The sequence below is a fragment of the Microcebus murinus genome, chromosome 9 (assembly GCF_040939455.1).
Source record: "Microcebus murinus isolate Inina chromosome 9, M.murinus_Inina_mat1.0, whole genome shotgun sequence".
Taxonomy (NCBI): domain Eukaryota; kingdom Metazoa; phylum Chordata; class Mammalia; order Primates; family Cheirogaleidae; genus Microcebus; species Microcebus murinus.
This window is the reverse complement of record NC_134112.1, coordinates 76559963-76681858: the sequence shown is the minus strand read 5'-3', so window position 1 is coordinate 76681858 and position 121896 is coordinate 76559963. Positions and strand designations below refer to the sequence as shown.

Here is a 121896-nt window from a genome sequence, read left to right as displayed (position 1 = left end):
TTTCTTTCTTTCTTTCTTTCTTTCTTTCTTTCTTTCTTTCTTTCTTTCTTTCTTTCTTTCTTCTCTTTCTTTCCCAGGTTGGCTGGCGTTGAACTCCTGGGCTCAAGTGATCCTCTTGCCTCAGTCTCTCAAATAGCTGGGACTACAGTATGCACCATCACACCTGGCTTGATCTTTCTTTTTCCTTTTTCTTTTATAAAATAAAGCTCCTGATTTTCCCTATTGTGACAGACATTTCAAGTGTATCTAAGACAAACAACCCTGAAATAAAAGAAGGCAAGGAATATGTATTGTAGTCTAAGAACTGTCAATGTTTTTGTGAATTAAGACAAATCATTTTATTGTCCATGCCTTGTTTTCCTACTATGTAATAACATCATTCTTGTTATTTCATATTATTGTAATGAAAATGAAATAAGAATATAACTATGAAAGTTCTTTGAAAAAAATAGTAATCCCTATACAGATACAAGACTTACTATTATTGACTCATACTTCTGGGACATAAAATGGACATTAAAAAAATCCCAGTTGGTTGTCTGTTTTATACATACAGACACGCATTTTAGTATATGCAGAATGTGATACTAGACACTTCAGGGTGTGCCAAGGTGGGTGGGACATGTGGTTCTATTCTCAGAAGTTTACCATTGTGTAGAGAAAAAACAAGTAGAAAAGCAGCTAGAGTTTTTTAAGAGGGGTAAAGACTTAAGTAGGCTGTGGAGGAGAAGCTCAGAGAACAAAGACATACACATATATTTAAGCTTTGGAAAGAGAAAATGGTTTTACCTTAATGGATCATTAAAGTATAGTAGGCGCCCCGTATCTGTGGAGGATATATTCGAAGACCTCCAGTGGATGCCTGAAACCACGAATAGTATGGAATCCTACAAATACTATGCTTTTCTCCTGTACAAACATACCTATGATAAAGTTTAATTTGTAAGTAGGCACAGTAAGCAATTAACAATAGCTAACAATAAAAATAGAACAAGTATAATGACATGCCAACATCAGTAATCTTGGAGCCATTATTAAGTAAAACAAGGGTTAGTTAAACACAAACACTGTGATACCATGACAGTAAATTTAATAACCAACATAGTGTGACTAACAGGCAGGTGGCATATGCAGAGAGGATTTGCTGAACAAAGGGATAATTCATGTCTTTAGCAGGATGGGGAAAGACAGCACAAAATTTCACCACGCTACTCAGAATGGCATGCAATTGAAGGCTTTTGAATTGCATATTGCTAGAATTTTTCATTTAATATTTTTGGATGACAGTTGATCAAGGGTAACCGAAACTGCAGAAAACAAGACTGTGGATAAGGGGGCTACTGTACTTTTAGAACCTTTCTTTTTCTTCTAGTCTCTTATAATTCTGATCTCTTACCTATCTCAAATTGATAGTGCTAAGGCAAGGAGATTTTCACTATTCTTAGTACATTATTTAATATGAACCAAACATAATCATAATCAAGATTGTATAATAGATTTCTATATTGGCAACCAAAGTAAATTTTGAATTATTGAAAATTCAGTATTGTATTCCATTCTTTCTGAAAAGAGTTGATCTTTTCATGTGTACTTGCTGTTTCAATTTTTAATTGAAGTTGGTAATGCATAATGAATTTCATTAATATTTATTATGAAAAGGAACATTTTAATATTACCTGTTATGTAAGAAATTATATGAATTTGTGGAATGCAATGACAGCTGAAGTATAAGAAAAGATAAACAAAGAAATTATATGAATTTGATGAAGAAAACTTATATTAAAATTTAAAAGTTTAGCATGTATCCATCCTTTCTACCACTAAAAGATATCACTCTTGGTTCATTTGCATGCAGATCTTTATTTTTACATATTTTACATTTCAAGTTTGACCCACCATATTGTGTATTTTAAAACAATCTCAATGTAAAAAGAAAACTTAATAATTCTTTCAGGAAACTAGAAAAATATGATTATTTCTGCTAAACTTAGATATATCTCTAGTAGAACAGTATAAATACAGGGACAAAATACTCTGGATACTCCAAAAAGTATTTCTGTTGGGTATTTGGCTTAGTTGTGGCTTGATTTGAGGATTTGAGGTAATTAATATGTAATTACCATACACATAAAGCAACATTTTAAATTTCCTTCATGTATACTGTAATATTAAAGTATTAAAATCAAGTTGAGTTTTGAGATTTTGTTAAGCTGTTTTACTGCAGCTTGGAATGTCTGGGTAATTTTTCAATCTTGATGATCTGGCCCATTTACTCTCAGGACAAACAAATACTTTCAAGGGAGCTTTGAAAACAGTAGTGAACTAGCTCACTGGCTATAAAGCATCTTGCAAAGTCAAGAATGGTAAGACCCAGAGAAGTAGATGAATTTGGGATTCTCACCAATGCAATATTTGACAAATACTTATTGAGTATCTATAATGCCAGGCAGTGTACTGGGCACTAAATATACTAATGACCTATCAGGTTCCTACCCTGAGGATTTTGCATTGAAATTGGTGAGGTGAATGTTACTTAAGAAAGAAAATGAATTGTGGTGAACTCTATGAAGGAAATAAGCATGAAAATAGTTGGTAACTAATGTGGGGAGGCTTCCTTTAGAAAGTACGCTCTGAGAGTGAACACATGTATGCTGAGAGCTTTCACAAAGAAGAATAACCAGTCACAGAAAGGAATAGAGAACAAACTTTCAGGCAGATGGAAATGTGAGTTTAATCTTTACTTTTTGTTGCAAAGAATGTGCCATGTTTGAGGAATCAATGAGAACAAGTGAACCTGAAGTTCATTGTAGGAGGGTGAGGATGGGAGGTGGACCATGAATAGAAGCTTGGGATTTATTCCAAGCACAAAGAGGAGTTAATTGATTGGCTTGAAGCAGGGGATGAATAATCTCGTTTATTTTTAAAAAGTGGGAAGCATCAGTTGGGGCAAACAGCCATTTCAACATTGGTTAAGTTCAGGAAAGCAAATTGTATATTCGTCTCATCTCAACTACAGTTAAAGCATCTGAGATTTGTTCTGTTGCCATGATGCATTATTGTCAGTGTTGAATTTGTAGCTTCCGCACCAAAAAGTCAAACTTCATTGTTTAATGGCTCCTCCCACAAGTTGTATACCTTGTCAAACTGGGTTAAAGTGTAAAGGGTTGAAATTGAGGTGTGACATCAGCAAGATGAAGGAAGAAGGGTTTTCTACCATCATCTCCCCACAATGCACTAATTCTGACAACCACTCATGGATGAGAGAAACTTTCATCCATAGGAATCCAGTGAAGAAGTACCAGCACATTATTGGATTATAAAATCCAAGAATAGATGCATTGAAGATGGTAAGAAGAACATTTCCAATGTGCCCACATTACTGTTTGCACAATGTGGCACACCTCAGTGCTGGGAGAAATCCCCTCTGCTCATGATTCCTCCATGGGAGAAAGTGAGAACATAGTGAATGAGCATCTTACTTCTTCAACTGTGCAGGATATTGCCCAAGAGGTCCACCTCTGTCTCATCCCATCCAGAATACTGAGGAAATCAGCATAATTGGGTGGCTTGGAGAGCCTGAGAGCAGTGAAGAAAGGGGATTTACAGCAAGAAGGGGATTTATAGCATGAAGGGGATTTACAGCAACCAGGAATCAAAACTCAACAAAGGGCTGTGTATTCTACTAACCACACTGTGGACTCCTTCAGGAGGCCTTCCCATAAGGCCTTCCCATAGGACACCTTGCCTGTGCTAACCTCCCCCAACTGGCTCACAGGTACCCCCAATGCCCTATTGCCTTGCCTCCCCTCTGCAGATGGCTAGCCCGTGGGCATGCCCTCCTCAATGGTTAGTGCAAGCCTTTGTAGAAAGATCATGTGCACACAGGGTCAGCTGGTTAGACTCTGTGAAATTGAGAAGAAAGCATATGATTTTAAATATTGTTCCTTATTCCCAGGAGGGAAGGCACATCCATAGAAAATATCTGAGAGAGTCTCAGAATCTCTAATCAGGCCTATTGTTTGTGAACATGTTTCTCTCCCAAAGCCAGGAAAGACTGGAAGGAGTGACTTCTTCAAATGGGAAGACAACAACACAAGACTTTAGGGGACTTGAAAAGCCAAGGAAACATGACACCACCAAAGGAACACAATAATTTTCCAGTAACTGAATCTCCAAAATGGAGATCTACAAATTGCCTGACAAAGAATTCAAAATAATTGTTTTAAGAATGCTCAGTGAGCTACAAGAGAACACAGATAACAATTCAAAGAAATGAGGAAAACAATACATGAGCAAAATAAAAAATTCAATAAAGAGAAATAATAAAAAAAATTCTGGCACTGAAAAAAACAATGAATACATGAAAAATGCAAGAGAGAACTTCATCAACAGACTTTATTAAATAGAAAAAAGAATCCGTGAACTCAAAAACAGGTCATTTGAAATTATCCAGTCAGAGGGAAAAAATAAGAAAGAATGAACAAAGCTGTTATGGGACACCATAAAGAGAAATAATATAAGTATTGTGGCATTTAGAGAAGGAGAAAAGAGAAAAGGGGAGAAAGCTTATTTAAAAAAATAATGGCTGAATATATTCCTAGGTACTTTAATTTCTTTGTTGCTATTGTGAAGGGAATTGAGTCTTTGATTTGGTTCTCAATTAGATTGTTGTTGGCGTATATGAATGCCTCTGATTTCTGTGTATTAATTTTGTATCCTGAGACTTTACTAAATTCATTGATCAGTTCCAGGAGTTTCTTGGTTGAATCCTTGGGGTTTTCTAGATACAATATCATATCATCAGCAAACAGTGAAAGTTTGATCTCTTCTGCCCCTATTTGGATACCTTTGATTCCATTTTCCTGTCTGATTGCTGTAGCCAAGACTTCCAGCACTATGTTGAACAGAAGTGGAGATAGTGGGCAGCCTTGTCTGGTTCCAGTTCTAAGTGGGAATGATTTCAGTCTTTCCCCATTCAGTATGATGTTGGCTATGGGTCTGTCATATATGGCTTGTATCATTTTTAGGTATGTCCCTTCTATGCCTAGACATCGGCCTGGGCAAAGAGTTTATGAAGAAGTCCCCAAAGGCAATCACAGCAGCAACAAAAATAAATAAATGGGACATGATCAAACTACAAAGCTTCTGCACAGCCAAAGAAATAGTCATGAAAGTAAACAGACAACCTACAGAATGGGAGAAAATTTTTGCATCCTATGCATCCGATAAGGGACTGATAACTAGAATATACTTAGAACTCACGAAAATTAGGAAGAAAAAATCAAATAACCCCATTAAAAAGTGGGCAAAGGACTTGAACAGAAATTTTTCTAAAGAAGACAGAAGAATGGCCAACAAACATATGAAGAAATGCTCAACATCTCTAATCATCAGGGAAATGCAAATCAAAACCACAATGAGATATCACTTAACCCCAGTGAGAATGGCCTTTATCAAAAAATCTCCAAACAATAAATGCTGGCGTGGTTGCGGAGAGAGAGGAACACTCCTACACTGCTGGTGGGACTGCAAACTAGTTCAACCTCTGTGGAAAGCAATATGGAGATACCTTAAAGCGATACAAGTGAATCTACCATTTGATCCAGCAATCCCATTGCTGGGCATCTACCCAAATGATCCAGTGACACTCTACAAAAAAGACACCTGCACTCGAATGTTTATAGCAGCACAATTCATAATTGCAAGGCTGTGGAAACAGCCCAAGTGCCCATCAATCAAAGAATGGATTAATAAAATGTGGTATATGTACACCATGGAGTACTATTCAGCTCTAAGAAACAATGGTGATATAGCACACCTTATATTTTCCTGGTTAGAGCTGGAACCCATACTACTAAGTGAAGTATCCCAAGAATGGAAAAACAAGCACCAGATATATTCTCCAGCAAACTGGTATTAACTGAGTAGCACCTAAGTGGACACATAGGTGCTACAGTAATAGGGTATTGGGCAGGTGGGAGGGGGGAGGGGGGCGGGTATATACATACATAGTGAGTGAGATGTGCACCATCTGGGGGATGGTCATGATGGAGACTCAGACTTTTGGGGGGAGGGGGGGAACGGGCATTTATTGAAACCTTAAAATCTGTACCCCCATAATATGCCAAAATAAAAAAAATAATTAAAAAAAAATAAATAATGGCTGAAAATATCCCATCTTGGGAGAGATATGGACATCCAGATACATGAAACTCAAAAGTTCACATATACACATAATACAAAGAGGAATTCCTCAAGATGTATTATAATCAAATTGTCAAAAATCAAAGTCAAGGAGATAATTTTGAAAGCAGCAAGAGAAAAGACACTCACCACACATAAGGGAATCCCCATTAGACTTTTAGCAGATTTCTCAGCAGAAATCTTACAGGCCAGAAGAGAGTGGAATGAAATATTTAAAGTGCTGAAAAAAAAAAAAAAGCCGGAAGCATCATATTCCCTGATTTCAAACTATAATATAATGATTCAATAATCAAAATAGTATGGTACTTGCATAAAAATAGATTCATTAACACAGAATACAGAGCCTACAAATAAACCCACACATGTATAGTCAACTGCTCTTTGACAATGGCACAAAGAATACACAATGGGGAAAGGATATTTTCTTTAATAAGCATTGTTGGGGAAACTTGATATATACATACAAAAGAATGAAACTGGACCCTGATTTTAAACCATATACAAACATTAACTCAAAATGGATTAAAGACTTAAACTTACAATCTGAAACTATAAAACTTCTAAAAGAAAACATAAGGAAAAGGCTCCTTGACAATGGCCTTAGTAATAATTTTTTGGAAATGATGCCAAAAGGACAGGCAATAAAAGCAAAAATTAACAAGTGCAACTAATCAAATTAAAAAGCATCTGCGCAGCAAATAATCAACAAAATAAAAAGGCAACCCAAGGAAAGGGAGAACATATTTGCAAACTATACATCCAAAATATATAATAAACTTACACAACTCAATAACTCAAACACAAATAATCTGATTTAAAAATGGATAAAGAAACTGAATAGTGATTTTTCCAAAGAAAACATGCACATGATCAACAGGTAAATGAAAACGTACTCAATATCACTAATCATCAGGGAAATGCAAATCGGAACCACAATGAGACATCATTTCACACCTGTCAGGAAGGCTATTGTCAAAAAGTCAAAAGATAACTAGTGCTTATTAGGAAGTGGAGAATAGGGAGGGAAACCTTGAACACTATTGATAAGAATGTAAACTGGCACAGCCATTATGGAAAATGGTGAGGATGTTCCTAAAAATTAAAAATAAAACTACCATATGATTCATCAATCCTACTTCTGAGTATATATGCAAGGAATTGAAATCAGTATCTCAAACAGATATTTGTACTCCTGTACTCACTGCAGCATTATTCACAATAGTAAAGATATGGAATTAACCAATGTGTCTATCAGTGAATGAATGGAAAAAGAAAATATGCTATATATTTGCAAAGAAACAGTATTCAGCCTTTAAAAAAAAAAAAGAAGGAAGTCCTGGCATTTGTGACAACATGGATGAACTTGGAGGACCTTATGCTGAGTGAAGTAAGCCAGTAACAGAGGACAAATACTGCATGATATCACCTATATGTGGATCTAAAATAAGTGAACTCATAGAAACAGAGAGTAGAATGATGGTTACCAGGGGCAGGAGAGTGGAAAAAACATTGGTTAAAGAGTTCAAACTTTTAATTCACTATAGTTAGCAACAATGTATTGAGTACTTACATTTTGCTGAGAGAGTAGATCTTAAGGGTTCTCACTACACACACACACACACACACACACACGCACACACACACACACACACACAAATGGTCACTCTGTAAGGTGATGGATATGTTAATTAGCTTGGTTGTGGTAATCATTTCACAATGCATATCAAACCATCACATTCTCCACCTTAAATATATAAAATCTGTATTTGTCAATCATATTTCAATTAAGCTGGAAAAATTTAAAACATAAAAATAAGAAGCTCGAAATCCAGGTCTTACAGTCCAGATGTCAATCCAGCTGTATTACATGTGGATCTCTGCATGTAGTAGGTCAATTTGGGGACCCTATCTTAGTGATTCCTAAACTGGGGTTCAGGGAATAGGGGGAAGAGATGTTCTTTCCAGATTAAATACATTTGTTTCTTTAACTATTTAACAAGGTTGAACAGTTTATTTTTCAGAAACATTAACCTGTAAAAAGGAATCTCTAAGATAGGGGATTGATACACAATTCAAATGCAAGATTGCTGAGTTCTTTGTTAAGATAATTATATTTTACAACTAAATAACAGAGTTAGGGAAATGGCAACACATTCATTTGTCTATGCCTTTAATGGTTTCACACTATTTTTATTATTATAGGTTTATGGAATGATGTGATATTTGGGAGGGCAAGTCTTCCTTCATAATTTTCCTTTCAAAAATATTTTTTATTTCACACATTGTTTCTTTCAGATGACTTTTAGAATCATCTAGTCAAAATGGAAGTGTGCCTGGAAGTATACTAAAAATAGATTCCTTTGGGAAGAATCGACATGTATTAAATATTGAATTTCCTCACCCAGGAAAATATGTCTCAATTTATTCAAAATTTTTCTTTTGAATTAATATAAACTTTCATAGAGTTTTAGTAAAGTCTTAAATATTCCTTAAGCATTTATTCCTCAATATTTTGCAATTTTTATTTCTTTGTGAATAGTATTATTTTCCCCCAGTATATTTGAATTGGTTGTTCTGGCACAAAAAAAGCTAACCCTTTTTGTATATGTATTTTGATTCAGTTGCCTTTCAGAACTCTTGTTCTAATGATTTTAGGTTGATATTTCTGTATTCTGTAAACAGAGCTATCATGCTGAGTTATTGGAAACTTTAGAGGAAATATTAGACTATCTTAGGGGGAACAAAAAGACAGATTTTATTAAGAAAGATTTAGAACAAGAAGTTCATATGTAACCTCTAAATGTGATTTCTGTAGAGTCATTGTTCTCAGGTTTGGCTTGCATTGGAATCACCAGGGTAGCTTTAGAAAACACTCATGCCTGCCCCCACCCCCTCCGCCATCTCCACCCCAGAGACTCTGGCTTAATTTCTGGGCACCAGGATACTAAAAACTCCAAAGGTGAGTCTAATATGTTGCCAAGCTTAGGAACCTTTTCTATAGAATCATCTAAAATAAATTCTAATAAATAATTCACTCTAATAAATAATATATTTCTTTCATTCCTAATTCTTAACTTTGCCCTTTGACTTATTTAACTCTTGGTTATAAAGAAAAGTCTTTTCTTTTTTCTTTGCATGTACCCATTCTTACTTTCTCAAAATCATCCATTCACTTATTCAACAAATATTTGCTGAGCAGTGTTATGCTCCAGATATACTGATATGACAATGAATAAAAACATGTCACCATCTAACATGCAAGGATTTTTATCTTTTTGAAGGTAAAATTTACAGTATTTTTCTTGCACTGGAGTTTCAGTTTTTGAGAGGGGAGACTTCTAAGCAACTAGAAGAAGAGAGTTGCTATTGACTAACAAGGAAAAGTTTCTAGCAGCAGCAGCTTTAGGAAACATAGGAGCTCAATTTGGATCACATAAAATCTGAAATGCCAAATCAAAGTCTAAGGAGAAAGATTATGTAGGCAGGTGAACATGAGTGAAAGTTTAGAAGAGAAGTCTGAGCTGAAGAAATAAATTTGTGATACTTAAAGCTATGAGACTAGAAGAGATCACTGAAGTATCACATGTAGATATAAAAATAGAGATATTGAAGGGATGAACCCTGGGGCTAACCAGAGCTAACAGACAGAATACAAGCCAAGGGAAAAAGATACTTGCAGCTGAAAGGAGTGATCGACTGTATCAAATTCTGCTACTGGACAAGTAAGATGAGGATGAAGAATTAACTATTGGATTTAGAAACCTTTAGGTTCATTTTCTATTCTAGAATCATCTCACTGTCTAGACCAGGGGTCCTCAAACTTTTTAAACAGGGGTCCAGTTCACTATCCCTCAGACCATTGGAGAGTGCGCACTGTGGGCCCTGGATGAGTCGGCTGCTAAGCGGGACAGGCAGCAGTGGCAAAAACACGTGGTGAGCTGGATAAATGTCCTTGGCAGGCGGCCCATGGGCCATAGTTTGAGGATGCCTGGTCTAGACTTTCTTTCCATGGTTTTCCATCTTTCTCCCCTTCTACTCTGCTTCTCAGTACATTATGAAGATGATACAAGAAGACAGTGTTCTTATGTTTAGGGGATTGATTGTAAGACCCATATGTAACTTCCCAAATCTAGAAATGTTACTTTCTTTTCCTATGCCCTCTCTCTCTGAAATATCTCTCAGCTCATTTTGTTTGACTTATTTTATGATTAAGAGCCATTGATTTATAAAAATCATTTTTAAAAAAGTTTATACAACCAACTCCTTTAGAATAAAAAGAATGTCATATAGGCCGGCACGGTGGCTCACGCCTGTAATCCTACCACTCTGGGAGGCCGAGGTGGATAGATTGCTTGAGCTAAAGAGATCAAGGCCAGACTGAGCAAGAGTGAGAGCCTGTCTCTACAACAAATAGAAAAATTAGCTGGGTGTGGTGGTGCACACCAGTAGTCCCAGCTATTCCGGAGGCTGAGGCTGGAGGATTGCTTGAGCCTAGGAGTTTGAGGCTGCAGTGAGCTATGATGAGATGATGCCACTACACTCTAGCCAGCGTGACAGAGTGAGACTGTTTCAAAAAAAAAAAAAAAAGGCATATAACACATATAACAGAACTTTAAGTAGAATTTAAAACTTTATTATAATTTTTTAAAGAATGATTAAACACCAGGTGAACAAGTGGTTGAGATGGAGGGTGTAATAACTACTGTCAGACGAGACTTTTGGAGTGGTTTAGAAATTTGATGCACCTCACGGTTCTCAATTCCAGTTTTTCCTTATATATGATCCCCATGATATCCCTTCATACGATGTGAAATCGTCAAAAAGCAAAGTGCCTGGACACTTTGAAATGGGGCAGCCTCTTACTTCTCTAGATCCTCCTTTTCCCAGCTGAAATATTGCCATTAGTCCTGAAGGTAGATGAGCTCTGATTTCCCTTTCAGTTGTAGAATCTACAAGGCTATCATTTTATGTTCTATAGTCTGAGCATTTCTTATTTAAAGTTTCAGATTCTGCTAAAATATATGTGTTTGTGATGCTTACCATCTCTTTGCCTTGTATATGAATTAGATTCTAAAACAGAAGCTGAGAGATTAATTTCTTAAACAAGATTTACACTGGTTTCTTTCACAGTCCTAAATTATCATTTTTGAGCAACTGAAATGAAATGTATTTCCCTTTAAATAATATTGCATTCATTTATTTGCTAAGTATGTATTTATTAGCTACTGTGTGCCAGGTACAATAATAATATTAAACCAGGCAGTTTTTACTCTTAGTAGAGGAGAGGAAGAGATGACCACAACAGAAGGTACTTCCAGGAGGGGACAAAGACTATGGTCAGAGAGAAGGCAAAGGCTTGAGCTGAGACTTGAAGGATAAAAAGGACTTTTTTTTTTGGATAACCTAAAAAGGGACAGACATTCTAAGAAGAGAAAATGTACGTAGGTCTGAGAGAAAATGGCATAATTAGGGGAAATTATGAACACTTAATATAGCTGGTCACTGAAGTGATGCCCTTCAGAAAATGTGCAGGATGTTTAGGTAGGAGTTAGAATATGTAGGATATTATTATGTGTACCCAACTAAAGAACTCAGGGCTTTATTTTGTTTCTTCCTTCATGGCAATGGCAATGAGAAAAGGCTTTCTCTTTGGGGTGACCTAGGGTGAATGGATTATTCATCAGAATCTAAAGGCTGTGTGTATAGTCTGAACATTTTGAAGCACTCTCTGCCTTTGGACATTCTAATAGACCCATATCTCTCCCCTACCCCCGCCTCCCACCTTCACACGGCCTTCCTTCCACAGGGACTATCAAACACTGTGGGATGATCCTGTCCCTCAAGTGTTCCAGGCCCAAGAACTAGGAAAATATAATCAGATTCAACCATTTCTCCGCTTCCTCTTAGTTTTGCAGATATTTTACCATTAAAATTTAGATGGAGATTTTGTTCCAAATTAATAAGATGTGTTCTCTGTTCACAAATGGACATGAAACAGTGGCAGACAATTTACACCCTAGAATGCATGACTGGAGCAGTTAAAAAGCTCTTTACTGATTGCTAATCTGTCTATTCGCTTTGCCTAAAAAGTTCCTTCCTATAGTTTTAAATCGTTTGCAGGAATCTTTTGAAAGTACCCTTGAGGTCTCATGTTTTCTCCTCAAAACATGTTGAACTTGGGAGTGACAAAAGGGAGAAAATGTGCAAATGTAGGTAGCATATTCACAACTGGACTTGAATAGCAATAAAAGGAAAATTATATTATAAGGTAATTTATTAAATCATTTCTTACATAGCAAATTCTTATAACTTTATGTACACAGGTTCAAACAAAAGACTTGAGAAGCCTGTCTACTGTGTAGCGAACCTCACAAGTTCTTTAGAACTTGACACAACAGAAACTTTTCTAAAGAAGACAGAAGAATGGCCAACAAACATATGAAAAAGTGCTCAACATCTCTAATCATCAGGGAAATGCAAATCAAAACCAGAATGAGATATCACTTAACTCCAGTGAGAATGGCCTTTATCAAAAAGTCTCCAAACAATAAATGCTGGCGTGGATGCGGAGAGAGAGGAACACTCCTACACTGCTGGTGGGACTGCAAACTAGTTCAACCTCTGTGGAAAGCAATATGGAGATATCTTAAAGCGATACAAGTGAATCTACCATTTGATCCAGCAATCCCATTGCTGGGCATCTATCCAAAAGATCCAATGACACTCTACAAAAAAGACACCTGCACTCGAATGTTTATAGCAGCACAATTCATAATTGCAAGGCTGTGGAAACAGCCCAAGTGCCCATCAATCCAAGAATGGATTAATAAAATGTGGTATATGTATACCATGGAGTACTATTCAGCTCTAAGAAACAACAGTGATATAGCACATCTTATATTTTCCTGGTTAGAGCTGGAACCCATACTATTAAGTGAAGTTTCCCAAGAATGGAAAAACAAGCACCGCATATACTCACCAGCAAATTGGTATTAACTGAGCAGCACCTAAGTGGACACATAGGTACTACAGTAATAGGGTATTGGGCAGGGGGGAGGTGGGAGGGAGGGGGCGGGTATATACATATATAATGAGTGAGATGTGCACTATCTGGGGTATGGTCATGCTGGAGACTCAGCCTTGTGGGGGGAATGAGCATTTATTGAAACCTTGAAATCTGTACCCCCATAATATGCCAAAATAAAAAACACAAAAACACAAAAAAACCCAAAAACAACAAAAAAGAAAGATGAAGGTAGAAATAACAAAAATATATCCTTAGGACTTAAGTTGGGCAGGATTCCTTTCTTCTGGCAGGGAGACTAGGTATCTGGAAAATAACTTTTGTACAGCCACACTGTTGAATTATCATGTCCTGCCTGCACTCCCACACTCAAAACAATGCTGAAGAAGGCCAAATAGTGAAGTCATGCTGTTATTTGGCAAATTAATTATTGATAATAGTCTGATTTTGAATTCAAAGTGTTAGGAAGTTAATGGAATTTCTCCATAGTAGTTTATTTACCTCCCATAGCCTTTTACTATCTAGTGAGAATCATTTCCTCTGAGCTGTGTTTAAGTATATTGTGCAGCATACATGCTCTGGGAGAGATATAGCACCTCTTCTCTTGCAAGGAATTGTAAGAAGACTGTGGGAGACAGATCCCACTTGGTTATTGAGTTATCGCTACACAGAAGCCATTTCCAAATGAAAGTCAGTTCGATTGCAACAAGCTGAAGAAAGCCAGCACCACCTAGTGGGAGGAAATTCACCGGGAATGAAACACCTGTTGGTTTGCTTTCCAATTCTGTATTTTGAACTCTTCTCTAAGACTTGGGTGTGCATTGTAAATGTCACTCTCTTTTCATAACAGACTTAACATAACAGAGCTGCTCTCTGACTGAACTTCAACACTGTTTTTTTTTTGAGCAGTTTGCTGTTTAATAATTATAATGATGGCTAAAATTTACTGAGCGTTTGTTATAAACAAGCATTACTGTAAGCTCTTTGCTCAGGGCTTCTGAGTGCAGTTGTCTAGGTTGTGCCCTGCACAAGGATACTTGGGTGAAGCAATGAGGAGACTTAGTCCATCTTTATCTCCACTCACTCACGAGTGCCCTGGTGAAGGGTTGTATCCACCTGAAGAGATGATCAAAATTTTCTAAACTGCACAAAAGTGCTGTATGATACAGTCCTGGTCTTTTATATGCATTATCTCATTTAATCCTCACAGCATTCCTGCAAAGTAGGTATTATATTATTGTGGCCATTTTTCAAAGAAGAAGTAAGGCTTAGGAAGTTAAGTGAAATGACCCAACGTCACATAGCCAGTAAGGGAACAGCTAGAACTTTAACCCAGACAAACTTAACCATGATACTAGATCCTTTCAGAAGTGTGAAATATATGTGCACAGATGCTTAATGATAGCAACAGTGCTTTCCCATTTGCAGGCTGGAGCAAGAGATGCTGTGCAGCATCTACCTACCCTGAGTAGCCCTTGTTCAAGTGGCGGAAAGCAGAGGCAAGCTCAGAGCTGTCCCTGTGTCTAGCAAGTTTGATTGTGATGGCTGTTTCACTCAGTGCCTCAAGCAACTCAATGAGTAGCTAAACCAAAATCTTATCAGGTGCTGCAGTTGAGAACCTGGGCTGCCATGCACCTCAGGACTTCACCTGCTACCTTAGCTTAACTTTTGGTTGCTCTCTGAACAGGCAAGGCACATTCTTCTCTGAGTTCTTTGCCTTGTTGCCTGTTTCAAATGCCCTTTCTTGCCATTCCCCCATTTCCGTCTGTAGAAGTCCTGCTCCATTGAGACCCAACTTTAACCTTCTTTCTCTAACTCTATGAACTTTTTTCTAATCCTGCCAGAACCTCTTTTCCTCCTTTATTTCCCTATCATATGTAGTTCATTTGCCTTGTACGGTAATTATTTATGTACATTTGTTACATACAGTTTTATTGTAACCTCTCTGAGGACAGGAGGCGTAGGGTTTGGACTTTGCACAATGTGGGCATTTGTTAAATTAAAGGCCTGGGGACCTAAACAATGGCAAGAGACACCTGCAGCCTCATTATATGCTTTATGTTTTCACTTAAGTAAATGTCTGAATAGGAATTTCATAATCGAGGGAAAGAAAAGCTGGGAGTCTTAAGCCAAATCCACAATGCATTCCACAGCATAATAGATTTGTTTTTTAAAAAATACCTAGTGAATAATTTAATTAGTGCGATTTGCTATAATTAACTCAGCTCCCAGGAGCTGGAGGAGTTATAGATTTGCAAATCCCATGGTACCAGGCAGGTTGCAAACTTGTTCTGAGTTAATTTTTAACTTTCATTTTGACTACAATTATATATTAAGCCCTCAGGCGAGAGTTAGGCAGAGATTAAGTAAAAGGAAAAAAATAGAAAACCATTCAGGGTATTTCTGAGAACATTTATAGACAGTTTATTTTGTGTGGAAATGAACTACTATAAAAAAAATTCAGAGAACAAATATATAACTATTATAACCTCTACAGTGAGTATAAAGCAATATAGAAATTTAAAAATAGTTATTCATTGAAAATATAAATTTAAAATCATTATTCTTAATCATAACTAAAAATATATTTTTATCTAAGATTTTCCCAATTAAAATTTGAAATTATCAAGGGAAAGTATATTATTATTATGTAATCAGTGAGTTCAAATATAATTAGTAAAGTAAATGACCTACATTTTTATATATTGGATAACATTTACTATTAGTACTTGGTTCTTATCTTTGCATAAAAAATATCTTGCATATAAATTATGTTATTACAGATTTATATTAATGAAGAAAGACAAAACTGGATATTTCAAATGGGTTGATGAAATAGAAGAAATAAGACTTTATAAAATAGTTTAAAGATCACAATGATTCAGTAGCCTGAATCTCTACAAGAGGAAGGTATGCTGCAGCACATGAAATTCTAACAACGCACACAGTCTCACTGAGAAAGAAAAGGGTGAGACATTAAATGGAATCACTGTGGTAAATGGCAATTTCTCTCATAAACTCAGATATTAAAAGAGTACATAAAAATGTTGGCAAAGGTCTCCATAATAAGGATAAGTATAAAGACTTGTGACAGTAGTGTTAGGCAAGCCAAAGTCTTCAATTAACTGAGCCTTCAGAAATGAATGAGTGAGTGAATAAATAAGGAAGCACTGAAAGTATAAAGAGAACTTTTTAAAGGTCCAGAAAAAAAAGTAGGAGGAAGGAGGGGTATATTCACAGCCTAGACAAATGGCAACATTAAGTTGACAGGTGTCTAGGCCAAGGCAAATTACTACTTAGAGACTAAAAAACATGGATTTCTGATCACAGAAATAAAGCAGGTAATTTTCAAGCAACATAGAGAATAGAAAAGGCATTAGGAGCCTTTAGATAAATAAATGTTTTCATAATTTTTTCCAACTGATACAGAATATAAGCAGGTAGTTTGTGAATAGGACAGAAATAGATTACCCACTATGGGTTGTGTATAACTTTTATCATTTGAACTTTATTTTACTATTTATCTTTTTATTCATTCAACAGTTTAGGAGTAATTCTGTGCAAAGACTATGGTTGGCATTTATTTTCAAAAGGAACACTAGTAAAAAAATGTCATGATTTCTATAATTCTTTTGAAAGAAATCATCCTAGCAACCGTGGGGATATGATGAAGACACATGAATTGGATGGAGAATAGTTAATTAGAGGGGTTAAGACTGTTTGAATAATCATATCCCAAAAAATCTTAATAATGGGTTGATATCAGTTTGACTCTATATTGTTCAACATGTTCATTATTTTTATTAACATTTTTGATCAATTTCTAAAAGCATCATATTTGGGGATTTTCAAGATCTGGGAAGAAGAGAATTATTACAGAAAGAATTAAAATTAACTTACAATGCTAAAGAAAATATGAGAAAATGACATAAATTAAAGTAAATCTTAATAAAAAAGTGAAACTATGATAAAAGTATGTATCATTTTGATGTGCTCAACTATCTTAAGCCATCTTCATCACATTCTAGCTCCCCTCTGCATCCTCCTCTTTGTAACTTACCAGGGAGAATCAGTTATACTTAATGTGCTTGTCTCTCAGTTTCCTCACAAGTGTCTCCACTATGTTCATTATGACCATCACAGCTATATGATCCTTTAAAGATACTGCATAATTCCATTTGGCCTCGCTTTCCATCTGGCTTACTGGCCTTGTGCTACTGTGGGTGTGCCAGTTCCAATTCTTGCTCAGCTGGATTTTATCATAACCTTATCCACCTCTTTTCATACTGTTCCTTTTTCCTGCAGACTCCCCTTCCTTCAGGCGCTGATAGCAACATGCTGATTCCCTCACTTCCTTACTTCTTTTATGGCCTCTTAAGTCAGTCTCATACATCCTCCAACTGTTAAAAATGCATGCAATAGCATTTTAAGGCCATTGTAACCAACACCTCATTATCCTGTTATTTGTTATTAATAATGACTTTTTAAATGACAGGTTAGCTCTTTTTGGGTTCTAGTCATTCCTGGACTAGACGTTTTCCCCCTAATATGTGCATGTATCTGAGATCTTTTAGCAACGATTCCTTTATGTTGTACTGTTTGTTATGCTTCTTCCCAAATGAATTTGCCCGAACATTTAAAAGAAAAAAAGCACTACATCTCGATGGTACAAGGTGCCGAGATTGCCATTAACACCTGACTCTTTAGCATCATCTTCTGGCAAAAGAACATCATGGTTTATGAAGTTAACTGGCTCTCTATGGAAAATAGGAAGTTGTGGATGTTTTATAGTATCTCTATATTACAAGATTACATTGTAATTGAAAAAGGGAAAATTGCTGGAATGTATACAATCCATGAGACTATTTCTTAGTACATTATATATTATATATATATTATATAGTGTATAATATATATAGTGTATAATATTGCAAATAAAGGAGCTCTTGAGATTTAAAGCTATGTTGACTACAAAGTTTAGAAAAACAAGATATAATGGGAGGAATAAAATAGCCAAAATAGAGAAGGGACATCAGGAATGTAAGATGAGGAATATGATCATTTCTAAAAGCTGCATAAACAGCAGAAAAAAATCCAAAACATTTTGAACATACCTGATATGGATGGAGGCACAAGAGATGGATAATATCCAAACTATTGGAATTTGAATATATTAGTCAATTTTAATAATTAACTTAAATACAATGGTTTTTTTTCTTTCCAAGGTTGTCAGAGGAAAGAATACTCCCTGATTTGGGGTTATGTTTACCTTTGCTCCTTGATCATGAAAACTGCAGGGAAACTGGCAAAGGTAGTACTCGTCTCCTGTAGGTTTTCAGGAATGAGAGCCTCATGCCTTCAGAATTGGGAGGCTTTTTTTTCAGTGGTTTGGCCTCATGCCTTCCTCAGTAATTGGAGCTCTGCTCCAGAGCCACTAACTGGGTGGATTAACTTTAGTAAGATCCAGCTCCTCAAAAGGAGGAGCCTTGCACCACTGAGAAGCAGTGTGTGAGGTCCTAACTCTTCCGGTCACTTAATTTTGGAGAAACAAGAGTTCTTTTATTGTACAGGCTAGAGGTCTTGCAGAATAAATAACTTTTGTGAAATGTGAGACTCAGATTCTAGCTCTAAGTCACCTGACCTACTAACTTTATTTACAGAAGAACTTCCTGACATCTGTCTTCTTTCTGAGGAGGATTGGGACATTTCCTCCTCTGGGAACTCTCTCCCCCATGAGAATACAGTGCATTTGATCCCCTTGGTACTCACAGCAAGCCATTCACAAATCCCCTTCTGGTACCACAGATGCCAAGGATGATGTTCCTTTGTAGTTCATTCTACTGTCACTACCCATAGAATACCGCTCTCAAGCCACTTCCATATGTATTCTCACCCCTCTGCAGAGGGGTTGGCTCAGAAAAACCTACACATTTTCTCACCACATGGAAATTGTTAGCTATGCAATACCTTAGCCAGGATCAGCTAGGTCTACCTAGCCTTGGTGTCTTTAGCAAATATGGTACACCAGAAACCTGGACCCAAGGCTACAACAAATGAAAACACATGTATCTTTCATAATTGCTTGATTCTACATTCTAGAACACATCTCACAATGACCAAAATTCTTGGAATCTGGAGGGAGAGAAAACAAAGACCATGGCCTCACAAATGTCCATTCATCTCAGTTCCAGTGACTAGATCAGCATTCTCTGGTTTGAAAAATAAGGACATTTTCTCCCAATCCTAATGTGGTTTCCTGGAAAAAAATGATTTAGTGTGTCCAAATATATATGTCACTTCACAGAGAATGCAACAGATGATTAGTTCCAATTTAATAGTTTCTTTATATTTACATACCTGTATACATACATACACATGTGTATATCTTTTAAATGCCATTAATACATATACATTATGTTAATATATTTCCTATGTCCTAATTTGTAATTTAGAATATTTTATAAGAGAGGATTGAGAGGATTGACTCCAATTTTGAAAAAAGTTCTACTGTGAGTCAAATGCTATCAAACAGCAGTGCACATTACAAAGAAAACTTTTGTGAAAGGAAGATTCAATCATTGTGGCAAACTTCATTGTTGTCTTGTTCATTGTTGTCTTATTTAAAAAAATTGCCACAGCCACCCAGCCTTCAACAAGCACCATCCTGATCTGTCAGCAGCCATCAACACTGAGGCAAGATCCTCCATCAGCAAAAAGATTTCAGCTTGCTGAGGGCTCAGATGATCATTAGCATTTTTTAGCAATAAAGCATTTTTAAATTAAGGTATGTATATTTATTTAGACATAATGCTATTGCACATTTAACAGACTATAGTGTAGCATACACATAACTTTTATATTCACTGGGAAACAAAAAAAAATTGTGACTCTTTTTATTGCAATATTCACTTTATTGCAGTGGTCTAGAACCAAACCTGCAATATCTTCAAGATATGCCTATATGTACAGATAAAATTTACATATAATTTTAATTAGTGGGTTATCTATGGAGGTCAAAGTTTAATGACTTCAGGATAATCATCTTGATGTACTTTCAGAGTACCTCCCTAGTCTCCTCTTCTAGCACTTTTCCCTCTCCTAACGCAGGGAATATTGAACTACTTTCTCAAACATATGATACTGTTTGTACCACAGGGTATTTGGATAGGGCCTTTGGGAGAAAACTGGGTTTAGATGAGGTCATGAGAGTGGGGCCCTCATGATGGGATTAGTGTTCTTATAAAAAGAGACACTAGAGAGCTTGCTTTGTACCCCTTACCCAAAGCATACACAGAAAGAGGTAAATATGAGCACATAGGGGGATGGTGGCCACCTATATACCAAGAGAAAGGGCCTTATAATGAAATCTACCTTGCTGGCCTTGATCTTAAATTTCTCAGCCTCCAGAACTATGAGGAATATATTTCTGTTTTTTAAGCCACTTAATCATTAATAATTTTGTTATGACAGCCTAAGCTGACCAATTGATCATGTATAATGTAAACCTGCTGAATTTATTGGTTTATAGCCCATGTGCTCTCTTCCTTAATATCTCCATATACAAGATTATGCATCTGTGAATAGAGATAGTTGTATTTCTTTCTGACTATTCTGGATAAAAAACCCTTTTTATTCCTTATCTTGCCTAATCACCCTGGCTAACACTTCTAATACAGTGTTGAACAGAGTAGCAAAAGTGGAAATCTCTGTCTTGTTACTGATCCTAGGAGGAAAGAATTCAGTCTTTTACTCTTGAGTATGGTGTTAACTGTGGGGGTTCTCTAAATGCCTTTTATCAAGTTGAAGAATTTCTCTTCTTTTCCTAGTTCCTTAAATGTTTTTATCATGAAAGGATATTTGTCAAGTACTTTTTCTGCATCTGTTTAAATCATTATATAGTTTCTGTCTTTTATTCTATTCAGTGGTACATTAGATTGATTCTTAGATATTAAACCAACCTTGTATTCTTGGAATAAATCCCACTTGGTCATGGTGTACAATTCTTTTTTATATGTTATTGTTTTGGATTTTCTAGTATTTTTTCTTTTTTTTTGAGGATTTTTGTATCTATTTATAAGGGATATTGGTCTGAAATTTTATTGTGGTTTCTTTGTCTGGTCGGTATCAGTGCAATCCTTGCCTTATTGAATGAGTCGTAAAGTGTTCCCTCCTCTTCTATATTTTGGAATAGCTTCTGAATGATTACTCTTTAAATGTTTGGTGAAATTTACCAGTGAAGACATCTGGCCCTGGGCTTTTCCTTGTGGACAGTCTTTTCTTTGGCTAATTCAATCTGTTTACATATTTTAGATTTTTTATTTCTTCTTAAGTCAGTTTAGGTAGTTTTGTTTTTGTAGGCATTTGCCCATTTTATCTGTCTTATCTAATTTGTTTGCATATAGTTGTTTATAGTATTCCTTCTTATTCCTGTTTATTTCTGTAAGGTTGTTAGTGATGGTTCTTTTACTCTTGGTTTCATTAATTTAAGTCTTGGCAAAGGTAATTTAGACCTTGACTAAAGGTTTGCAAGTTTCTTTTCAGAGAACCAACTTAAGGTTCCATGATTTTCTCTGTTCATATTCTCTTTAGTTCTGCTCTAATCTTTATTATTCTTTCCTTTCTTCTGCTTGCTTTTGGTTTAGTTTTCTCTTCCTTTTCTTGTTTTATGCCTCTAATCTTGCCCCACTTTTCCCAGCTCGTCATCCTCAACTGTTGCCAGATGCTTAAAATCTAATCTATTCTTTACAAAGTAAAATTCAAATTCTGTTGCATGGCAAACAAGGTCATTCATGACCTTGACCAGTTTATCTTACCAGTCAAATCTACCTTTCCACTCATATCAAATAACCTGGAATTATGGATATATATTTTTTTACCTCTATTCTTTTGTATGTGTTTTCTCAATTTGTGCTTTTCTCCCACTGACTTTTTAGAAAATGCTTTCTTTAACTCCAGTCACTTACAATTTTTGGTTAGTTATTTCCTCTTCCCTACTACTAACCATTGCTGGTTCAGTGTCTCCTGATTTCCTAGTCTCTGTTTCCAAAATAGCTCGTTGAACACTGCACCTTGAACACTTCTTTTGGAACCCTTACTGAATTTTTTATTAATACACGCCTTCATTGTTCTGTGAATTCCAGGATGTGAGTACCCGTTTTAGAATTATATCCCAGTAACTGACACATAGTAGTGGGTGCTCAATATGTCTGTGGCAGTAGGGAAAGTGGTATGGTCTGGTGTCACTTCGACTGGGAAAACGAGAACATGCACGATGTACTACTGCAGCAACTGAAATAGAAAGAAGCGTTGGAGAATGGTTTTTCACTGCATTTGGCTTTGGTTCATAACACCGAGAATACTGATATTTTTGTGCGATGAATCAACTTTTCAGCTGAGAAATCACTCAAATCCTAATTTTACTAATCTGGAAGAAGGTAAGTTGAAGAATTCGCCAAAGGTTAAGCAGAGTGCAGGTTCCTACAGAGACTATGTCGGAGAAGTGTTTTGATCGTCTGGATTGCTTCCCCCCATCTTTGGGCAAGCCGTCAGCGGTAGCAGGAAGCCCTCAGCGGTGACAGAGGCAGGAGATGAGACAGAAGAAACGTAACACACAACCCTTTTCCTGATTGTCGCCCTTCCAGTCTAATTTGGACGCTTGTTACACATTGCGCATGCGCCAGTTTTCCTCTTTGGGATGGGCGGGGAAAAGCCTTTGCTCCTTTGGCGATCCTGAGGAGGGTGGAGCCAAACTGTTTCTAAGGTGACGGAGTAGCGGGCTCGGTGGTGGATTGATCAGGTCTGAGCGAGGTGCCCAGGGCTGCGGATTGTCGGTTCGTCGGCGCTGTCATGGCGGGTGTGCTGAAGAAGGTGAGACGAATGGAGGTCACTATTGAAATTTAGATAGTGCGGTAGAATCAGTCCCTTAGCCCCCATTCCAATCGCTGGTGGCCGTAACCGGCGCGGGCTCGGCGGTGCTTTTTGGGGTCTAATTCTGCACTGCCCTTAGCGGTGACCAGGTTGTGGTTTTGCAGAGAGGGGCAGATAAAAAGCTCCGCACAAGCAGGACAGAGTAGTTAACTGGCTTTAGACGATTTTTAGTCAGGGGGGTCGTGCTATTGCTTTCCTTAGCATGGTGAACGCGTGGAAACCATAATAAACAGCATGAATCGTGTTTTGTTTTTGAACAGACTACTGGCCTTGTGGGATTAGCCGTATGTGACACTCCACACGAGGTATGTACCTCTTTTTTTTTTTTTTTCATTCTTGAGTTCTCAAGGAAGACTGGAATTCTGCGACCTTGACTGTTGCAAGGTTAATGGAATACTGATATTTCAAGCCTCAAATTCCAATCCACGTGAGCTCTTCAGACAGGGGCAGTATCTGTCCTCTTTGCTGATCCGATGCTACTCTTTTTTTTTTTTTTTGCCATGATCTTTTTATTAAGCCACCTTTGTTGACTTTTTCCTTGGCATTTTCCTGACTTCACTTGTAGGGTATTTTGTCAGCGCCTCTGCACCCCCAATCTGTATCTCCATTTTTCTGCCCCCCACCATTTCTGCTTAGGGTGCCCCAGATTCCATACATTTGAGTTTACTGAAGGTATCGCGCTAGCGATTGCCTCCTTTACCCTTCTGCTGGGTTTTTCCCATCAGTATTCAGAAATGTGTCCATCAGAAAACCCCCCACAAAACTCCCGCCATCCTTCTCTTCCCTTCAATAATCACACCATTTCTCTATTTCCCCGTACAGATAAAACTCAAGAGTTATCTGTATCTACTGTTTCCATTTTTTTTTTTTATTCACCTTTGAAGCACACCAGTCAAGCCTTGGCTAGAACTCTTCTTTTCAAGGCCACCACTGATCTCCATGATGCTATATCCAATGGTCAGCTCACATTTCTCATCTTAATTGACCCAATGGCAGCATTTGACACATTTGACACTCTATCCATTAAGCACTTTCTTAATTGGGCTTCAGGACTCCCCAGTCTCCTGTTTTTTCCCCCTACTCTTTTGTTTTCTCTTTTTCTGGTTATTCCTCTTATCTCCACTTTTAAATTTTGAAGTTCTTTAGGACTTAGTTCTTGGATCTTTTTCTATTTAGATTTGCTCTCTTTTGTCTAAGGCCATATCGCCCTGAACGCCCAATCTTGTCTGATTTCCTGATCTCCGAAGCTAAGCAGGGTCGGGCCTGGTTAGTAGTTGGATGGGAGATTTGCTCTCTTTTGGTGATGATTCAGTGTAACGGTTTTAAATACCACCTATACACTTACAACTTTTAGATTTCCGTATCAGACACTGACCTCACGCTTTATGAAAATCTTGTATATTTAATTGCTTAGTGGACATCTCCATTTGTATGTTAGACAGGCAACTCAAACTTAACACGTCTAAAATGGAAGTCCTGATTTTCTTTCTAAAACCTGCTCAGGCTTGCTCATCTCAGTGAATGGCAGCTCCATTCTTTTGACTCAAATCAAAAACCTTGAAATTATCTTTGATTCCTTCTTTTATCTCACCCCGCATTTGGTATTTCAGTAAATACTCTGATTTCCACCTTAAAAAGTTAGCCAGATTTTGACTATATCTTATCACCACCTCTACTACTACCCTCTTCTCAGCCATTATCATCACTGCTGTGTATAATTACATTAACTTACTAACTGCCTCTCCATGCTTGTCACAGCCTCAGTTTGGTCTTTTCTTAGCCAAGTAACTGGAGGCAGTCTGGAAAAATGTAAGTCAAGTCATGTTACTCCTTTCCTTAAAATTCTCTAATGGGGTTCACTCTGGTTTTCACTCTAAGTAAAATAAAAGTCCTTATAAGGATCCTCCAGTTCACTTCTATTGATTTGTCTCTCTCTACTAGAATGTAGGTTTCTAGAAGGCAGGAATTTATTGTTTTGTTCACTACTAAAACTCTGACTAACACATGGTATATGCTCAGTAAATAATGTTTGTTGAATAAATGTCTCATACTCGTTATGAGTTCATAATGACTTTAGCCTCATTATTGTCTGGAACTGAACTCAAGGTTTTTCTGCTTCTAAGTGTATTTCTTCCTCTGTGGACTGTATTTTTCTTGGTGTATCAGAATCTTTCTACACCCCAAGCTGCCTTGTTTCTCCTTCAATCCTTTTAACTCACTAATGCCAGGTTAATTTTCCTAAAACACAGATCTAATAATATGATTTTCCTAAATCTTTTAATTGTCCAGAGAATAAAGCCCAAATGCATTAAACTTGGAATGCAAAACCGCTTTCAATTGACTTTTTCTCCCATCTTATGTGTTTCCTAAGCATTTCCTTATGTGTCCTATACAGTAGTCTCTCCTTATCCTTGGGAGATATGTTCCAAGACTACCAGTGGATGCTTGAAACTATGGATAGTACTGAACATATATATATGATGTTTTTTCCTATATATACCTACCTGTGATAAAGTAGATTTCATCTACTACTTCAAATGGCATGCAGTTTAAAACTTACGAATTGTTTATTTCTGGAATTTTCCATTTAATATTTTTATACAGTATTGATACCCATTTTATACAGCATTTTATACCCATTGATCATGGGTAATTGAAACCTTGGAAAGCGAAACATCTGATAAGGGGGGGGTCTACTGCATTCTAACCATGTGCCGTCTAATAAGAATATAATGTGAGCCATAAATATGAGCCATGTTTGTATGTAACTTTAAATTTTCTAGAAATAATTTTTTTAATAAAGAAAAAAATAAATTTTTTTTCTTTAGAGATAGGGTCTCACTTTGTTGTCTGGGTTGGAGTGCAGGGTCCAGATCATAGCTCACTGTAGACTCAAACTCGTGGGCTTATGTAATCCTTCAGCCTCAGCCTCTTGAGTAGCAGGGACTATGGATGTGTGCCACCATGCCTGTCTAATTTTTAAGTTTTTTTTTTTACAGACAGGGTGTTGCTATGTTGTCCAGGCTATCTCAAACTCCTAGGCTCAAGGGATACTCCCATCTGGGACTCTCAAAGTGCTGGGATTACAGACGTGACCTACCACACCTACCCACTCAGTCTATGACTATATTCAGTTAAATTTGATCATACTGATAATCTAACACACACCCACATACACACACACACATTTTTTTTTCCTACAGAAATTCAAATAAGAAAAATTGGAGAAAAGGAATTTGCAGTGCCTAGGACCTCAATTTGAGAAATACTGATTTAGTAAATTATTTGATTTCTGAAAAAGGTCATTAGCAATAAGTTAGTTTTATTTCTACTTGTTATCATGCCTTTGACTTATGTACAACTTTAGTTATACTTACAGCATATAGAAAGAGTTTCCACATTAATACTAAAAATGTTCCTAAGTTGTAAAGAGTGTGGATAGGGCATAGACATGAAGAAGTTGCAGCAAAGAAGAGTTAAATATTTTTTTAAAAAGCAGATATGAGATTTTTGTTTTTGGATTTTTCTGTTTTGTTTTTTGTCTATGAGACTTTTTAAAGTGTTTTATTAAATCTTTGGTAATATTTTAACCTATGGAAATTTGCATGGTTTCTTTTCAGAGGCTAAGAATATTGTATACAAAGATTCTTGATGTTCTTGAGCAAATCCCTAAAAATGCAGCATATAGAAAGTATACAGAACAGATTACAAATGAGAAGCTGGCTATGGTTAAAGCGGTAAGTAGCTAAATCAATTTTGTTTTCTTGGGTTTATGGTATCTAGTATAACATTTAACCAAAAAAATTCAGTTTCTTATTTTTTTAATTTTTTTATTATATACTTTTCTTTCTTCTATTTACCTTCCTTTGGTGCTTTTCATTGTTTCTTCCTTTTATTCAGCAAACTCCTGTTTGAGTGCTTTCTATATGCAGGGTACTATTAAATACCAAGTGCAAGAATAAGATCAAGTCCCTGCCTTCAGGTAACATTGTAGCTCTTCCTTTACCTCTCTTTCCTATTTAGTCCTTTAATGATCTTTTGCTTCTTATCTATAGATATATCAATCTTAATCTCTTCAATCTCTTTTCTAATCTTAGAGTACCATGAAAGCAAAATGAAAAAAGGGTGTTGTTTTTAAAGGAAACTGTCAAAAAGACTAGACCTTTATTTATTTATTTATTTATTTTTTTGAGACAAAGTCTCGCTTTGTTGCCCAGGCTAGAGTGAGTGCCATGGCGTCAGCCTAGCTCACAGCAACCTCAAACTCCTGGGCTCAAGCAATCCTCCTGCCTCAGCCTCCTGAGTAGCTGGGACTACAGGCATGCACCACCATGGCTGGCTAATTTTTTCTATATATATTAGTTGGCCAGTTAATTTGTTTCTATTTATAGTAGAGACGGGGTCTTGCTCTTGCTCAGGGTGGTTTCGAACTCCTGACCTTGAGCAATCCGCCCGCCTCGGCCTCCCAGAGTGCTAGGATTACAGGCGTGAGCCACCGCGCCTGGCTAGACCTTTATTAACTAACAGTTAATAAAAGTCTAGACTGCTGATTCTTTCTTACCAAACTGTATTACACCGTTAAATTTTCACACTAGTAGTTATTTCATGGACTTCATGTAATTATCCAAAATAGTGTTCATAAACTCTGAAAGTAATTTACATACATGCATAAGTGACCTTAATATATATTTCTTATTAGATTTCCAAAATGTTGTTCAAAGAGAATTCATATTTTTTCCTTAGGGATATAGCAAAATAATCCAATTTGATTCAGAACTTTTCTTCTTAGCTTGCAAATTCTGGAAGTAATTTCTAGATTAAAGACTCTAAGGGGGAAGTTAACATTTCTTTATTTTTCATGTTTTTCTTAAGGAAGATGAGTTTATGTATTTTTTTCCCATCAGAGTAAGAAATTTCTTTTTTTCTTTTCATGGGGTGACTCTTTTCAACTCTGTCCGTAATTCCTTTTCTGCTGTCTTTCTCAATAATCTTGTTCCCCTCTATGCTCTATTTAGCATCTCTCATTTTATTATCTTTCATATAGCCTCAAAATATATTGATAGCTTGTCCCTATGATAAAAGAAAAAACTAGGCCGGGCGCTGTGGCTCACGCCTGTAATCCTAGCTCTTGGGAGGCCGAGGCGGGCGGATTGCTCAAGGTCAGGAGTTCAAAACCAGCCTGAGCAAGAGCGAGACCCCGTCTCTACTATAAATAGAGAGAAATTAATTGGCCAACTGATATATATACATAAAAAATTAGCCGGGCATGGTGGCGCATGCCTGTAGTCCCAGCTACTCGGGAGGCTGAGGCAGGAAGGATCGCTTGAGCCCAGGAGTTTGAGGTTGCTGTGAGCTAGGCTGACGCCACGGCACTCACTCTAGCCTGGACAACAAAGCGAGACTCTGTCTCAAAAAAAAAGAAAAAACTATATTCTTATATTTTCCTTTCTTCGCTCTATTTTTCTTTTTTCTCTCATAGCCAATGTAACCAAAGAATAGTTCTCTAACTTACTTCTTTACTTATTAGTTCTAAAATCTTTCTCTGCTATTTCAGTTGCCTTATAACTAATTGATCTATTTGAATGCCATCATACTTCATTATATGTCCCACACTGCAAATTATAGAGTGAGTTTTTCTATATGTAAATCTTATCATGGTACAGTTGTCCTTCATTCATGACCTATTGGTTCTAGGACTCCTGTGTATGCCAAAATCTAGAGATGCTGAAGTCCTTATATAAAATGGCATAGTATTTGCATATAACCTATATATGTCCTCCTGTATGGTTTAAATCATCTCTAGATTACTTATAATACCCACTAAGATGTAAATACTACATAATTTGTTATACTATATTTTTTAAATTGTTATATTGTTATTTTTCATTGTTTTTTTCTCTAATATTTTCCATCCACACTTGGTTGCATCCACGGATGCAGAATCCGCAGCTATGGAGCGCTGACTGTACTTTCCTGCTTTAAATCTTACCATTCATTGTTTTTCAAAGGCTGAATTTAAGGATTTATGCTGAGCTAGTTGTATTAAACTCACTTAGCTACTTTTATCTGTATGATTTTGATGTATAGCCATGTTTTGCAACCACCAACTTAAGAGGATAGTCCTTTAGCATGGTATGGATAGCTCCCTAAGGTCTGGCTCTTGGCTATCTTCTTTATCCTCTCCTGTCATTTTCTATTAGGTTATTAAATATGAAATGTCCGATTTTGAGTCAAAAGTTTAGCTTATTATATCTCAAACAAGAAACAGTATAATTAATCAAAATATGCACCTAACCTATCAACACAGTTTACCTTCTTAATGATAGCTTGTTTATGCCAGCAGAGAAGAAGCCTGGAGAGCAAGTGGCAATGAAATCAAAAGGTGTTTGCCACAGCTTGTTGAGAATTGAATATTTTTCCTTGGAAGAAGTGGTCCAAAGCCTGCAAAAAGTGGTAGTCAGTTGGTGTAAGTTCTGGTTAATAAAAGTGAATGACAAAAGAGTTTCCAAGTCCAGCGTCTGTAGTTTGAGCAGTGTTGTTTGTGTAACATGTGGTTGAACGTTGTCTTGCAAGAAGATTGACTTGTTTCTAATGATTGATCTCAGCTGCTTAATCATAAGCATCTTCATAGTTTCTTCCAGTTGGTTGCAGTAGATATTTGCTATAATTGATTGACCAGATTTCATGAAGTAGTAGTGTATAATACCAGCGCTGGACCACCTAACAGACACCATTAGCTTTTTTTGATGAATATTCGGTTTTGGACTGTTTCAGTACTTCATCTTTATCCAACCATTGTTCCAAATGCTTGTAATTATCAAAAAGAATCCATTTTTCATCATATTTCTACAGTGTAGAAATGGTTTGCCTTTATGTTGTGATAGCAAAGAAAGGCAAGCTTTGAGATGACTTCTTGTCTGATGCTTATTTAATTCACATGGGACCCATCTATCCAGCTTCTTTACTCTGCTGATAGTTTCAAATGTTCCAATATTGTTGGAATAGTAATATCAAACCTTGCTACTAATTGATGTGGTTGAGATGTAGGTTGAGATGGCTTCACTTCCACTACAGCTTTTTGCTCATTATCCATCTTGGTCTCAGGTCACCCACGTGGCTCATTTTCAACATTAAAATCACCAGAATGGAACTTCTCAAACCATTGCCCTGCTGTGGATTCATTAGCCTCACACATCCTTCCCAAATACTTCATCGATATTTCAAGCTGTCTGTGCTGCATTGGTTTCAAGATGGAACTCATTGAAAAATAACACGAATTTTTGACTTATCCATGGTTTCACAAAAATTGCTCTAAAAAAATTTGAAAGACAATCACAAGCCAAACATGTGTTTGAAAGAATGAAGATGTACCTTCACCTTAAAAATAAGAAGTGTCAAAGTGAAATTCAGAGATATCAGCTGTCAAACTTAGTACTTAAGGAAATCAGACATTTCATACTTAATAACCTAATATTTTTATATCCTGTACTTTAGTGATACCAAACTGCTGGCATTTCTATGGATTCCATGCAATTTTAGTTTTGTGTTCATTTGTATTTTTTCTCTTCCTGCAATGTCCTTGCCTTGTCTGTCTGGCAGTTCTTACTAAGTTCTCAAGAGTTATCACTTCTTCTGTGAAGCTTTTTCTTACCTTGCTAAATAGAATTTGACATCTTCTTCACTATCTTCCATTGTACCTATCACATTGCATTTTATTTATGTTTTTTCTACTAACCATAAGCTATTTGTAAATGATATTGTAGTCATCTTTGTATCCTAAAACTATAGCATAGTACCTGGCACGTAAAGTCCCATAGAAATGTTTGTTTATTCAAAAGGCTAAATACATTTATTTTTAACAACTCCAAACACTTGATAACAGCCGTATCACTGATTCCTGTTTTTTTGGTAAAATTATAACAGATTTTTAACCCTGTATGGAGTCACACACAAAATCTTTGGTGATTATTGCTATGATTATAAAGTATCTATTTACTAAGTCTAAACTGGAAATAAAGCAATTTTTTTTGGATTATTACTAGGGAGATAGTAATAACATATTGTTAAAAAGCATTGGTTCGTGTCCTGTCCATGATTTTCATCTCAGTTCTGATACTTGCTTGATGAGTGACTTGGCATATTGTCCATTTTTTCTGTCTCAATTTCTTTATCTGTAACTTGGGTATAATAACACCTGCCTTGAACACTTTCTGTTAGGACTGAATGAGGTAATATGCATAAAAAGCTTAACAAAGGCCAGTGCGGTGGCTCATGCCTGTAGTCCTAGCACTCTGGGAGGCTGAGGTGGGCATATCCTTTGAGCTCAGGAATTTGAGACCAGTCTGAGCAAGAGCGAGACCTTGTCTCTACTAAAAATAATAGAAAGGAATTAGCTGGACAACTAAAAGTATACATATGTGAAAAATTAGCCAGGCATGGTGGCACATGGCTGTGGTTCCCAGCTACTCGGGAAGCTGAGGCAGAAGGATTGCTCAATTGAGCCCAGGAGTTTGAGGTTGCTGTGAGCTAGGCTGATACCATGGCACCCTAGCCAACGCAACAGAGTGAGGCTCTGTCTCAAAAAAAAAAAAGCTTAAAATAGTCCCTGGCATATAGTGAGTACTCAGTACATGGTACCTTAAAAAGTTAATGATGGTATTATGCTATTATTAATAAATCACATCATTGATTCACTATCAGTAAGACAAATTTTGAATTGTTTTCGTAACAGAGGCTTTTCCTCAGTATTGTTGAACATTTTACCCTTCTGAGTCTCTTTTGACAGTGACCAGCTTCCCTGTTTTGCTTTTGATTTTTGATCTCATAGCTGAATTAATTCTGTATTAAATAATCTTTCTTAAATTTCTTCATTTATTTTTTCTCTCTTATCCTTTTTTCAGCTGTTTTTTTATTTATTTACTTATTTAACCAAGAAACATTTATTGAATGACTATTACATGCCATGTATGGTTCTAGGCATGGAAGCTTGTGCCTAGCTAGCAATGAACAAAACAGATGAAAATCCTTGCTCTCTTGGAGATTACATGTTAGCGAGGGAGGCAAAAACAAAAAATAAAAAAGTAAATAAAGAAGTACATACTTCTAATAGTATGTTAGAAGATAGTGCAGTGAAGGATAATAAAACAAAGAATAATGATCTGTGCCATAGTGGGGAGGGGGAATATTTAAATATGTATTAGTTTCCTGTGGCTGCTGTAACAAATTCCCACAAACTTAGTGGCTTAAAACAGCAGAAATTTATTCTCTTAGTAGGCCAAAAGTTGGAAATCGGTAGCAGGGACCCAAGAGGTATCATCAGTTTCCTGCTCTCCCTGGAGGCTATGGGATAGAATCTGTTCCTTGACTCTTTCAGCTTCTGGTGGCTTTTGACATTCCTCGGCTTGTGGTCTCATTGCTCCAATTTCTGCCTCTGTGTCTCTGTGATCACATTACCTTTTCCTTTTCTGTGTGTAATTTCCTTCTGCCTCTCTCTTATAAGGACATTTAAAATTGCATTTAGGGTTTACATGGCTAATCCAGGAAAATCTCCCCATGTCAAGATCCTTAATTACTGGGTAATCACTTCTGCAAAGTCTATGCCATATAAGGTAACATTCACAGGTTCCAGGAATTAATACATGTATGTCTTGTGGGCATTATTCAACTTACTACAATATAAATCATCAGTAGTCCTCATAAGAAGGTGATATTTGAGCAAAGATTTGGAAGGGAGTGAAGAAAGAAGCCATGCAGGTATCGTGGGCTATCCAGCAGAAGCTCTGAGGCAGGAGTGTGACAATTCTTGTGAAAATAACAAAACTTTGTGTTTTTTTCCTCCCTTTTTTCATTCCATTTATGGGCCAAAAAAACCCCAGAACACCCTGATAATAACAAAGCTTTGTAGTATAATTTCTGGCTCTCAAAAAGCTCAGCCTACAAGAAAATAAAGATGTCATTTAATGTTCTAGGAACCATATTTATTAGCATTTCATTTAAAAATGTTTTATTAAAGAATAATGTACATTAAAAATGTGTGGGAAAAAAAGGACATTTCTAGAACACCAAAACCTTTGTTTGTTCCCTTCCAATTTACTTTCCTCATAAAGGTAACTACTAGCCTGACTTCTAACACTATAAATTCATTTTATTTGTTTTTGAACTTTATATAATGGAATCATTAGTATGTATTCTTTTGTATCTGGCTTCTTTTGCTTAATATTATGTTTGAGAGAATCATTTATTGCATATAGTAATAATTCATTTATTCTCATTGCTCTATAGTATTCTGTTATATCTAAATAACCATAATTTTTTGATATACTCTGTTGTAGGTGGTCATTTGGGTTGTTTCTAGTTTGGGGCTGTAATCTGTGCTGCAGTGAACATTCTTGAGCACATACTTTGTTTAACGTATTGTGCATTTCTGCTTGGTATATATGTAGGAGTGGAATTTCTGGGTCATAGGGTAGCATTTGTTTTTAATGCTAATGCTCTCAAAGGAAATAAAAAATACTAAGAAAAATGAAGTGATATTATAAAATCTGTGCTTTAGAAAGATTGAATTAGATATCTTTAAAAATGTGTCAATAAACATTTAACACTTGTAATATTAAGACAAAAACAATAAAATATCAGATGAAATGAATTTCTATCAAATATTTAGTAAAAATTTCATAAGAATATGATGAAAGAAAAATTATCAGCATTTTTTTATATATGGATTTTTAAAATATAGGATATTGAAACATTCAGATGTTGTACATTTAAAATTTTTTTTCCATTTTTTTCCTGAAATGATAGGAACCGGATGTTAAAAAATTAGAAGATCAACTTCAGTGTGGCCAAATAGAAGAGGTGATTCTTCAGGTAAAGAAAAAGTTGAATATTTAGGTGTTTGGCTTCAAATTTTCATTTTATATAGACGCACAAAACTAACATTACAGAAAGAAAGGAAAACTAAATTGTTTTATTTATATGAACTCATCAAATGTAAGACTAGTTACATATAGAAAATGTAGTACTTCTAATGTGTATATCAATTAAATATCATTGATTATAGATTGAATTTGTGAGCCTCTATTAGAAGTGTGAAGTTTCATGCTCTCTGAATTCAGTCAGCATGCCCTCCTTCACCTGACCTTCATTTAAATTAGTAACACCTTTACTAATCTTTTTAGATATAGTAGCTTAAGAGTGTTGCATATTTTTTAAGAGGGAACAATATAATGTTTTGAATCATAAAATTAAAATGTACTTTTGTGTTTTTTTTTTTTGTTTTTGGAGCTTTTACCAAATTAAAAAACAATTAATTGCATAGTATATTTGAGAGCTTGATTTTACATTGTTTCCCAAATACTAACCCTGACAAATAACATATTTTGTTTTTCTTTTTTTTTGTCCCTTTAAAAGCTATTTCTGCCTACAAATAACATGTTGAATAATAAAATATAAGTATGATTATGAAGAGACATTGGGATTAGAAACATTATCGTTAACATTAATTACATTTAGAATACTTAAATCTTAAATTATTCTGTTTGGAAATCTTTTTCCTTTTTCTCTCACTATAGCCACTACTTATACAAGGAAGAAAAACTTCTAAACCTCTACAGTTTAATTTTTTTTAATCTGAATTTGAATTTTTTCCTTTTGGTCATAGATAGCTTATAGAAATAAATAGGCTACAGATGTACATAGACAAGAAATATATTGTTTTGAGTAGTCTATAGTTGGCTTTTTAAATCATCTACAGCATTTTTGTTAAAAAATACAGTATTTTTGCATTAGAAACAGTGTATAGCTCATCTTCATAATAGTGGCTTTAAAGTAGTAATCATTAGATTTTTTTTCTATATCTGAGATTTAGATGATTTATAATATTGGACTAGATTTATACTAATCCAAGGTAGATGCTAAAATTAGCTATATGGAATAAATCCTTTTCTTCAGAATAATTTCTTACTCCCTGTTTTATGTAAATTAAGAGCTGAGTATGTAGCAAAATGACCTTTTTTTTCAGTGAAACATAGCTGTAGCCTAGAAAATAATAGCTGAATCAATAGCTTAATAGCATTTTATTAAGCAATAGCTTAATAGCATTTTTTAATAGAAATTGGTTTTTATAAAAGTGTTTTAACATCATTATAGAAAAATTTAAGATATAGAGAAAAGCCTTTTGCTGTTATGAATAATGCTTTAATGTTTGTTCAAACTGTGTTTTTTTCATTTTTCTGTTATCTTATTAGGATCAGTACCTTGAAGTGAAATTACTAGTCAAACATTTCTTACATAATATGAGTTAAATTCTTGGTCCGTATTTCTAAACTATTTTCTAAAAAGATTAATTCCTAGTGCCACAATAGCAGTGTTCCAAAGTAACCAGCTTCGACACATCTATGCTAGTTTAATTTAATCAGGAAAAATGGTGCCTTTTTTTTTTAAGTAGTACATTCCCCCCCCCCCATTGCTAGCAAGATGAAAATTTTAAAATATGTTCCTGTATTTTATAAGTTATAACAATAATATGTTTACTCTGTCATTTGGTTTTAATGTTATTTATATATTTCTTTGAGTGGTTTTTTAAATCATAAAAGATATTAACCTTAAACTTTTAACCACATTGTCTGCACAAACTGTTTTTAGTCTGTTTTTTGCCTCTTGACTTCAACTGAATTTTTTCTCCCGTATGTAGAAGTTTTTAAATTGTGGTTAAATTTTGTTGCTTCCCTGACCCCCAATATTATAGGTTTAGAATGTCTTCCCCTTATATGGGTGTGATAAATATTCAATTCTGTTTTATTTTTTATATTTCTTGTATCTTTTTTCAACTGTGTCCATTTTTTAAGTTTTCTTGCCTTTTGTTGAAGGACAGATTTAAGGAAATATTGAGTAGTATTAGAGTTTAGGAAGGTATAACACTAACAGACATGATATACCAATTGAAAAGAATTGTTAGATGGCTCTGGAAAAAGAGGAATATAGCATTCAAATGGCTTTCTACAAAGTAAGACTTTTTCAGTTGTTCAAAGGCCTGTTTTTCTGGCCTTGATATTCATTTGTCAGATTGTCATGGTACTAACTTGCTGCAAACCTCTTACCTTTTGTTACTCTTTCCTATGCCACGATATTTAACTTTGATCATGACTTTAGTTGATATTAATTTATCATAGAATTATAGTTTTAAGGCATATTTGATATTTTTAAGTCAGGTGTATAGTTCTCCACATTTTCATGAGTTGTATTAAGGTTGTTAAGTTAATTTTAATAATGTTCTATTTAACACAGTATAGCTAAAATATTATTTAAACATATACTCTTTATAAAAATATTGAAATAATTTACATTCTTTTTTTATACAAAATCTTCAAAATCTGGGGTGTATTTTACCCTTTGCAGCACACCTGAATTTGGAGTAGTTATGTTTCAAGTGCTCAATAGCCACATGTGGGTAGTGGCTACCATATTAGATAACCCCATTTCTAGATGGATGACATGAGAGGAATGAGAAAAGGATAGTGTGTCAGAAGAGGAGGAAATGGGCAAGATGGGCCAGGCACAGCTGTGTCCAGTGCCTGAGGGATAGGTACTCTCCTCATGCTCTACAGTATCTTAGGGAGATAGAGAAAGCATGGATGTTCAAGAGACCCAGGGCAAAAGTCAGCCAGCGACACAGCCAGCCTTAGGGAATATTTCATCAGTATTTAAATTATTTTCTCATTTCAGCATTAGCAATACCTCTATCCCCTGATTTCTATTCATCTGTTCTTTAACTCATTGTTTGTATAATTGCTGTTAAACATAGATTGGCTTTTTGGACCACTGACATAAATTGGACATTGCCTTTTAACTGCAGAATAATATTAATAATAGCCTCGATATAATCTAAGCACTTATTCTGTTTTTGGATTCCTTTTCTAACATCTTGACAAGTGTTTAATAATATTCATCTTCTAAGTTGGCTAGAGTTGTCATAGGTCTTTTTTTGTGGTAGAAAAACTATGAAATAAGAAACTACTTGGGAGTCTGAGGCAGGAGGATCACTTGGGCACAGAAGTTCAAGGTTATAGTGAGCTGTGATTGACTCCACTGCACTCCAGCCTGAGCAATAGAGCTAAGACTCTGTCTCTTAAAAAAAAATTACCTATATTTGTTAAATATGTTATAAATTGTGTTTGAAAGGAAAAATAAAATGAAACATAATCTGAGTAAGGAATTAATTCAGTCAGTAAATATTTGTCATACACCTGTTGTGTTCTACATTACACAGATGACTGTTTTACAAACTCTAGGTCTTAAGCAATTATGAGTCATGAAATCAGTTAGGTGGATAGTGATTAACATTTAAAAAATGCAATAGAAAATAGAGTGAATTACTGCTAGTAAAATTTTAGTTATATGTGTGTAGTGTGGATTCGATAGTAAAGTGTATTTTTTTACTGTGAGCCACAGTAAAATAAAGTTTGAAAGCCACTGGCATAGTTAAAGAGACATACTTCTGATTCTCAAAAAATTTACATGAAACACAATTAAGATAAAAAATCACCAACTAAACTTTTGAACACTAATTAGAAGAAATCAGAAGATACCCTTTCTTACTTAAGATTGTCTAACTGTGGGGATTAAGGTAATTTAAATATATAGTAGTCAACATTTAATGGTGGAATAGGTCATGAGGTATTAATATAAAAGTAATAGCTCTAATAGTCAGATTTTAGTTATTAGCTTTGATAAATATCTGTTAAACAATAAAATAAAATGATCTTTTAAAAAATTTTTATTAACAGGCTGAAAGTGAACTAAGTCTGGCAAGAAAAATGATGCAGTGGAAACCATGGGAGCCGTTAGTGGAAGAGCCTCCTGCCAATCAGTGGAAATGGCCGTTATAATCATCATTAAATGACTTTAGCGGGTTAATGGGAACTTGATACAATTAAATGTGTTATATTTGAAATGTGTCTAAATTATTGACATTATCAAGAAACTGATACAGAATATATTTAAGAGACTTGTTAAAAATAGTGATTATGGGGTCTCATGAATCAGTTTTTGATTTGTGAAGTAGTCACACAGGTTATTTCAAAGATGGTATTTCTTTGAACAGAGAAGTTGTGGGAAGACTTGAAAATGAATTAGAAAAATTCCTATAGATGTTCAGTACAGAGGACATAATGGAAAAGTGAAATATCTCTATTACTATTTTCAATATGTCATTTAATTTTTTTATCCTGAAAAAGAGAAAAGGCACTTAATTATTATTGTCCAAACAAATTTATAGGTCACTGTTTGAAGTAAAATAGTAAAAGTGAATATTTTCAATTGTGATAAAATAGCAAAAGTAGCTGGTGCTAAAATTTGAAATTATGGCTAACATCTTTGGCTATGATCTTAAGTTTATAAAGTAAAATTTAAATATATAGTTATATACTGATTACCAAATCAATAATAAATATCATTTTAATTTAGGCTTTATTTGAATTACTTATTCCATTTACTTGGTTTTATGTAGTCTTAATTTTATCATTTGTTACCCTATTTTTGAAAATTATCAAATTAGAATTTATTGTACAGTTGAAGAAAGTGGTACGTGAAAGAAAGATTTCTTATTATACAGAGGTAGTTGGAAAAACTTTTCCTTTTGTCTCATTTAAGGAAGTTAGCTTTCTAGCCTTTAGCATTTAATTTTCGTGATCAACCTAACTATATCAGGTTAGAGGTAGAATTTCTGTAAAAGAAGAGACATTAAAAGTTCCTGAAGTTTATCTGGCTTATATTCAAAACATCTTTGTTAGATTACTATAAGTTCAAAGCGGAATCACTGAGTAGTTTTCACTAAGTTTCTGAGTATAGGTGGGTATCAAGACAAATACTGTTCAAGGAAAAAACTTGACAAGCTTAAAGTTAAAGAAATAAAGTTACTTTTCATGTGTTCTCACCTTTTCTTACTAGCACCCCAACATTTCTAAATACCCAGTTAAATTTAAGTTAGTATCACTTTCCTTCATAGATAGTACTTTTGTGGGTATGCATGTATGCACTGTTGCCTATGCATATATGTGTATATTTTGTTATCTCTTGTTGCAATCCAAAATCTTTCAGAATAAGAAAGAAAACTGCATTTTTCCTTTTTTCCAGTATATTTCTCCCCTCAGAGAGCTGTGACATGAATGCCAAATAATATTCAATAAGATGGATTGAGTTAACTTCATAGAGGTTAGAGTGCAAAAAAGCTCTTTCTGGTAGGGAAGTGGGAAAAGTGTTGGAGAGTCAGAAGTTCAAGGATTCTCGTTCCCATGATTCTAGTGTCATCATGAACTCAGTAACTAAATTGAGGCAAGCTATCAGAATGGCCTATTTCCAACTATGTAAAAGAAGTGAAATTTATGATTTATGACAAAGTTTTAGCTCTAAACATTTACTTAAATATGTAATACACTCTTGAGGCCAAAGTATTTGATCCTAAAATATGTTTGCATGGATGCTTTCAAGCTAATGTCCTAAGTAACTATTTATTCATGTCCTTTGGACACATAAAAACAGATGGGTTGGTGTGCCTTTGTCATACTTTCAGTCCCAATTCTCCCATGATCTTTGGGCATCTTTTATATTTTACCAATAGTGTTACTGAAACCTTGTTGTTAAAAGGGAATCTTACTGGTATTTGCATTAAAAATGCAAGTTGTAGAATAGTCATCTTGTAGAAACAATATAATAAGAATAATGTTTGTTTAGACTTAATATGAATGCCAGGCACTGTTGTAAGTACTTGACTAATTTCACTCATTAAATCTGCACTGCAACCCTAAGAGTGAGATGCTGCAAGTTATCTTCATTTTTCGGATAAGGAAACCAGATCCAGTGTCAGTAGTTTTCCCTTGCAGTTGTGCAACATGATGCTGTGGAGCAGGAGGGGTCCTCAAACTTTTTAAACAGGGGCCAGTTCACTGTCCCTCCTTGGAGGGCCATGGGAGAGTGTGGCTCACATTCCACACATGCGCCCTGTGGGCCAGGGATGAGTGGGCTACTAAGCAGGACAGGCAGCAGTGGCAAAAACACCCTGCGGGCGGGATAAATGTCCTCGGTGGGCGGGGCCGTAGTTTGAGGAACCCTGCTGAGTGTGGAGGAACTGAAGCAAAGCGATGGTTTAATAACATTCAAGATCACATAACTAGTAAAGATGGGGAACTAAGTTTTGAATCTAGGCAGTCTGGCTCTAGAGGTCATGCTCCTACTATATTATTCTTTATACTTGGGATGCTATCGCGCCTGCCTGAATTGTACGGGCTGTACCAAATGAACCTAGATCCTGCTTTCTTGACTTTTTATGTTGAGAACATAGAGAACAAATATGAAGAGAAGTAGTAAACTAAATTTCAATTTGCAAAAGTCTTCATATTGCCCATAGGCAGATAATGTTAATGAGAGGTGTCTAAAAAGTATTGCAATTTGGTCCATCATACTTTCTGCCGTTCCAACTGCCTACACAGTCTTATACCTGATTGTTTTTTACTCCTTCCATCTTTTTCCAGTTGTTTTCTACAAATTTCCAGATTGAGCATCCTGATCACTTTGGAAATGATTCTCTATTAAAAGATGTTCAGTGTTTTGAGTGCCTTCTAGACCAATTTGAGTAATTTTCAGAATGGCCCATTTCATTTCTCCCTATAGGTTTCATTCAAGTTAATTGCTACACTCTAGATACTTCAAAAGAAAGGGAAGCTAATCAGTTTGAATTTTGCTAACAAAGAAGAAAATGGCAGCAAAGTTGATGTTTCCTTTCTCCCACACCTAGACTTAGTACAGAAGATTCCAATTTGGGGGCATTCTTTTCCTTTGGGATGAAAATGCTTATACTGAGGATAACCATATAATTTATCATTCAACCTGGAATGATTTTGAGGATAAGAGTGTTAGGGACCGACCTTCCACAGCCCCACCGGACAGAAAAGCAGAGACATCGAGGATGTAATCATACAAGAGGAGGTTTATTTTCTGGCTAGCCAGGGTCCAAGCCCCAGAGCAACGCAGTGGCCACTCTCGCAGGCAAGGACGCTGACCGGAACTACGGCATGCCTTTTATCCCCAAGGTGCACAAGCTGCGCACAAGCTGATCACGCATGGATCATGCGTTGACCTTTAAAATGATTGGTTGCCCACTATTGCCTTTTGAAATAATTGGTGGGTTGGTTGCCCTCTATTGCCTGATGGGCCAGTCGCCCGTGCTTCAGTGACCTCATCCCATAATTCCCCATACAGCGGTGTAGAAAGCAAGCAATGACCAGAAGCAAAGGTTTGTGGTTAGCTCATTGCCCCACCCAAGTAAATTCCCGACAATTGGAAAAATTCCTTTGCCCTTCCTCTGCCCTACAAATTCCTCTGCCCTACAAGAGAAAGTATTATTATGATAATTTCATAAGGATAGTATATGTCCTGGGCAAACAGGACACATGGCACCCTACTGCAGTAAGACTCAGGTCTTAGGGTTGCCAGGAGAAACAAAGTAGTCTGTTATCTGAATAGAATGAAAGTGATGCCAACACTAACAGTCATCACGTGCAGTCTGGCCTCAGGTTTCATTGTATCCCTTCACTCTCCAACATTCTCCACTTGCCCTGTCTTTCCCTTAGAACTAGATGGAAGAAAGGAGGTTTAGCTTTCATTGTGTATTTTTCTAATCCTAAAGTACAGAGGAGTGAAGCTAATTAAGCCAATAACAGTAATTATGAATGTATCTCTTTTCAAAGGGAGAAAATCAATTATGTATGCATAGGAAGATTCCCACATATAGGCTAATATCAGCTTTGTCTTTCTCCTCCCAGCTGCCATGGTTATATAAACAAACAAGTTAACACCTGCACAAGTGTGTTCAGGAGTATTGAGTTAAATACCAAATTGCTGAACATATGAGTATTTTGCATTTGCTGAGTGCTGTCTTTCCATTACAACTCAGTGTTCAATGATATTGTAGCCTATGCTATAATAATAGTTTAGTAATGCTAATTTTTTGAGAAAAAAGTAAATGAGAAGATAGGATAGGAGTTCAGTTTAGAGGAGGATGAGGTTTTGTTTCAGATAGGATTCACAGGAAATCAAAGTGCGAATATAGTAATTGGTTTAAATTACTGATGGGGACTAGATGAATTTATTTGAAAGACTATTTAGATACAATAAGTAATATTTTAGATAGTGAAGAAAAGTAATGAGAAAGCTAGTGACAGAATAGGCTATGCTTAAATCCCAGTGTCTTAACACGAGTTTGTTTTTATATATATTTCATGTCAAAGCAGGATTGACAAAAAGTGCTCATAAGAGTTCTACAAGAGATCCAGGCCAAGTATGGCACCATCAACACATACTTAAATGAACATAGTAGTGGGGAATTGGAACATGGCAAATCACACATAGAAACAAAGAAGAATCAAAATCAAGGTTAAAAATCTGTTTTGAATGTGCCACAGAATTTATATAAGTTGAGTTTGCCATGCATTGCTTTAATTTTCAAAGTGATGTTTAGGTTTATATTAGCAGCTAAGTTTTTAGGGTATGTCTAAATATAATTTATGATATTAATAGATTAGTTCCTATATATGACTGGAAATAAAAAGCATTGCAAAGATTTCTTTTCTTTTTTTCGATATTTCTCATAATCTTTAATCATTTTTTTAAAGTTAACCTTTTAGCTCTTCTAAAGATAAGTATTACTGTTTTATTATAGAATATTGTCATCCTCTTTTTCTATAGCTGAAGGGTGGATTCTTCTTTTTCAGGGTAAAACAGGTTCATAATACCTTATCTAAATCTCAAATTTAAAAATATCTCTGAAAATAAAATTTTTTCATAATTCATTTGGCAACAAACCTGACCTGAATTGATGTAAGGCTCTTCGTGGTCTTTATCCCACTTTAATGTGAAAATGAATATATTTTGCTATAGAAATATTATCGTTTTTGATTCTGGACTGTTTTCCAGACCCATTGAATGTGTTACATAAGGTGTATGCCATGTTACCTTTTAAAAATCTGTATAATTCTGAATATCAAACACATCTATCTCAAAAGGTTTCAGAAAAGGGACTATGGGCCCATATTTCCAGTCGCTTGACAAGCTCACAAAGAGTTATTATGATGATCCAAATTTAATCCACATGGATAATTTCCAAAGCATAATTTCCACATCCTTTGTATTCTAAATTATTCTAATATTTTAAAAAATTCATTCATTTTAGCCTGGAGTAACGGTGGGAATTATTTTGAGATGCTTGATTTTATAAAGCCACTAGGTGGCATCTTTGTAAATATAAAAGCACAAAAAAGAATGCTTATATAAATAAATGCTGAGACAAAGTGAAATGTTTCATGAGAAATAAAAATAAGTCATTTGGGGTAATAAATCCTGAGAAAATGCGTAGATTCATTGTGAAAATGAAAATGGAAAATGATATTGTAAAATTACTCTTCCACTTTTGGAGACTCTAACCTCATTGAGACTCTAACCTTTCCAGGCCTTATAGGCTACCTAAGAAACCTAACTGTTGAGTTAGGCTCCTATTTTAAGATTGAGTTGTATAAGTTCATCTTCACAGCAAACTATAAATAAAATATGAATATATAGTGGATATCAAGTCACATTTACCACTGTGAGGTAAAGATCTCTACCAGCTGTCTTTCTTCCCTCCATCTCCTCTCTCTATTCATAAACCTAGTATTTTCATACTGTTTCTAACATGGAGGACAGACAATGTATCATAAATCTTGAAGAGGAGACTCAGAAAAATGTTTAAAACCAATGGAATTCTTATTAGTAGCAGAATTTAAGATACATTATGATTTTGGAGATGGGAGTGGGTGTTTGGAAAAACTTGTCTGCACACCTCCCTACCTGATCTACCCATGAGAGACTAACTGTTGTAGTTACTTGCATGCCCTTTCTCCCCTGTTCTTCATGAACGTGTGGAAGTGATTAAAATGCATTTGCTTTTACTTAAAATCATTACTAAAACTAAGCCAAATGTATCTGAGCATATAATACATATTTAAATTATCCTAGTAAAAGTATTTTAAAATGAGGTGAAGACTGAAAAAAATGACATTGGACATTAAGAAGTTAATGGGGAGGTGAGTGCAATTTGAGCAGAATGATTTAAGGAATGAAGACTCTGAGCATTATGAATGAGGGAATGAACTTGCCCTATATGTATAACAAAAATTTTAATTTTGTTAAGCTTACACCCTTTTAAAATATCAAATGGTGTTAAACATAGTAGCGTAAAATAGTGGCTTAAAATCTAGGATCTGGAGTCAGATTGCTTGGGTTTAATCCTGGTCCCCTCACTAAATCTCTTTGTGTCTTAATTTCCTCATTAGTGGAATGGGGCTAATAGTAGTTCCTCCTTAATAAAATCATTGTAAGGATTAAATTAGAAATATGTGTAAGGTGTTTAGTGACAATATTTAGTAAGTGTTAGCTACTATTATAAGACAGCCACATGTAGTTTGTGACTACATCTGCAACAGAACATACTTGACCTTTCCCTCAATACTATTTTGTGCTTCTTTAAAAACTAAATTTATATTTTGGGGGGAGGGGGGAAATGGGCATTTATTGAAACCTTAAAATCTGTACCCCCATAATATACCAAAATAAAAAAAAACAAAACAAAACAAAAAAAAACTAAATTTATAGAATTTATTGAGAGAAAAAAACTCATTATAACTTAGTTTTTAACATAAGCGTTGCTTTTGCTGACTTGTAAGGGGAATAAATAGCTACTGTCTCCTTTTTCTCTTTGGCTGCCAGGAAACTAAGAGCCAAGTTGTAAATTGAACAAAAGCAAGTAGGCACCTACTGTTGTACAACTGTGTTCTCCTGTGACAATTTCTTGCCTCTGAGTTCATATTTATATTTTCTCTGATTCTGATTTTTTATATCTGTAAGTTTAAATTGCTGTCAGCGTTTGCTTCCTAGAACTGTGCCCTTTCACAACTGTTAAAGTGATCTTGAAGAGAGATTAACATTCTTTTCACTTTCTTGCCTCTGGCCCTCCCCCCTCCCCTGCCCTCCCCTCCCTCTCCTCCTCCCCCCCTCTCCCCTCCTCTCGCCCCTCCCCTCTCCTCCCCCTCCCCCCTCATATTTTCCCCGCCCCGCCCCCTCGCCTTTGGCCCCTCCCCTTCCCCCTGCGCGGGGCCCTGGCGGGAGGAGGTGGAGCCAGGGCCGTTGCTAGGATCCGGCAGGTAACAGAGAGTCCGGCAAGTACAGACGCTGCTTCCGACGAGCCTGAGAAGCCGCTTCGATAGGGAGTAGCTGCGTTTCTTAGTCAGGTAGGAGAACAGGTTCTGGCTGCACTCTCCTGGCCCAATGCTTAGGGCCGGTGACTCAACTGCGCTGGACTCTGGGGACTGTGTGAGGGACGCCTGGAGCTGCCTGGTGGGTCAGGAATGCAAAGCATCCTGTCTTTCTGGGCTCCTTTTCCGGCCCCGCCTCTCTGACTTGGGATTTGGAAGCAGCAGCATCAAGCTAGGAGGTGAACCTCACCTCCCACCTCACACTTCACACACACTGTTATCACGGTAATAGTAGAGAAGCAAGACCTGGGCATAGGTCTCGCACTGGAAAACGTTTAGCCTTCCGTGGCTACCATTTTCAGTTTTGAGTAAGTCAAGGGCTTTTAGACTTTCCTCACCTGGTACTCTTACTCCTTCCCCTCCACTCACGGTCTTTGCCTCTTAACAAACTTAAAAATTCAACAAGCCTACCTATTCGGTAGAAGGCAAGACTTACCTATTAATACACCAACATTCTAAATGTATCAAGCTTTAAATGGTAAGAAATGAAATGTATTCTATGTGAAAAGATGGACTTTTTCATAAGCAAACCTAATAAAGGCTGCTCTTTTATTTTTAAACAATAAGATTAAGACATTTATGTTTGAATAGGTAATACATAAAAATGATGAAAAGTTCAAATAGTTAAAAGGATAAACAGTGAAAATCTTCCTTTTACCCATTTCCCCCACTCCAGGTCACCTTCCAGAGGTATTCTATGCATACACAGACATGTAGTTGTACCTGTAGCATTGTACATATTGTTCTGTGCTTTGCTTTTAAACTTAACCTGTATCATGGAATCATTTTCTATCAATATTTACAGATTGGTTTTATTTATACATTATTTATGTATGTATAGGTGAATGTATGGATTTACTTTTAGTTGTGAGAAGGTATTTCTATGCATATCAGGAAATTTGGAAACTCATAAGCAAAAAGATAAATTTTACCTAACAATCTAAAACTTGTATATGGTAAAAGACAATATAAACAACATTAAATGTATGATGGGAAATATAAGTGCAACATACAACAAAGGGGCATTTAATTGTTAAGACTTATAAACCAACATAAGGATGTAATGAAACAATCAAGGGGCTGTTCTTGGGGCTGTGATGTGGTGAGAAAGCAATTTGATGGGATTTAACAGAATTAAGATCTGCATGGCTTTTGACTTACCCAATCTGAGAACTTATTTTATGGTATACTCACACATGTATGCAGATATATATGTATATGCAGCACTATTTTTAATAGTATGAAACTAGAAACAGTAAATGCCCATCAATAGGGCAACAGTTGACTATAATATGGCTTAGCTCTGCAATGAAATTACTATGAAGTTATTGAAAAGAATGAGACAATCATATGTTTTATGTAGAAATAAATATATTAGTTAAGTATATATTAAAAATAAGTTATAAAATAGCATTAAAGTTTAAAATATACAGAAATATAATTTATATATTAAAGATGTATTAATATGATCATAAGCAAATTTATATATATATGACATTATATAATTGTAACTTCATAGACAATTTCTGGAAGGATAAACTGTTAAATATTGCCTAACACTGAGGAGTAAAATTAGGTTATTAGGCCAATAAGGGGATACTTTTTTATTTCATCCCCTTCTGTCAGATTTATTTTTTTCTTGTAAGCACATATTGATCTGTTAAAAACAACAAAATTAACAATAATGAAAAAACATTAATTTTAAAAAGTCTTTTCAAACTAGCTATCAGGCTGTTGCTACCTGTTAGGGCTGGAAATTGACAACATTTTACATTTCACACTGTAATATGTGTGCTTTGTCATTTGCATTTAATATCTGCTGCAGCATTTATGCATGTTTATATATACAAGTAGATCATGTTAATATACATATGGGAAGTATTAGGAATAAGTAAAATTAGCTTCTTATTCTAGATGAGTGAAGAAAAAAATCTGTTGAATATTTTCTACTCAATTTTAAATTGTAGTTATCTTTCTCACTTAAAAATAAAAGATAGTCTTTGATAATGTGTCTGATGGAAAAACTGTCATTTAAATTCTGGATCTGACTACTGTTAACCCACCATGAGGCATTCCTGTGTCTCAGTTTTCTTATCTAGAGGAAGATCAGTGATTCCTAAACTTTTTCTTAATCCTAGTACCCCTTTCCAAACCTTCTAACCTCCATGGACTCCTACACTGAGATGCAACACAGTAATCTTACTGGTTAAGATCATGGATTCTGGATCTAGACTGCCTGGATTTGGATCCTAGATCTACTGCTTACTAGTTCTGTGATCTTGAACACATTATTTAACCTCTCTGTGTTAATTTCTTTATCTATAAAATGAGCATAATGATATCTACCTGTGAGGATTAAATAATTTGTTGTATATCCTAATATGCTTTATTTTGAAAGTATTTTTTATACTGAATTAAATGAGTAATTATGTAATACCTCTAAGGCATTATTAATGTATAATTATTAGGCTTTTTGAAATTTTAGTAATAGTTGATCAATAATTAGCAAATATCTATTAAGTGCTCACTGTATGCCCGGCACTGTTTGCGAACTATTTTATATACATTATTTATATACACTGTATTTCACAGTTGTACAGCTAGTAAGTACCAAGAACTGTGAGGGGTCTCGTATTTTACCCTATTTGCAAACTAATAAGTTAGTTTGTCACTGTTTCTTGGGTGCTGGGTCAGAGACAAAGGACTTGTAGCAAAAGAAGTAGCCAGTGCTTCAAGTTTGTGCTAATTTCCCATGTCCCCCCCCAAGCCTATAGGGGCAACACAGGTGAGTCTACATGGATGTCTGCACATGAGGATTTTACTGCTTTTATAGTAATCCAAAGAAATCCTGTCTTTTGCTTCGGTGGGAGGAAGATGTAATATCAAGCTTTGCGGTTTCTTTTCACAAACACAACCCTGAGAAATGGCCTGGGTAACCAGTGGTCATGGCCTTGCATTTTTATCATATCAAGCATGAACATGTAGGGACACTCAGGGCCATGGCAGATTGCTTACATCAACAGGTAGTTGCTAAGTTAGGATTCCAACCCAGGCAGTCTAGCTCAAGAGTTGACTCTCCTGAAAGCCCACTTTGGGAAACCCAAGCTGAGCATTGCTGTATTGGATGACAGTGAGATTCTTTCTGATTTATAATCTCCATAATTTTATAATTTAGAAACCTTAAAATTTCTTATTTTTAGGTTGAATAGATGTTCATCACTGCTGATCATCATAAAGGTAATTGCTAGCCACCCTCTTTCAAAGCAACAGTTTGAAAATGTATGTAATTATTTAGCTGACTTGTTTATATCATTAATTAAGGACCTCCTGTGAACCTTAGGTACTACTATACACAGGCACTACAGATTACAGAGAAGTGTGATCAGTACCATCTTATTTATAAGAAGATATCTGGCATGGAGGGGAGCAATCCAGGACATTTAGCATACTAAACTAGTAGTGAGATGAATATAAGTGTTAGAAACCATAGCAACTAGGAAAGGGGGGCAGTTGCATTGACAAGGAAAATGGAGGGGTGTTGATTTATCCAGTACCTATCAAAGTAACCACTTTATAATATGTGGCTTCTGTTTGTGACTGCATTGATTTACATGTCTCATGGCTTTAAATACTATCTATAGACTTTTGACTCTCCTCCAATTTTCTATTTCCAGGCCAACTTCTCAGAACTCCAAACTACAAACCCAGTGTCCAATGGGCATCTTAAACTCAGAATGCCCCAAACCAAACTGTGAGCCAACTCCCACCTGTACCTCAAACCTACTTTATTTGCAGTTTTCCTCATTTCAGCCTAAATTCAGCTTCTTCTAGTTACTGAGGCTAAAAATTTTAATATTACTAGTATCCTTGATTCCTTTCTTCACCTCACAGTCCACATAGTACATAACCAAATCCTTTCAGCTCTATTTTCAGAATATATCCAGAATCGGACCATTTCTCCCCATCTCCTCCACCATAACCCTGGTCCATTTCACCTCATGTCTGGGTTACTGCAATGTATTTCTGTAGATTCCTGCTGAGCATCTATTCAGCCTAAAAATAAGAAATTCACATTCTTCTGCCTCCCATAATTTCTTTAACAAAACAGCAGCCCAAGAGAATCTTTTAAACTGTTAGGTCATTATTTCCTTCTGCTGTGCCTCATTCAGAGTCAAGTCAAAGTCTTTACAATGGTCTACAAGGCTCAGTGTGATCTGATGCTCTCTCCTCACAGTCTCTGATTTCATCTTTGACTATTTTTCCCTTAGCTCACTGTTCTCTAAACTAGTCATCTAAATATCTAATAGACTTAGATATTTGCTGTTTCTTATTTCTCCAATTTCCTTTATCCTCTTCCCTTCCTGATACCCATCCCAGCCTCTGGTAACCATCATTTTACTCTTTATCTTCATGAGATCAACTTTTTTTAGCTCCCACATATGAGTGAGAATATCTGGTATTTGTCTTTCTGCACCTGGATTATTTCATTTAACATAATGTCCCCCAGTTCATCCATGTTGCTGCAAATGACAGGATTACATTATTTTTTATGGCTGAATAATATTCTATTGTGTATATATACCAATTAATATATATATATATATATATACCAAATATATACCAAAGAAATCCTGTTTTTTGCTTGGGTGGGGGGAAGATGTAATATCAAGCTTTGTGGTTTCTTTGGTATATATATATATATATATATATATACACCAAATATAATATTCTATTGTGTATATATACCAAATTTTCTTTTTTCATTTATTTGGTGACAGACACTTAGGTTGTATGGTGAATATTGTTGCATTTAACATGGTAGTGTAGATAGCTGATTGATATAATGATTTCCTTTCTTTTGGATATATATCCACCAGTGGGATTGCTTGATCATATAGTAGAACTATTTTTAGGTTTTTGAAAGGCTATACTGTTTTCCATAGTGACTTTACTAATTTACATACCCACCAACAGTGTATGAGTATTCCCATTTCTTTGCATCCCTGCCAGCATTTGTCATTTTCTGTCTTTTTGATAATAGCCATTTTAACTGGGGTGAGATAATATCTCATTGTAGTTTTGACTGCATTTCCCCAATGATTAGTGATGTTGAACATTTTTTCTTATACCTGTTGGCTATTTGTATGTCTTCATTTGAGAAATAACTATTCAGATCACTTACCATTTTTTAATCAGATTTTTTTTTTTTGCTATTGAGTTCCTTGTATATCCTGGTTATTAATTCCTTGTCAGATGGATAGTTTGCAAATATTTTCTCCCATTCTGTAGGTTGTCTCTTCCCTCTGTTGAGTGTTTCTTTTGCTGTGTGAAGCTTTTTAGCTTGGTGTAATCCTATTTGTCTATTTTTATTTTTGTTGCCTGTGTGTTTGAGGTCTTATGCAAAAAATTTTTGCTCAGACCAATATCCTAAAGCCTTTTCCCAATGTTTTCTTAGAGTAGTTTCATAGTTTCGGGTCTTACATTTAAGTATTTAATCCATTTTGATTTGATTTTTGTATATGGTAAGAAAAAGGGGTCTAATTTCATTCTTCTGCATTTGGATACCCAGTTTTCCGAGCACCATTTATTGACGAGACCATCTTTTCCCCAGTGTGTGTTCTTGGTGTCTTTGTTGACAATGAGTTGTCTATAAATGCATTAATTTATTTCTGAATTCTCTATTCTGTTCCATTGGTCTGCGTATCTGTTTCTATGCTAGTACCATGTTGTTTTGGTTACTATAGCTTTGTAGTATATATGAGGCTTTTTATTTTTATTTTTAAAGTGGTGGTAGCATGGATGGAGAATGGACCAACACATTACATTTTCTAAATTTTTGAATATTTCCTTTAGTAGTGGAAGTTTGTGTCAATTTTATTGTTCCAAGTTGAAAAATACTCATGGAAATGATAAAATTTTGTCACAATCTTTCAAATATTTATACTTCATTTCTTTTTCCTTAATGTTTAATAGCTTCAATAACAAGGATCTTCCTTTTATTCCTAACTTTAATGAAAGTGCTTCTAGTGTTTATGTAAGTATGTTATTACAAGTATATACCCTTTATCAGGAAAAGGAAGTTTAATTTCATGTTTAGCTCATAATTTAAAGAAAAATCAGGAATATGTATTGATTTTTGGCATATGTATAGTCAATGTTTTCCCCCTTTTGCTCAGTAATATAGTGAATTATGTTAACAAATTTTATAATGTTGATCTTTGCATCCTTTATTTATTTATTCACATATTCAAGTCAAGATTTTTTGAGCACGTGCTAATTGTCAGGCCTGTTTCTGGACTTAGAGGAGCAGCATTGATAAGGCCGAAAAGATTCTTCTTCCTGCGAAAGTATTATTCTAGTTTACAGATAGTAAACAAGTAAGTGAATGAAAACCACTCATGGTTTTTAACATGATTAGATCTGTGAAGCAAATAAAATTGGGGATGATTGGGGTGTGATTACGGGAGGCCTCCCTAGAGAAGCTGTATTTGAGCTGAGACATGGAAGATTAGAAGGAATTAGTTATAAAGATCTATAGTAACATTCTTAATAGAGGAAACAGAAAATGCAAAAGCCTCAAGGTGGAGATCAACCCTAGATATAGTAAGGTGTGGAGGGGTGGTTACAAGATGAGGTCAGAGGGGTAGGCAGGAACTAGTATTTAGGACTTTGAAGGCCATGGTGAATACTTTAGATTTTATTCTAGAAAACATTTTATTCTAGCGGTATTTAAGTATGAAAGGGGCATGATCTGATTTATAAAAAATATTTCTTTGGCTGCTGTGAGAATAATGGATTTTTTGGGGGGCATTCAAGGGTGAAATTAAGGTGACTAGCTATTGCAGTAATACTGTCAAATATGACAGAGTGATGGACAAAAGTAGACTGAAACTAAGTTTTCAGGTCACCCTTGACAGGGCTTGGTGAGTGACTAGATAATGGGTTCAAGAAAGGGAAGTATTAAAAGTGACTCCCAAAGTAAACCTTACTTGGTTATGTTATATATACATATGGTGAGAGAAAGGGGTCTAATTTCATATATATAATTTATTAATACTGTTGTAGATAATTTACTCATGTTACAGTTATGACATTTATTGTCTTAGGGCTAGTAGGATCTACTTTACTTCCTTGGTGGGCATCAGAGCTGATTTGACCTCTCTCTACCTTGGTTAGATATAGGCATGGCTTCCTCTTTATGTGTCTACTCTGGCAGTGCTTTTAAATGTTGTGGGCCAATACATGGGACCTTTTCCACACTAAATAGTATCAGGTGGAACCTGACAAAGTTTCAGAGCATAGGTGAGCAAGCATAGTTCCTGCTGGCTGTGTGAGAGACAATGTAATTGCTGTTGTGAAATGGTCATCCTTACTGGATAGCTATGAGAATAATCACAAGATGTGAACTCTCTGAGGCTCCTTGGTACTGGTTGATGGATGGTTCTTATTCTCCATGGGAGACAATTCCCTATTGTTCTCTTATATTTCTGTTCAAGAGACACTGACAACTTTGTTCTGGATTGTCTTTCCAAAGATATTTGTGTAGTGAACATCATTGGAAGACAGATAGTGTCTCCTTCTAAAGCAGAGGTCAGATTTATCTGTTGTTTAGTATAGTAACAATAATATCATATTATGCAAAGGTTGTGAAAATTTGCTTGCAGTTCATTATAAAGGATTGGAGTTCTTCAGCTGTGATGCAAACCCATTGTATATGTAGCATCTAATTGAGCTCTTCCATATTGTCCCTGTGAGACTTGGGGGCACAGGAATTCTATATGAATATGCAGCTAATGCTATCTGCTGTGCCATGAGTAATAAAGTCCTTTGTCTCTGACCTAGGAATCTAATGTATGCAGAAAGCATCCATGAAACTATGGCAAGCTAAATTGTTAGCTTGTAGGTAGGATAAAATCTCCGATTCTTCACAATTCTCTATTCCTATTCAGACTTACTCTTTTTAATTTTTTTTTAATTTCAGCATATTATGGGAGTACAAATGTTTTTTACATATATTACTCTTGTCCCACCCATTTCAGAGCTTTAAGAGTGTCCATCCCCCACACAGTTGGCACTGCACCCATTAGGTGTGTATATGTCCATCCCCTGGTCCCCCTTCCATCTGCCCGACACCCGATGAATATTATTACTATGTGTGCACTTAAGTGTTGATCAGTTAATACCAATTTGATGGTGAGTACATGTGGTGCTTATTTTTCCATTCTTATGATACTTCACTTAGCAGAATGGGCTCTATCTCTATCCAGGTAATATAAGAGGTGCTAATCACCACTGTTTTTTGTAACTGAATAGAACTCCATGGTATACATATACCACATTTTCTTAATCCACTCATGTATTGATGGGCACTTGGGTTGTTTCCACATTTTTACAATTGTGAATTGTGCTGCTATAAACATTCTAGTGCAGATGTCTTTTTTATAGAATGTCTTTATTTTCTTTGGGTAGATGCCCAGTAATAAGATTGCTGGATCAAATGGTAGGTCTACTTGTAGCTCTTTGAGATATCTCCATATTACTTTCCATAGAGGTTGTACTAGTTTGCAGTCCCACCAGCAGTGTATGAGTGTTCCTATCTCTCTGCATCCATTCCAACATTTATTGTTTTAGAAATTCTTTTTTAAGGTTCTCTTTTTGTTACTCATTTTTACTTTCTGTAGTATTTTATTTAAAATTTTTACCAATGTTTTTTACCTGATGCCATTGCTAAGATAATAAAAAAATAATAAGCAACATTATAGTATATTATGAACATTACACCAGCAATGTATTTGATATTTAGTGTAAAACTTTTATCTGTGTAGTAAATGTGTTCATTTTTCTTAATTCAGGAAATGTCTGACCAGAGAGAAGAGTACTACTATATTGAGGATTTAGCTGAATCAACGGAAGACAGTGATGAAGATCTCAACACTGATGATATTCCAGTACACCCAGAAGAGGCTAAAGAGTCAGATCAAATTGATGATCCCAACAGTGTCGATATTCCAGTTCCCTCAGAAGAGCCTCAAGAGTCAGATCAAGTTGATGATCCCAACAGTGTCAATATTCCAGTTCCCTTAGAAGAGCCTCAAGAGTCAGATCAAGTTGATGATCCCAACAGTGTCAATATTCCAGTTCCCTTAGAAGAGCCTCAAGAGTCAGATCAAGTTGATGATCCCAACAGTGTCAATATTCCAGTTCCCTCAGAAGAGCCTCAAGAGTCAGATGAAATTGAAAAACAGGAATCTGAATTAGAACTATTTAGTAAGTACCAGAAAGTACCTCATGAGGAGCAGAGGTACCAAAGCTCTTCAAGCCTGGGACCAGTTGATGAAGACCAAAGCTTGGAAAAAGATGTGTCATCCACACAAAGTTCACTCACTCCAAGACCTTCTGAAGAGCGGACTGAAGTGCAAACTCTAAGTGATGATACTCTGTCATTTTTGGATAAAATAAAAGCGATAAAGGAGTCTTTGCAAAAATCAATGAAAGATTCTTTAGCAACAGGTATTACCTAGGGAAGATCAGATATTTAATTTCATTTCAAAGAATGGTTGCTCTTTCTTATTTGTTTATTTTTGTTTGAGACCTGTTTTATATTTGATATTACTTTCTTTTTCCCTTATCCACAAAACTTCTGTAGTTATACCACTTGTAGTTACACTCTTAACTATGTGTGAAAGCTTTTCTATTCTGTAGTGTTTATTCTTCCTCAATAAATGAGCATCAGTAAATTTTAAATTAATATTTATTTTTTAATCAAATACTTTATTGGTTTTAAAAACATTTAGGGAACTCAGAAAATGGAGAAATTCTTGACAAAAATTAGAATTCTTTTGCATGATAATTTGGAATTAATTGTTGTATATACTCCAGATTTCCTAGTTTTGTATCCACTGCTCATTCCACATACCATGTTGCTTTCATGTATTTCTGTAGACTGTTTACGGTTAACCTTATATTTAGCTTCTGAAAAATCATTGTTGTCTTTTATTGTAGGTTAATGTTAAAGACATATAAAAATAATGTTGATGGCATTATTTTTACAGTTTTTATTATATTCTTGGTAATAGAGCAAAGGAGAAGAAGCAATATAGTGGTTACACTATAGTGGAACTATTCCATTTGCACTATTAACTGATAGTTCCCTTTCCTCTCTATCCATGAGTTTTGAGAGAGTTTCCATCCACAGAATGAAGAGCATGGGCCATGATTTAACAATAATAATAGCAGCTTAGACTGGCTGGTAAATGTAGCTTTTGAATCCAGTGGAATAGTTTACCCTTGTGTGGTGTGTCCACACAAGAATGAAAAGGAAGAAGGAGAGAAAACTAATTAAGCCCAATTATAGCTGATGGAAGTGGCTATCTCTCAATTTTTTTATTCATTGTAAATTTTGGTTTCATTTTTGGATATTTCTGGATTTGGAGTCCTGAGTACTTACCATTACACAATGGAATCCCCATTTTCAGATATTTCTGCCATTCCCTGATACTGTAACTTATAACAAACACTTGGTGATTTAAAAAATAGTGTCTTGGTCCTATACTACATGAGCTTTGCAAATCCCTTAACACACCTCCCTTTCCAAAATCTTAAGAAGTCACTGCTATGAAAGTTTTAAAATATATTCCATAGCTTTTTTGCACCCATAACACAATTAAAATAGCCTTGCGATAATTCAACATCTGTGAAACCATTCTGTTTGTTGATAGAGAACGGTGAAAACAAGTTTTAACAAGTTCAGAGAACCTTAGCATCACCAATACCTAGTAAAATTTTGTTATGGAATTATTGATAAATGTCTCATTTAACTTTATAAAAACTGTTATGTCAGGCATCTAGAAATATACAAAACTTTTTGGCTTGCAGTGCACATTCCATACCCCATCTTAGTTATCACATCTTTTCCAATAAAATGTAAAGTCTGTAGATGTAAAAGAAAAAAGTTTACCTTATATTAATTAGTTTTTAAATACTGTATTTCCTTCCTATAATTTATGAACAGATAATAATTTTGTAATAGTAGTTTTTATTTTTAACATGTAAGTATTTGAGCATTTTGATTTCCTATTTTGTAGAGTGGGGAGTGAGCTATATAAAGTCCATCTTTGTGAAACGAAGTTATGGTGCTCTTCTATATCTGACTATCATTCATTCTTTTCTCTTTTCATTTACAGTAAAAGTTGTACTTATTCCTGTGGGCCAGGAAATTATAATGTCTTTTAAAGTTGACAATATTATTAAACACCTCAAGGACCATTTTTCATTCCAATTGGGTATCCCTTCTTATATGCTGCAGGTGACCTATTCAGGTAAGTTGGGAGGCTAATAAAACTTATCAAGACTTCTCTAATTTTAACATGTAAACAATTAAGATTTTTGAGTTGTTAAATATCTTGCTATAAAGTATTTGAACATTGTACTTATGCATGCATTAATTCAACACTTTTATTGAGGAGATACTTTGTTCTAGATATTTGGCTAGGTAATCGAGATACAAAGAAACATGAAGTAAGACTCGAGTTCTCAAGTTGTTTATAGATCAGTAAGAAAGAAGATGCATCCAATAGTTACCACATACTGTGTAAATGGTTTAATGGAAATATGCACAAAAAGCTAAGGATCAGGGAGAAAGGAAGTAGGAAATTCTAGAAAGTTTCATTTAAAAAAATGGTATTTCTTGTGCTAAGTCCCAAAAAGGTGAGAAAACCTGAAAATTTTGGAAAGTGGTAAGAAGTTTTGAGTAGCTAGAAGTAGATTATATGTGGGGAGTGCAAGGAGATAAGATTGAAAAAATGGATAATGAAGGAGAATGTGTAGAACAGAAAGGGTACTGAAAATGGTTTATGAGTATTTTATACATTAAGGTCAATTCACATTCCCATGATGTCAGGTTATTAATATATTTTGTGGATGATACTGAGCAGCCTACTGAATTTATATTAGCTTTGTGTCATGAGAGAACATAATCTTTATAACTATGATAATTTATCAGACTAACCTGGATTAATATATGTTTCTATAGAATGTATCTGGATAGATCCTCATATTTTAGTTTAAAAAGTTTTGGTTATTGACTTATGAAGACACCACAAAAAGTTTCCAGAGAAAAACAATCAATTCAACTTTAAAATTATTAAAAAAATTATATTAGAGTGAATGTACTCCAAAAGTAAGATGTTCATATTCAAATAACTGATTAACAAAGCTTGATTGGGTAAACAAAGCTAAAATTTAAATAATTATTAGTATTAGTAATGATAATGATGATAGTCATGTTGATGATGGTGGTCAATTTACTGAGCACTTACTACATGTTGGTATTTCCACAAAACATTTTGCCTACATTATTTTCACTCTGCACAACAACTCTTTGAGGTGGGTATTATTATTATTAACTTGTTTTTTTGAGAGAAGGAAACTATAAAACTCAAGGGAACTTGTGCAAAGTCACACAGACAGATAATTGGCAGTCTGAGCTTAAATGTAGTTATGACTCCAGAGAGGGGATTTGAAACTGCTGGGCATTAACTATAAGGTGGAGTTCCAAACTGGAGAAGAGAAAGCACTTTGAGACTGTAGTAGCTGGGTAGTGTTACAAAAGAAGAATCTCTCTGTTCTTTACATTTCGTGACATTTCTTCTTCATGTGTAAGTACCAGGCATCACCTCTGGCTAACAGGCTCATGTCAGCAGCATTATAAAAGAGCTTGATTCTATGCCAACCATCTTCTAAGACAGGTGCTTTCAGCTAGTACTAGAACTGGAGCTCAAGCTGGGTGGGACTAAGCCAACTATATAAACAAGTAGAGGAATGGAGGGGTCCCTGGGAACTACTGTGAGTTGTCTATGGCTGTGGTACCAATCACAAACTTAGAGGCTAAAGCAACATGTATATTTTTCTCATAGTTCTGGAGGTCAGAAATCCTAAATCAGTTTCACTGGGATAAAGTCAGCGTGTCAGCAGAGCCACTCACCCTCTGGAGGCTCTAGGGGAGATTCTACTTCTTTGCCTTTCCAGCTTCTGTAATTGCATTCTGTGCATTTGTTGGCTCATTGGCCCCTTCCATCTCTCTTTGCTGCTGTCATATTGCCTTCTCCTCTGTAGTTAAGTCTCCCTCCTCTTTTTTTTTTTTTTTTTTTTTTGAGACAGAGTCTCGCTTTGTTGTCCAGGCTAGAGTGAGTGCCGTGGCGTCAGCCTAGCTCACAGCAACCTCAAACTCCTGGGCTTGAGTGATCCTTCTGCCTCAGCCTCCCGAGTAGCTGGGACTACAGGCATGCGCCACCATGCCTGGCTAATTTTTTATATATTTATCAGTTGGCCAATTAATTTCTTTCTATTTATAGTAGAGACGGGGTCTCGCTCTTGCTCAGGCTGGTTTTGAACTCCTGACCTTGAGCAATCCGCCCGCCTCGGCCTCCCAAGAGCTAGGATTACAGGCGTGAGCCACAGCGCCCGGCCCCTCTTTTTTATAAGAAGATTGTGATTACATTTAGGGTCCAACCAGATAACTCAGGATAACTCTCCAACTCAAAATTCGTAATCAAATCTGCAAAGTCACTTTCTCCATTATAGGTGATGGAAGGTTAGGATGTAAGCATACTTTGGGTCACCCACCACAAAGCCCATATGACATTCATGTTAATTTTTTAAATTAAGAATTTAGGGTGTGAAATTGAAACTCAAAGATCTTAGAATGTGCTTTCTTAAACATAGCCAAAATAGATTACAGATGGTCCCTGACTTATGATTAGGTGATGTACCAGTAAACCCATCATAAGCTGAAAATGTCATAAGTCGAAAATGCATTTAATACACCTAACCTACAGAACATCATAGCTTAGCTTAGCCTACCTTAAATGTGCTTGTAACACTTACATTAGCCTCTAGTTGGACAAAATCGTCTAATAAAAATCTTATTTTATAATAAAATGTTGAGTATTTCATGTGATTTATTGCATATTGCATTGAAAGTTGAATGTATGGGTACTCAAAGTGTGGTTTTTACTGAATGTGTATAACTTTTGCACCATCATAAAGCTGAAAAATTGTAGGTCATACTATTGTTAAGTCAGGGATTATCTGTAGTGGTGTCTAATATATTTCTAAGAATGAGTATAGCTTTGCTGTGTTCTAATTCCTATTTGTAATTTAGGAAGACCATGTATTTGAAAATTGATACAGATTTCATCAATAAAGTTTCTGTGACACAAAATAGTAGCCAGTAACATTATTATATTTTTGTATGCTTTAAGACAGAGACAGAAAATTAGTCAACTTATTGAATACACCAATGGGAAGGTTGAAGTGTGAGTAGGGAGTAAAAGTTGAAGCAACAGCAACATAAAAATAAAGTGATGGACACTTTTTCTAGTACAAGACAGGCTTACCTCCACCTTGGCATGGATTGATTTGTATGAGTTTCTGGTTATGAAAAGAGAAAAAGGAAGGGATTCTTTAGAATTTTGTGTATATGCTTTTCTGTACTGGGGGGTGAGATGGATATTGAAATACTTATCCTTCCCCTGATATGGATATGCCTTGTGCTTATGTATAACACATTGTTTTTTATAGAGTCAATAGTTAGAATATTATTTGCTCATACTTAGGATGTTTCTATTTTTAAATGTTTATAGAATTTCATGATGATTATATATTTATATTCCTAATTGAGAGTTGTAGCTTTATTTATAATTCTGAATTCTTGCTCAAGAATGCACTATAACTCTTCCTATTATAGAGTTTTCTATACTAACATTACAGCAATAGGTGTAAACTATTAATACTATATTTAGTAATTAAATGATATGTGTTTTATAAGCATCTTTGATGTTTTCCATCTGCTTAAAATGAGCACATAAATTAGCCATTTTTAGAAATCTAAAATGTATAACCATCATGGTGACTATAGTTAATAACAATATATTTTATACTTGAAAATTATTACAAGAGTAGATTTTTTTAAGTTTTCTTACCACAAAAAATGATAAGTATGTGAGATAATGGTATGGATATGTCAATTAGCTATATTCAGCCATTTCACAATGTATACATGTATCAAAACCTCATGTTGTATATCATAAGTATATATAATTTTTGTCAATTAAAAAAAGAAAAAAGAAAATCAATGAATAAACAATTATTTGTCATAAAACTTCTTAAAATTTTATTTTATTTTTTAGGAATAATTCTTAAAAATAATGAGACCCTATTACAACATGGAGTTGAGCCACAGGAAACTGTGCAAGTGGAAATCTCTTCTACCCATCCAGATATATATCCAATCAAAAGAATACAACAATTAAGTAATATCTCTCAAATCATAACTGTCACTGTACAAACTGGTTAGTTATTTTATGTCTTTTAAAGTATTTTTGAGTCTCTCTGTACTTGAACTTTCATTCAATCTTGGTTTTATCTATCTCTTCAGGCATTGATCAGTACCAGGAGGTATCTGTTGAAATTATAAAATCTGACTTTCATAAACCATTTCTTGGTGGATTTAGGCATCAAATAACAGGAATAGAATATCACAATGCAGGAACACAAACTGTACCTAAAAAGATTCCTGCAAGAACTGATGTATTTTGTAGGGATGCACAGGTAATATTAAAATTTTTCCATTTAGGTTTTTGAAGCTATCGAATCAATAATTGTTATACTTTATGACTCTCTCAAATTAAACTGTATAGTAATTACATAGCAATTAAAATAATAAAAGAAAATTAAATATGTAGAAATGTGTTTTCACTCGTGTGTGTATTTATGGTGGATAATTATTTCAATTTTTATGTTTTTCTTTTAGACAGTTTTTCAGAGAAAAAAGTTACAACAAACTACAAATACAACATCTACCCAGATGACTAAAATTGGTGTGTATGTATCAAATATGACTGATAGACTGAAAGAACCAGGAATGTATTTTTCAGCAGCAGAATATCATGCTCAAAGGTTAAAGGCGGTAAGATAACTTTTGTTGTGGATGACTACAAATTAAACATAAAGATCAATTGTTCTGTATGTGTCTGTGTTTCTCTAAGGCACAGCTTGAGAAAGAACCCACAGGAGTATGGGTCACATTTCATTACTAATAAAAGCAGTCGTTATCTCCATATCCCTCCCGCTACCCCCCACCTCATACAGGGAGCCAGAATCCTAAATGCTCCTACTCCTTCCCTTTTTCTTAGGGAAACTGAGGTGCTTTGCCTACTGCCTTTGGTCATTATTAGCCTTTTCAACACTTTGTCCCCTGGATTTAACTTTTGTCATAGTAGAATAACCTAGGGAGCTTTCCAGACTAATTGAAACCAAATAGGACATTAAAATCTATTTTCTCTGATATTAATATAGCCACTCCAACTCATCTTATTGTTTGCATAGTCTTGTCTTTTTTCATCCTTTTACTTTCAACCTATTTGATCTCTTATAGACAGCATAGTTAGATCTACCTCCGAGTAAAAATGACCTGATTACAGTGATTTAAATAAGAGATTTTGTTTTCAAATGGCAAGAAATTTGAAGTTAGTCTTTTTTTTAAGACCAATCGGCCCAAGACTTAAGAGACAAACTTATAGTATAAAAATGACAAGTCTATTGACTCATTGGAAAATAGAAGTAGGAAGCCATTTGTTAAATATGAGAGCTTTCCCAGTAGGCCTAAACTGCATTGCCACTCCTTGGATTATGATGTGAGAGGGGGAAAACTTCTGTGTTATTGCAACAACTGTGTTTTTTTTTTTTTTTTTTTTTTGAGACAGATTCTCGCTTTGTTGCCCAGGCTAGAGTGAGTGCCATGGCATCAGCCTAGCTCACAGCAACCTCAAACTCCTGGGCTCAAGTGATCCTTCTGCCAGCCTCCCGAGTAGCTGGGGCTACAGGCATGCGCCACCATGCCTGGCTAATTTTTTCTATATATATTAGTTGGCCAATTAATTTCTTTCTATTTATAGTAGAGACTGGGTCTCGCTCTTGCTCAGGCTGGTTTAGAACTTCTGACCTTGAGCAATCGGGTGCACCTTGGCTTCCCAGGGTGCTAGGATTACAGGCGTGAGCCACCACGCCTGGCCAACAACTGTGTTTTGATGTCTTTAAAAAGTTGTTTAATAGTGCCCAAGTGAATACATATTCTATTAATTTTTTTTTAATTTCAAAAATAAAAATTGTGTCATAGTCTTTTGTTGGCTCATTATATTGATTATATTTATTGCCTTTCATGTCTCTCTGAAAATGTTAACTATAGCTAGTCTGGTCTTGTTTTTTGTTGTGTTTTGATTTACTCTAGCAAAGTAGCGTGACAACTTTAGCAGTAGCATCACCTTGAAGGCTTCTTAGTATACAGACTGCTACATACTTCACCTCATAGTTTCTGATTCAATAGCTCTGGGGTGGGGCTTGAAAATTTGCGTTGCTGTTAATTCTCCAGAAATTCTTCTCATTGAGTGAGAAACCTTTTATGAATATCTTATTGGTTCTTCTCAAATGTTTGGTTATTCTTAGGTGTGTACTGATAGTGTTTTTACAATTCTAAATGTCCAATATGTTAGCATGTTTATTTACCACAGTCTGACCAGTGATTTTAGGGGATGTATAGAGCTTGATTCTGGGAGAGAGCTAGTTTTCAGGATAGGGGGCTGTTTTTTTTTTTTTTTTTTTTTCATTCAGGGTCTCATCAGCCTTCTGGGACACTAACCACTCTTGCCTAGGAAAAATATCTCTGTTTTTTTTCTTGCCTAAATTGTTTTAGAGTAGCCTCTTTTTTTTATTTGCATTTTTAAAGCAGTCACCTGGTTAGTCATCATTCTGCTCAGAGCATCCTCCAGTTTGGGGCTTGAAGCAATCTTAGAGGCACTTCTGTATTTTCTAGTGTGCCCTCCAGTACAGGATTAGGTTATAGATTCTTACTTCAATTTATTCTACCTGTCTCTTTTCTTGAAGGGATTTTTCAATGTTTCTATTCCTTTGAGCGACCCTTTCAATATGATTCAGTATCTTTATTGATTTCTGCTTTATATAATTTTTCTGTAATTATCAGGCTTTAGGATGAGGGAAAGGGATATGCCATGCATATGCTTATGTTCAATCTTGATCCAGCCTCTCCACATTTTACTTTTACTTAAAAGTTTAGTAAATAAAATTATAAGGCCAGGCGCGGTGGCTCACGCCTGTAATCCTAGCTCTTGGGAGGCCGAGGCGGGCGGATTGCTCAAGGTCAGGAGTTCAAAAAAACCAGCCTGAGCAAGAGCGAGACCCCGTCTCTACTATAAATAGAAAGAAATTAATTGGCCAACTGATATATATATAAAAAAAAAAAAAATTAGCCGGGCATGGTGGCACATGCCTGTAGTCCCAGCTACTCGGGAGGCTGAGGCAGGAGGATCGCTTGAGCCCAGGAGTTTGAGGTTGCTGTGAGCTAGGCTGACGCCACGGCACTCACTCTAGCCTGGACAACAAAGTGAGACTCTGTCTCAAAAAAAAAAAAAATAAATAAATAAAATTATAAACTTTCTCAGCTATATCACAGACCTTTTGAGGGCCTAGTACTATGCTATACTTTCATACATAGTTGTATTTTATATGATTCGATAAATACTTGTTTGCTTAAGGCTTCCCTTTATCTAACCTACCTTTGGTGGTTGCCACACATACCTACCTGCTGTGTGTTTTGGACATACAATTTGTTTTACATACTAGCCTAAACTAATTGCAATTAAGATGAGCTTGAGATAATTAATATTTATAACAATAATAATATTTATTGAGGACTTGTGATATACCAGATTTGGGCATTTAGTTTATATGCATACTATTATGCATACTATTATCATCACTGTTTTACAGATGAGGATAATAAAGCACAGAGAAGGCAAGTAACTTACCCTAAATCAAACAACTAGTGAGTAGCAGAGGTAAGATTCAGACTAAGTTTTACTCCAGAGTCTGTGCTCTTAAGCATTATACTAACATCCTGCTATGAAGATGTATCTGCTAGATTTCAAAATCACATAGCAGGGACATGCATTTATCCATGGTTTTTATGTTAGTATATGTGAGAATATCTGAAATAGAGCTAAAACTAGACTCTTAGTGTTTTGTTCTTCTTGTAAAATTGGAGTTGAAATAATCATCATTGCCTTTGTTTATTGTCTGATCAAAAAGTGTCTAGTTTTGATTTAACTACAGGTGATAGTGCTACAGACTTACTACAGGCAATGGCATGCTCGAGTTTTGGTAGAGGGTTTAAGAAGACAGAAAATGTTGAGATTGGAGTGGGAAGCACAGGAAGAAATAAGAAAGATAAGAGAAAAAGAAGAACGGATGAGAATGGACTATTTCCGGAGGTATAATCCTAAAACAAGTGAAGACTTTGAACTTCTTTATAACGCACTAGAACGTAAGTTTGACATAGGCTTTGCATAAAATATTAATTTAAAAAATTTTCAATAATAGTAGAAACAGGTTTACTGAAGAAAAAAGGAAGACTTTATTATTTTAGGTAGATGTCTTGGGAATCTGGACTAGAGAATTTAGAAAGATGAATAATATCTTACATTCGGTACAAAAATTAAGGCTGAAATGAAATTGGAAGTGCTTTAATATTAACAAAAAACAAAATGTACATACTGCTCTGTTAATTATGCAGGTTAGTATATTATTTAATTTAATTCTTATCCATGTGAGATAGAGAGAGAAAATACTGTCTAATCTGGTTTTCTGATGGTTTTGGGAATTTGTGAACTCAGAGATGACCTGTTTTTTAATCCCTCAATCCAGCATCCTGTCTGTTGTTGCTCTTTAGAGGAGGTGCTTGGCAATACTTTTTAAATTTCCCTTTATTAATAATAATATATAAATGTATATATATATTTATGTATATATTTTTAATACATTGACTTTCATACCTTATTTCTTCTACAATGTGTGCTAGTTGTTGATAAATTAAAAGCTTGAGTTACTTGAACAAGTCAAGCACTCTTTACTCAGGGCAATAGAGACACTATTTCCCTTCTTGGAGCCATTTCTCCATTGCCTATCTTCTGATCTCAGGTTTATTGTCACCTATTCAAAAATTTTTGTGACTGAAAATATAACTTGGGTATTCTATTGTTATCTCACGGTTCTCCTTGCACACAATACTTTCCATTTATATCGCCACAATTTGTAACAATATATCTTTTGTTTAACATTTATTTCTACTACTGTATGAGAGAATAAGCTTCATGAGGGAATGATTCATTTATTTTTTGATGAGCTCTTTTTTTCTGTGCTTAATTCACATGGCTAACAAATGTTGGTAAAATGAATGAATGAATGAATGAAAGGAAGAAACCCAGGGATGTAGTAATGTAACTGACTCTAGCTTCTGCCTTGCCAGTAGTATCTGTTAAGGCAGAAATAACTGGGACAGAAGAGTTATTTATTACATTAGATACCTAAGAGTGTAGAAATTGGACTCTTGGAAGATATGGAAAAATTTAAAAAATTAAAAATAGCCTCAACTATTATTGGTAGTTGAATGGGGTACTATTATCCAAGGAAATAAGTCTTGGATTTCTCTCTGATTATTCATAACATTAACTTTAAGCAAATTTTCTTACATGCCTTTGATTTTTTGTGTGTGCGCTATGTGTCCTATTACTCAAGTGACAGTTTTCTTTTGAATTGGATACTTTTTTAGGTGTTAGATATTGGGTTTATTTCAATAGCTGTAAGATAATATGCACTTTATCAAAGATGTAATTAAACACTAGGTCTAATAAACAATAATTAATACATTTATCTTTCTGGTAATACACAAAATTGGGTGGCTTTAGGAATGGTTACAACTTCACGTAGTAGTGTTTGAGGTAACTGTTAAACCTCCTCCCTGGACTTGCATGTCTATTTCCCCTTTACTCCTAATCACTGATCTCTGGAAATACTCTTTGTTTTACTTTAAACTTCACTTCTACTTTCCTTTTCTCTGTCAGATCATAACAAAGGTTGTTTCTAAGTGTTGGTAGTTTAATAGAGAGCACTATTAGCCAGCTGTCTGTGAAAGGTCTTATTTGCAAGTATAAAACTAAAGTTCTCTTAGAGCAGAGTACTATTAAAATATTCCAAATTTATGTGTGAATAAACTAAAGGATACCATTGTTATTTTTGGTCAACATGTAGCTGTGCAAATAATATAAAATATGTTGAATGAGGTTCTGCCTTTTCTCCTTATTAGTGTTGTTAACTAAGAAAAGTGACTCCTTGTAAGCCTCAGTTTCTTCATCTATAAAAAAGAACTTAATAATTTCTGGTACATCTACTTCAGAGGGCTTAATAAAGTAAAAAATATAAAATATTGTATTTACAAAAGTACTTAAAAAGTACAAAGACCTATGCATGTATGAATTACTATTAATTAATTTTATATAGAATTTCTATATTAAAGTAAAACAGATATATTTTATGTTAAGTCCACACATGATTTGTATGGAGAAAACCAAAAATGAAACAAAAGAAATTTATATAAAAAAGATACCTCTCAGTTCTTTCTAGTTCTAAAATTCTAAATTAAAACCCATAGAACAAAATTTTAAATTTCTCTTTTGTTAAAATCTCAGGTTCACAAGCTCAATAATTTATATTAGTCTTTAATATAGTTTTCATTTCATAATCATAACTCCAGTCTTTGAAATTGCTGCCCTCTTGTGGCTTATAGTGACAACTGTATAGTTTGAACTATAATTCCTAATACAAAGCTTAACTTTTCCTCATGGTAACCTATCCTTTAGTAATAAAAGCAAAATGATATATCAATTTAAGAAAATAAATTTTACTGTATAAGATAATATGTTAAAGACAAGGCTATATACGGGCAACACTGTTTGATTTGTATGTCTTTTTAAAAATAGCAATATGTTGAGGGTGACTTCTTTCATTGATCTGAATTGTCACTAGAGTGGATAGTTGGGAAAAAACAAAAAAAACAGATGCTAAACATCCCATATTCTAAAGAGAGCCTGCAATAATTGGGGTTGTTTTGCCCATTTAAAAAATTTTATATAAACGAAATTATAAGGAATGACTTTTTTTGTATCTGGCTTTCAAGACTGAATATTGTATCAAGGGATTTATCCATGCTATTGTGTAGTTGCAGTTAGTTTGTTCTCATTTCTGTATAGTATGCTATTGCACAAATGTACCACAATTTACTTACCCATTTTACTGTGAATTTGTTTTTTTCTCCTCAGTTTTTGGCAGCTACAGGTAGTACTACTACAAACATCTTTTGGTGAAGGTATATATACATTTCTCTTGGGTGTAAACCTAGAAGTGGAATTGCCAGTTCATAGGATATGCATGAGTTCAGCTTTAAGTGGATCCTACTAGACTCTTTTTCAGACGTTGTGCCAGTTTATGCTTCTACAGGAGAGTATGAGGGTTTCAATTGTTCCATCATTCTTTCCAATATTGGGCCCTTCTGTCTTTTTCATTATAGACATTCTGTAGGGTGCTGTTACCTTGCCTCATTTTTGAGTGAGGATTTAATAGGTGAGATATCAGGATAACAGTCAGTGAAAGATAACCTCTCTCCTTCAAAAATAATCTACAAAAGAAATAAGGTTGGGGCCTATTTTTTGGCTCATGGACCACTCAGCAAGATCAAAGGTATAAAAAGAGATAGGAGAGAAGATTTGAAGAGGTTAGTAAAGTGGTTTCTTTGGAGAGAGTCATTGCTGTGCTTTGGGGTGAGTGTGGGTGGGTTGTGCTGTTTTCTGACTAAATGCTTAGAGAAAGGGAGCCTTCCTTGGGAACCTGAAATATGTTTCTTGTGTTTGGGAGGCACAGACTGGTACCTAAACTTTGAACAGGATGGTAGGTTGGGGTCGGACTCCAACCTAGGAAACCTCTAGAGCTAGAAGAGGGCTGACAAATTTTGATATTGAATAGTGCTGCTGCATTGAGATTACAGCACTTCCAGGATTTTTTGAGTATATATGTATGTGTTTGTCTTTTATCAAAAGGGGAATACACAGTAGAGAGAGCAATAGAGAGTAGGAGTTTGACAATGTGATTTGAGGTCCTCTTGGGTCTTGTTTAATAGGGCCCACTGGAGAAATGCAGGGATCTTGTCTAAAGAAGCTTGAAGTGAACAGTGGTATCCTCCATAAGCGGCTACCTGAAAAGATTTTGTCTTTTCTCTTTTTTTGCTGATTAGTCTGGCTAGGGATTTATCAATATTACTCTTGTACAGATTTTTCTCTCCTATTTTTTCTATTTCCTTGATTTCTATTGTTATTTTTTCTTTTATTATTATTGCCTTTATTCTGCTTACTTTTGGTTCTATTTACTATTCTCTTTCTAATCTTATATTGGAAGCTGAAGTCATTATTTTCAGATTTTCCTTCTTTCCTAATGTAGGTGTTTGGTGCTATAAATGTTCCCCTAAGTAGTACTTTGCCTACATCCCCCAATTTTGATATGTTGAGTTATAATTTTCTTTCAGTTCAAAATAGTTTCTAATTCCTTTTTGATTCTTCTTTGACCCAGGGATTATTTAGAAGTATGCTATTTAATTTCTAAATATTTGGGGATTTTTTAGAGACATTTTTTATTGATTTCCACCAATTTAATTTTATTTTTGTGGAAGAATATACTGTTGTATAACTTGAGTCCTTTCAAGTTTATTGGAGCTTATTTTAACAATCTGAATATAGATTATACTGAAAATATTCTGCATGCACTTGAGAAAAATTTGCATTCCATTATGGTTGGGTGGAGTGGCTGATAAATGCCAATTAGGTCAAGTTGGTTGATAGTGTTGTTCAGATTTTCTATAGCTTTACTAATTTCCTATTTATATATCAATTATTGAGAGAGGGGTATTGAAATCTCAGACTGTAATTGTAAATTTTTCTATTTTTCTTTGCAGTTCTATTAAATTTTGCTTTATTTATTTTGAAACTGTCTTATTAGATATATAAACATTTGTGATTGCTATGTCCTGTTGTAAATTGAGACTATTATCATTTCGAAATGATCTTCACTATTCTTTACAATATTCTTCACTGTGAGATCTACTTTGCCTAATATTGATATACCCTTTCCAGCTTTCTTTTGATTACTGGATGATATATCTTTTAATCAAAGCATGGTCTATCATTTTATCTTGCTATTTTTAATTTCTTTGTGTCTGTATATTCAAAGTATGTTTTTTTATATGCAATATATAACTGGATCTTATTTTTCAAATGATCTCTGACTTCTAATTGAGATATTTAGACCATTTATATTTAATAAAATTATTGATATGGTTAGCTATAAATCTTTCATCGTGCTATTTGTTTTATATTTGTCTTTTATTATTTTTAAATGTTTATTTCTTGTTTGTATTTATCTGCTTACTATGATGTGTTTAAACTTGCTTACATTTATTTATTTTTATCCTCTTTGGAATTTCATTACATAATGAGCTTGATAATCTGTGATATTTTATAAATTCTGAATAATTCTTAGCTGCTATCTCTCTCTATTACCTTTTCCTTATTTTCTCTAGTTTCTTGTCTTGAAAATCCTGTCAGACATATCTTGGCTCTCTTTTCATGCTATTCTTCATTTTATTTTTTATCCCTTAGTCTCTTTGTGTTGCTTTTTGGACAATTTATTCATATCTATCTTTAGGTTTACTAATTTTCTATTAGGCCTTTCTAAATTGCTAACTCATCCACTAAGCTTTGATCTTAAAAATATAAATATAATTTTTAAAAGTTTTATTTGACCCTTTTCAAATTCATTTGATGTTTATTATATTTTACATGTTTTTTTCCATTTTAGCAAATAGTTATTTTATAGTTTTAAATAAAACAACTTTGTTGCCTGAACTTTTTGACAAGTCTACATTCCTGCTGATTTTTACTTATCTTTCTTAACCATTTCGGTACCAGCATCGACTATAGTTGATAGCCACAGATGAACGCGCACAGCAACTTTAGCCAACAGCCTTGATATGAAGGTGCACAGCTGAGCGTCGACTTTAGCTGACAGCCGTGATATGACTTTTCTAATTTTTCATTTATCAAAATAAAATTGTGAACATTTAAGAATAACAATGAAAACATATATGTATATGTTCTGATTTACCTATTCTGATTTACATTACAAGTAAAGCTGCCTGTAAAGTAAAAGAAGCTTTCAGTGCTTTAAAGCTTTCCTCATCACACAAGAGCAAAACAATTCATCATCAATGCACAGCACAGACTATCGTGCAGACTATGAGTGCCAGCTGTGGGCAAGGTTTCGCGGCCGGTGATTGCTGTATCGAAGTGGTTAATGTTTTAAAATATTGAATGTAATATATATATTATAAAGTACACAAGTCTTAAGTGTATAGCTTTATGAATTTTTACATATGTAGACACATTATATAGCATATATTACATATGCAAACATATATATAGCATATATAGCATATTATATATAGCATATATATAGCATATATATAGCATATATATAGCATATGTATAGCATATGTATAGCATATATATAGCATATATATCTAGCATATATTTTACATATATATAGCATATATTATATATAGCATATATTTTACTTGTGTTAAAATATAGAATATATTTATGCCCCAGAAGTTTCTCTCATCTTCTGTCTGGGTCAATACCCCATTTCCACCCCTGAAACCACTAGTCTCAATTCGATTGCCAGATAAGTTGTTCCTGTTTTTGAGCTTCATTTAAATGGGATTGTGTAGAATATTCTCTTTTATTTCTGACTTCTTTGCCTCGGTGTTATATCTGTTTTTCATACATCATCCATGTTGTTGCTTATAGTTCTAGCTAGTTCTTTTAAATTTCCACAGAGTATTCCATTGTATAAATGTACCACAATTTATTTATCTATTTTCCAATTGCTAAATGTTGCTTCTGATTTTTGTTTTTTATGAACAAAATTTTGATTAATATATCTTACATACATTTGTCAGTGGATATATGTACTGTCTTCAATATTTTTAAACATTACATTGTAAACTTAAGTGAGCTGAATTTTTTTCTTGTTTGTTTGAAATTCCTGGAAGGCTTAGGGTGAAGTAAGCCTTACACAAGCCACCTACTTGTTACCCTTTCTCGGCCTATGGATATTTTCTTTTGTACTGAAGGTAGACTTTTTGGGCTTCCTTACTCTGTATGTGAGGGGGAGGTGGCAGGGGAGGAAGAAGGGGAGTAAAGACTCAGTTCCATACGGGTTTTCTTTACTTTCTGGTGAAATCAGCTCTTCTTTTAGAAAGGTGTTTATTATACTTTCCAAGTGTTTGGCAGTGGTACTTTTTTTTTTTTTTCAGAATATATATAGAAGTTTCTGCTCTACTACCTAGTGATAGAGTTACTGCTGGTTATTGGTTTTCACTGTATTTGGAACTACCTTGAGAGAGAATCACCTGGAAAGGCCTTTGGATGAATCCTGTATCACAAAGATGTTAAAATACCCTCAGCCAGAGAAAACTTCTGTAGTGAGAGATTTTACTATGAAAGAAAGCAGTATACATATGTAGAAGTGTGTATACATGTCACAGCCAACAGCACTTAATGAACTCCTATCTATTGAAGTTCAGCAAGTTAGTGAGTTACAGCTATGTTGGCATTTCTGCTCTGAATGATTTACTTTACTCTAGTTATCAGTGAACAGAACACAAGGAAATAGTAGCTTAAAAAAAGATGACACACAGCATAGTTTATCATTTTGTCAGGCTTGAAAAATTCTTCTGTGGAATGCTGATTTCCTCTATGAAGAGCAGGAACTGTTAGTTACTGCATATGGTTTAAGACAAAATTGTCATCGTAGCTACAGTCTATTAATTTGTTGATCAATGTTGGACTTTAGCTGCAAATGAAAACCTGTACATCACTTCACAGAGTTCCATTTGTCCTATTCCAACATTTATGAGTTATTTTTGGCGACACTTCTTCAATTTCCAAGCAATTAGGAATATTTGTTTCAACTTTTGTTATGAATTCAAGTTTAATTGTATTGTGGTCAAAAAATGCAGTTTGCAAAATTTCTGATTTTTACTTCTACAATATGATAAATTTATATAAATGCTTCATAGGCCTTTGAAAATAGGATATGTTTTTATATTTTGGTGTTCAAAGCTTGATTTATATAAATTAAATATATTAATCATACTATCCAAATATTTTATTCTTTTAATACTAGTTTTACTTGACTGTCATAGGGGATGGACATGCTTGAAGCTCTGATTCAAGGGGGCGGGGGGGGAGCAAGGGCAATATATATAACCTTAACATTTGTACCCCCATAATATGCTGAAAAAAAATTAACACATTACTATTTTATTTATGTTTCTATAATATAAAATTTACTCCCCATAGTTGTGTTTCTAACCAGTAGAAGTTTTCTTTATTTCTGTGATATTCTTTATAAACATTCATGACAGGCCTTTCATCATAAAATTTATCTTCCACTTCAGAGATTGAATTGTAAGGTCTTCCCTCCAATTTTAGATAATAATATTGCTGCTTCTGCTTTCTTTTTTGTTCATGTTTGTCAACCTTTTATATTTCACCTTTGGTGTCACTTTGTTTTAAGTGTGCCTCCTGAAAACATCATGTCACTAGGTTTTTATGAAATTATTCTATTTTATTTCAACAGAGAAATATAAGTATAACCATTTCATATTTTTCAACATAACTATTATGCTTTGTTTTGCTTCTCTCATTTTGCTTTCTGCTTTCTTTAAAATATTTTTTCTGTCTTTTTTGCATAAACTATTAAACAGTAATTTAAAATGTTAGGCATTCTTCTGAAAATTTTTCAGACTTTCTTAAAGCAAGTTAAACTGTCAAATAGCTTCATAGCTTACCCTTTTTGCTAGTTATGAGTCACTTAAATTGGGGTTTACCATTTTCTACTACAATGTTCACTTTCTGAGATGGGATGGCAGGAATTTAGGGGACGATATTTGTGCTCCCTTTTGACAGTGTGTTCAATTTATTCAATGGTATCTGTACTATACCTTTTAGAAATTCCCCAAAGTTTCTACCATAAGCATCTAATTCGTCTCTAATTTTCAGTACTGCTTCAAGTCTCTATATCTTCTCCCCCATTTCATATTTCTTTTACTATTTCAGTAGGGACTTAGGAGAGAGAAGGTAGCAACTTGTGTAGAAGCCTCTATCTTGACAGAAATTTGGTGTACCATATTTTAAGAGATACTGTAAGAAACCAGAGGAGCTTGACTTGGATGTGATAAGTCAAATGATATACAATTTAAGAAACGGAAGTGTGTATATTTGGAGAAGAGAAAACACAAATAGGATGTGGTGGCTACCTTCAGATACCCAAAGAGATACCATTTGGCCCAAGAAATAGACTGATGCTGTGTTGCCTCACAAGCTAGTACTAGGACCAGGATGGGCAAATTAAACTTGTCCAAGCTAAGAGGAGGACACTTTCTGAAATGTGTGGTTGAGCAATTTAATTTCTAAGTTTCTTTCCAATGCTATTCTTCTGTTAATGTAAATAAGGTTAATGTTTTTGAAACATAAAATACAAAAGAGTTTTTGTCCCCAAATTTAGTATACACAAAAATTGAATGGAACACTTGTTAAAAGTTTATTATCTGAGCTCAGATATTTTGATTTATTTAAGTTTGGGCAACACATTCTTTATTGTTAGTAACCAATGCTTTGAAATATCATAAATATTATTATAACATAGTGCATTGGTTTGAGTAAAGAGTAAATGCGATTAGTTAAATGTTTATCCCATTTGCTGCTATAATTTAGAGTTTTGTAAGGAAATGGAAAATGGTACCTAAGTGAATGAAGAAAACAATTGAAGTCAACAATTCTACATAAAACTGTGTCAATTAGGGTCCTACAGGAAGCTGACACCAAGAGAGTTGAGTTAGAAGTGAAAGACAAAGGGGAGAGGGAGCAGATAAAGGCAAGGAGAGTCTTTAGGTTTAGATGAAGTTGTCACCTGTGGAAGTTGAGAGAGAAAAGGAAAGACAATAGGGTATAGAGAGTCTCAAATCGATACAACTGTAAGCAAGTCTAAACCAGTCCAATGGTCAGCTTTGATATGATTGACCAAGAAGTTGGTCAAACATGGCAAAAATGCCTGCTCACTGTTGGGCAGACAAGGCAAGGCTCTGATTCCCTCATGGCTCTCAGTCATTGATTGAGAGCTTTGTTGGCAGAGTGTGGCTTCTGCTCCAACGCTGCAGCAGATCCGAAGTGCTGTAGCTGGAACTGTCAGCCACCTCTACTCCTCGTGCGAAGTATTCTCTTGAAGAGAGATCTGAGCAGTGTACATACATTTATGGCTGCCACAAAACCCGAGTCTTATTTTTTTCAATGCTGGGGAGTGCTCCTGCTTCCTTGAAGGTATAATTTGACATTGTTTATACTGATCTCCTTTGACTTCTGTTTCTTTAACTCTACTCCTATTGTTTTAAATCTCTAAGCTTCCATTTCATCCTTTTTACCCCCACATCAGGTGTACAATATGAATGATTCTATTCAAGTATAATTTTGTTTAAATTGAATCAGAAATAAAAGATATCTTGTCAGAATGTGATGGCAAAAATGCTCTGTAAAGATGTGGGATTTTAAAAACTCAAGAGTCTTTCATATTATTTCTCTAGTCTGGAGGCGTGAAGAAATTACACGCATTAACCAATATTTCACTGGAGCTGAGAGGAAAGCTGCTTTGTGCGAAGTTCTGGAAAAAGAGACTCAGATAATTGCTTCCATTGGGAGACATAAATACATTGCTTATACAGAGAGGCGGGATACAGCAGTGCAAGCTTTTTTGGATAAGGTTAGTGAAGTAACTACTATTTAAATATGAATGTATCTATCTTGAGTTTAAAAATGTGGAAAAATGAACTAAAGGAGAGAATTATATTGTGAGAATTTACATGTATTTTGTTTAGCATTTTGATGACATATTTCTTTAAATTCTGTATTTTTTTCTCCTGGTGTAGCTTTAGATTTTAACTGCAGCCTAGAATAAAGATGGACAAGTAACATGAAATTAATATATTCTCAACTAAAGGGATTTGGCCATGAAAGAAAAGATGGAGACACCATTCTTGTGACTGTTCATTTAGATTTAGGCTGGCTATATAAATTAGATGAGTTGCACATTGTGATAAAATGAAGAGTATTAAAGTCACAAAATGTCTGGGTCTGAGGTGCCGCAATAGTTAGCAATATGGGGGAAATAGCTATAGACGTGTGTTTTTGCATTTGCTTACCACATCATTAACTGACTGCAAATTTCTGACCAAAAGAATATATAATTATTGAAAACCATGAAAACATATAATTAAGGGAAAAACTAAAGTAATTACCCTTTTTGTGGTCAAACTGCCTGTTCGATTTTGAATAGCCTGTTTCCATAGTGACTAATTTCCTTTTTTAAACCTGATCTTTCCAAACAATTTAAAGCCAATCCAGCTACCAAAGAAAAGGGATGAATTTCTCCAAGCTATTAGCTTGTAGTAGTTCTAGGTCTATGACTCTTATTATGTAAGAACCATTTGTTCTTAAAAACTATATATATTTTTTTGATATTCTAAATGCTCTCCTCTCATCTTACTTACACACTCTCCTATCTGATCTCATTTCAATTATGGCTTTAACTACATAAGACTTGCATCCTGGAACTCCCTAAAGTTCCAGGCCAGATCTCTCTAAGGAGCTTCCAGATTGCTGTTGTCATTGCTCTTTGACTATCCCAAGAGTACCCCTCAAGTTGACATGGCACCTCTAAGTCATATGACCTCACAGTTTTTGTCCCCCTCACCTCCAAACTGATCTTATTCTCTGACACTCACATAACCTGTCTCTATGAATATTGCATCATCTACTCAGTTGCTCTAGACAGAAACCTGGGTGTTGTTCTTCACTTCCCCATTTAGTCACCAACCTGTTTGTTCTTCTACTTTAATATCTTCTTAATTTTTTACTTCTTTCTTTCCAAATTGATTGCCATTATCTGTAGGGAAATGGCTCTGCCATGGCACCCTGATGGCCTTGCATGTATCAAATAGGCCATATAGGCAAAGACTTGAACCATAGCTAATCTGAGTCTTGTTAAAATCCCTTGTGATCCCCCTGGAATATGAAAGGCTGGGAAGCTTCTGAGGAGATGCTGTGAGGCAGCTTTCTCTCTTGCCACTCTGTCTCCCCTAGGATGGTTTTAGAACTAGTGTTCTAAATCTACCATCACGCCAGCTGATAAACCAGTTAATCTCATCAATCCCCAGGCTAATTCAGGGAAAATGGACATTTTAGCTGAGACAAGGGGATTTTACCTTAGTTTTGACCAAAGTGTTGCACTAGGACAGGAAAAACACAGACACAGAATGGATCAACTAGCTTGAGGACAATCCCTGATCCAATTATTTAAGACTGGATAGCCTAATTATCCAGTCTTTAAAAATATTGATTAACAGTGATTGTTGGCCTGCTTCTAACCTGTTATAATAAATTAAAAACTCATTTCTACTCTAATACAAAATCATTTTTAATCATTTTTTTTGTATATGATGCCATACTAAGAATGAGAGAAACAAGATAAATTTTACAGCCTTTTGATGTAAATACTTATATGATGTGTATTTCTCTTTATGCCTGTCTACCTCCTCCACCCCCATGCCTAGCATTGTCTCTAATATTCAGGTAGAGTCAGTGTTGATTTCATAAAATTTGAATGAAATAACTTATTATTCTCTAGTGTTTTTGGTTGCTATGAAAAAATACCTTATAATTAATCCCTGCAGCTAGATAAGTTCAGTTTTTTTCAGATGTCAAAACTAACATCTAGAACTCTATGCAAATTTTAAGATCTACATTTAGCACCATAACATATAGATATGTAAAGAGAAATATTTACTTTCCTATTATTTGGAAATAATGTTGGAGAATACAGGTTTATGTTCTGGTTTTAGTTTAACTTCATTGAGTCCAAATACTATGTGGCTTATTGAACCAATATTTTATTTTTAATCTTTTTATAATATAGAATGTCTCTGAATAATGAATGATGTGATTTTAAATTAGTCCAATCAAAGCATTGAACTAATAAGTTATAATAGACCTATACTAAGTTCTCATTCTTAATAAAAGACTGACTCAAAAGACTTTTTTGAAACATTAAATAATTTGTAATTTTAACACATCAAACATTAACTTCCACAGGTTATCAAATATTAACATTTTAAAGGTTGACAGAGGTGAAGAAATTCAGGTCGAGAAATTTGTATGAAAAATCATCATCTGGTTTCTAATATATCTTGGGTGTTCTTTACTTGTTTGGGTAAAGAACTCAATGTACCTATGTAAAGAGACCATTTGAATTTCTGTAAGAGGTTTTCCCTAGAGTCAAGGTCATGTATTTCTTTATTCTCTTTAATTTGTACAGCACTTCTTATAGTCACAAGCTTACAAAACTATAATTGGCGTTAGCTGTGTCATTTAAACGCTTTTTCTCCATATTCAGGTGGCTAACAGCTAATGGGATAGAAAAATACCCCCACCTTTATCTGAGCACTGAATTGAACAGGGGTGCGCCTCTATGGCTGAACAAAACCCATTGGCTGTATAAAAGAAAAGTTGGTCACTACCCGGCAGCTTTTGGTGGGGCGCGGAGAGGTTAAGGTTATCCATAATTTGTGGCCTTAAGGACCTGAGAATTAATTTAGGAGGAAGAAAAGATGGACTCTCACAGTGCAGTCATTTCTTCTCTTCTGTGGAAGCCTGCTGCTCTCAAGGGTTTTTGTTATCTCTCCACCTCCCCTTCCTGGAAATGTGTTTTCCTGCTGTTCTTCTGTTTCTCTCTTCCAGAGTATGTGCTGTCTCATTTGTTGGCAGCTAAATGGAATTTATTACGCTCCTATTTTCTGAGTCAATTTGAGAACATGATTGTTGTATGTCTCTTATTACAGCCAAAGCTTTCAAAAGAAAAAAGGAAATAGGAAAAAGAAATAAGCAGAGTTGACGTTTTCCTGTGTGAGAATAAAAAACACCTTAAAGCCTGAAATTAAAAAAGTCTAGACTTGAAGACCAAGTTATCAGTGTTGGCAGAAATATATCCAAGTATAAAAACAGCTTTGCTGAACAGATGTTTTTATATCTTCTCAGTGCCAGCTTTAGGGAACTTGAACTTCAAATCTAGGATTATTTGATTGTATCATTCAGTTCCCTTTAATCTGGGTAACTTCTAGCTATTCTTCAGGCTTTAGTCTATTTACTTTTCACCAAGTAAGTACTTCCTAGCAACCCGTAGTTGCCTATTTATCTGCAATCATAAAATATGTCCACCTTTCATTTTAATTACTTTTCTTACCTGTACATCCCATGAAATTTGAAATTTCTTGAAATTAGGACAATATTTTTATCTACTCAGTGTCTAGCACACTGACTAATATATAGCAAACACAGTGAATATTCATTGAATGAATGAATGAGTACTGCAGGCCCTATGAGATAAACAGAACTACATGAGAAATTTATTTCTCATATCCTTTTGGGAGAATTAGAATTAACATACATAAAACTATTATAGAGCAATTTGGATTCAAATTTCATTGCCCCTAGTGACTGAAATAGAGACACTGCATATTTGTGTGTGTTTATGTGTGCCTGTATATTTTTACAAGTACAATAAGATTTCAAATACAAGTGATATCATTGATCCAAATTATAGTATTTAATGGAGGAATCTTTATGGAAGAGATAAGGTTTGAGTTTAAGATTGAAGGATGGAAAAGATTTGGATATAGAATATATTTGGAAAAGTCTAAGATATGACCACATTATACTGTATTTGATTGGCCTAAAAACTTGGAGGGAAGGTAGAGCTAAATCAAGCCATCAACTGAAAAAATATCATGAAATAAATAAACTAGGCATTTCATAAAAAGGTTATTATACTTGGATTATTATAGATAAAATAAATTACTACCCTGTAGAGTAAAAGGTATTGTCCACATTACTAAAAGAAAGCAAATTACATGTAATAGAGCTACCTTGAAGAAAATTGCATGCAAAGATTAAGAAATTAGTTCAACTTTAGAATATTGTAACATGAAACTTAGCCTAAAAGAATGCTTATTCTTTAAAACTTTAAAAAAGACAACAGAATAAATAGACAACCCATAGAATAGGAGATGATATTAATAAATATACATCCAACAAAGTGCTAACATCCAGAATCTGCAAAGAACTCAAATCAGCAAGAAAAAAACAGCCCCGTCGAAAAGTGGGCAAAACACATAAACAGAGGTTTTTCAAAAGAAGACAGACAATTGGCCAACACATGAAAAAATGCTCAACATCATCAGGGAAAATGGAAATTATTAATAAAACCACAATGAGATATCTATCACCTTACCTCTGTTAGAATGGCTTTTGTTAAAATGTCCAAAAACAATAGATGCTAGCTAGCATGGATGCAGAGAGAAAGGAACACTTATACACTGTAGTGGGACTACAAATTAGTATAGCCTCTATGCAACACAGTATGGCAATTCCTCAAAGATATAAAAGTAGATTTACCATTTGATCCAGCAATCCCTCTACTAGGTATGTACCCAAAGGAAGTGATTTTATCAAAAAGATACCTGCACCTCAATGTTTATTGCAGCACAATTCACAATTGCAAACATGCAGAATCAACCTAAGCATCCATCAATTCTTGAGTGGCTAAAGAAAATGTGTGTGTGTGTGTATATATATATATGTGTGTATATATATATATGTGTGTGTGTATATATATATACACATATACTACATTTTATATATATACATATACTACATTTTCTACATACTACAAGAAGTACTACTTAGCCATAAAAATGAATGAAATAATGTCTTTTGCAGCAAATTGGAAAACTGGAGACCACTATCCTCAGTGAAGTATCTCAGGAATGGAAAAGCACCACATGTACTCACTAAGTGAGAGCTAAATAATGGGTACACGTGGGCTCAAAGAGATATAAAGGACACTGGAAACTAAGGAAAGGATGGGAGGGGTGTAAGTGATTAAAACTTACTTTTCAGGCACAATGCACACTACTTTGCTGACTGGCACACTAAAAGCTTTGACTTCAGCATTATATAATGTATCCATGTAGCAAAAACATTTGTACCCCCTTAATATTTTGAAATAAAAAAATAACAAAACTTTCAAAAAGAGCTTTGAAACAAGCTTTAAACTTCGGTAACACTCTGAGGCTTACCCAAAACAAGGCTATATCCATTTGAAAATTATTTTCTTTCTAAATGATAATTAAGTAATAAAATATTTTATTATTGAGCTATTTCCCTTTTATAATCCTTTAATCAATTTTACTTAATTCTATCAGTCTGCTAATTAACAATACATTATTTAATATTAAACTTATTCTCTAATAATATAAATTAATTAAGGGACTACAGCTTCTTAGTTACTGGATTACAACTAGAATTGAGAATTTTAAGTTTCTGATGAAGTTCCTAGCTCTGAACAACATTCATTTTGGCTTTGATTAGAATATGATGCCATTACTTTGAAAACATATCAAATATATTGAATAGTTGTCTTTAAGAGGTAATTTGCTATTCTCAATGTAATTTAGCTAGTATGAAATGTAAAAAATTAAGGGTAAATTGATGTTGTAAACAAAAATTCCTTGCAATACTGTCATTCTAAATACAGCCTAAAATTAATTATGACTCTGTTTGGCTAGTCTATATTTCTGGTGATTTGTTTCAATACATAGAGATTCTACTTAAACTTTAAATTGTATCATATCTAAGATTTAAATGGTTGGAAGCATGGTATATATTGCACTATATGGACCTCAAAACAATTACCAATTAGCCTACAAAAACATCCAACATTTGAACAGCTAACAAGAGTGATCGACATAGCCTTGTTTCTGAAAAATTATAATCAGGTGAAGAAACTGAGCAGCTTTATACCATAAAGTAGAAGAGCAGACAGGCAGCAAGTTCTCACTGTGAAAATTCTAGGTGAATGCATCTTCTCTAAAAGTCTTGATAGGAGGGAACATAACCAGTGGCAAGCATAGAAGTACCAGCATTAAAGATTATCCTGGTTACTCTGAGTCTGTAAAGGACTCAGTTTATCTCCTGTCTCTAGTCTCTGAATTCTTAACCTGGAAGTCTTCAGATGAACTTCAGGGTAAGTGAACTCTATCTTTGGCCCTTTATTCTGGAGGTGGGCTAGACTAGAAGGCACCAAGCTAGATCTGGAAACAGGGAGTAAGAATCTTAGCCAGTGTCAGGGAGGCAGGGACCATAGCACTGCTGTGATAGCAATATGGTTGTATCACTATGGACATTATCTGCTTTGTGAAGAATTTTGAACTTGTTATAGATTTATTTTTTATATGACACCAAACCATAACTTACAGAGTCCCTTTTTTGATATATCCTTGAGTCTAAATAATTTGAGGATTGTTACAATTGCTTCATAGAAGTTGCCTTTAAGTGGCAAGGCATGATCAAGACACACTTATGTCCACTCAATATAATTGAACCAATCAACTTATTTTCAGCATTCCAATTGGCATGCTTTTCCCCTCATAGGGTTAATGAGTAAGTCCATATATCCATCAAGCTATTCAACATATAAATTAGTAGTAAATCTTGAATCTTGTGTGTTTGCACTTCTATAGGCTGAATAGCTCTCTCTCTCTCTCATAGGTTTTCTTTTTCTAAAATGCTTTCCCTTGCCTGGTCTACAAATTCATCAATTAATTTTCTTAAGTTTTAGTGATACTTTTAGTCATAAAGTACATTATATTAAGTTAAACTTTTAGTAGAAGAAACAAAATTGCTATTTTTTAGCCTTTAATTAGCTGATAATTATAAACATATGATTTTTAAGTGTTCAGCTCCGAAGACGTGGAGAAGAGATGATGGCAAAATAATTGAGATGGATACACAGTTCACCATCAGAGCCAGGGAACTACAATCCATCTATAAATGCATTATCCTGAAAAATATCTCTCAAGATGAGAGGCTGGATGTACTCTTAACTCTTAAACACACTGTGAAGGTATGTTAACTTTCTCTTAGTTTGGGGATAGAGTCCACTATTAATAAAAAAATTTAATGGAATACTAAAGGAAAGTTTTGCATTAAGTATTATTTTGTTATAAGTTGAGAAGTATGTGGTTTATACATTAATATTTATCTAAAAGTTCTCAAAACATATACTATGATACATAATGTACATATAGCATAATGAATATTCTAAATGTAAGTATATCTTTATGCAATAAATGCAAATGTATGCCAAATATATAGCATGAAATTAATACTTAGTTCAATGAAACAGCAATTACCATCTACATACTTTGACATTTTTAAAGACAAATTTATTTTTATCAGTTTTAAAGCAATACCAGTGTATTTTTATCTTTTTTTCTTATCAATTATTGATTTTCTGTGTTTTTAATCCTCCTTTTAATGAAAACAAAGTTAGTGGATGTCACAGGTCAAGTTTTCCCAAGAAACAGACTCTGAGACGAGATTTGTATTTCGGAAGTTTATCAGAGAGTGTGATCAGGATAGCTCCTGTGAGGGGAGAGAGATGGCTAGATTGGGCAGATGGAAAAATTAAAATGTGGTGGAGTCTCAGCAATGACATCAGCCAGTGTCACTGGGAATTCTGAAACTGGGAAGTCCCTCCAGAGTTGTCCTGACTTTTTGCTCCCACATTGACTGTTTATTGGATGTGGGATGTGATTTTGGATGAGATATCTTTCTTCATGAGACGAGATATCTTTCTTCATCAGATGAGATATCTTTCTTCATCAGAGAGCAGTTCTCAGAAAGAGACTTATTTCAGAGTTGTCATCCAACAATTTACCAGGAGGGGGAGAATAAGTGCTTCAGGTCTGGCTACAGCATATACCACACATACTGCTGCTTGGATCTACTTGCTTCATGTTATAAGTTTTAAGAGTGGCTCCTCTTAATCTGAATAGGCCCTTCTTTTCCTGGAGAAATTTTGGGAGCAAAGTTAATAAGAAAAGCTACAGCCCCTATTGTAGTCATTGGCTTTTAGGCCACAACAGATACTCATTGTCTCTTTTCTCTACTATCCATTTTAGACTTTCTTCACCCTCAACTAGCAGCACCTCAACTGATCTAGGTGGCCCACCTGTTGGGGTGATTCACACCTTGAGAGGTCTAGATCACAAGTGAAGCTACTAGACTTCCATTTCCTGTCAAAATCAGGCAAAAGTATATCAAGAAATGACCATTATCAGGGTGTCAAACATATCCTTCTCTGTCTCGATTAGCTAATAACAGCACCACTGCCTTTTGAAGATCAGGATCTATAAGTCTGGTGACACTTTCCTTCCCTAGGTCTCTTGGCCTGAAGAGCCTGGGCATGAGCTGTAGCTCAGAGTTTAATAAGATTCATGCTACATCCTCTGCAAGAAGCATTTTCCCTCCAAGAAATAGGACCTCTAAACTTGAAGAGTCCAGAGTTGCAAGGACACTATTATGTGCCCATAATAATTAAAAATGAAAAATTTAAACTGCTAAAAAAATCCAGAATCTTTTAACATGACCAAAAATAATTCCCCAAGTAGTAAGTGGAGCCATTTCTACTTTCACTCCCTTTGTTCCCAGGGTAGGGCAGTTTCAGGGGCTTCCATGTGGTCTTCCCCATCACATTAGCTCTTACCCAACATTTCAAAAAATCAAGGGTAGGGAGGCTATACCAACTATTAATTATTCTATTTCAATTGTAGATTTAAAGATTAGGGAAATGAGTTCTGGGTGGTTCTGTGAACCCACTAGATCATTTGTGAGCTGGATATGGGCCAGGATTTCATTTATTGTTTTTTCTGCACACCCCAGGCTTTCATAGGATCCTGGGCCTTTATACTCTCACAATGATGAGTCATTTGACTCGGGATGTCCCTGAGAAGAAAGCATGATCTTTCAACAGTGTTTATAGCTCATGGTAGCTATGTTCAGCCAAGATGGCTCTCTTCAGCAGAGGGCAGACCCAGAGAGAGCCTCAGCTAAGAGTTGTCAGCTGCTACAAGCTGCATCTGGGAGACAGGGTGCTTCAGTGCTGAAGTGAGGGTAATCTGGGAAGCACATCACAGCATTTACTGCAATGGATATGCTCTTTATATTAAAAGAGGAAACCTGGTAACATTAAAACCATTGGTATAATTCTTGCATTTTATAACTCAAATTGCATGGAATATTGGGTATATATTATGCTAATATAAATACATTAAATGGGCAATTCAGCTAACATATTTGGTTTCTGAGCTATGCTTTTGACTTCTCAAGTTTAATAAGATATTTGACATGCTCTCTTCAGTATGGCACAGAGATATAGATTGTTTCTGAATGATCATCTGTGTTAACTAAAGTTTATACATAAGCAAGGGATTGGATAACTGCATGATCAGTCTGTTTTGGTCATCAATATGACCAAAGTGCCAGAGCATATAGGTATAGATAACCTATTGATAGTAAGTGGTTCACTATAAATAACAACTGAAAAATGTAATCCATATATAGGTCCATCTAAGTGACTGCATGATTGCAAACCTGAGAATTTTGCAAGCATAACTTTTGGATACCCCACATAGGTTCTTTGTTCCCTAAATACAATGAACTCCTATTCTGTTAACATTGTGTGCCTGTTCTCCAAGACGCACAAAATTCTTATTAATAAAACACATTAGGTAGTTGAGTAAATGGTTCTTGTCTTGGGAGACAAATCATAGGTAATTTTCATTTCTACCCATCTTGAAAGCAGAGACATTGACTGCCTTTGTTCTGGACTAGCTTTTCAAAGATGTTTGTGTAGTAACCAGCATCGGAAGATAGAGATAGTTAGGTAGAGAGAAAGAAGCAATAGGTAGAAAGAAGCAATAGGTTCAGAGGTAAGAAATAAGCATGATATTTATAGAAGGCAGTAAAAAGATGAAGAGAATACAGTAGAAATCCTATTACCTGACATAATTAGGTCCAGTAGTAGCTAGTTAATTTTAAAGGTGAAAGGATAGTTTCATAAAAGATAAATCATGCATATATTAATGTGTTTAATGTGAAATATTCATATGTACATTTAATAATATTTTGATATAAGATTAGAGTCTTTAAGCATGACTCAAATTCTGATTATATTCATTTATGGCTACATAACTTTAAATATGTTATTTAATATTTCTGACAATCAGTTTTGTCATTTGTAAAATTAGTTGCTTTGAGAATATATATAGATGTGTGCATATCTATTTACATGTATTTTATACATGTAAAAGCATATAAACTTATATATATTTCACTGCCTTATAAATAAGGGGCTCTCAATAATTAATAGGTGTTATTTTGATGACAATATTATAGACCAGTGAATCTTAAACCTCACTGCACATTAGAATCTCCTGGAGACCTTGAGAGAACATGAATGAATATAGAATAAATGAAAATGATTTCTAGGCCCCATTTCAGAGCAGTTAAATTAGATCTTTAACTGTGAGGGCAATATTAAAATCTTTTAAAATCTCCCTTAGTTTCTTCTAAAGTGCCACTGTGGTCAAGGACTATTGATGCAGACTCTTAAATTAGCTTTACCAACTACGTATCAAAAAGTACAGAAGAGTGACATTTTATAGTTACTGACTTTACTTTCTTATTTATTTTTAATTATCAATTTATTAATTATTTTAATTATTATTTTCACAATTATATATATTTGTAGGGTACATGTGATATTTTGATACAGGCATACAATGTGAGTTAATCAAATGAGGGTAATTGGGATATCCATTTATCATTTCTTCCTGTTAGGAACACTCTAATTCCATTCTTTTAGTTATTTTAAAGTATATCCTGATTTATTATTGATTATAGCCACTTTGTCGGGTTATAAAATATTATTCATTAAAACTACCTAACTATAATTTTGTACCCATTAACCATCCCCACTTTATCCACCCCTCCCCACTACCCTTCCCATCCTTTGGTAACCTTACCATAAGTCTACTCTGTGTCTCCAAGAGATCAATTATTTTTAATATTTACCTCCCATATATCAGTGAGAACATGCAAGATTTGTCTTTCTGTGCTTGGCTTATTTCACTTAACATATGTTTTCCAGTTCCGTGTTGTTGCAAATGGTAGAATTTCATTGTTTTTTGTGGCGATATAATATTCCTTTGTGTATATGTAGCACAATTTCTTTATCCTTTTATCTTGATGGACACTGAGGTGATTCCAAATCTTGGCTATTGTGAATAGTGCTGCAATAGACATGAGAGTACAGATATCTTTTTGATGTAATGATTTCCCCTCCTTTGGATATAGACTCAGCAGGGGGATTGCTGGGTCATGTGGTTCTATTTTCAGTTTTTTGAGGAACCTCCATACTGATCTTCATAGTGGTTGCACTAATTTACATTCTCATCAACAGTGTATGAAGGTTCCCCTTTCTCTACATCCTCACTAGCAATCCTTATTGCCTGTCTTTTTGATAAAAGCCATTTTAACAGGGGTGAGATGATATCTCATTGCAGTTTTGATTTGCATTTCTCTGATGTTGAGCATTTGTTTTCATATATCTGTTGGCCAGTTGTATGTCTTCTTTTCAGAAATGTCTATTCAGATCCTTTGCCCATTGTTTAATCAGATTATTTGATTTTTTTCCTCTTGTGTTGTTAGCACTTCTTATACATTCTAGTTATTAGTCCCTTGTCAGAGGGGTAATTTGCAAATATTTTCTCCATTCTGTGGGTTGTGTCTTTCCTTTGTTGATTCCTTCGCTGTGCAGAAGCTTTTTAGCTTGATGTGATCCCACTTGTCCAATATTGATTTGGTTGCCTGTGCTTTGGTGTTATCACTCAAGAAATCCTTGGCCAGACCAAAGTCCTGAAGCATTTACTCAAGTTTTCTTTTAGTAGTTTCATGCCTTAGATTTAAGTCTTTAATCTATTTGATTCGATTTTTGTATATAGTAGAGATAAGGATCTAATTTCATTCTTCTGCCTACGGATATCCAGTTTTCCCAGCACCATTTATTGAAGAGACTGTCCTTTCCACAATGCATGTTCTTGGCACCCTCTTAGAAGATGAGTTCACTACAGATGTGTGGATTTATTTCTGGGTTCTCTATTTTGTTCTATTGGTCTATATGTCTATTTTTTTATGCCAGTATGATGCCATTTTGGTTACTACAGCTCCGTAGCATAATTTGAAGTCAGGTAATGTGATTCTTCCAGTTTTGTTCATTTTGCTCACTATGGCTTTGGCTTTTCTGGGTCTTTTGTGGTTCCATATAAATTTTAGGATTACTTTTCTGTTTGAAGCATATCATTGGTATTTTGATGGGGATTGCATTGAATCTGTAGATAGCTTTGGGTAGTAAGGACATTTTAACAATACTAATTCTTCCAATCCATGAGCATGAAATATCTTTCCATTTTTTTGTGTGTCCTCTCCAATTTCTTACATCAATATTTTATAGTTCTTGTGATAGACATCTTTTACTCTTTGGTTAAATTTATTCCTAGGCATTTTGTTTTATTTGTAGCTATTGTAAATGGGATTGCTTTCTTGGTTTCTTTTTCAGCTTGTTTACTGTTGGCATATAGAAATGCTACTGATTTTTGTATGTTGATTTTGTATCCTGCAACTCAACTGAATTTGTTTATCAGTTCTAATCGTTTTTTGTGGAGTCTTTTGATTTCTCTAGATATAAGATCATCTCTTCTGTAAACAAGGATATTTTGATTTCTTTCTTTCCAATTTGGATGTCCTTTATTTGTTTCTCCTGTCTGATTGTTCTAGATAGAACTTCTAGTACTATTTTGAATAATAGCGGTAGAAATGGGGAACCTTGCCTTGTTTTAGATCTTAGAGGAAAGGCTTTCAACTTTTCCCCATTCAGTACGACACACTTGCTGTGGGTTTGTCATATATGGCTTTTATCATGTTGAGGTAAGTTACTTCTATACCCAGTTTTATTTTTATTTTTTTTATTTCATCATATTGTGGAGGTACAAATATTGTTAGGGGTACAAATATTGCCCCTGCCCTCCTATACCCAGTTTTTGAAAGTTTTTATCATGAAGAAATGTTGAATTTTATCGAATGCTTATTCAGTAACAATTGAAATGATCATACGATTTTTTTCCTTCATTCTATTGCTGTGATGTATCACATTGGTTGATTTGCATATGTTGAACCATCTTTGCATCCTTGGGATGAATCCCAGTGGGTCATGATGAATAATCTTTTTAATGTCTTCTTGAACTTGGTTTGCTTTAGTGTATTGTTGAGGATTTTTACATCTATGTTTATCAGAGATATAAGCCTGTAGTTTTCCTTTTTTACTATGTTTTTGTCTGGTTTTGGCATCATGGTGATACAGTTCTCATAGAATGAGTTTTGGAGTATCCTCTCCTCCTAGATTTTTTGGAATAGTTGAAGTAGAATTGGTATTAATTCTTCTTTGAATGCTTGATAAAATTCAGCAGTGAAGCCATCGAGTTCTGAGCTTTTCTTAGATAGGAGACTTTTTTATTACTGCTTTTATCTCATTACTTGTTATTGATTTATTCAAGTTTTGGATTTCTTCCTATTTCAATCTTGGTCAGTTATACGTATACTAGGAATTTATTCATTTCTTCTAGGTTTTCCACCTTATTGGCATATAGTTTCTCATAGTATCTCTAATGATTCTTTGGATTTCTGCATTATCAGTTCTAATGTCTCTTTTTTCATCTCTGATTTTAATTATTTGGATTTTCTCTTTTTTTTTTTAGTCTGGCTAAAGGTGTGTCAATTCTGTTTATCTTCTTGAACAAAACAACTTTTTTTCCTTTGATCTTTGTATTTTTTGGCTTTATTTGTCTGCTCTCATCTTTATAATTTCTTTTCTTCTACTAATTTTGGGGTTGGCTTGCTGTTGTTTTTCCAGTTCTTTCAGATGTATCATTAAGTTGTTTATTTAAAGCTTTTCAACATTTTTGATGTAAGCCCTTTTTGTTATAAACTTTCCTATTATTTCTTCTTTTGCTATATCCCATAGATTTTGATATGTTGTGTTTTTGTTTGCACTTGTCTCAAGAAATTTTTAAATTTCCTTCTTGATCTCTTTATTGACTCATTGGTCATTCAGGGGCATATGGTTTAATTTGTATGTGTTTGTATATTTTCCAGTGTTTCTCTTATTATTGATTACAAATTTTATTCCATAGTGGTCAGAGAAAATACTTGGAATGATTTTAATTTTTCTTTTTGGATTTTTGAGGACTTGTTTTGTTTCCTAACATATGGTATGTCCTTGAGAATTATCCATGAGCTGAGGAAAAGAACGTGAATTCTTCACCTGTTGGATAAAACATTCTGTAAATATCTATTAGGTCCATTTGGGCTATAGTACAGATTAAGTCCAATGTTTCTTTGTTGATTTTCTGTCTGGATGATCTGACTGACTTTACTTTCTGACTCCTTCATTCAAATGTATATCTTCTAGTTTTCCTTTGGTTAGTTAGGGGAACTTACTTGTGTTTTATAATACTACTTATAAATACTTGTACATTAACCACTTACCTTTTACTTGCAACTGTCTCATTCAAACATACTTATTTTTATTACTTTATTAAAAATTATTGTGAGCTATAATAAACATGTAGAAGAATGAATACAATGTATATGTACAGTTTAGGTAGTATTAGACAGGATATTACCAACTTCCAGGTCTCCCTTCCCCTTCTAATCATAATCCCTCCTCTTGTCTCCAACAAGTAACTACCATACTGACTTTCATGGTAGTCATTTCTTTGATTTTTCTTCATAGTTTTTACCACCTCTGTATATATCTCTAAATAATATGGTTTAGTGTTGCTAATTTTTTAATTTAATGAAATTATACCATATGTATTCTTTTGTGCCTTGCTTATTTAGTCAAAAATTAATTTGTAAGATTTAAGCTTGTTATTGTATATAGCTATAGTTAATTCCTTTCCATATATTAGATAATATTCCATTGTATGAGTAAACAATAATTATTTATATAATCAATTTCTTTATGGATATTTGGTTGTTTCTAATTTTTTACTAATGTGAACAATAGAGCTCTATGTGTACATTTCTCACATGAGAGTAGAATGGCTGGGTCATAGATTATGGATATTTTCAACTCTACTATTAGATAATGACAATTTTTTTTTCCAAATTAGTTTTACCAATTTATATTCCTGTTAGCAATGTTTCATTTTTTTATATTATAGTTTTTGGTTTTTTTGGATGGTAATTTCAAAAACAAACAGTTAATTTGAAAATTTTATACTGAGCATTCTTGTGTTTTATGTAGGAACATGAATGTAAACTGACTCAGGATATTCTAGAATTGATTGACAGAGAAGTTGATCTTATGATGAGAGGAGTCAAACATCATAACCTTGAAGGACTCAGAAAAAGAATTGCAACACTCTTTTTACATTATATCAAAACACCTCTGTTTAATCCTGAAGTTGCAAGATACATTAAGGTATTCTACTTTTTTAATCATCATTTGTTACTTTTTCAAAATCCTAAAATGTGATATAGCAAATATAAGTATATTCAAATTTTGCTTTAACACTTTACTTGGAATCCATGTGGAAGACCATCTCATTGGTGAAATCTCTTTTGAATGATTATTTTGTGTGTCAATAAACTAAACTTATGTGTGTAACTTATTCTGTGCCTGTATTTCCAGCTTTTAATTCTTTCCTGATCTCTGCACCAACTTTCCAATTGAATATGTTGAATGCATCATGATCTCTGATACCTCCATTCTGTTGCAGATACTGTTGCTTCTTCCTGGTATGCCATCCCGTATTTTACCCAGCCAGTTCCTATTTATTTAAGACTCAACTCTCAGGTCCTCATCTTCATGAGGCCTCAGAGAGGATTTGAGTCTTTATTTTTGAGATTCCATGTTACACCTTGTGTTCTTTATAATACTTATCACACAGTTATACTTATTACCAGTCATATCCATATGGATATCCTGAAAGAACTTCCAATGTAACATGTATTTAAATTAAATTATCTTTTCCAACTCCAGGCTTCTGCTCTTTATCTAAAGCCAAGACAAATTCCTCATTGCCTTCTTGCTCTGCAGTAATATTTAAAACACTTCCAGTAAAATTTTGGGGGATGTCAAATAATTATAAATAGTGTTTATTTCAATGATTATTTTTAGCTAAATTTATTTAAGAAGATGACTAAAAATTATTAGCTTTTTTGATCAAGCAAAATCTCAATATTTAGTCAAAACTTCTAGAAGAATAAAAATTATCTAATTTTTATATTTTTCCTTTTAATTGATTTAAAAAATTTTAATTGTTCACGCCTGTAATCCTAGCTCTTGGGAGGCCGAGGCGGGCGGATTGCTCAAGGTCAGGAGTTCAAAACCAGCCTGAGCAAGAGCGAGACCCCGTCTCTTACTATAAATAGAAAGAAATTAATTGGCCAACTGATACATATATAAAAAAAAAAAAAATTAGCCGGGCATGGTGGCGCATGCCTGTAGTCCCAGCTACTCGGGAGGCTGAGGCAGAAGGATCACTCAAGCCCAGGAGTTTGAGGTTGCTGTGAGCTAGGCTGACGCCACGGCACTCACTCTAGCCTGGACAACAAAGTGAGACTCTGTCTCAAAAAAAAAAAAAAAAAAAAAAAAAAAAAAATTTTAATTGTATTGCAAAAAAATTAAAATATAACATAAGTCTAGTTCTAGTTCTCTGTGGACTTACTCAGTTTATATATATTTGGAGTAATATAATAGAATTTTATATTCTACACTTTTATATAATGTTCTACCATTTTATTTACTTTTTAAATTTACCTTTGGTAGAATTCACTCTTTCTGGTGAGTTTTGAAAACTGCATACAGTCATGTAACCAACAGCACAGTGAAGACAAAAAATAGTCCTGTCACCCTTCATGTTGTTTCAAATCCTTGGAAAAAACTGATTCACATATTACTTTTATAGTTTTATCTATTTCAGAATGTCATATAAGTTGAATAATACTATATGTAGTTTTTTGGGACTTACTTCTTTCACGTGGTGAATTTCAATTGAGATTCACCCATGTTTTTGAATGTATCGGTAGTTTGTTGTTATAGCTGAGCAATATTCTTACAGTCTGTATATACAGGAATTTTTTTTTAATCCTTTCACAGTTGTAGGATATTTGGGTTGTTTAGAGTTTGGGGTTTTATTAATAAAGTCACTATAAATACTTGATATGAGTTTTTGAGTAAATTGATTGTTTTGGGGTAAATAACTAAAAAGTAGCTTTGTTGGATCACATGGTATATGCATGTTTATCTTTATAAGAGACTGCAAAACTTTTTTCCAAACTGGCTGAACCATGTTGAATCCCCACCTGCAATATATAAGCAATGTATTAATTAAAACAAAGGATTTAAGACTATTTTCTTGTATCCAGGACAAATCCATAGATTATCCTTTACTCCTTCTATTTTGGGTAGGGATATACCCTTTAATATCCAAAAATACATACTATGTTAAAAAAAATAATGTTACTGACTTTAAAAAGGAATGCCTCATTTGCACATTTTTGGTTTGCATAATGGGAAAAGAACTTGAAGGAACACCACTACCCACCCCACCCGGCCGGCTTTCTGGGAGTGAGCCCGGACAAAGCACTCAATGTTCTCTGAAGAATTCTTTAGAGTTAAATTCCATAGCTTAAATGGAGCCCTTTGCCATCATACTCATAATGGGGATAGGTGATTTTCTTTCTTGCACAATTTCAGATGGGTAGAGAATATCTTTGCATGGCTTTATAATAGTCTATCCATCTTTCCCTTATAAGTCTATCCAACTTTCCCTTATAAGGGAAAGTTGTACTAACTAGTTTTTATGAAGTTGACTCATATTTGTCCAGTTTAGTGCCTAGAAGGCAGGAAGATAAAATAATTATTCCAGTTAAATTAAATGTGTGATCTCAGAATAAGAAAACTCAGAGAAGTTGCCTTCTAGTTCTTTTTTTTTTTTTTTTTTGAGACAGAGTCTCACTTTGTTGCCCAGGCTAGAGTGAGTGCCGTGGCGTCAGCCTAGCTCACAGCAACCTCAAACTCCTGGGCTGGAGCGATCCTTCTGCCTCAGCCTCCCGAGTAGCTGGGACTACAGGCATGTGCCACCATGCCCGGCTAATTTTTTTTTATATATATTTTTCAGTTAGCCAATTAATTTCTTTCTATTTATAGTAGAGACGGGGTCTCGCTCTTGCTCAGGCTGGTTTTGAACTCCTGACCTTGAGCAATCCGCCCGCCTCGGCCTCCCAAGAGCTAGGATTACAGGCGTGAGCCACCGCGCCCGGCTGCCTTCTAGTTCTTTGATCATATCTGTAGATCACTTTTGTTTTCTCCAGTAGAACTGACTACCTTTTAAATTTACATACTGTCTTATCTCCCCAATTATAAGGCATGGAACAATGAAGTCTTCAAAAAAGACTACCTTTTGGGAAGATAGAGTATTTAGGAAAAGTAAAGCAGTGTAGGGGGAAGGTGCAGAAAGGTAACAGAGATTCAGAACAAAAACATAAGAAGGGATTATAATGGTAAATATTTCAAATCCACCTTGAGTAAGAGAAAAAATAATACAGGATATTGATGCCCATTTCCTTCTTTATAAAAAATATCTTTGAAAGTTTTATGTATCAAATGCCAACTCTGTTGCTACTTGATCTTTTCTATCATGGAGGCCAGAAATACTAATGCATCATAAATTAGGAAAGACTGGCTTATATAAGCCATTATTCAGTTTGTGTTGAAAATGTTCACCATTCATGCAGTCATCCCTTCATTTATGGTACTTTAACCCATAAAGAATCACTGGATCGATGCTTCTATGGTAGAATTACTTCCTGCCCACTGCTTTAGATGCAGAGTTTCAAAGTTTGAAAATTGACCATTGAACTATTTTAAGTTTATTTTTAAGATAAATGAAATAAGAAAAATAATTGGTTTAGTGGGATCTTATTTATATGTGAATCTAACTATTGCCCATAGGAATAATTATTGTAACAGCAAAAATAAATCGAAACTCTTCTTAAAAATAAGTGCTAAAAGCCTCTGTTTGCTAATTTTTTTCGGTCATTTTTTAAGTGATTTTTATCACATATGTCTAAGGGTTGATGAATAACAGATTTTTAATATTTGGCAGGGTAAATGGATATTGCTTGAAATTTAAATTTTGTATAGACTAGGAGGTTAAGGGGAAAATATCACTTTAAAAATTAACCAACTCTATCACATTCTAAGATAAGTTAGGTCTCAATGATTCAGTTGGTTAATAAAGTATTTGGCCTGGCTTTTATACTTTTCTTTCTTTCTTTCCTTCTTCTTCTTCTTCTTCTTTTTTTTTTTTTTTTACTATTTAGATCCCTCAAGACCCATTGAAGTTTTATAGGAAGATTTACTTTTGCTATGGGTGTCAGCAATATTTGCCTTCTACGGAGTTTGCTGTGTCATCCACCTCATACCGTGTGTACCGGTGCCGTCGCTGCACTAGCCTTGAGAATGAGGCTAAACAACGAGAATCATTTTTGAAGTACAAATGTTTACTTCAACGGCTCTACTATTCAGAAGCTGATTATGAAGATGATTCTAAAATTGCTTTCTTGATGCAGGTATGGTTACTAAGGGGTGCCAACAAGGCTGAAATTTGCCTCTGTCTAGGAGGCTGTCTTGCAATCTTATGTATGTTTGTGTGTGTGTGATTGTTTAATAACTGTCTGTTCTGCTAGACAGTATGCTCTATGACTGCAGGGCTATGCCTATTTTCTCCTCTTGCTCACCATTATGTCTCTATAACCTAATACAGTGCCAAGTTCATATAGGTCCTCAATATTTATTGAATGAATGAATAAATGCTTTTCCAGAAATTGATGTTGCATATGCACATGTTAGTGTTTATGGATAACAGTAATAATTAGTGTTATTGAATATGACTATGATGGTAAATAATATGAAAGGTAAAAACTAAGGTTCATAGAAAGTAAAAAGTACCTTAGGGAAGGGCTTTGAGTAGATGGATACTTGTCTACTTAAATTATTAGCATCATAATATCCATAACCCATCACTGAAAAGTTCTGAGTCCAGAGTTCTTTTGAAAGAACCATTGCATTGGATCATTGACCCTGTCAGTAATCTGCCTGTTATAAGAGCACCTCCAAGCTGAGAGAGGCTGGGGCCTGTGAGATCATGGACTCTCTCCTGAATTCCTACCTTAACCATTACTTTGGTCTCCTTGGTTCTTCCATGATTTCTCTTGGGTTGTTTAGGCCAGAGGAGAGTCTTTGTCTCTACAACATAAAATCTAATTCCTGACACTGTTTGGACTTACGTATGGGGGAGAGAAAAGAAAAGGTCTTACTTATTGTTGATAGGACTTTGCCTAACATTAGCAATTTATTGATAAAAGTAACTCATAGAGCAAGGTTGATCCCAATAATGATATTTGTATTCACAGACTGTCAAAAAGGTCAAATTTTCTGTAAAGTTATTAATTTAAATTATATTTAATATCAAATATGAAAATAGGCACTCTTATGAATAAAAATTTTAGAGACTTAAAAAAAGATTCCAAACATAGTGTGCTTTGTTAAAAAATTCTTCTGAATCAATAGCTTTCAAACTTTTAAATCATAATCGATAGTAAAAATGTATTTTTGTTATAACCTAGCACAGCCTTGCATGATAATGATAATAATAATAATAATAATAATAGCTAAACACTCAGATAGTGCTAACATGGCTCTACATGTTTTATTGATTTAATCAATGCAACAATTCTATCAAAATAGATACTATTTCCATTCAGCAGATGAGAAAATTGAAGCACCAAGAGGTTAACTAACTTGCTCAAATTAGCACTAATAAGTATCACTGTTGGGATTCAAACCTAGGAATTCTGGTTCCTAGAGTCTATACATGTAAACACATGCTATTCTTCCTCAGAAGCAAAAATTTCCTGAAGGTTTCACTATATATACGTTCTGATATTTTCTATTCAGTCCAAATTTACTCATTCTAATATCTACTTGGAAAAGTTTGGTGTTACTTAAGAGGTAGCAACCCACAGTTTGAAAAACACAGATTGAAATGATTACATATTTTTTCCAATAGAAAGAATATTTTATTAATAAAACTGATGTTTATTTCAGAGTTTAAATTCTTTTATGCTTTTCTTCAAGAATTATTAACATGACAAATGTATATTTCCTTGCTAGGAATCTTAGACTCATTAGGACTTTAACTCACATACAAGTGTCACCTCAATATTTCATATTGCATTAGTCAGTGTTCTCCAGAGAAACACCACTAATAGGATATCATGTATATATAACTACAAAGAATTGGCTCCCACAATTATGGAGACTGGCAAGTCCAAAATCTAAAGAGCTAATGTCCCAGTTCAAGTCCTAGAGGCTGCTATAAAATCAGGAAGAGCCAATCTCAGTTATAAGATCATCAGAAAGGCAAGCAAATTTTTCCTTACTGGTGTGTGTGTGTGTTAAACTTTTGTTCTATTCAGGCCTTCAACCAATTGGATAAGGCCCACCCACATATGAAGGGCCATCTGATTTATTCAGCTTACTGATTTAAATGTTAATCGCATCCAAAAATACTGTCTTAGAAAAACCCAGGTACTGTTTAACCAAATCTCTGGGCACCCCATGGACCAGTCAAGTTGATGCATAAAATTAATCATCACACATATTGAATAAAAAGTTCTAGGGAGCATTATCACTTTGCAGATAAGATAGTCTCTGTTAGGTGTGAATTAATTTGAATATTGTACCTGTGTAGGGTTTTGGTCTCCCCTGTCTTACTTTTCCAATATCTAGGGTTAGCAGACAAATATGAATGTCCAATAGCTTTTCCCCCTTTTAATGGTATCATTTTAATTAATATTTATTTTAGTAATATTGTTGGGCATAAATGGAAAACATAAACTTTCTCATGAAATAGTAAAGTTCATAGGCAATAGCAAAGATTAGCATATACTGAATTTGAACATGATGACATGTAAAAAAAAGAAAGCCAAGATATATAAAAAGATCTGCTTAGAGACGATATTTGAATGTTTTATGAGACAGTTTATCTGTAATCCATACACATATGCCTAATATAATAGACAAGAGTATTCTTCTCTTATTACAACAATTTCAGGAACAATGACTATTTGAAAGGTAGGCAGTAGGCGACTCTTAAAGGCTGCCAACCACACTTAACGACGTACATATTTGACATTCACATGCAAATAAATACTTCATTCTCTTTGATGCAATTTTGAAATTATTCATAGAATTGATGCAACTAAATTAAAAACAAAAATGTAAACCAGGCACATATTTTGAATATAAGCAAAAATATATGAAACATTACATTTTAAAATTCTGTAGATTCCTTTTTCTATAGCAGCTGTTATAGTATCATCTTTTGTAACATTAAGTAATAGCTAAATTTCATTAGTTGAGTTTAATATTTTGAATTATCCATTTATGAAATAGTGTAGTAGCTGATGGTGACAAGATTTTTTTGTTTGTTTTTTTTACTTTAGTAAGTTGTTTAGGTTTTTGTCCACTGGTTTTATAGAAAAGACTTCTGCTCTCTCACGCAAACCTTTCACAACAATGGTTCTTTTTTTCTATGCTTATACTTTGTAAAGATTGCCCCTCTCTGATAATTCTAAATTTATATATGCAGACCTCATGAAAAGTCATTCTGTAAGTTTTGCAAATATAGTTTAAATTTTAAAAAGTTTTAAACAGTTATTTCATTTCCCCCCTTTTAAATTAAAACAATAAAATATTTTAATTAACAGTGAGTTAATTAATCTTTATTAAACCTCAGCTTTTTCATTGTAAAATGGCAGTAAAAACTTTTAAAAGATCCCTATACTGGCCCTGAAAATAAGATGATAGTTACTAATGAATTTTGGAAAATTATTTAATATCATATATTTATTAAGGTATTATTAAGGTATTGGTAAAATTATCATACTGGAAGAAATTTATACAGCTTACTTTGAATTAAAGATGGGGTCACGACTGTGAGATTGATAATATAGTTTAGGCAGAATGAACAGAAGTTTGGCGAAAAATAGGGGACTATGTGCCACTGAAACCTCATAAATAATGTTTTATTTTTAAAAAATATGTTCAATATAATTTATTTTCTCAAATAATTTAATAATCTTAAAACATTTATGTTTATAAGAAAACATTATTTTTTAAACTTATTTTGACATGCAGCTACAAGATATTCAGTACCTGACAGAAAACATCTGGGCATCCCAGTCAGTACTCAGTGCCTGGGACGATCTCAATGACCTGGTCATGGTCAGGTGGAATAAATCCTTAGAGTGGTCCCCCTGGAACTGCATTCTTCTTACCAAAGATGAAGGGGCTGCTCATCTCAAGCTAACAAATATTGAAGAGGTAAGAAAGTTGAACTTAGGAAGCTCTTTTAATCATTGAAATTATTAGACATAACTTGACTGCCATCATACATACTTCCATCAGATGAAGATGCAGAACTCATGTATTAACAATAACACAATTTGTGGATGGCATATATGGCAGAGATTAAAATTAAAAGGAATCTAAAATAAGCACGTAAAAGGTCAATATAAGAGGTTTGAACACATTACAAGTCCTAAATATGCTACTAGTCCCTCCTAATAGCAAGTTCAATCATATTACACAGTAAATTCCATGAAGGCAGAGATTTTGTTTACCTTATTTGCACCTGTGTCTCTAATACCTCCAATAGTGTCTGTCACAGATTAGAGGCTTAATATAATAAATATTTGTTGAAAGAATAAATGAATATTACCACTGCGTGGGTATTACGGCACCCAGAATCTGTCCTCCTTTGATTAATCATCACGAGTCTACCTAAAAGCACATTCAATTATCAAAGAAATTTTGTTCATAATTTTGTGTTCTCAATAGCAACATACTGATGGAGTATAGTTCCGAGGCTCTATTTTTCATTGCTTCCAACTAACCAGGAGTGGAGAAAGCACTGCAAAAATTAAATGTCATTTACTGTAATTTCGGTAACTTACAAGATGCAATCTGTAAAACATTTTGATGAACAGAATTGAGGGCCCCTGAGGAATTCCTAGAGAGCTCCTTTTACACTGAGCCCAGGATCCTAAGAACTGATACTGATTCTCTGCTGTCTACTGATTAAATTACTGCACCTTTAATTTCACTCAAGCTGTCTGGTAAGGGAAAATAAAGAAATGACGTCAAATATCATAGTCATTTTGAATAGTGCTATTCCCTGTTTTCTTTTTGGGGGGCCGGGAGAGGAGATGATATAAAGAGAAGAGATTAAATTTTTAGCTTTTTAAGTAATTTTTCAGTTTTAAGAAGCCAGGCTAAGAAAAATTTCACTCTAGGGATTGAAAGAAAGGTCAGCAAAAAATTGAAGCTGTGTTAAATGTTATATTTAGTAAACTAAGCTGCCTCATAAATATTTAATCACTGGAAGCATAGCCAATACAAGCAATATCATTTCATCTAGGGCCCATGATGAGATTGAAGTTCATTCCCAAAGCTGATATTCCGGTGCTTCTTCAATTAATCCACACAGCTCCCTTTGTGTATTTAATCAAATTTCTGCAGTATCAAATTAAATGTTCTATTCACATGCATTTCTAATTTCAGGATGCCAATCTTATCAAATTTCTGTAAATAGAGCTAAGGTTCACAACCAGACAAACTCAAAAAACATTTGCTTTTTTTATGGTTTTGGGCTGATGTAATCTTTTAGGTATTAATATTCAGTGTAAGGACTAATTTATATCTTGCAAATCTTGCAGCAAGTTAAAGCATTTTCAGAGTTTCCTTAATTCATAGAAATATTTACTTTCTTAGGGAGTAAAAATGCTCAAAAGTTAAAATAATCTTGAATCCCTGCAATAATGACCCAGGTTATAGGAAACACATGGAAAAAGACTTCTGTGAACTCTGAGGCAGATTGATCTCTCATTTGTGTGCACATTGGCCCAAGTAGGAACAATCATGGACTTAAAACCACAGTACTGGTCCAGTTCTTTCCTATCTCTGTCATGAACCATTTGTAGGACATTAAGACCTGCCCTTTTTGGTTTATAAATTTTTAGAAAGATGAGCTAAAAATGTGGAATCAGTAAAGAGGGATAAAAGCAGCCCTGGCTTTGAATTCTAGCATTTATGACCTGGGAGAAACTGGAAAAGTGTGCTAATGTCTCAATGCCCTAGTTTTCTCATATATAAAAAAGAGGTAATAATATCTCATCATTGGGAAACTTTGAGGACTAAATAGACCATTATTTAAAGCTCTCAGCATAGTTTTTGGCATGAATCAACTTAGATAGTAACTATATGTATCAATACACTTTAAAAATTTTGAGTGCATTTTATTTCTAATTGTAGTAAAAGCAAGACATTATTGGTTTAAAAAATCTGAAAGAATTACAAGGGTGTAATATAGAAAATAAAAGTCTCCTGATATTCATCAATCCCTGTTTCCACATTGCAGGGATAACTACTATTTCTTGTGTATAATTTATTGAAATTCTGGAAGCTTTCTATGTGTATATACATAATATATAGTTTTTTGTAGCATTGATTTTATGTTAAATTACTCTGAAACTTGGTTTGTTTGCTTTATTTAACAATAGTTATTGGATATTTTCCATATCATATTATTCTTAAAGAGTTACTTATTATTCCTTTGAATGTATGAACCATAATATGCTTATGTTTAATAATTTTTAGTTCTGTAAAGGTACTTTGAAAACCTATAAAGTTCTGTACATCAGAAGTGTGTTCGTTTTTCTTGAATTAAATATGAGCTAAGAAGTGATGGAGCAATTAGATTAGTGCAAAGGATGAATATGAATATTTTAACATAGTAAATTTGTAGAGAGGAAACTAGGATATTCCTATATACTACTTTCTGAAAAAATAACAAATCCTTTGGCTCGTTTTCCTCAGGACTTTGTTTTATCTTAGATTTAACCCTATGAAGACATCTTTAGTGAGGGAATGTCTCACTCTCAGAAGATAAAAATTTTAGGAGAAAGTACAGGTTGTATTTGTGATTTGATTGCAAAGAGGGCCAATGAAGATTAATAAAGAGACTAGATTGCACTTAGTAACTTAACCAGAATTTACTTTTGAATGTGCCAAATGCTTGGACAGAAAAAAGTAAATATGTTACGACTATTATTCTTCATTGTTTTATGTGCAAATAATAGACAATTTATAACGACTTAATGAAATGTGGGTTTAGTTTTCTCATGGAATACGAAGTCAGAGGTTGGCATTCTGGGGCTAGTGTGGCATCTGCACAGTGCTTTCAGAAACTCAGGCCTTCTAACCTTTTACTCAGCTGTATTTAACCTTCGGCTTTCACACTCATGCTTGTGCACTCTTAGTGACATAATAGCTATGTCATCTCATGCATTATATCTATATTTCAGGTTTGGCAAAAGGCTAAAGGTGGTTGATAGGCGAGTCATTCCACTTTTAAAAACCACTTTTAAAAGCTTTTCTGTACGCTTTATGCAATGACATGTATATATGTCAGAAGCTTAGCACATCACATGGCCACCCCTAGTTAGGATGAAGACTAGGAAAGTTGGACACATCTCACTCTATACAAAATCAGACTTCTAAATATAAACGGAAGAGAGAATGAGCTAGCATTGGTTTGAACATAGGTCATAGGGAGAATTGAGGAAAGCTTCCTGGTTAAAGTGTCATAGGAGCTGAGCCCTGAATGATGATGGATAAAGTGAGAAAAAAAAAATATATATATATATACATATATTCTGGGCTGAAAGAACTGACAAGCATGCCAGTGTTTTTACCTGGCAAAATATATCTGTGATATTTAATAGAATTTGAGTTTTTTTTTCTTTGCAGGAGTACAGGCCCTCATTTATTCACAAGATCAAGCACAAACATATCCTGGCTAAGAACTATTTTTCTCAGATTCCAGCGCTGGCATCATTTATACTTGATGATGGTGAAATGGATGTGATCAGAAAGAAATATCAGTCAGACACAACACTTAAGGTTATAGAATGCAGGAGTCCTTGTCTGTAGAAGATCCAGGAGTATTTGTTTGATGATTAAAATTTTTGTCCACTGCTCGTAGGGTAATACAGAGGTCATACACTATGGAAATGGAATTTTATCTTTTTATTGATTTTGTTTTATTTTTCATAGTGTAAGTTATATAAAGAGAAAACATCCCTATGTAAATGTTTTATTGCTAGGCAATTAGTGCAAAATTGAAATTCAATTTTGTTACTGAAATTAATATTTCGAAGAGAACATTTTATTTTTGCATATTTTCAGATTAAATTTTTTAAAAAGTTCAAATGTATTATAGTTAAAATCTCACAGCCAAATAAAGACTAGGCTTAACTTTCAAGTTACTTATTTTAGATAAATTGTAGTCATAGGACACAAGTCAGCATATGGATGGGAGGAAACATTATAGAATTCTCTTTCTTGAAAATCTTCATAAGTAGGATAAAAGAATTTATATTATAGAGATTTGAATCTTTGCTGCTTACTGTCTTTCACCTTCCATCCTTCTCATAGTCCCCCCAAAAGCAACTGAAACTATTTATAAACAAACAAACAAAAATCTGTATTCCATGCTGTAAAACAGGGTAAACAGTGGAAATTTTACCCTATGGGAGACAAACTCCTTGTGGGACAATGGTGAAATGCTGTAGGTGGAACAAACTTGGTCAAGCAAACTGTAATAACACCCTTCTCCAAGGCAGTGAGAAGGAAATAGCCAGCAAATAAAGAGCTTTAATAATCCCCCTATTGATGTAGGGGTGAAACAGCTGACTGTAGCATTTGCTTATAGGAATGGAAGATGCTGGAGTACAACTGAGGGGGATGGACAGGAAATTTAAAGTCTGAAAAAGAAAGACAGAGGTTGGGATATTTATTCCCCTGGCTTCTCCCATCTGCTTATTGGTCTCTTGTCAGTGGCTGTATTACCTAAGATTACAGCTCTTGTTGGGTGGTCATCCCTTCTATACTACAACTCTCTTTTTATTCTGGGAATCTTTTTTTTTTTTTTTTTTTTTAATGCCGAATGGGTCTTGCTCTGTTGCCCAGGATAGAGTGCAGTGGCATCATCAAAGCCACTGCAACCTCACACTCCTGGACTCAAGCAATCTTCCTGCCTCAGTCTCCCAAGTAGCTGGAACTAAAGGTATATGCTGCCATGGCCTGGCTAATTTTTCTATTTTTTGTAGAGATGGGGTTTCACTTTTGCTCAGGCTGGTCTTGAACTTGTGGCCTCAAGGATTCCTTTTGCCTCAGCCTCCCAAAGTGCTAGGATTAAAAGTGTATGCCACCAGGCCCACCTAATTCTTTTCCTTTTATCCTTCAGCTTACAGGTGATAATGGCTTTTTTTTTTTTTTTTGGTAGCTAAGTTTAAAGAAGTTCGCTTTTCCTTATTGATTTCCTTAGTGTCCTCTCCTTTATAAACAGTCTCTTATTAAATACTTCTCAAATTAAAAAGTTTGAGTGTGCCAGCAGGTGCCTGTTGGACCCTGACCAAAGCAGTAATTGGTACCAGGAATGGTTCCAGGAAACAGACCTTAAAATGGAATCCTAGGCTTAGGTTGCTCACCTATTTGAAGAATGTAAGGATAACCTTGCCAGGGAGAAATGGGACACGGGTAATATGCAGCATGTGGTAGCATCATGATTACTCAAATTAACACTAGCGGTGGGATAGAATGGGGTGCAGATGGGGGATAAAGCATAGGAAGATCCAGTGGCTGAGGCAATTATTCACTTTGATGTCACTTGTTGACAAAGATTGTGGAATAGGATGGGTATTTCTTATACTAGAGAGGGTTTATAGAGAAAGAGTTAAACTGGAAGCCTTGAATGTCCAACTCAAGACCCAGATAGAAATTCAGAAAGCCTTTATGACAACTCTAAAGAAATTCCTTATCTCTTGCATATGCAAGGCACCTGTGCTGAGGATTAAGTCTAGAGCCTGATTAAGGTTTGCAGAACTATATTGTCAACTGACTGTGATTTTCTATTAGATCTTATGCTAAGGTAAGGATACTGGTGAGGAAGAATAAGGTGTGATCTGGTATGAGTTAGTTTGTACACTAGAAGAGTTGCAGGATCTTGCCAATTTCTATCCAAGAGGAAAAGGAGCATGTATAAGAGTATATTCTAAGGGTATTAGACTAAAAAGGATAAAGTAAAAGATTATAACACCCAAATTTATATTCTTGCATGGAATTCAGGATTTAAGGTGTTGGCTTAAAGCTCTGAGAATTGCTAGATATGTTAACTGTATCCTGGACTCAAAAGTGGCCTATATCAATGAGCTGCTGTATGGAGTCTCTGACAAGCCCTAGTAAAGAATAACAACACAGATACTTAGGGTATTGGTGTAAGCCCTTGCTATTTTCTGCAGTCAAGTGTTCTCCTGATCTTCTGTTGGGTCAGGGTAGAAACTGAACATCCAATCATGATTAAATGATTATGTTACTCAGAAAGCCCATAATAAACTGTGTGTTATCAGATTCACACAATCATAGAGTTGACCATGCACAGCATCATTCCACTGTAAAGTGGAAATGTTATATATATGAGAATGTCCTAGCAGGTCTAGAAATTACAAGGAAACTACCTGAGGTAAGTAATTCAAACTCCCATGGTATATGCTCCTTTGGCCTTTCCACTTACCCCCCAATTAACAATTAGGGCAATATACATAACCTTAACATTTGTACCCCCACAACATGCTGGAAAAAAAATAATTATGGTTTCATGAGGAGTTCCCTATGAACACCTAAATGAAAATAAAAAAAACCAAAAACTGAACTGCTTTACAAAAGGTATTTACACTGTAGTGTCAAAGCATGATCTTGTTGAGAGAAAGGTCTGCAATCATGCTGGCCACTGTATTACAGCTCTACTTGGGATGGCCATGGATAAAGAGAATGGATAAAGAGAATTCTCTCAGAGGGAAGAATTTCAGATGCTACATCTGGTTACCCATGTTTTGTGGAATGGGAGATGGCTGGTGGTGTACCCTACAAAGGTTCTTGGGTAGTGGCTAAAAAGGTTGATAAACAGGAAAGAGACCTGGAAAGAATAACATTAGAAGTGATAAGGAGTTGTGGGGGAGATGTATGTGGATAGACATGCCCTATGTAAGTGTGCTCCAAGTGGCATCCACTGCAGAGGAGGCTATTGGTGGTCGAGTGGACAAGAGGATTCCTCCTGTGGATACCAGTCAGCTTCTTTTGCTAGCTTTTCTGGTGCTTGTTCAATGGATTCATTTACAAAGTGAGTATGACAGTATGGGCGAAGCTTATTTGTGGACTTAACAATAGAGATTTTTCCTTATCAAGGCTGACTTGGCCACCACCACTGCTGGGCATTTAATCTACCAACAGAACAGGCCAATAATAAGGCACAAGATGATAACATTCCACAGGAAAACCAGCTGGCTATCTGGTGGCTGGTTGATTATATTGGATCCCTTCCCTTATGGAGTGGGCAGACATTTGTTCTCATGAATATAGATATTTAATATGCATATGGATTTTGCTTCTCTCTTTATAGTATTTCTGTCCACATAATCATTCATAAACCTATAGAAAATCTTACTCATCACTATAGTATCAGATATTACATTGCCCTCAACTAAGAAAGTAATTTTATACAGAAGGAAGGAAGACAATGGATTCATACTCACAGAATTTACTGATGTTACCATGTTTCTGTCACCCAGAGTTATATGGTTTGCTAAAATGAAATGAAATGGCCTTTTAAAGGGTCAGTGATGGCCCCCTCTGGGTCATCTGGGTGACATCTTAAGAGGTTAAGGTGTTCTGTATGGTAGGATGCAGATATGCCTAAAATCATTAGCCAATATGTGGTGGTATCTCCTTTATAGCCAGAATTCATAGGTTGGGAAACAATGGGTAGCGGGGGCTAGTAGATATTGTTGTCTCTCCTATCTTTAGCATGTACAGGACTGGGAACAAATGATAAAGCTGAAAGTGGCCTCTTTCACTACTATACCACATAACCTACCTAAAGAATTATCATTTCCCATCCCTTCAACCTTGGACTCAGTGGATTTGGAGGTCTTAATGCCCAAGGGAGGAATCTCTCCAGGGAACACAGTAGTATTTTCACTAAATTGGAACTTGGGATTCATAAAGCAATTCTTCAGAGAGCTCAAATGGTTAGATAAATGTGTCTTCCTAAACGAATAGGTTATAATTTCTATTTCCCACAGGTCGAAAGCTACCAATAGCTGATTGAAAAACAATATTTTTACATATTTTTGTTATATTATTTTATTCTCATCAAATTTCATAAGTTAGAGTTTCTTGTAACTCCAAATGATATTCCATGTAGTGACCCTTGGTGCCCCAGATGTCATACACCATAGTATTTTACTGAATCCAAGAGCTGCCTATGGAGTGAATAATATTACATTTGGGCATTATTAAACATCATTTTGGACTCTAAAAACTATCATATATTTTGTAGGATAGTAATATATATTTAAAAGTGAGACTGTTTCAGAGGGAGACCTGAAAAAGTGTTTGGTCAAGAAAATAATATGTTGGATGCTCTTGGCTTGAAGAATGATAATCATTTACCAACTTAAATTTAATGTACTGCAAATTAAAAAAAAACATTTCTTATATTACACACATCTAATATACATAAAAAGACAGATTACAATATTATCAATGAATGTCAATTTTTAAAAAAATATACCTATACTCAATTTTTAGTCTTGATAATTCAGAAGGAAATATTTCTATAAATCTTATACATTTATGTAATCAGAAAAGGAAAATATATACTAAACTATTCACCTTACAGATATGAATAGTTTGTGATGATGACAGAGTCAATGTCTGCTTATCATAGCATCTTGTGGACAGCTATGTTTTTGAAACATAAACTGAATGTGAGTTCCTTCACTACCACATACAATGCAGAATTAAATTACAATTTTAACATATACATTCTAAGAGTGATTATTCTCAGATTCCAAAGCTAGCATTTTTATATCCTGTCAAAACAAATTAAGAGCATATCAAAACTGAATTCATAAATGTTTAATCATTGCTGACTCAAGTGACTTGATGTGAAGATGAATATAAGGAGTGTAGAAACATATCAATCTTGAACACAGTATAAAAGTTTTATACCAGTCACAGTCTATATTTTTCTGATTCTCTGACAAAGCAATTTACTGCAGTTGGATATTTCCTGTCATCAGTATTGGATTTATGGATTGAATTAGGCATGAACACAAGCAATGAATGAAGGAAATTGGATTGTTTTTACATGATAACCCTTTAAATGATGGTTATCATCTATACTTACAAGCCTATCTCTTTTTGGTAATGTGCACTTTCATATGCTGGATTTCCCCTCTGGTATTTTTTGCCTTCACTCGCCTGCTTCTCTTTATTCTAATTCTATGCATTTTTCAAGATCAGCCCAACTTTACCTCATTTATTCATTTCCTCCATTTATTCAAAACGTATTTCTTGAGTTTAATATGGACTAGTCATTATGCCTTGAGGCTACAATGTCAAGTAAATACTATCCATACCCTCAAGTAACCCATGTAGACAGGTTGAAAAATAATGGCAATCTTTCGTGCCTCCCCATCTATAAAGTTGGCAGTACTTCAGTACCATAGCAGGATTGTTAAACATTAGAGTGTATATGTAAAATAGTAATATATTGTACACAAGAAGTGTTTAATGTTTCTTTTTTAATTTCAGAATATTACCAGGGTACAAAAATGTTTTGGTTACATGGATTGCTTTTCTACTGCTTGACACAAACTTATAAGTATATCCATCACCCAGGTAGTGTGCATTGTATCCGTCAGGTATGTTTTCACCCATCCCCCCCTGCACCCTCCCACCTGCTTGATTTCCGTTGAGTTTTACTTCCATCTGTACGCAAGAGTGCTGATCAGTTAGTTCCAATTTGCTGCTGTGTTTGGCCTGGTTGAGGGTGGAAAAGCCTTCAGTAAACTTAGTGTCTCGCTGTCCACTGAGGGTGCTTATGAGGTGGAGAGGAATCCTCCCTTACCCTTTCCCTAACCTCAGAGCCTCTCTGGGTTTGATTCCCCCAGTATCTTCTCCTCTTTGTCTTAAAGTAGATAGACTAAAAGATGGCTCCTGTAAATCTAAAATAAAGTCAGTCTTGCTCTAACTATTAGTAAAAGTTCCCAGAGGAAGTTCCCAGGAGAGGGAAGAGGGAGTTGAGGAGGCCTGTTCCCAAAAAGAATAGAGAGATCCAGTTCCAGGAAAAGTCCCTTGTCCCTCAATGTACCTTTCCATTGTTCGCTTGATTAACGACTAACCGCAAAGTTCTGCTTCTGTGATTGCTCACTTGCATAGCTGCCAGCCCCAAAGGTATAAGAAAACCGCAAGGGCTTTGTTCAGGGCTGCTTCTCCCTCCTTGCATGGAGTGGTGACAGCCCCTGCACAAGTAGAAATAAACTTATTTGGCTGATTGGATTCTGGTGTCTGAATCCCCTTGATCCGCTGGTTTACAACAGTCTTCTTCCTTCTCAGCTTTGCAATTTTCTCCATGGGGCCCCCAGCCATCTTTGACTTCTCTCTCTCTGATCCACACCTGAGCTGCAGCTGTTCTCCTCTCTCCTCTGTCCAACGTCCTGCCTTCCCGCTGGGAGGGTCCAGCAAGTGATGTCTGGAGTCAGCCATCTTGGATGTCTCCTCCATGTTTAATGTTTGTTAAATGACTAACATTTGCTTGTTTAAAGTATTTTTTAAGACAGCATGATTTTCCCCTTTTATTATTTAATATTCAGTGTGTTAGTGAGAGATAGGCAGATGTAGGTTTACCCTCCAATGATTGGTCATTTTCTTAGTGGCATTTGTGGATATCAACTCTAGAATAGTGACATGCCACTATGGGAATTTGCCCAATAGCCCTTGTATCCTAATTTCACCCAAGTGTCATCCCTTTACCTTACTGTTTCCTTTTAATGTATATGAAAACTATTAAAAAGAGAACTCTGCTTTGAAGAGGTATAGGTTTCAGGTATATAAAGTATGAACAGCTACTGCTGACACTTTGAAGCTATGAAATTTAAAGAGGTTATTATGAACTTTCTGTGTCATTTCCTCAGAAAAACTTCCTGAACTTCATAAGAGTTTAATCTGTAAATGGATTGTTCAGTCTCTCTCCTCCCACTCAGCTTGGCTTCCTGCTAATGCTTCTGTTTGGCATCTTACAATGGTCCTCCTAACCTGCATTTATCTTTCCCAAATTAAAGGCAGCTGGGAAATTTTAGGGAGACAACAACTCAATAATTCTCTCTTTTCTAATTTGTAACAGCAGTGATTCTCTCAAACTTAAGGAGACTGATTTGGATTCAAAACAAAGAACTGTAATGCAGTCTTAAACATTTTAGACTTTATTGTTCTACAAATATTCTATAACAATGTGAAAGTTTAAAAAATATCCTCTTAAGTCCTTAAAAAAAATAAAAAAAAAAAAACATACAAACACTCTTAAGTCCTTAAAAAAAATAAAAAAAAAAAAAATAAAAAATATCAATTAGAATAAATAAACATAATAAATTGTGATAACTCTATTCTCTTTACCTGCTTTTAAGTTGATATGAATAAAACCATCTGGAGTTTATTTCCCATTGTAAGTAGCAACTAGTATTTAATTTCTATTATGCACAGCAAGTGGCCAGGAAAGGACCCTTGAGTTGAAAAAATACATGTTTTCAAGTTGCTTTAGAGTGAAGAATAAGAAATACTCACTTGTTAAACAAAACCCTCAGCTGTTTTTATATTAACAATATTTTTGTAATTGATTTTTTTGGAGAAAGTTCTACTATTTGTAGAACAAATTTAATATCTGCTGTTTAATTCTACCTTTTAAATTACATTATTATTTGACCTAACACATCTTGATCTGCTTTTTAAACCATCTTTTCCACACACCTTTTGAATAATTCTTTGGAGAAAATGTCATTGTATAAGCCAAAATGTCACACACTGGTCAGGCACTTTCCATGAAGTGTGGAGAAGGAAAGCAGCCTTGGGTGTTTGACACATAATAACAATACTATGTTTTAAAAACATTAACACACTAATATAAATGCTATGAATAAGAAATTAAAATAGTAAAGTGTTATTCTTTTATTAAAAGCAATATTTTCCAAGACACAAATTTGACAGCCTATGACAAGACATTCATAAAAAGATCCCAAATTCTCCAATATACCTATAGTTTTAATTTTTGTTTGCAGTGGTTGAAGGGTACATCAGGAATTGTATTTTTATTGGATCCTTTTATTGTTGAGGTAAAATTTATATGTGGTGAAATACACAGATCCTAAATGGATTTTGAAAAGTGTGCACACCTGTATAACAAACATGCCAATCAAGTTATAGAACATTTACATCAACCTAGGAAGTTGTTTTGTGACCTCTTATTGTAATTTCCCACCCACCATAGACAATCACCATTCTAACTTTGATCATCAAGGATTAGCATTGTCAGTTCTTGATTTTTTATAAAAGACTCTTTTGTGCCTGGCTTATTTTGCTCATTATAGTATTTTCTAGGTTTGCTGATGTTGTTGCATGTATCAGCTTGTTGATAGTTATTTTTGAGTGATATTTTATTTGGGTTATATCCAGTTTAGGCTATTACAAATAAACTTCTATGAACTTTTAGCAAGCATTTTTCAGACACAGGCTTTCATTTCTATTAAGTAAATATCTACAGTGGAACTGTTGACCATATGATAGGTGTATCTTTAACTTTATGAGAAAGTGCCAAAAGTTTTTCAAAATTGTTTTATTAATACTTTTACCTAGTATGTATGGGAATTTCACTAGCTCTTTATCCTTACCAGCAGTTGGTGACGTTGGTATTTTTAATTTTGATCATTAAATTATTAAAAGGATTTGTTCTGTAAAATTTGGATTCAGTAAAAAGGCCACACTCAAGGATACAGAAGAGCACATGTGGCCCCAGGGCCTCAGGCACACCACCCCATCATATTCATAGCAACCATTCTTATACCTTCTGTTAGAATGTTTTATTTTCAAGTCTTTTGTCCATTAATTAATTGAGTTGTTTGTCTTATTATTGAGGTGTAATTGATCTTTATATATTCTGGATACAGTCCCTTTGTCACATGCATGTATTATGGATCCTGTTTCCCAGTGTGCGGCTTTCTGTTTAACTTTATTAATCATGTTTTTTCATGAGTAACAGTTTCTAATTTGTTAAAGCCCAGTTGATCAATTGTTTCTTTCATAGTCTGTGCTTTCTGTGTCCTCTTTAAGAAAATTTTGCCTTCCCCAAAGTTGAGCAGGTTTTGTTTTCTTCTACTTGCTTTTGTAGTGTTAGGTTTGCATCATAGGTTCTTGATCCACCTTGACATAGTTTCTGTATATTGTGTGAGATAGGGATTAAAGTTTCTTTTTTTATATATGGGCATCCAGGTTCTAGCCTCAATTGTTGAAAAGAATTTCTGTTTTCCCTTGTGTTGTCTTGGTGCCTTTGTTGACAATCAACTGACTGTGTGTATGTGGTAGTTTGTTTCATGACTTTCTCTTCTGTTCCATTAATCTATTTGCCTTGACTATGTAGCTTTATATTAGTTCTTAAAACCAGGTAGTATGAGATCTCCAACTTTGTATTTCTCTTTAGGTTTGTTCTGGCTTTTTTTTTTTTTTAATTTCTATATAACTTTTGGAATCAATTACTACCAAAAAAAAAAAAAAAAAGGCCTATGAATATTTGGATTGGGATTACATTGAATCTGTAGATCAATTTGGAGAATGTTGGTATCTTATCCAGACTGGGTCTTCCAATCCCAGAACTTGGTATACTTATTTAGGTCTTTTGAAATTTTCATCAGCTATTTTTGGTTATTTTTTATAGTGGAGTTTCTGTGTGTCTTTTTAATATTTTATTCCTAAACATTTTTTATTTTCTAATTGCTGCTAGTGTGTACTATACACACACACACACACACACACACGCACGCGCGAACACTCAGGCATCTTGTGTCTGAGACTTTGCTAAGCTTACTTATTAATTTCCATAGTAGTTTTTTAGAATCCATAGGATTTTCTTCATAAATAGCCATGTTGTTTGTGAATAAAGACAACTTTACATCTTTATTTGTGGTCTGCATGTCTTTTGTTTATTTTTTTCTTATTACACAAACCATAAATTTATTTAAATATAGGGTTTTTTTAAATATAGATTTTTTATAAATTGACTTTCTTAAATTGAAGATCCTGTCTATTCTTAGTTTGCCGAGAGTTTTATTTATGAATAGATTTTGGATTTTGTTGAATACCTCTCTGCATCTATTGAGGTGATTATGTGATTTTTCTCCATTCCTCTTCTAATGTTGTGAACTACATTGATTGGTTTTGAATGTTAAAACTAAACTTGCATTCGTGAAAGAAACTCCATTTGGTCATGATATAGCATGCTTTTTACATATTTCTTGGTTTGATTTGCTAATATTTTGTTCAAGACTTTTGCATCTATGTTTATGAAGGTATTAGTCTCTGATTTTCTTTCATTGTAATATTTTTGGGCATCAGTAAGAAAGTAAGAATCATATTTTTCTTTTAAATATTGAAAAAATTCACAAGTGAAACCATCTGGGACTGAGGTTATTTTGTGTGATGATTTTAATAACAAATTCAATTTCTCATATAAGCTTTGGGCTATCTAGATTGTCTATTCTTCTTGTGTCTAATTAGAATTGTGTGTTTAAAAAATTTCCATTTCACATTAATTAAATTTATTGGCAAAAAGTTGTTAATAATATTTCATTTTTTCCTTTATATTATATGATTTCTAGTGATATAACTTCTTTTTTTTTTTTTTTTTTTTTTTTTGAGACAGAGTCTCACTTTGTTGCCCAGGCTAGAGTGAGTGCCGTGGCGTCAGCCTGGCTCACAGCAACCTCAATCTCCGGGGCTCAGCGATCCTACTGCCTCAGCCTCCCGAGTAGCTGGGACTACAGGCATGTGCCACCATGCCCGGCTAATTTTTTGTATATATATTTTTAGTTGGTCAATTAATTTATTTCTATTTTTGGTAGAGACGGGGTCTCGCTCAGGCTGGTTTCGAACTCCTGACCTTGAGCAATCCGCCCGCCTCGGCCTCCCAAAGAGCTAGGATTACAGGCGTGAGCCACCACGCCCGGCCTGATATAACTTCTTATTTCTGATATTGGTGAATCATGTTTTCTTTCTCATTGTTGATCAAAGGGTTTATCTTGCTAGAGGTTTATCAAATTTTTTTTTACTTCACAATGAAAAAACTTCTAGTTTAATTGATTTTTTCTATTGTTTATTGTCTACCTTGTTGATTTCTCCTCTTATTTTATTAGTTCCTTGCTTCTACTTTTTTTTTGGTTGATTTACTTGTCTTTTCCTAATTTGTTCAAATAGAAACTTAGATAATTGATTTGAAACCTTTTTCTTTCCTTTTCTTTTAAAGGAATTTCAACCTATAAATTTCCCTATATGCAGTCATCTAGCTATATTTACAAATCTAATATGTTGTATATTCAATATAATTTTATTTTATAAAAAACGTAAAATAGTCAAATACTATTATTTTAATAAAAGCTATATTTTCCAAGAAAAATTTTCAGTTATATCTATTATTTATTTGACTCTGTGCATATTATGTTCCTCAGATTCACATATAAACTAAAGGCACATTTTTTGAGAAGGAAAGTTTGAGGCAGGTTTTGTTCATATGTAATTATATGTGTAATGCATAATTTGACTTTGGGCATAAAAATGACTTCCTCTAAAATAATTTATGAGAATATCACATCAGCTGAATTTATTAGATTTTAAAACTACTCAGTCTATGAAATAAGAATGTTCACTCAAGGTAAATTTATTTTAGTAGTTTGCTCATCTATAAAATCCAAATGATGAATGTTTTTTAATTTTAATATAAAAATGCTCTAGGATTCCTGTTCTCTCTCTCCCCTCAATCCCTGTTCTCTGAATTGTTCTGATGCTGCATTGTGGGAGATGCTAAATATGTCCATATTTCTGGGAGGAAAGTTCCAATCAGGAAACAAAATAAAGCTTTCTCTGCAATGGTCTGTATTTTCAATTTTCAGCATTCATCTGGAATGCAAATGCAGCCACATTTCACCTGTTCATAGAAGAATTGCCAATTAGTATTTCTGACTTTAGTGTTTATTACCCACCATATGTTTGTCTTATATATATATACATTATCTAGAATAATGTGGCTAACCCCACAGGTTGCAGAGGAAATCAAATTTAAGATTTTTATAGTGTTCTCATGCATGTTTAAGGCTGGAATGTATATGCACACCACAAGCTAAAGAATCAGAAGGTGTAACCTAAAGGTACTGATGTACATTTAAATAAGCTTGATTTTTAGTCCTGAACTTTACTATATATATGATTTTGAATAAGTAACTTAATTTCTCCATTTGTACAATGAACCATTTAGCCTAAATAGTCTCTATGGTGTCTTACATCGCTAGAATTTTAGGTCTACAATAACCATACACCAGCTAGGAATTTGAGTAGCTCAGAAGAAAAACATCTGAAATGTTTTGTCAGTGTTCTTCCAGTCAATTTGGCAAACCCAAGCTGATTGCTGACCATGTGTGCCTAGCACTACTTATCCCAACTAGGCTCTTGGAATAAAATGATTTTGCTTTACATACATCTCTAAAAATGATGCTCTCTTGTGTAACAACAGTGAGTTTGACTAAAAAAAAAAGATGTTGAGTAACTTAAACTATTTTTTATTGGCCTCTTCTCCACCTTTGACACTCAAGTTTCCCATGATTATATAAATATCACTAATTTTATTTTATTTTAAAAACAAGGTGGTACAAATGTTTTGTTACACGGGTACACCGTATAATGCTGAAATCCGTGTGCTTGCCACTAGGACAGTGTTTATTGTATCCAATAGATAAGTTTTTATCTCTCACTCCTCTCCATCCTCCCCTCTTGTTAGTTTCTTATGTCCTTTGCATCTTTTTGTGCTATGTGTACCCATTGTTTAGCTTCCACTTATTAGTGAGAACATTTGGTGTTTCTTTTTCCATTCCTGAGACACTTGACTTAGAATAATTGTCTCCAATTCCATCCAAGTTGCTGCAAATGACATTATTTCATTCTTTTTTTATGGATGCGTAGTACTCCATGGTGTGTGTATATACACACATACACACATTTTCTTCATTCATGAATTGGTAGACACTTAAGCTGATTCTATACCTTTGCAATTGTGAATTGTTCTGTGAACTCAAACAAAACAGCAAGAAAAAAAACAAAACAACCCCATCAAAAAGAGGGCAAAAGATATGAAGAGAATTTCTCAAAAGAATATAGACAAATGGCAAAAAAACATGAAAAAATGTTCAACATCATGAGTCATCAGGCAAATGCAAATTAAAAACACAATGAGATACCACCTTACCCCTGTCAGAATGATCATTAGTAAGAAGTCAAAAAATAACAGATGTTGGCATGAATGCAGAGAAAAAGGTATGTTTATACACTGTTGGTGAGACTGCAAACTAGTACAAACTTTATGGAAAACAGTATGGAGATTCCTTAACTACCACCAATTTTATAGTGTGAATGAATTGTGTTTTAATATTTTTGTCAGTATTCATACAAAAGGCACAATTTCTAAGCTCTTAGGTGCATGGAAATTGTTTTCTTCTTGAGTACAGGAAATTCCTTCTTTTACTGAACTTCGTCTTGGACATGGTAGTTCCTATGCTTGCCAGCCACTCAGCTACTGTTTACCTTTTAAAAAGCTATAAGGAACTGACTTTGGTCTCTCAGTCTTCTGCACTGTCATCCCTGTCCTTCCATTGTTGCTGGCCATGACCCTGTTTTGTCAGGTAAAAAAAATCTGTATTTGGATACCAGATGAAAAGTAAAAAAATATTATTCAATATATCAATTTTCTAATTTTATGAGTATTTCAGATTAGAATTTTTTAACATTGTGTAGTTAATTCTAAATATAATTATAGATGTAGGTAATAATGAAACAACAAAGCCATCTACAAATGAATTAAACTATATACCTTATAGTTTATATTTCCCTTTATCCTGGAAAAAAAATCAAAATTGTTGAGTTTTTCCTGACAATAAGCACAGCTATTGGTTTTCTGTAGACTAGAAGCTATACAATCACAACAAAAATAATTTGTGTTCTCTGATTAACAAGTAATGAGCACTTTAATTGGACCCTCCTAATTTGATCTTGCTCTAAATGTTGCTAAAATCAGAAGAATTCTGAAAATAAAATGAAATAAAATAAGAATAGCTAAGTTACCCAATGCCATCAATTTATGGAGATTGAAAACAAAAGGTTAAGTGATATTTTGGTGGCATATGAGATATTGGTTGTGACCTGTACTCCAGATTTTCTGTCTCATACTCCAATGCTTTTTGATTTTTTTCCCATAGGAAAATATTTGTTGAGAAGCTACTATATATATGCTAAGCATTGATAGACACTGGGCGATACAATGGCAACCAAAACAAGCATGTTCTCTAGTTTTCCTGGAGCTTACGTTCTCATGGAGGAGGTAATGCAGCCAGTAAATGGCAAAGTTGAGATTAGATTCTAGGAACGCTCATGCTATACTGCCTCTCAGGTGATCTGGAATCCTTGAGTTTGTTTAGTTTTAACTTTTTTTTTTCAAGATAATTTCAGACTTAAAGAAGGGTTGTAAAGATTATACAGAGTTGCATATGCCCTTCTCCCAGCTGCTCAAAGATAACATTCTATGTAATCACGGTACATGTATCTAAACTAAGAAATTAACAAGGTTACAATACTATTAACTAGACTAAAATCTTTATTTGGATTTCATCAGTTTTTTCACGAATGTCTTTTTTCTGTTCTAAAAGTCAATCCAGGATCCCACATTACTTAGTTGTCAAGTTTCCTTAGTGTCTTCCAGTCTTAGGGAGTTTCTCAGACTTTCCTTGTCTTTCATGATTTTTGACAGTTTTGCAGAGTACTGGTCACGTATTGCATAGAATATCACTCAATTTGTGTTGGTTTGATGTTTTCTCTTGATAAGGCAGAGGTTTTGGTTTCGTGAAAAATATCACAGAGATGATGCACTTTTTACATAACATCAATAACATCATGTCAGGGGTACATGATATCAATATATCTTATGACTAGTGATATTTACTATTTTTCCATTTCCATACTCTTATTTATTAGAAGCAAGATACAAAGTCAAAACCACACATGGGGAAGAGAAATAAGCTCCACATTCTGAAGTAAGAAATATCAAAGAATTTGTAGCATATGTTAAAACTACCACAGTAATTCATAAATTTGGGGGGTGGGGTTATATACTTTGAAGTCATGCAAATATTCTATTTCTCCTTAAACTTTCACCCATTGATGGTAGCATTCCTTGGTGGATCTTGCCTGTAGTGATTATTATAGTGATGTTTTAATGATGGTTTTCTATTTCCTCATTCCTTTTATATTTTTTAACTGAAATTCTTCAGAAAGAGTCTTTTCTTTTCCCCAGTTTAATTATTAATTCAGTCATTTATTTAAATGAGCATGAACCCATGGATATATTTTTTATTGTTATTTTGTCACTCAAATTACTCTAGTTTTAGTTATTGGGAGCTTCTGTAGGTTGGCCCCTGTGTCATTTCTATATGCCTCCATCTCTTCCTCCTCACACACCTATCTTTCTCTCTCATCACATCCTTACTTTCTGGCACTATAAACTGCTCCAGGCTCATATTTTCTCTACCCACTTCTAGAATCAGCCAATTCTTTAAGAAGCTTTGGTTCCTTTTATTGAGTAATGGTGTTTATAAACCCAGATCTGGATGCTAGGTGTGCTTGTTGCTGGAACGTTACTGCTTCTAGTCCCTCACAGGGGACAGAGATAGAAAATGTATGCGTGTGTACATCCATGTACACTCATCTATATTTCTGAATATATCATTCTCTATATTAAAATAAATGTTTATGTTAATCCAGCCCAGCATCACTGGGTTCAATCTACCATCCTTCATTTGCTTGTTTGATCTTCTTTCTCTGACAGGCATCTGGCTGTCATTGTTAACAACATATTTACAGTCATGTGTTGCTTAACAATAGAGATGTGTCTGTGAAACTCATCAATCAGAGATTTTGTTGCTGTATGAACATGATAGAATGGACTTACACAAACTTAGATGGCATAGCCTACCACACGCCTAAGCTATATGGTGTAGTCTATTGCTCCTAGGCTACAGACCCATATAGCACGTTACTGTACTGAATACTGTAGGCAGTTGTAAAGCAATGGCAAGTATTTGTGTATCTAAACATAGAAAATGTATGGTAAAATATGTTATAAAAGGCCCCAAATGGTACACTTCTACAGGGCACTTACCATGAATAGAGTTTGCAGGCCTGGAAGTTATTCTGGGTGGGTCAGTGAGTGAGTAGTGAGTGAATGTGAAGGCCAAGGATGTTATTGTATGTCTTTATATGACTGGCAGCATAGTAAGTTTGTTTACATCAACATCACCACAAACATGTAAATAACTGCTTTCAAAAATGCTCCTGCCCCTCCTCCAGCTGTAGTGCTGAGTCGGATATTCCTGTCCCTACCACAAAGATGGAAATATTCCCCCCCTCTTCCCTTCCTCCAACTACAATGGGTTTTCATGAGTACCATAAGGCAACAGGTGTTCGTTGTTTTTGTTATTGTTGTTGCTTTCCTTTCCCCTGTAGATTATGGGACACAGAGAGATAGGTCTGGGTGGAGTTTCAGCAGTGGGTGAGCAGCTCCCAAACAGCACCACTAGGGAGGTTCTCTGGATTCTTCCCAAGCATGGCTTTGAGCGCCTTGTCTGGCTTGTGGAGGAAAACCTTGCAAGAGATTTGGAAACCTCATATATCTGTAGCCCTCAGGAGCTTCATATTTTTGTACTAACCTGCACTTATCTCTTTGTAACTCATTAAGCATCTTTAGCTGACTCTTTTTACTGGTCCTGTGGTGTCTGATAGTATCTGCTCTAGGTAAGCAAATCCTTCCCCCTGTAGGCCCCTGTCTCTCCCAAGGTTTTAGGTCAGTTGTTTGTTCTGTGCTCTCAGTTGTCTGATGGGTTAAAGGAAACTTGTTAATTTGACATTTTTTAGGTTTTTTTTTTTTTTTGGCAAGAGTGGGATTGATGCTCCTTCTAGTTCTCTAAATCTCCAAGCTGGAACTGACACAATAGTGATTTGATATTCTTCATAATATACTCATATGAATACCTTTTCAATAGTATGATGTATATGTCATGCATTTTCTCAACTCTACTTCCTCCACAGAATTTTACCCTGATATAAAACCTATTTATGCCTAAAAGTCTTTTATTGATCATATGTCATATTTCTCTGCAACAAAGCATTCATATAAACTGGAATTTCAAGTTTTTGGCTATGTCTTTTAATTCCTCTTGGATAACATGCCAAAAATCATATAGTGTTCTATCTTCAAAAACTATTTTAATTTACCAGCTGATGACTTAGTTAGGATCTTCTTTACTTTTGTTCAAGGAAAAGAATGGAAAGCCACTTGGCTCACTAAAGGATTCATTACTCGGTATTTATATTTTCCTAATCCTGAGAATTGATAAGACTTATCAGACGACTGTTAATTGCAACTATCAGTTTTTCACTTAGAGACAACTTTTTTTTTTAACCCCAAATACCCAGAGAAGTCTGTGAAAATCAAAATATTGTTCATTTCAAAAGACCTTCAACAATATAGTATTTTGATCAAGAATGCTTTTTATCTTATCACTTATTTTAAATATTTTTTTTCAAAGTTCAAGAGTAAAGATTAGATATTTAACTCATTCAAATTTTGACAGCCGTGGAACACAGTCCTCAGATCTCTTGCTCTGGGGAAAAGAGTTGTCTGGAGGTCCTTTTTGCTGCTTTTCAGATCCACCACTGGATTTGCACAGAGGCTTCACTTTCCTTGGGATGCTCCCAACCAATGGTGGGTTTAATAATGCTGGCTCATTTCCTCAGGATTCCTCTAATAGGCAGCTTCAGCTTGGGATTGTCCATTGCCTAGCCAAAACTTTCTCAGAATTGCATTGCTGTCGGAGGCTCTTTCTACCCTGTTATTCCTTCCCCCTCTCCTTCCATATGTGTCGGACCTACATTGCAGTCTGAAGGCTGTCCTGATACATCCTGATCCTTCTCCTTTATTCTGATTAGAGTTTTCTCCCCTAATTAATCTCTTGCACATCTAATCCTATCTTGTCACATGCTTGATGGAGAACCTAAACTAATAGAAATTTATGTGTATCATCTACCATATAATATAATCAACGCCAATCCTCACAGTCAACCCAATCAGCAAAGTTAGACTTCATTTCTGTCAGAAAAGTCTGGCTTCCTTTTACAATTTACATAAACATGTTAATATAACTTTCCAGAATCTAATTAAAATGTCCAAGATAAATTATGGAGTATATCTCATAAAATATTACTGAAAGTAGTAAATTTAATATTAAAATGATTTAGGAACTAATGCAATTAATACTAATGTAACTAATGTGATTTACCTCTTAGGAAGGTTATAGATACATTGATAAATTTATATATTATTTTCCATTACTTAATTTTTAATAATGCATTGTATGAGTAGCTAAAATTATAATTTATTTATGAGGTAAAGAGCATGCTGAAAGGTATAGTATTTCTTGAGTAAATGAGTGTAAATGCTTATATTAGACTGTGATGTTCATCTTTTGGGAATAATTAAAAAAGAATGTATGAAAAGTCAGAAATAACTCCATTAATTTCATTAGATGTTAAGATTAAGCTTTTCCTGTGTATTAATAAAAGAAAGAAATATGCACTGCTAAAAACTAATTGAGCCAGAACCTACTATTTTTATGTGTTGCCAATATGATAAATATTAAACATTATATAAAATAGAATGAAATAAGAATGAATACACTGGAATAAAGACTTCATAATTTATATATAATATATAAATATATGATATATATTTCATCATATAATTTTATATAATACGTTCTTAATTGTATTACCTTATGTGCATTAATTATAAGAAATTTAAATGATTTCACATTAAATTTGTATCTGCAGGTTTTATTTGTCATGATTAGAATGATTTGGTACTTTTTGTTC

At 34.6% G+C, this 121896-nt stretch overlaps 2 protein-coding genes across 4 annotated transcripts; both read left to right on the top strand.

Moving 5' to 3' along the window:
• The first annotated feature begins 22971 nt into the window (after window positions 1-22971).
• On the top strand, window positions 22972-38105 carry NDUFA5 (NADH:ubiquinone oxidoreductase subunit A5). Its single transcript, XM_012751843.2, has 5 exons — window positions 22972-23095; window positions 23416-23460; window positions 26776-26892; window positions 33956-34021; window positions 37939-38105. Exons 1-5 carry the CDS (start codon window positions 23075-23077, stop codon window positions 38038-38040), a joined length of 351 nt encoding a protein of 116 aa, XP_012607297.1. The 5' UTR covers window positions 22972-23074; the 3' UTR covers window positions 38041-38105.
• Window positions 38106-45317: 7212 nt separating this feature from the next.
• On the top strand, window positions 45318-103715 carry IQUB (IQ motif and ubiquitin domain containing). Of its 3 annotated transcripts, XM_076006589.1 has the most exons (15): window positions 45321-45468; window positions 48693-48729; window positions 51745-51869; window positions 54345-55002; window positions 56676-56810; window positions 60681-60842; window positions 60929-61101; window positions 61304-61459; window positions 64678-64888; window positions 75149-75324; window positions 82408-82578; window positions 90883-91059; window positions 94968-95216; window positions 98848-99033; window positions 102520-103715. In XM_076006589.1, exons 4-15 carry the CDS (start codon window positions 54348-54350, stop codon window positions 102700-102702), a joined length of 2634 nt encoding a protein of 877 aa, XP_075862704.1. In that variant the 5' UTR covers window positions 45321-45468; window positions 48693-48729; window positions 51745-51869; window positions 54345-54347; the 3' UTR covers window positions 102703-103715. The 3 variants fall into 3 exon arrangements, with proteins under 3 accessions (XP_075862703.1, XP_075862704.1, XP_075862705.1); XM_076006588.1 differs by lacking the exons at window positions 48693-48729; window positions 51745-51869 and having other exon boundaries at window positions 45318-45468; XM_076006590.1 differs by lacking the exons at window positions 45321-45468; window positions 48693-48729 and having other exon boundaries at window positions 51530-51869.
• Window positions 103716-121896: the final 18181 nt, after the last annotated feature.

Bases quoted from the DNA above. Each gene is read 5' to 3' on its own strand.
- NDUFA5 (XM_012751843.2), top strand. From the start codon at position 23,075: ATGGCGGGTGTGCTGAAGAAG. The intron at 23,461-26,775 runs GTATGTACCTCT...GTTTCTTTTCAG, and splicing joins TATGTGACACTCCACACGAG to AGGCTAAGAATATTGTATAC. The intron at 26,893-33,955 runs GTAAGTAGCTAA...CTGAAATGATAG, and splicing joins AGCTGGCTATGGTTAAAGCG to GAACCGGATGTTAAAAAATT.
- IQUB (XM_076006588.1), top strand. From the start codon at position 54,348: ATGTCTGACCAGAGAGAAGAGTACTACTATATTGAGGATTTAGCTGAA. The intron at 61,102-61,303 runs GTAATATTAAAA...TTTTTCTTTTAG, and splicing joins TATTTTGTAGGGATGCACAG to ACAGTTTTTCAGAGAAAAAA. The intron at 75,325-82,407 runs GTTAGTGAAGTA...ATGATTTTTAAG, and splicing joins TGCAAGCTTTTTTGGATAAG to TGTTCAGCTCCGAAGACGTG.